The 141,219-nt window shown below is 40.6% G+C and overlaps 9 protein-coding genes and 1 long non-coding RNA gene across 28 annotated transcripts in view; 1 reads left to right on the top strand and 9 right to left on the bottom strand.

The window, feature by feature from the left end:
• Positions 1-7,371, bottom strand: part of exoc7 (exocyst complex component 7) — a 21,950-nt gene extending 14,579 nt beyond the window's left edge. For 8 of the 13 annotated variants that reach the window (XM_031314791.2, XM_031314790.2, XM_031314789.2 and 5 more), the window contains exons 1-6: positions 7,124-7,371; positions 6,888-6,953; positions 5,753-5,937; positions 4,323-4,428; positions 3,171-3,393; positions 2,230-2,397 (exon numbers count right to left, since the gene is read on the bottom strand). In XM_031314791.2, the coding sequence (XP_031170651.1) occupies positions 2,230-2,397; positions 3,171-3,393; positions 4,323-4,428; positions 5,753-5,937; positions 6,888-6,953; positions 7,124-7,201 (826 nt within the window). In that variant the 5' untranslated portion in view covers positions 7,202-7,371. Of the gene's footprint in view, positions 1-1,865; positions 1,878-2,229; positions 2,398-3,170; positions 3,394-4,322; positions 4,429-5,752; positions 5,938-6,887; positions 6,954-7,123 lie in introns of all 13 variants that reach the window. The other 5 variants (XM_031314785.2, XM_031314787.2, XM_031314783.2 and 2 more) reach the window with 1 other exon arrangement.
• Positions 7,372-9,302: 1,931 nt separating this feature from the next.
• tvp23b (trans-golgi network vesicle protein 23 homolog B (S. cerevisiae)) lies at positions 9,303-16,282 on the bottom strand. The gene is made up of 7 exons (XM_031314793.2): positions 16,114-16,282; positions 15,566-15,642; positions 14,069-14,213; positions 13,132-13,221; positions 12,830-12,955; positions 10,589-10,717; positions 9,303-10,496 (listed from the first exon to the last, which is right to left on the bottom strand). Exons 1-7 carry the CDS (start codon positions 16,123-16,125, stop codon positions 10,470-10,472), a joined length of 606 nt encoding a protein of 201 aa, XP_031170653.1. The 5' UTR covers positions 16,126-16,282; the 3' UTR covers positions 9,303-10,469.
• Positions 16,283-23,146: 6,864 nt separating this feature from the next.
• trim16 (tripartite motif containing 16) lies at positions 23,147-35,839 on the bottom strand. 2 transcript variants are annotated; one of them, XM_035997255.1, is made up of 7 exons: positions 35,810-35,839; positions 33,547-34,388; positions 30,461-30,556; positions 27,626-27,859; positions 27,203-27,374; positions 25,318-25,413; positions 23,147-24,180 (listed from the first exon to the last, which is right to left on the bottom strand). In XM_035997255.1, the coding sequence occupies exons 2-7, from the start codon at positions 34,285-34,287 to the stop codon at positions 23,564-23,566; spliced, it is 1,956 nt and encodes a 651-aa protein (XP_035853148.1). In that variant the 5' UTR covers positions 34,288-34,388; positions 35,810-35,839; the 3' UTR covers positions 23,147-23,563. The 2 variants fall into 2 exon arrangements, with proteins under 2 accessions (XP_035853148.1, XP_031170652.1); XM_031314792.2 differs by lacking the exon at positions 35,810-35,839 and having other exon boundaries at positions 33,547-34,589.
• Positions 35,840-41,464: 5,625 nt separating this feature from the next.
• On the bottom strand, positions 41,465-58,189 carry fads6 (fatty acid desaturase 6). The gene is made up of 6 exons (XM_031315797.2): positions 57,550-58,189; positions 50,796-50,962; positions 47,926-48,106; positions 46,503-46,690; positions 42,155-42,334; positions 41,465-41,928 (listed from the first exon to the last, which is right to left on the bottom strand). The coding sequence occupies exons 1-6, from the start codon at positions 57,842-57,844 to the stop codon at positions 41,779-41,781; spliced, it is 1,161 nt and encodes a 386-aa protein (XP_031171657.1). The 5' UTR covers positions 57,845-58,189; the 3' UTR covers positions 41,465-41,778.
• A 2,415-nt stretch (positions 58,190-60,604) lies between these two features.
• LOC116061199 (Usher syndrome type-1G protein homolog) lies at positions 60,605-70,579 on the bottom strand. Of its 3 annotated transcripts, XR_004896384.1 has the most exons (6): positions 70,134-70,187; positions 68,464-68,669; positions 65,057-65,501; positions 62,941-63,761; positions 62,453-62,629; positions 60,605-61,195 (listed from the first exon to the last, which is right to left on the bottom strand). XR_004896384.1 is itself a non-coding variant. In XM_035997643.1 (5 exons), the coding sequence occupies exons 1-4, from the start codon at positions 70,185-70,187 to the stop codon at positions 62,943-62,945; spliced, it is 1,524 nt and encodes a 507-aa protein (XP_035853536.1). In that variant the 5' UTR covers positions 70,188-70,579; the 3' UTR covers positions 60,862-61,195; positions 62,941-62,942. The 3 variants fall into 3 exon arrangements, 2 of the variants coding, with proteins under 2 accessions (XP_035853536.1, XP_031171062.1); XM_035997643.1 differs by lacking the exon at positions 62,453-62,629 and having other exon boundaries at positions 60,862-61,195; positions 70,134-70,579; XM_031315202.2 differs by lacking the exons at positions 62,453-62,629; positions 68,464-68,669 and having other exon boundaries at positions 60,862-61,195; positions 70,134-70,571.
• A 16-nt stretch (positions 70,580-70,595) lies between these two features.
• Positions 70,596-84,880, top strand: LOC116061198 (proton channel OTOP3-like). Of its 2 annotated transcripts, none has more exons than XM_031315198.2 (8): positions 70,596-70,748; positions 72,097-72,578; positions 73,616-73,752; positions 77,272-77,330; positions 77,468-77,604; positions 80,575-81,257; positions 84,385-84,549; positions 84,645-84,880. In XM_031315198.2, exons 2-8 carry the CDS (start codon positions 72,212-72,214, stop codon positions 84,813-84,815), a joined length of 1,719 nt encoding a protein of 572 aa, XP_031171058.1. In that variant the 5' UTR covers positions 70,596-70,748; positions 72,097-72,211; the 3' UTR covers positions 84,816-84,880. The 2 variants fall into 2 exon arrangements, with proteins under 2 accessions (XP_031171058.1, XP_031171059.1); XM_031315199.2 differs by lacking the exon at positions 70,596-70,748 and adding an exon at positions 71,204-71,337.
• A 5,387-nt stretch (positions 84,881-90,267) lies between these two features.
• hid1b (HID1 domain containing b) lies at positions 90,268-121,652 on the bottom strand. Of its 3 annotated transcripts, XR_004107671.2 has the most exons (20): positions 121,466-121,652; positions 119,496-119,645; positions 116,438-116,608; positions 112,772-112,894; positions 107,145-107,251; positions 106,435-106,551; positions 104,251-104,482; positions 104,097-104,153; positions 102,661-102,801; positions 102,288-102,378; positions 101,149-101,300; positions 100,544-100,622; positions 98,028-98,192; positions 96,446-96,664; positions 95,980-96,167; positions 95,799-95,885; positions 94,170-94,261; positions 92,514-92,672; positions 90,479-90,611; positions 90,268-90,364 (listed from the first exon to the last, which is right to left on the bottom strand). XR_004107671.2 is itself a non-coding variant. In XM_031315197.2 (19 exons), the coding sequence occupies exons 1-19, from the start codon at positions 121,529-121,531 to the stop codon at positions 90,548-90,550; spliced, it is 2,439 nt and encodes an 812-aa protein (XP_031171057.1). In that variant the 5' UTR covers positions 121,532-121,652; the 3' UTR covers positions 90,271-90,547. The 3 variants fall into 3 exon arrangements, 2 of the variants coding, with proteins under 2 accessions (XP_031171057.1, XP_031171055.1); XM_031315197.2 differs by having other exon boundaries at positions 90,271-90,611; positions 95,980-96,146; XM_031315195.2 differs by having other exon boundaries at positions 90,271-90,611.
• Positions 121,653-125,926: 4,274 nt separating this feature from the next.
• On the bottom strand, positions 125,927-127,922 carry LOC116061481. The gene is made up of 2 exons (XR_004107726.2): positions 127,721-127,922; positions 125,927-126,231 (listed from the first exon to the last, which is right to left on the bottom strand). It is a non-coding gene; the product is annotated as an uncharacterized LOC116061481 (long non-coding RNA).
• A 393-nt stretch (positions 127,923-128,315) lies between these two features.
• On the bottom strand, positions 128,316-137,066 carry plaub (plasminogen activator, urokinase b). The gene is made up of 10 exons (XM_035997796.1): positions 136,947-137,066; positions 136,762-136,864; positions 135,995-136,142; positions 134,765-134,862; positions 134,598-134,669; positions 132,419-132,617; positions 131,241-131,392; positions 130,530-130,670; positions 128,763-128,911; positions 128,316-128,671 (listed from the first exon to the last, which is right to left on the bottom strand). Exons 1-10 carry the CDS (start codon positions 137,010-137,012, stop codon positions 128,477-128,479), a joined length of 1,323 nt encoding a protein of 440 aa, XP_035853689.1. The 5' UTR covers positions 137,013-137,066; the 3' UTR covers positions 128,316-128,476.
• Positions 137,067-140,679: 3,613 nt separating this feature from the next.
• Positions 140,680-141,219, bottom strand: part of LOC116061479 (zinc finger protein OZF-like) — a 3,323-nt gene continuing 2,783 nt past the window's right edge. Inside the window, exon 2 of the mRNA XM_031315710.2 lies at positions 140,680-141,219. This exon is cut by the window's right edge and continues 1,134 nt beyond it. Coding sequence (XP_031171570.1) covers positions 140,861-141,219 — 359 coding nt within the window. The 3' untranslated portion in view covers positions 140,680-140,860.

Genomic DNA, 141,219 nt, shown 5'->3' on the forward strand with positions numbered 1-141,219 from the left:
ACATTTCGGGACAGAAACCCCCAAAAAGCTGAAAATCAGTGGCTTATTGTCACTGCTGTAATGGCTAGTGTTTTAGCAATCAATCTCGTTTTCATAATTTTAACAGTGCAAACAGATTGGTGCTTGAGGAACGGGAATATCAGCTGTTTAATACACACACACACACACACACACACACACACACACACACACACACACACACACACACACACCTCTACGGCCTTTAGTCTCATGGTGGCAAACTGCCGGCGGCAGTGTCGGCCCAGAGCCGTAGTGATATATTATGTCACCACATCATGATATCTTGGTGTGACAGTGTTAAAAAAAAAAAAAAGAACTATTAGTCGATTAATCAATAAACTAACCTGCAGCTATTTTGGATGATCCATTCATCTTGTTTTACCTTGGAACGTGTTCTTTGTTTGGTTGCTCATCGTTTAGCTTCTGTGCTGCGTCGTGTTTTGTGCCAAGTTCTGCTCTGCTCCTGTTGTCTCTTTCTTTCTTGTTTATTTGTCTTTTAAAAAGCTTTTTGTTTTTAAAACATTGAGGCCAGGGGACTACAGATGAAATATTCTGGCATTTTTAAAATGTATTGAAAGAAATTCTGGTATAGGATATAAAATCCTCTATTCCAGACTCAAGCAACACAAAACAAATTATATATATATATATATATATACACATTTTAACATGTTTTCATAAAACACATTCATTTCCTAATTGAAATTTTCTAACAATGTATAAATAAGTTACATAAATTACTGACAAGCTTTATAATTATACATTACACCTTTTGACAGGCAAAATGCATCCAACCCACGTACACTAACCCACGTAAAATCATGCGTTTTATTCTTTTGCACTGTCCCCTTCGAATTTTCCAGATTCCAGCTTCTGAAAAGTGAATTATCTTTTGGTTTCTTCTATGATTGTTAACTTCAATATCTTTCAAAACAAGACAACTGAAGTCATCACCTTGGACTTTGGGAGACATTTTTCACATTTGTCTGACATTTAGTTTAAACAATTAATCAAGAAGTTAAAGATGAAGTAGTAATACAATCATCGCTATAGTTGCAGCCCAACTATTATTTAAAATTGAAATATACCGTGGTGGTAGATATGATCCATGTGTGTGACACTGTGACATTTGACAGAGTAAGAGACCCATTTTTAGGAGGATGGAGCAAATGTTTCTCCTCAGATTTCTACAAGTTAGGGCTGCACAATATACCCTTTTTTTATCGTCATCGCAATATCAACTGCCGCAATAAACATTTTGCGAAAGACACAGTGATTCTTTTGTATTACCTGAAAGAATATCAGTAGAAAACTGCACTTTAAAATATAACTTTCATTCTTTTTTTTAGTGGTTCCTTTTATATTTAATTCAATGTTCAATTTGTTCAATAAAAGAACGTTGGAAATGATTTCCTTTCATTTGTTTTAAATTCAACAAGCAGTTTGTTGTATTTGAGCCGAATACTGAAAGCAGCAGAAAGGCAGAACCGAGTACACTTTAATATCTGTTTATTATTGCAAGTATTATCGTTATCGCATATTTTCCTCATTTCGTGCAGCCCTACTGCCAGTAAATCTGATGTGTTTGAAAACTAAAAAATACTTTCAATTCATTCCGTGTTTTTCGGTCTCTTTACTCGTACCGTCGCTGCAGTTTCCGGCCGAGCGTTAACCACAGTGAAACTAGAGGCCATCTACACAGAAAATAAACTACGACATCTCTCCGGAGAACAAATACACGCCTGCTTCTCGCCGCTAAAACACACACTCGTGCATGAAAATGAAATGTGGCGTCAGATGGACAGGAAGCAAGCACGAGGCACACGCTAAAGCTTTCTGTTTACCTGGGATGTAGACTGTCATCACAACATGGGGATTATAAAAGAGGGAAAGGATGAAGGATTAGTTTGCTGTTAAACCACAGGGAGACACAGCGCGCTACAGTTACGTGAGTAGGATCATTACAGCCACATGGTGGAGGATACTTGAAACGGAATAATGTGGCTGGATAGAAATCTAATCAAACTCAATGTAGAGACGATGTCCGTGTGCTGAAAGGTGCTGCTACAATTTGATAAATCAACATTAGTATGCAGAATCATGCTTGTTTTGTTAAGACTCATCTATGAAAGAGAGCTTGAGTGTGATTACAGACTGAAGAGTGAAGTGAGAATGGATTTTTCGTCTGAGAAGGCGTCTGTTGCTGACCTGGTCTCTTGGGAGCCTTTTTGGTGGGCGTGTCCTTGCGTTTGGTGGGGACGGCGGGCGAGTACAGGATCCCGGAGGAGGCGCTGTTCTTGCGGAAGTGATCCTTCAGGCCTTTAATGGAGCGATCCAGCTGGTTGGACCGGATCTGGAAGTAGACGTTCATGAAATCTGCAGGGAGGGGGGGAGAAGCAGTGTTCAGTATAAAGCTGGCCTGGTACATCCTGTAGTAGGGCTGCACGATATGAGGAAATTATCTAATTGCAATTATTTTGACTGATATTGGAGGGAATGATCATTTTTGTATCATTCTCATTGAAAAATATTAAAATCTAAAAAAAAAAAAGAAAATTATTATAGTGTGATTTTTGCAAGGATCTGTACCAAACAACGATGTTTTCCTTTAGTCTGTAGGATAGGATTTGTAGGCCGGGACATCTCTGCAGCATCACAATACTATGGTTTGACACATGTTTAGCTTTAACAAAAATGGGCCCCGCCTGCCATATTACGTGGAGAGTTGAGTGGAGCTGATAGGCTTAATTAGCTTTGCATCAACTCATTTGGAAATGGCTTCAATGGAAGGGACGTTCATTAATATCAAATAGCTTCACTATAGCTTTAAACCACATGGTAGGATAATTATGTTGGTTGTATTTATTGACTTACTCTATGGTGTGTTCTTTTGTCTTTTTTTGCTTGCTTGTTTTATTTTTGATATGCATATCGTGTATTAGTATGTATCAGTATGTATTAGAGTTATATGTTTCCCTGTTTGTTGTATTGCTTGTTTTATGTTGTAGAGTAATTATATCATTACGTTTTTTCTTTGTTTTTTAACTTGGGACTCTGAATAAGTCTTTAAGGATTCCTACCTCTTTTCTATTGTATGTACTTTAAATCTTTGTTTGTGCAAATGAACTAAACTAAACACAAAGCCGTACCCTGGTTGCGTCCGTACTCCACCAGCCAGCCGGCGATGCAGATGATGTCTTGGAGCACGGCTTCGGGCAGGTGTTCCAGCACCACGTCCTCCTGGACCTCCAGCTCTTCGTCCACAGTGATGGCGTCCAGGATGAGGATGGGCGGGACGGGTTTGCTGTAGCGCGTCAGGAGGCTGCGGAACTCCGCCTCCAGCAGCTCTTTGCCCTTCTCGAAGCGCGCTTTCTGCACAAAAGCGACAACATTTGACCGTTTTTTTGCCTGTTTTCTTACACATCAAAGGTTTTACACCCACAGCGCCTTTCATAGAGAAATATCAGTCAATAAACTGGGTGTTCATAATGGAGAAATGTGCAAATGATTTCATTTACGCTATTTTTTTTTTGCACCTAGCAACTTCTTCTTTGTTACCTTTTCAACAATGACAAAATATTCCAAAATTATTATAATAATAACCACACTGTTCCCAATGATTTAACCCTCCTGTTGTCCTCGGGTCAAATTTGACCCGTTTTCAAAGTTTCCATCAGAAATTTGGGTCTCCTTCAACCAAATTGCCCCAAAAATGACACGGATGGTTACATACAACGCTCAAACGCAGGTCAAATTTAGGATCAGTTCACTACTTTCATTGAATTTGGGGTGTTTTATTCAATTTTACAGCATTTGAAAAAACTATGAAATCTCTCGCTTTCTAAACAGTACCCTGACCAAACTGTGACAGTCTGTGATTATCCACTAAATCGTAACTATTTGTCAAAATACTTAATAATTTCAGATTTTTTGAACTAAAAAAATGAGGTATAACTTCATATAAATGAGGTTTATTGATTATGAATTCAAAAAAAAAGTGTAAAACTAGTGGTAATAAGTTGTTAGTGGTGAATCCGGTGGTAGTGGGAAAAGAGGAAAAAAAAAAAGGGAATCTTGAAAAAATATCGCCACAAACCTGTCTAAAACGGGTTCATTTTCATTTTTTACCAACAAGTTGCACGGTCAACGGGAAGACAACACAAGGGTTAAGTGTGTAACTATGAGGATGTAATGCAAGTTGTGTGTTTGAAAAGAATGTAAACCGAGAAAAGAAACCATTTTGTAGCCAAACCTGAAGGAATAGTTAAGAGACAACATAAATATGACGATAAGAGTCGTACCACTGTGTTGAGCTCGGGGCTGTCAGGGTTGTTATCTTGAAAATATTCCACAGCTTTCTGAATCTTTGCAATACACGCGAGATACTCATCCAGTCTGCCTGTTGGCCTGAAACAGAGAGATCCAACATTAGAATACATCCAGGGTTTCCCCTGCCATTATAAGGTTTAGGTGCAGCACCTAAGCCCTAAGAATGAATAAACTAACAAGGCTTTCACAGATCTAATAACTGTAGTTGGACTTTTTTTAGCAAGTTTTGTCTTTTGGCATTTTGAGTATAAGTTATTTATTATCTGCTCTAGCTTTTCCAACGTTTTAGACAGATATTAAGGGCGTTTTCACACATACCTCATTTGGTCCGGACTTTCGGACTTTTCAGTTTGATCCGAATCAAAATTAGAGGTGTGAAACCTCCCCCGGACCACGGTCCGGATCAAAAGACCAAATTTTGGTCCGACCAAAAGAGGTGGTCTCGGTCCGGACCAAACTGAACCATGGTCCGGTTCATTTACAGTGTGAAAGCATTTTTTGGATGGTTCGGACTTTCGGACCAAATACAAGAAGCTCTGGCAGGCTCTCCTTGTGTTACAAGACCGGGGAATAGCTCCTTTAAGGAACAGCTCAGTGCTTAGTGTGTAGGCTACATGAGAGAGTGAGAGTGACGGTGAATGCGCTCAGAGCAGACAGCTGTCGGCTGTCAGAGCAGAGAATACATCAGTAGTTTACTTGTTAAGTTGTAGTAAATGTACAGTGTAGGTTTCCGTTTGTCTCTGAATAAATTCTCCAGAAAGTTCCAGTGTCTTGCTTCTCAACATCACAACAAAACAAAAAGAGCCGCGGCAGTAGGGGAGAGCAGCAGTCAGTTGAAAAAACTCCGACACAGAGAGAGGATACGAGAGGACGGGGAAGCCCGTCTACAAACCAATCAGTTATCAGTATCTGGAGACACAGCTCACGTATGTGATGACGGCAGGACGTAGTTTTGTCACGTATAGATCTTTAGTGCGCTTGCATAACTGCAGTGTGAAAGCAAAACTTACCGGATCAAATGTTACAATGGAACAAAAACATGAACCTTGGTCCGGACCTTGGTTCGGACTTTCATGTGTGAAAACGCCCTAAGATAAGAACGGTCTGAAATGATGTGAAAAAGAGACGCAAAACTACCACAAAGCCACTACAAAGAGACGCCACATGACCACAGAGACCCAAAACAACCCCAAAGGAAACAAAGATGAACAAAAAGAGACACAACACGACTACAGAGACAAAAATCACACAAAAAAACGCAACATTTTCTTGAGGAAGGACGACTAGACCCCTCACCAGATACACGCACCTAAGTCTTCCACAAAGGGAAACACTTGCATCTAACCTGTGTAAAATCCATCAACTCTACCTAAAAAAGTGCAGCTTGTGGTCATTGTCTCACCCCTCTCTGATGATCCGGTCCGTGTCTTTGGCCACGTGGTAGTAGCTGATGACGTGATCCATGCAGGACAGAGTCTTGTCCACGTTCTCCTGCAGCCGCTGCAGGTTCTCCGTCTGTTTGTGGACGGGGATGATGGAGTTCTCCAGCTGCATCAGGCGACTCTCGAACGACGACAGGATGGAGACCTTTCAGGGACGAGAGGGACGTCATCAGCACAGGGCAAAAATGAATTAAAGTGCTCATATTATGCTAATTTTCAGGTTCATAAATTGTATTTAGAGGTTATATCAGAATAGGTTTACATGATTTCATTTTCAAAAAAACACCATATTATTGTTGTACTGCACATTGCTGCAGCTCCTCTTTTCACCCTGTGTGTTGAGCTCTCTGTTTTAGCTACAGAGTGAGACATCTCACTTCTGTTCCATCTTTGTTGGGAGTCGCACAGTACCTAGGTAAGGACTACTAGCCAGTCAGAAGCAGAGTATGAGGGCGTGCCCTGACAGTACCTAAGGACTATTAGCCAGTCAGAAGCAGAGTATGAGGGCGTGCCCTGACAGTACCTAAGGACTACTAGCCAGTCAGAAGCAGAGTATGAGGGCGTGTCCTGACAGTAGCTAGGTAAGGACTACTAGCCAGTCAGAAGCAGAGTATGAGGGCGTGTCCTGACAGTAGCTAGGTAAGGACTACTAGCCAGTCAGAAGCAGAGTATGAGGGCGTGCCCTGACAGTACCTAGGTAAGGACTACTAGCCAGTCAGAAGCAGAGTATGAGGGCGTGCCATGCTAGCAGCTAGGCGAGCATTATAACGTGTGTTACAAAGTGACTACGTTTGTCTCTGAAGTAAAGGCTGGACTACATTATGATGGTCATTCTGAGGGGGTCAGCCCTATGTTCCCACATTTCTAAGATTTTTCTTAAAATTAGGCCCTATGTTCCCACATTTCTAGGACATTTTCAAAATTAGGTATTGTGTTCCTACATTTCCCTTCTATGTAAGCCCTATCCTCCCATAACATGTTTTAGGGCTAGGGCTAGGGTTAGGGGGATAAAATCTGTGCTGTGGGAACATAGAGCTCTGTGTGTGTGTGTGTGTGTGTGTGTGTGTGTGTGTGTGTGTGTGTGTGTGATCGTACCATGCCCTTAGTGAGCTGATCACTCTTCTCCATGTTTTCTCGGATGAATGACAGCGTTTCTTGCTCCTGTCGTCACATCAGACACATCACACAGAAAAGCAATGACTCGTGAGAAGTGACACGATGGGTCAAAATAACAACAATTTAAACGAGCAAGTTCAGACAGTTTGAGAAACACTGCACCAACGGGCTCGTTTGTGATGCTTCCTGCCTCTCGAGCCGTTAACGTTACTGACCTGCTTCAGTTTCTCCTCTATCTCCCGCTTCCTGGCGGACGCATCCTCGGTAGGAACCATCCTGGAGGTAATCCCCATCACAGGACGGCCACCAGGCGATTAAACCCGATATACAGCACGATTTAGGGCTTGAAAATGACAAACAACGATGACCCAAAGCTACTGTTGTGGATAGCTAAATGCAACGATGTCAAGTTAGGCAGGCTTAGGCTAAAAGACACACTTTTCCGGTTACATCTTCAAAATAAAACACAGTTGTCGAGTATAAGCGCTAAAAAAAAAAAACTACCTACCAGGACATTGGAATTAAATACCTACCATTTGGTTTATACGTTCAAGAAGTTTCTTTTTCAACATATATGATACTACAACGTCAAATTTCAGTTGTGTTTCTTTAAAACGTTATCTAAGTTAGTCTTCCAAAGACATAAGCAGCTACCTCATACCGAATAGATTCAAGATTCAGATTTTACGTATTTTAATTTTTTTTTACGTGTGTTAGCTACGTTTGTCTCCAAATTTAGCACAGGAATTTCCCTAGTGTGGGATTAATAAAGTCTAAATGTACCACTAAAAACATTTAATAGATCAATTTTCCTATTATGAAAGACGAATTAGCTTTACTTTGAAAGTAAGATCTCCCGAGTTCCGGCCTGTAAGGCAAGGCTTCTCTTCCGTGTCCGTCTGGTGATCACGTGATCATGTTTGGGACTAAATTGACGCCATGTTTGCTGTGGCTAACAAGATATTCTTGATAATAAACACATTACATTACTTACAATACCTGCGTGTAAAAAACAACTGCGGTGTCTTTTATACCGAAAAAAAAACACTGGAACAGTTAGCAAGGGCAACGTTACATGTAATAATATAACATTAAACTAACCGCTGGAAGGCGCTGCAGGAAACAAAGTGCTCAATAATAAGTTAGTCCTCCCGTTGTCCCGAGAAAATAACATGGATGGTTCCAGGTTCGCAAGTACAGTTAATGATCACTATACTTTCATTGAATTTTGAGTTGTTTTATTCAATTCTATAGCATTTGAAAAAAAATGCACATACATTCCTCTAATAGTGATTTTCAACCACTGTGCCGTGAGAGGTCGTCCTGTGTGCCGTGGGAAATTATCCGATTTTACTTAATTGGTCCAACAAAATTTTTTTTATTGAGTTACTCCAAATAATTTGCCATTGTTTCGCATCTGTGCCTGCAATGTGATGACTGGCAAAGAAATTAAATACTGTTCTGTCAGTAGGTGGGAGTATAGCGCAATAATGACCTTGTTGATTTAAGACAATAGAATTACTGCCACAAGGTGGCAGTGACAGGATGTAAGCAGGGCCGAGATCATCGATGTAAGCCTGCAACAGCCATGGATACATTTTTTAAAAGGAAAAATGCAGATTCTGATCTTATTAGGCTACAATGTGTCAATTTGTAACATTTTTGGTTGGTGGTGTGCCGCGGGATTTTTTTTTATGTAAAAAAATGTGCCGTGGCTCAAAAAAGTTTGAAAAACACTGCTCTAATATTATTCAAAATAATTCATAATTGCAGATTTTTTGACTCAAAATTAGGTTAAAAAAAATCCAACGAGGTTTATTGACCATGACTGTAACACTAGTGGTAATAAGTTGGTGTCTGTGACGTGTATACAGTACTGGGGGTGGTGGAAAAAAACGTCAACAGTAAAAAAATTTAAAAAAGTGAAAAACATTGAAAAAAAAAGTGTCCAAAAAAAAGGGACAAAAAAGTCAGATAAAGGGTCAAAATCACCGCAAAAAATGAGTCACAAAAGTGTTAATTTTCTATTTTGAGAGGATAACAGGTGCATGGTCGGCGGGGGAAGACAACACGAGGGTTAAACATTCATACAAAGTTGTTAACTAAAATAACTGACTGTGAAATAATCCGATACATCTCAAATCAGCTTAATTTTCTGAAGTTTGTTCATTGATCTTCAAAATAACTGTTTATAAAAGGAGTTAATTTCAGTTTTATTCCAGCAGTTTCTTTTTTATCGTTTGCTCAATCAGATTTTTCTGACTGGCCGAACGAGCCTGTTGTTCGAACACAGAAGCATTACTTGAAGCCTGACAAGATGGATTTTCGTGCGATATGTGATCCAATCTCGAGAATCCAGCTGCAGCGCAAGATAAGAAAACTGCCACACTGTTGGGAAAAATGTTACAAATGTATTTGCACAAAAGAAGATGTTCCACATAGTTTCTTTACATACATATTTACAAACTCCTGGGATACTTTACAACCTTGTCTATTATACAAACAAAAATGTTTGTACACCACCTCTCAAACACATTCATTTTATAAAGATTAAAGTTAGGAGGCATTGAGTAGGTTTGCATGCACACTAATATTCCACGATTATTCACAATATGACAATGATACAGGTCACGAAAAGAGCATATTCGTTTTGGATATTCTGAATAACGCCTTTTTCCAAATATTTTTAGATGAAGACGTTTGATATTCCGGTATTATTCATTCTTTGGAGATGTATACAGCGCATTCAGGATATTGCTGTCAATCAGGGTTTTTAACCACAGTTTGTGACCTCTTGTCCGTTTACGGCTTACGGTCAGCTCTGTGCGTTGCTATGGTTACTGTACACAAACCAAACAGCCAAGCGTTTGCAAGGCTGTGGTAGAGATGCATGGTCAAAAGATATGAAGGAGAAACACAGCTACCTTTAAACATTATGAAAGACTTGGATATCTACAAGTTTTTGAATATGTGCACTCGTCACATCGTCGACGTTTTCAAGAAGCTGGTTGAAGGAATCAAAGAGGGAGGCTGTGTTCACGCTCTCCAACAAGCCCGCCACCGCTGGAACACTTGGTGAAAAAAAATCCTATTTTGCACAGCTGCATGTAAACAGGAATATTAGTTTTCATTAGCCATGTGAACAGCTCAGTCGTAATGGTGTCTTTTTTGTATTAAGGGCAAAAACCACAATATTGTGTGCATGTAAACGTAGTCAGTGAAGAAAAACTAAAGATAAACTAAAGAAAACAGACTAAAGAAGATACCTCAGGGAGATGATAGACTACATGCCACTTTAACATTTCAAGCCATTACTCCCTTTTTTCCACTCATGCATCAAAGTCTGAGGTTTTATAGCTGAGCTATACCAGACCTATCTGTGGAAAGAGAAACTTTCTTTTGGGACTGATTGAGTCGCAACATTACATTAGAAACAAACAAAGAAAAAAAAACTGTTATTTCAGTTAATATTTCAAAAAGACTTTCCTATCAAGTTGCTAAAAGAATATATATAATAGCATTAATAACAATGCAAACGTGTTAAAATCGCAGAGCTGTACTCTACGATTCTTCTTCTTTAGACAGCGCCTGGGGATGAGAAACACGACACACGTAAGAATTGGTGAAACAACCAAAAATAATGTGATTATTCAGCGTATGTCACTCAAAATTCAAGTCACCTGCTTGAGGAACTGTCGTCCAAAATAATTTGTAGCCATATTCTTTAAGCTGGTCCTGCTTCCCACTTTACAGCGCACATAGCCGTACAGGTTGGCCCCTTGCAACACCACGCCCATGATCACCACAGGCTGCATGGGGGGGGGGTGACAGTCAGTCAGAGTTTAACAGTTCGGATTTGAAAACACTGGAACATTACACACTCATTAACACTCTTTAACCTCCTCCCCTCTGGCAGGCGCTACAGATCCCTGCGCACAAAAACAACCAGACATTATACAGCTTCTTTCCCACTGCCATCACTCTACTGGACTGCTGATAAGTGGGGTCATCCCCACTTTGGCCACTCACCTACTTCTACACACATTACATACTTATCATTCCAATATTAATATTGCACACTACTTTGCACTTCACATCCCACTCCATGTGTACTTTTCTTGATATTATGTCTTATTTGTATTTTTGTATATTATGTTATGTGCCTATATGTACAGTATATTATTGTCTCTATTGTACAGTATGTGTCTATATTACTATTTGTCTACTAAATGTTTACTACTACATGTCTATTTGTTGAGTGTAAAGAGAGTTAAGACCTACCGAAGTCAAATTCCTTGTGTATGTAAGTATACTAGGCCAATAAAACTGATTGATTAAAAATGGTCGGTAATATTCCATATTTCTCTTATCAGTAGGTCCCATCAAAAACTAATAGTGAATGCATCTACTAACAAGTATTTTGTTTGTATCAAAGTCTGATATATCTTCTTCACTCCATTGTTGTCCAAAAAAAACATCAACGAGCCACACTGTTGCACTGGGGACCATGTTCCTTCATCACTATCAGGGTTCAACGATAAGGGTTGCCCGATGGCCCGGGGCAAGTAAAACACCACGTCGGGCAAGTAAATATCAATCATTTTTTTCCCCCGATCATTATCGTATCATAAATTACGTTATCGTTCTCTATCCCTCTACGATGTTTTGTGAAGTCCAAGGCAGATAAAAGTGGGTCATTTTTCAAGGGAATGTCTTCCTTCAGAAAACAAAATGCTGGTGTGCCGTGATAAAAGCAAGCAGCATCTCTTGCATGGGGGCTAAGAGGGCTGCCGACAACCCCCCCTCCGAACCCTTGCCAGTTCGTTTACGTTATTTGAACACTGAGACAAGTCAAATACAGTGGCACTTACACGTTTATGAACCCATGCTAAAGTTGACTAAAAAGAGGAATTAAAAAAAATCATCTTTTGGAAATTGATCTTAATGCCTTAATTAAAAAAATGAGGAAAAATCCAACCTTTAAGGACACCATTTTCTTTGTGAATGAATAATGTATCATATATAAATAAATGTTCTTCCTTAAAATACAGGGGGCATAAGTAAGTACACCCCTATGTTAAATTCCCATAGAGGCAGGCAGATTTTTATTATTAAAGGCCAGTTATTTCATGGATCCAGGATACTATGCATCCTGATAAAGTTCCCTTGGCCCCCACATCATCACATCCCCTTCACCATACCTAGAGACTGGCATGGGGTAGCCTACGTTTACGGTAGATAGATAACGGTAGACTACAGAGAAAGTGTGATATTTTTACATCCATTTCGGAGCGATAGAGGAAAAATATTTCAGTGGACACATTAAGTGGAACCGAAATTTGCGTTCTAATCCGGTCCGATTCCTACCGGTTGCGTAGGACCGGTTCCATAGTGGAACCGGATTTCGGTACCCAACCCTATTTGTCGTATTTGATAACCACTAAAAAAAAACAACAAAAAAAAAAAAAACACAATTTGTATAGGGGCCAGTAAAAATGGACTTTTGGCAAGTGAAAAAAAATAAAAAAATAAAAAAACCTTAACATTGAACCCTGACCATGAACACACAGACTGTAGTTTATTTTGACTCAATCCCACACACACACACCATCCTGCTCACTAGAGCACCAAATGTGGATTAATGCACCGCTGAAAATAGTCCCCAACAAATGCACCATTTCCTCCCGTTTGAGTTATGTTCGTTAAATTTCTGAGCCTTTTTAAAAGATGAAACAACAAATGTATGGGGCATTGTTGAAAATATTCACATATTCAGTAGGAACCAGTGGGCTTAGTGTGGCCGAGTCTCAAACAGGCTAGGAGAGTCGGAAAGTATCGACAGACTAACACAACGATGATTTGTTGAAAATAAGAAAATTACAAAAGAACAGCAATTCAATCCTTTAAAGTCAAGAACTTACCACCCATTTAATCTTAAAGGAAAACAGGGTGCTGAAAGCAAAGACGACCCAGAGCACCGGACAAACAATCAGTCCGATCCAGAAGATTCGGGACTCAGAATCTGCCGCCGGTTGCTTCCCGGTACCCTGAAGAAAACAGGATATTCTCACAGTAAGGACACCTGCAAATACTATAAAGCCTGATAAGTAAACACGTGTATTTATCAACTCCATACAGTACAACAGGTCATGTGAGGTTTAGGATCCACAAAACGACTACTGCAACACCAAAGCAACATGGAACGAGCTAAGGGGCATCTTACCTTCCTGGACTCAAACACCCAGTGGTTGCGTCCGTCATCATCTACCTGGTTCCACCACCGCAGACTAACCATCAATCTTCCAGTGATGTTCTGGAAATACATCAGGGTTTCCCCCAGAAAAGTTGTTAGGCCCCGTGGCAAGTGGCCTTTTTTTTTTTTTTGAAGAGGACCCGGCCGGGGCCAGTCACAGACTGATGGCAGCGTTAATGTAGAGCCCAATAGTTTCTGTGACAACAGAATCACGGACGGAATCGCGTAATTGAGAATTTAAAAAAAGCTATAAGACAGATTCCATAGGGCTCTACATTAAGTCAGTGCTAAAAGCTAACTGGAGATTTGAAAATATGACTATGTCTAAGTTTCCAAACGAGACGCCCCACTGTAACTAGTTTAAAAAACGTCTTAAAAATACATTCAAATTCCCCCCCTCAGTGGCTTAGGCCTGGTGGGCCACCAGGCTTAGAATACACTGGGGGAAACCCTGTACATATTATATTTTTGGCCTTAAAGCTATAGTGCTTAGTTTCTGTCGCCCCCATGAGGAATTCTAAGTAATGACAACAACACAGTCGGCGCATCCACATGACACAAGTTGCTAGTAGCCAAGGAGGACACGGAGGATTAAAAAAAACATGATGGACTCTTCAGAAGAGGTTATTATCTTCACTCGAGTTTCTGCGAGGGAAAGTCACCAGACGCCACAATCTTCTGAACATAGTCATACTGAGAAATCCAGAGAGAGTTGTGTGGAGCTGATAGTCTTCATTAGATTTGTAGCAACTCATTTGGCGATGGCTTGAATGTTACAGACGTTCATTAATATCAAAAAGTTACGCACTAAAGCTTTAAATTAATACCAGCATTGGAAAAAAAAAAGAATTCCTGTTGTTGACTAGAGAGAATGTATCATGTAAAACAATAGATACATAAAACACACCTTTACTGTCCAGAAGTCACAGGAGAGCAGAAGGATTATTGTGACCATGCAGGCGATGAAACTGCTACTAAAAATCTCACAGAGCAGGTACACGATGATGGCACTAACTCTGAAGAACAGGTGAAAGAAGGAAGCCACCGGATGCCTGGTAACAGAACACATTTAATGCAATGTTGAGCATGTTTTATCTGGTAGAACAACTCATACTTATTATTACAACATTGTCACAAAATGCTTCACAGTCAAAGAAATGAAATCACATGACTTCTAATAAAGTAAAATAAACAAATCAAAGATAAAACACCAGATTGAATATACAAGAACAAACATAAGATAAGTTTATAACAAATGACTGAATCAGAGAATTTTTGCTTTTTCATAAAATAAAAAAAGAATAAAAAACAGACTCAAACCAATTATTTAATTCTTAAAATAGTCGCCAATTCATTTAACCCTCCTGTTGTCCTCGGGTCAAATTTGACCCATTTTAAAAAAAATTCTTTAATCACAAAAGTGGGTTTCTTTCAACCAAATTTTCAGAAAAATAGCACGGATTGTTCCAGACAACGCTCTTCACAAGTAAAATAAATGATCAGCCCACTAATTTCTTTAAATTTGGATGTTTTATTAAATTTTATAGCATTCAAAAAAACATTTTTATGAAAGAACGTTGGAAAAAAAGTGACAAATTGTCCGCAAAAGCTTCAAAAACGTGGATGAAAAAAAAACAAAAACACCAAAAGGCGCAGAAAAAAAATTGACAAAAACATTGGGGGGAAAAGAAACATAAGTTTTGAAAAAGAGGACCAAAACGTTGAAAAGAAAGTTTAAATTTTGACCCAGAAAAACTAAAAGTTGCACGGTCGACAGGAAGACAACAACCTTTTTCACGCCAGACATGTTGACATGTCATAGTAGGAAAAGCACAGGTGTATTCAAGACCATTAATGATGGCTGCATTCAACTTAGGAGAGGCCCTGGTATTGTTCATGCTGACTCACTGAAATAGCTCACTGGGACACTTGATGGAATTGAGCCATCGTTAAGGTTATCAATTTCAGCTGTGCTTTTCCTACTATGACAAGTCAAAATATCTGCTGTGAAGAAGGTCCATAGCTGACAATTACTTGATTAATAGATTCATTTTGCAGCTCAAGTGCACTGCATTCAGCCTTCTTTCTCATGCAACAGTTACTTTGTATGCATATATTTCCTTTTCTGTATTCATTGCACCTTTCACCAAGTCAAATTCCAAATAGGTGTACTTATTGTGGCAATAAAACCTTTTCTGATTCTGATATCATATGTATACATATAATTTCTTTTTATATGCAAACATGTATGTACACCGCATAGTAGTCACATGTTTTTTTAACCTTGTTGTCCTTGTTATTTGCGGTACGTCTATGTCTAGCCGGAGTTAAATCCCTTGTATGTGTTCACTTAACTTGGCCGTTAAAGCGGATTTGAGAGAGTTAAATCCACCTGTTAACTTACCTAATATTCGTTTTCTTTGACCTTTTCCCTGCATCCTCCTCCGCGTCAAACAGAGACACGTCTTCGTCATTGTTATCCTGAGGGATCGATAAAGTAGATGCTAAACCCTCAGAGACTCGGAACACCAACAAAACTCATTTAAACTAAAGTTCATCTTTGTTTACATACTAGCTAGTCACCTTGCTATCGTTAGCTGGCTGTTAGCGACAGCAGTTTGAATGCATGCCAACGTATACAAGCCGAAAGTAAACACTGTTGTTGGTGTTTTTCAGGAGAAAAAAAAAAACTTCACAGTTGTACGGTGTTGGGGAAAAGGGGGACGCTAAATTAACGTTAGCTGTGTACGTGAGAAATGTAAATAGCTACAAAAGCTAGCGTGCTAGCTAACTACTTAGCAACAATAGCACGACAGATGTTCACTTTAGCTGGAAAATATTTTGTTTTGACGAGCTCATTTACTGTTCTTAGCTTTATTAGATGCCGCTACGTTGGACGGTTGACATATTTTACCTAGCAGGTAAAAGATAAACACTAAAAGTGTAACTTACGTCTGTTAGCATGTTGGCTATTGAGCAGGCTCTTCCTGGTTACGTCCACGGAAGGCAGAACGTCGTCGTTCTACTGGTGGTCTTCTTCTTCTTCTTTTTATTTCCGGCAGACTAGACGCATCTATGGCGTATTGCTGCCCTCCGCTGTTCTCTAATCGCTATTCACAACTTGATTAAAAGCAATTATCTATATATTTTTATATACTCCAATACGTCGCAAGTACTCCATCAGTTTCTTCAATTTGTTCCAACTGTCCAAATTCAATAAAGTGCATAAAGTAAAAACAGTTTCTCCAGTTGCACCCAGTTCTCTGAACAGTTTCTTCCTCTGAGGAGAGTACTTCCTGCACTGCACTAATACATGCTTCACTGTTTCCTTATCTCCACATTCACACTTTCCATCAGGATGTTTACTAATCAGAGCCAGCCCACTCCTCAGCCCACAATGCCCAAGTCTCAATCTGGATAAAACTACTGCATCTCTTCTCTTACATCTATGAGCACATCTTTCTTTCTCTACCATTCTTTGTACTGAATAATAAGTTCTCCCCTTCCTTTCACAATCCCATAAATTTTGCCACATTTCTTTTACTGACCTATTAATTATTTCTGCGTAATCTGGTGACCCATACTGCACATTGATTTGAACTCTTTCCTCCTGCACTGCTTTCTTTGCCACCTCATCTGCCTCCTCATTACCCTCCACACCCAGAACCCACATAAACCCCACCTCATACCCTGCTTTATGAATTCTATACAACACTTGCATAATTTCAACAAGCAAATCAGGTCTGGACTTAGATTTGGTACCTTTAATTGTAATTAGGGATGCAGCTGAATCACTACATATGACAGAATGTTCCTGTTTGTTATCTTCAACCCACCTTACTGCCCATAGAACTGCCACCAACTCTGCAGTAAATACTGATAAGTGATCTGGAATCCTACAGCCTTTTTTATAACCTATTTCAGGTATACTAATACCAAAAGCCACTTTACCGCTCTCAGGATCCTTCGACCCGTCAGTATAAATTTGTAGGTAGCCTCCCCACATTTGACACTGACGGGCTTTAATCTCCTCCACTACCCCCTCTGACATCTTTCTTTTGCTTGTTTTCAAAAAATATAAATCAACAATGGGATCTGGAATCAACCACAAAGGTACATCTGAACGACATATTGGTGGACACACATTCAAATTCACAATACCAATTTCATCTGCCATAGATTTAAGTGTTTCTGTAAAGTTTGTTTTGACCAATCTTGCTGTTCCCATAAACTCCCAATGCTGACTCAACAGGTTTTTTGTTGGTAATTTCCCAGTCTGTCCTTTTAGTTTCATTAAATACTTCAACCCCAGTTTACGTCTTCTTATATCTAACGGCATCTCCCCTGTTTCTATTAATAGCGCTGGTATTGGAGTTGTACGAAACGCCCCACCACACACTCTAAGGGCTTTTGCTTGGACTATATCAAGTTGACTAATCATTGAAGGGGCTGCTGACCCATATACCATACAACCATAATCAATAGTTGATCTTATCATTGCTCTGTATATCATCATCATAGAATTACTATCAGCCCCCCAATCAGACCCAGCCACACACCTTAGAACATTAATTATTTTCCCACATTTAGACGAAACCATCTCAATATGTTTCCTCCATGTCAGTCTTTCATCTAACCACATCCCCAAAAATTTAAGATGTTTAACTCTTTCAATAGTTGTATTATATATTTGTAACAGCCGTGTTGGCATTTTCTTCTTATGTCCAAATACCATGTATTTTGTTTTTTCTATTGATATTTTAAAACCCCAATCATTAGCCCATTCAGATACCCTCTCCAAACCAGTTTGAGTTTGACCAAAAATATAGGAAAGGTTCCTCCCTCGCTTCCAGAGGGCCCCATCATCTGCAAACAATGAAAAACGAAATTCTTTCCCCACTCTGCTAAACATACCATTAACTAGTATATTAAAAAGAACCGGACTTATAACGCTACCTTGAGGGGTACCATTCTCTACCCCAACCTCCTCTGATAATTCACTTCCCACCCTTACCTGAATTATCCTATTACTTAAAAAATTCTTTATCCAATTAAACATTCTTCCTCTGATTCCCGTATCATAAAGTGCAATGAGCAATCCCTCCTTCCAAAGCATATCATAAGCCTTTTCAATGTCCAAAAACACTGCAACAACGGCTTCTTTATTTGCGATGGCTTTTTTAATGTCAGTATCTAAATCTAAAACAGCATCCATTGTTGACTGATTCTTGACAATCCCATATTCACTCGATCCTCAAACTTGATCCAATTAGCTCTTTTATAATTAAGCCGCAGGGAGCACTGAACTGGCTCCTCAATCTGACACCTACCGAATTTACTAATTATTGGCACATGGTCACTTCCCATTGTATAAAGATCCATTGTTTCCCACCTACTGATCAATGCTAACTCTGCTGATGCAATTGTAATATCTATGGAAGATGTCATTGACCGACTTGTACTAAACCATGTAGGACGACCATCATTTAACACAATTAAATTATTTTTATCTATAAAATCTTCTACAATTTGACCATTTCTGTCTCTCTTCTCACCTCCCCACAGTTCATTATGAGCATTAAAATCCCCAACCCAAATCCCCGGTACACTAATTTTATCTACAATTTCCTGAAAGTGACTCTCTTCTAGTTTAATGCACGGATTATATAAATTCACAATAGAGATTTTCCCTCGATCAGTCCAAACTTCTGTAATGACACACTCTAACACTGTTTTTATTTCAATTCTTCTATACTGAATCCCATTTCTAATAAATGTATTTAATTTGTAATTTTCCCTATCTTTCCTTTCACATTTGTACCCTGGTATTATAAAATCTAATCTCGGATTTAACCAAGTTTCCTCAATACAAATAATTTCTGGTTTTTCTCCAAGACAATCTATCAAGTGTTTAAACTCTTACCCATTCGCAATAAGACTCCTAGCATTCCATTGCATTATGTAAAACATAATACAAAGGACACTAATCACCATCATATTCATCATGTCTGCTATCCATTTCCTCTTGCTCACTGTCGTCCAACTCTATGTGTTGACTCCCATTTGGTCTTTGATCTGCACTGTCCTGAGTATAAGTAAATTCCCATAATTCCTTTGGATTGATCCCCTTGAATCCTAAAAGTTTTTCTGCAGCGGAAGCAATTTCACGTGCCACATCTGACTTTTTGTTTGCCACCATTTTAACTCTCCACATTGCTTCAACCATGAATGCCAGTAGTCCTTTTTTGCTAATCACAACAGTGTCGTCATTAAGAGCACGTCCCTTTACTATTTCTTTTGCCTTGGCCTCCCCTTGATCTTGACTTACCCCACCATTACACTCCACTCTTCTCACTGCCTCAGCATAAGATATTTTCCCCTCTTTTCTTATTCTCTCCACATTTTCTGCTTTGACATAGTTTTGACAACCCCTGAAGGAAGCTGGATGTTCACCCCCACAGTTACAACATTTCACAGGTTCATTACATTCTTTTCCGTCATGCTCCTTGCTACATCGTCTACATCTTCTCTTTCCATTACACACAGCTGCCACATGTCCATATCTCTGGCACTGAAAACATCTCAAAGGGGGTCTATCATACTCTTTTACTGGGTAGCTCATGAACCCCAACATGACCCTCTTCAGTAGCACACCATCTTTAAAGGAGAGAAGGATAGGTATGGTTCCTCTACCATTTTCATTTCTACCCATACGTTTAACAGCTACAACATTACCGCCTTTTAAACTAGTCAATATCTCTTGCTCAGATACGTCCAATGGCACATTATACATCACTCCCTTTACCTCGGTATTCATTTTTGGTTTGAACACCTCTACTCCCTTACCAAGCACAGTTTTAATCTTGAGCGCCTTAGTTTGTTGCATTTCCGACTTACACATAATTGAAATCATTCCATTCTGCAAAATAGAGGCATGCCATATCACCAATCCCTTTTTTAAGTTCATTTGTCAATTTAAGGGGACTGACTGTAGAAAATCCAACCCCTCCTTTTACTTTAATCAGAACTTTAAATTCCTCATCACTATTTGGATTAGGCCTTATTGATTTAACCTGTGGGTTTTCCATATCACTATCCTGAAAGTTATTTCCTCGCTGTCTTTTGTAACTTGTCTTACTCACTGTGCTCCATTCCTCCCCACCCCCATCCGCTCCCTTGGGCATGGGCTGACTCTGAGTTTAAATTATCCCCAACTGTGTGAGAATTTACCGTTTTTAACAAGGTTCACTGGAAGTTTTTGTTTTTAGTTTTCCTTTACAGAAGACTCACCACACGACTTCCTTTCCACTTCGAATCTATCTACTGAGTTTGCTAGGACCTGCTCAGGGATAACGTTCCCGGACCTATACAGGCCGTCGGGCAATACCCCTTCAAACAGTTCCTCACAAAACCCACACTATCCAATCCAAAATCACACCTAGTCAATTAGACTCACGGCTCTCCGGTTACCCGGTGCGAAAGGAAGCTAAGTCTGTCTAACCTAAGTTAAAGACCAACAAACTTGTCTCCTTCAGGTTCTCACTACCTCCCCTAGCCAGCTGCTAACTGGCTCTGATCAATTGACCAAAAAAAAAAAAAAAATTACTCGTTATCTATTATTTCATTTCATTATCATTTTCTAAGTAATAATAACAATAACTTTATTCAGGACACAAATGGAAGGTCCATGGTACATTAAAAATGACAATATTCACAAGCATATAGCAATAAATATACAGTACAATCCATATAAATTAATAAAAGGTCAACAACCTTCACCTGTAATATACAAACAGGAACACTAATGTCTCCAGGGTCTAGATGCATACCTGACAGAGCTAAAATCGAGCTTGTATAATTCTGTTTTCTGAGACAGACATTTTACATACGATACGTGAAATACGTGTAAGTAGTCCGGTGCTTTTCAAAAATATATGTTTCCTTCTATTTATTTACGGAAACCCCACTTTCAACGACACCTTTAAACCTGATTTCCACTGGTCCTAACTCCTAACGTATGTAATACTGCTAACATGAGCCCTCTTTCTGGATTGTATTTCCTGCATGAAATCAGGACATGCTCCACCGTCTCCTTTTCCTCACACAGACTGCAGTGGCCTGTTTGGCGTTTTCCTATTATAAAAAGTGTACTGTTCAATCTGCTGTTACCAATTCTCAATTTACTGATAACTATTTGCTCTTTTCGGTTAGCCCCAATGTTTCTCACTCCTCCTACTTTATTTTGTATTGCATGCAAGTGTTTTTGTGCACGTTATAGGTTTACAAAGTGAAAAAGCCCAAAGTCCACCCCAAAGGGACTTACCATCTCCAACAGAAAACACTGTTCACAAACTGCTCCAAACAGCTCTATTGTAGTCCAGCCTTTACTTCAGAGACAAACGTGGTCACTTTGTAACACACATTATAATGCTCACCTAGCTGCTAGTGTGGTACGCCCTCATACTCTGCTTCTGACTGGCTAGTAGTCCTTACCTAGGTACTGTCAGGACACGCCCTCATACTCTGCTTCTGACTGGCTAGTAGTCCTTACCTAGCTACTGAGCATGTGCGACTCCCAACAAAGATGGAACAGAAGTGAGATGTCTCACTCTGTAGCTAAAACAGAGAGCTCAACACACAGGGTGAAAAGAGGAGCTGCAGCAATATGCAGTACAACAATAATATGGTGTTTTTAAAAAATGAAATCATGTAAACCTATTCTGATATAACCTCTAAATACAATTATGAACCTGAAAATGAGCATAATATGTGCACTTTAATGTCGTGGGGAAGCTTGAAATATGAACAAAAAGTCACTTTTTTTTGTGTGCAAATGAAGATACAAAGATTTATTTGCATACAGAAAAATGAAAACACCTTTAAATTCACAGTGGGATGAAAAGTAACAGTAGTCCCAAAGGTACACAGGAGGAGTAGGCCATAAATAAATATGACTTGAGCCCAAATAAACATTCATAATTTATCATAATAGTTTTACAAAGAACGATTCTGCTGTAAACAGGTTGAATGTGGGAAGACTGTCCATTTTTGTTTCACATAATACGTATTTTGTCGAGAGGCAATCATTTTATTCAACAGGGCCAAGCCACACAAAAACAAAACAATAAAGACAATAACAACAACGTAACTGTTGGGTGGTACAGCTACGCGTTAGTGATGATGGTGCCAGAGCTGCTTTCTTCGCTTTCACCACAAATTCATCGTTTCTAGCGCCTCATCACCCCAGGCAACACAACAGCTCCTGAAATACTCATATTCATGTAACGGAAACACTACACAGTCAAGCTGTTGCTCTACTGTTCATCCAGTGGCACTCATAAGTTTATGAACCCATGCTAAAGTTGACTAAAAAGAGGAATAAAAAAAAAAGATCTTAATGCCTTAATTAAAAAAATCCAGCCTTTAAGAACACCAATTTTCTTTGTGAATGAATAATGTATCGTAAATAAATAAATGTTCTTCCTTAAAATACAGGAGGCATAAGTAAGTACACCTCTATGTTAAATTCCCATAGAGGCAGGCATATTTTTATTTTTAAAGGCCAGTTATTTCCATAAAATCATCTCTCAATGCGAATCAAATCAGCTATTAGGTTAACTGAAATTAAACCATGCCAATCTCTAGGTATGGTGAAGGGTATGTGATGATGTGGGGGTATGGTGAAGGGTATGTGATGATGTGGGGCTATTTTAATTCCAAAGGCCAAGGGAACTTTATCAGGATGCATAGTATCCTGGATCCATGAAATAACTGGCCTTTAAAAATAAAAATCTGTGTGCCTCTGTATATTCTCTGAAAGGAGTCCAAGGGGCGCCTAGACCACAATCATAGTCTGCAAGGGTTGAAGCTGCATTCTCCAAAGAAAGCAAGTCCAGAAACTCCTTCAACCAGTTATATTTGTTATAGTAGTATATATATATATATATATATATATATATATATATATATATATAGTAACTAATTTGCGTATTTTCCAATTCATGAGTACAGTCCTCTTCACGGAGAGAAAAGCTAGTGCAACTATACGTTGTACAGGTCTTGCTTGCTTGTATTTTCCAATCTGCTTCCCAATGTATATACAATAGGGCATTTAGGAATATGAACATTTAGAATCATTTTTAAACATCTATTACCTCAGTCCAAAATCTCTTTAACAATGGACAGGCCCACAATAAATGCATAAAGGTACCACGCCTACCACAGCCATGCCAGCACAGTTCCAATGCATTTGGGTCCATTTTTTTTAACTAATGTGGTGTAATAAAGGCCCTATGTAGGATCTTCATTTGTATAACTTTATACCTTACACAACTGGACATGGATAGAGTCTTATAATGTTGAATTGTCACTTAAAAGATTCAGAAAATAATCTGACTTCTAATCATTGCTGTGCTGCCGTTTTGGAATCAATAGCTCTATTCTCAGGTGGGGTGGACGGAGAGGGGTTTTTGACCTGCAACGGCTCTCCCGGTGCCACCAAAGCAACTAGATTCTCCTTCTTGGACAGCCAGCAAGCCGGGTAAAGAGGCTCCAGGAACTCGGCCTTGTACTGGTGGATGGGCGTCATGGTGTCGTCCACACCGTAGAAAGCCAGGAGGCCTTTGGTGTAGTCCAAATAAACGCCGATACGAGTGAACTTCTCCACGCTGAGGGGGATCTCCATGTCGCTGTGCCAGGCGGAGAAGGTGCGGCCGTTCCACTGCAGACACCAGGAGAAGTTGTTCCCCGTGATGCAGCCGTTGCTCTCGTTGCTCTTGCGGTCGATGCTCTTGTAGGTGAGACCGATGTGTGTGCCCTCGCCGCTGATGTCCGCCTCAAAATAGTGGCGCCCCAGGTAGAAGCTCTCCGTCGCCAGGATCTGGCGCCAGTTCTCGAACCTCTCGGGTAGATCGGGATAAGGATGCTGCCAGGGTGTGGTGTTAGTCACCTTCCTGTTATCTTCTGTCAGCCGCAGGAACTTGTGAGCGGTGTCAGCGTCGAAACTCACTTGGGCGGCATCTGGGAGGAGGAGGATTGTGAGATGTTAGTTTACGTGTGATGTAAGTGTTACATAAGACTGCAGTCAGGAGTGCCAATAGCACTGAGGTCGCCGAGGGCATATCCTCCATATTGTTTCTTTTGTTTGCAGCCACAGCTACACACAAATGTGTTAAGCTTAAAGAAGAAAGACAAATACATACAGTGCTCAGCATAAGTGAATACACCCATGCTAAAGTTGACTAAAAAGAGGAATACAAAAACCATCTTTTAGAAATTTGTCTTAATGCCTTAATTAAAAAAAGGAGGAAATATCCAACCTTTAAGGACACCAATTTTCTTTGTGAATGAATAATGTATCGTAAATAAATAAATGTTCTTCCTTAAAATACAGGGGGCATAAGTCAGTACACCCCTATGTTAAATTCCCATAGAGGCAGGCAGATTTTTATTTTTAAAGGCCAGTTATTTCATGGATCCAGGATACTATGCATCCTGATAAAGTTCCCTTGGCCTTTGGAATTAAAATAGCCCCACATCATCACATACCCTTCACCATACCCCCACATCATCACATACCCTTCACCATACCCCACATCATCACATACCCTTCACCATACCCCCACATCATCACATACCCTTCACCATACCCCCACATCATCACATACCCTTCACCATACCCCCACATCATCACATACCCTTCACCATACCTAGAGATTGGCATGGGGTACTTTCCATAAAATCATCTCTCAATGCAAATCAAACCAGCTATTAGGCTAACTGAAATAATAATGCAAGCATGCAGCCCAAAGTGCTTTATAGAACAACATTAAAACACAGATGAGAAAACTAATAAAACTAAAAACATGTAAAAAAAAAAAAAAAAAAAAAAAAGACTAAAACGTACAACAAAAATAAAAATTAAGAAGTAAACCAAAAGAATAAAATAAATACCAGGGTTAAAAATGAAATAAAAACCAAAGTCAAACACTTATAAACTGATGCTACAACATTACTCCAATAAGACTTGTATATACCTTGGCCTGCATAATAAAATATAACAAACACACAACAGATGTGAGACTGATGATCTCAGCATTTCTAAAACGCTATGACTGCAGTATCTCAGCCTGATATTCAGAAAAAGAGAACACTCACACTTGAGGAAGTCGGCATGCGTCACTGGATCTGGTATAGACATGTTCTGCTTGGCTGCAATAATTTCACGAACTGTTGTCTTTATCCCCCTTTTGTCTGCAAAGGAAGAAAAAACATAATCTGGATCAACAAAAGTACGTTTCCGGGATAAAGCAACGGGGTATCTTTGTATTCAACTTTGGGGGAGGGTTGAGATCTCCACTTTTGAGGAAAATAGACATTTTTTGCATATCAAACACTTCATTTGCTGCATTCTGGTGATTTTTTTCTGCAACAATTTTTTGCTTTTCTGCATCAACTTATGGTGCAAATGTCTTTATTATTATTGGGTAAAGGAAATTATTATTAGATATTTGGGTGGGGTTGCACTTGCCAGTTTTGATTATAATGGTAAATTACACCTATGGGCTAAAGTCTGTCATCATTTCAGGCTTTGTCCCTCTCGTTCTGCTCTCTGTGTGTTGACGTTCTCAAAATCCCTTCGCTACGGGAAAGAACATCAACAAACTTTGAGCTAGCGAGCTCCACGCTGAAAATGTCAAGTTTTTAAGAAAATTTGGATTGTGCAACAAGACAGGCCTGCTTGGTTCTTTCGGGGAATGATTGTAAAGATTTACAAAGAATAACTTTAGGGCATTTCCTCTCTAACTGGGACGTTTTGGGACTGATTGGTGGGATTGCTGTGGACGAAGTGCACACGGAGATACACTGGTAAGAGCCAATGAGGTTTAACCATGTATCAGCTAATTTAAATAGCTCATGTTACTGTATTGTGTGAACAGTTAACTTCATTAATATTGTATGTGGCGTTTTCTTTCACGGGGTGCAAATGTTCCACCAAAACCAGTTCCTTCCTGAGACTATTTAGCAGAGCCGCCGTCGCTGCGTCCGGAGCTTAGACGATTGTGATTGGTTTAACCCTTGTGTTGTCTTCGGGTTAAATTTGACCCATTGTCTAAATGTCTATATCAGAAATATGGGTTTCTTTTTAACTACCTAATTTTGATTACCCAAAAATAACATAGATCATTCCATACAACGTGCTTCGCAAGTACAACAAAAATCTATACTTTCATTGATTTTTGTGTGTTTTGTTCAATTTTTTAGCATTTTTCAAAACAGTATCCTGACTGAACGTTGACATATACCAGTCCTTCCTTTAATACAAGTCTAAAAAAATCATAATGTCTGCTTTTTAACTCAAGAATTAGGTATAATTTCCTATATATGAGGTTTACTGACCATGAATTCCAAAATAAGTGTAAATCCAGTAATGAGCTTGTGTTAGTGGTGTTTATACATGCTCGTAAAAAGAAGCATTAAATGTCAAAAAAGTTCCAAAAACACTGAAAAAAGCGCCAAAAGAGACAAAAACGTTAGAAAAAGTGATTTTCAGTTTTGACCCGGGAGGATGATGCATGGTCAAATGGAAGACAACACAAGGGTTAAAGAAATGCAAACAACCCAGAGTGTTTTTTTTCTTCTTCTCCTATCCCAGAATGCATCTGTGGAGTAGCCAGACCTTACTCCACACCGCTGTGAAGATAGGTCTGACTATGCGACACTACTGATAACAGATCGCAGTTCAGATTTGCATAAACTCCGTCATCAGCTGGCACAGAGATGCAGCACACAGAAACAAATATGTGCTGTCTCTCAGCTTCTGCAGGTGACACACAAAAGAGGTGAGTCATGTAGGACACAGGCGTTTTTGTAAGCAAACTTTTTGCACACACCACGGCACACCTGAGCTCTGAAGTTATAACACACGAAAATTCCTAACATGTGGGAACATGTTCAGTCAGCTACTGTACTAGCTGTTGGAGTTGTGTGCTGGAGTCTAGTTTCACCCTGCAGTAGGTTCATTTGTGCCAGTTTTTCTTACCCTTCTTGCACATCTCTTTAACTTTCTCTATGTATAAAGACACAAGCATGGCACACAGCTCCTGCGTGGAGTCGACGATCACGCGGCTGAAGGAATTGAGGCGGTCCATCAGGCCGATGTAGACCCCAGGCAGAGAGATATCACTGGCTTCTTTCTTCCACTCTGAATACTCCTGTAGAACAAACACAGCATTCAGGAGCAAGTCAAGTCGTCTATATATACAATCTAAGAAATATCTGGGTGTTAACAGTTGTTTGACTGTAGGCTATATCTTAACAGAAACTGTCCGTAGAACGAGACAGGGCTGGGCACTGAACGTCCATACTTTTATGGCACCGACTGAAATTGGTTTTGGTAAGAACATGTTTGCAGGCTTTATGACTCTGTCTCTGTCGTGGATTTGATTGTGGTGCCGTTACCTACCTGTAAGAAATCCACATCATTTTTGTTCTTGGAGAGCTTCTCCATCTGCGCCTGAGTCTTCTTCAGCTCCGTGCACCTCTGCTCCAGGTGAACCCGGATGCCCTCGGCCTGCTTCAGCGCCTGCTTCTCCTCGCCCTCCAGGATCTCCGTCACCTCCCGCTTCGCCCTCTCCATCACCGCCTGCAGCTCCTCGAACTGGCTCTCCATCACCGTGCGCACCTCCTTCCCCGATTGCTGTGGAATGGTTTCACATAACAAAACCAACTTATGATTTGATAGATAGATAGATAGATAGATAGATAGATAGATCGATAGATACTTTATTGATCCCCAAGGGGAAATTCAAGGTCCCAGTAGCTTAAAGACATCACACACAACATACACATCCATACATGTACTAAGGGATGTATAAGCATGAGAGGCTTTAGTGACAGGGCAGGGACTGACCCTGGGATTCAGTCTGCATGGTAAGGTGCTCTATGATAGTGGGTGTCATGGTGCTGCAAATAAGTCCAATAGTGCAAGGATAAAGTCTAGAGACCAGCATTAGATATGGACAATATAAGAGAATAATGTAGACATAGTAATGCCGCGTTCACAAAGATTTTGGCCTTCGTCTGTGTTTTCTTGGATTTGTTTTTAAGTAAGAACAGAATCTACGCACACATTTAAGAGCACACATATGCACTTTTGAGTGCTGACATATTTGTCTAACCCTTCTTCTACAGTTGTATAATATAGTAGATTTAACTTAACTTTTACAATATATATAAATATAGTTTTTAAAGATTATTTTTGGGCAATTTGGCCTTTAATGGATAGGACAGTTGTAGACAGTAAAGGGGGGAGAGAGAGAGGGGGGAAGACATGCAGCAAAGGGCCACAGGTTGGATTTGAACCCTGGGCCGCTGTGGTAAGGACTGAGCCTTGGTACATGTGGCGCACGCTCTACCAGGTGAGCCAGCAGGGCGCCTCACATTTCATTTTTATTAAAGATTTTTTTTTTTTTGGCATTTTTAGGGCTGTATTTCTGACAGGACAGCTTTAGACATAAAAGGGGAGAGAGAGGGGGAATGACATGCAGCAAAGGGCCGCAGGTCTGATCCGAACCTGCGGCCGCTGCATCAAGGACTGAGCCTCTGTATATGGCCGCGTGGTCTACCAAGTGAGCTACCCATAACTACTTTTAATAAAGAAACACTACACAATGAATAGTGACTAGGAAAACTAAATGAATGATTGATCGGGCTATTTATAGGTCCATTGTAGGTCTGTTTCACCCTAGGCCTACTCGCATAATGGGATATAATCATTAGCTCGTTTGGCGACTATTTCCTGCAGAAGTACCTGCACTTCACTTTGGAGTCCGGTGCTCCACCCGCTTTAGACTTTCGTTTGGGCATTCTTGACTTAATTCTCTTAACTTTCAATCTCTGTGTGTGTGCACACGGCCCTGAGGTTTCACGCCCTTTCATGTGGATCAACGTGGATCAGTGGTTTACGTGCTACTTTGAATCTAACTGGCACATGCTTTGAATTTACCAGGACAATGAGATTCATCATTATGAGAACACAGGTGCGGCCAGTTCTTCTGTTTAAGAACACATCATAAATCTGATTTCTTTGGAATTTCTCAAGAACAAATTCAGGAAAAAACTTGGCCCATTGTGTGGGTCGAGCATTTTTTGCATTCTGAATGTTGGCAGTGATGCAACAGATAACAGGTTGGGAATGCATTGGGACACGTGAGAGGAATGCTTTGTGCAAGAAGGAGCGCTACCACAGCAGACTCTTTAATGTAACATCATAACGTAGCAACATGAGCCATCACTTGACAATATTCTGCATATTTATTTATATTTTGACTGTGTCACCTCCCACTGTGCAATATCTCACTTTTATTCATCTGCACCTTATCTCTATACATCTATATATATATATATATATATATATATATATATATATATATATATATATATATATATATATATATATATACAGTATGTTTATTATGTTTTGTCTTTATATAATAGAGGTGTTTATAGTGTACATATTATTAGTATTGTTACTCCTATTTTAATTTTTCTATTTCTTATATTTTTTTTGATTCTATTTCTATTTAAAGTGTATTTTTTCTGTTTGAATTTTGAGCTGCTGTAACAAGTAAATGTCCCCAGTGTGGAATCAATTAAATCTTATCTTGTTGCGTCACCACCACCACCTTTCAACCATGGATTTCCTCCCATGCCTCAGGAAACCTGTCCGGCGGATTGGGTGGCTCCAATACCTCAGTGATTACTGGCTTCTCAAGCCAAAAATAGCAGCCGCTGACAGATGTTATCTATAAGTATTGTGAAATTCATATGACACACAGTGAGTCCATTCTAGATTAGTCATACGGTGTGCAGGGGCAGGGCTAGAAGGAGGTCATGGGGTGGCACTGCCTGTTCTGCCAAATTTCCAAGCCCTTAGCTGTGTTTGAAACCATTCCCTCATTCACTCACTCACTATTCCCTATTTAGTGTTTATTAAATATAATAATAATGTTTATTCTGACACCATGGAACCAGAAATGGAATTGTTTTTTTTAAAGTGGCAGACTGAGCCTTTAGAAAATGTGTATTGTATTTGGATATACAGTTTGTTTAAAATGAAAATAAGTGAAATTAATTAGTTTTATTTGGCAGAATTACATTGTGTTGTTCTATCCTATCCAATATTTTCTATATTTCTAAGCAGATTTTGTACGCTGTATTCTTGTTAAATGCCACCCCCCCCACTCCCCGTGCCACCCCACTTAAAAAATACTGGAATCGCCCCTGGCGGTGTGTTTACCTCAATACTGACTGTGTTGAGTTGAAGTTTGTTGATGGCGTTCTCTGCTGCCGTCAACGTCTTCACCATCTCTGTCTGCTTCTCCCTCAGTTCCCTCTGTTGAGAAGAGAAGAGAACAGAATTCAGCTCCTCACAAAACACCAACACGTCATGCTAAAAATATTTCAGATCCTAGCGTTCGCCAAGTACTTGAGCAAGTATTTGGCAGATGTAAACATTTAGGGCTGCTTCTTCAGAAAAACAGTGTTGTTTCCTAGTTTCCTCTACTCTCTGTGGGGTCACACATCCTATTCTTCTACACTCTAGACATTTGAAGTTTTAAAAGCATGAACTTGTTTTAATATACTCTACTACACTATACTCAGACTCTGCTTCTGACTGGCTAGTAGTCCTTACCTAGCTACTGAGCATGTGCGACTCCCAACAAAGATGGAACAGCAGTGAGATGTCTCACTCTGTAGCTAAAACAGAGAGCTCAACACACAGGGTGAAAAGAGGAGCTGCAGCAATGTGCAGTATAACAAAAATATGGTGTTTTTAAACCATGTAAACCTATTCTGATATAACCTCTAAATACAATTATGAACCTGAAAATGAGCATAATATGAGCACTTTAAGAATCAAGTCTACTCAGGCAGGCCCAGACAACCTCGGGAGATGAATTGTTTTCCACAAAGGTTAGACCCTGAGGGAAACACTACAAATCCTTTGCGTGAAACTGGGTGAAAGAGCATCAAGTCCTCGTGTCGATATTTTGTTTTGAGATATAAAAGTTACAAGTATTAATTAGTTCAGTTATTTATTGTGTCTCACGCAGTTGCAGAGGTGAAAGCAGGGAATCAATCCATATACATTCATGTGCAGATGATCTTCTGATGTTTTTCATTATGACTTTTTAAAGTCATATTTCTGAGCTTTTGATGTACCAATCATTAATGTTCTGTCTGTATTAGAGCTGTGTATACACAAACTATATTTAAAATTGGGAAAAACTGTAGCAACCTGGGACCAGCTTTGTGCCTCTGAAACAGACTGGACAGTAGGAACGCAGGTGTGAACCCGAGCTCTGAACAGGAAGTTATTTAACTCGGTTGTCTTCATGTTTTCATGTCTGTCCTGTGGAAATGAATCTCTAAAAAGGGAAATGATTCAGAGCTGGAAACATGCAACCAGTTGATTCCCTCTTTAGCTGAATCTATTTACTGTACATATTATATACTGAAGTGTTTGCCTCCTTGTTTTCTTATTTATTTAATTCAATTTGATGAGAGGGATTGTTTCTGTACAGCTGCGATGATAAACTGGAAGTGTGCGAGCAGCGTTTGTGGTATTTTCACCTACATTCACCTCCCAACACTGTTTGCTTTACAGCGTTAATTAGGCAGTTTCAGGTTTTGCAACAACACACTCTGCAAATAACAGGTGTAGGCTAAAAGCTACAGAATGCTGCAGGAATTCGGTCTGGAGCGAGTAACATGAGGGTCACGGACTGTCATAAAGAAGGACAAATAACACGGTAGCTGTGGCGTGAGCCTTGTCTGCGTCAGAAGGGCTAAATAGAGTTTAGTTTTGAGTGTCCAGCCTGCTAGAAAGCATAATTATCCTATTAGTCACAAAGATTGAACCCCTTTGCCGACCTTTACAGTGGATATGAGGTCAGAATTACTGTCCTAACCGGGTTTAAAGAGATCAGAGCTGCATTGTCTGTCGGACATGTGAGAACAACTCTGTGACATACAAAGTACTTTAAAGATACAGCTCATCCCCTCTCCACTGTTGCTGAAGGTTACACCCATCAAAGTGTCTATATATCTATGTGAAAGCAGCAATGCGGATGATGATGATTTAAAGATTATTGCAAATTCTTGGCACGTGTGCTGTTACATTTTGTTCTTTTAACGTTGAAAAACTTGATTTATTACTCAAGTTGATTACTCAAGAAATGATTTGAGCCCTGATGTGTCTGCTCAAACTTTCATGGACTCTGCCTTTGCCACTAGCACTGCAAAGATAATTCAGTTAGTTTAGTCAACTATTAACTTAATCGACAATCGACTATTTTGATAATCGACGAATCGCTTTGAGTCATTATTTTATGGGAAAAAAGTATGAATTCTTTGATTCCATCTTGTTAGATGTGAATATTTTCTAAATGTCTTCTCTCCTCTGTGACAGTAAACTGAATATCTTTGAGTTGTGGACAAAACAAGACATTTGAGGACGTCATCTTGGGCTTTGGGAAACACTGATCCACATTTTTCACCATTTTCTGACATTTTATAGACCAGACAACTGATCCGTTAATCGAGAAAAAAAATCAACAGATTAATCGAAGATGAAACTAATCGTTAGTTGCAGCCCAAGTTAAGATTCTAGCCACAGCTTTCTGAACCATTTGAAGACTTTTGGTACGAGAGAGTGTTGTGTTTGTGTCTTCCTCTGTGTGCTCTGGCAGTCCATTAAAAAGTGTGTAATCTCCACCGTAACATTTCTGCTCCTACGATTCGTTTATCATTAATTAGACGTGGTTGATTTCAGTCTAGCAGTGGTGGAATGTAACTAAGTACATTTACACATTAAGATTTCTGCACACAAAACACATGTAGTTTATAAAATCTGATGTTTTTCTCCTAAAGTAAACTAGCCGACAATATAACGGCCTACAAGTCCAGCTGAAATGATTAGACCATTAAACACACAACTGGTTGGATCCTTTACACTTTCTAAAATGTGAGGATTTTTCTGCATTGAGTACTTTTAATACTTTAAGTCCATTTTCCTGATGGTACTTACATACTTTCACTTGAGTAACATTTTCAATGCAGGACTTTAACTTGTAACAGAGTATTTTTTACAGTGTAGTATTATTACTTTTACTTAAGCAAAGGATCTGAATACTTCTTCCACCACTGCAGTCTAGTAATACTAAAGAATGACAAAAACATCCTGCGACAAAGTCAGATACGATCCATGTTTAAATGACTGTTAATCGATTACTGTAACACTTGCAGCCCTAGATGTAGATATTTAGAACATGCACTTTTTGACTGAAAGGAAAACAAAACAGAGCATCTGAGAGCACTCGCCTCTATCCGACTGCGAGCCTCCACCACGGGGACGGCGTTGTGGCCCTTGTGTTCCTCCGTCACGCAGTCTTGACACACGCAGATGGCGTCGGCGCAGCAGAAAAGCTCCAGGGGCCACTTGTGGCTCTCGCAGGTGCGTCTCTCGATGTCCCTGAGCGGCTCCACCAGCCGGTGGTTCTGAAACTTGGGCTTCTCCAGGTGAGGCCGCAGGTGGGCCTCGCAGTACGACACCAGGCAGGTGAGGCAGGACTTAAGGGCCCTGCGGGGGCTCTCGATACACGAGTCGCACACCACGTCGTCGGGGCCCAAAGGTTCCTCCTTCACCGCCTCTTCTTTCACCTCCTCTTTTGCTCCATTTGTCACAGGTTCTGTCAGTGGTTCCCCCTTTTGCTTCCCCTCCTCGGGCTTTTCGGGGTCCTCAGACTCCTTCAGGTCTTCTTGGACTTTGATCTCCTCTGTCGCTTTTATAACATCCTGCTCCTCTTTGCGCTCGGTCACAGGGCCTTTAGCCTCTGTCCCATTCTGTTTGGGACAGTCAGCAGGTTCAGGCTTGTCCTTCTCGGGGCTCTGCAGACACTCGGGACATCCTTTATGTTTGTCCCCGAGGCAGGGGCCACAGACAGAGTGACTACAGGCTGCCGGCATGTCTCCGCTTAAAACACCTGAGCAGACACCACACAGCTGCTGCTGCTGCTGCTGTTTGGAGATGGGAACTGCTTCTTCAGCAGCTGTGTTTGCCATGTCTTCCACTCTCTTATGCTTTCTGAAAACTAACTGTCTCTGACACTTTTTTCTCAGCCCTTTAGTTCCTGGAACTCATCGAAGAGCCTGGAAAGCCACACCTATAGAGGATGTGAACACTAGTCAGGGCCCATAGTTTCAGTCAAAAAGCTCTCCGCCCCTTCAGCGCTCACATGCAACCAGGCAAACATTGATTCACCCTGACACACGATCACTGCCCTCCCCTTTTTCTGATGGTGAAAAGAAACCACAGGGAGGGGCCGGCACTGCAGAAGAGGAACAGAGAGGTGTAGAGTTGCATGGATTGTGTCTGAACAACTGAAACATACAAGTTTCATTGTTAGCAAACTTTTTTTTATCTCACCCCACTGACAGGCTCGTTACATCACGTTACTGCATTGTTGTGATTCATTTTACATTTCACGTAACATTCTGTCAAAACTCTGAAGAAAGTCGCTCTCATCTGATTTATTTGTATCCTAAATTGCAACACTGTTTTCCTATCTGTGTGAACAAACCTCGGGACAATCCTTCTGCCCATCCTGACTCTTTCCTATCTCACTACACTCTACTAAATGAATGTAGGATTAGTGTGGCACCTAAATCATGGTTGCAGCTGCCATGAACTACTACAACTACTATTTCTAGTCATAGTTCCATTATCTTTATTGTGACTATTATTGCCACTGTTCATCACACCCCCAACCGGCACCGTCAGACACCGCCTACCAAGAGCCTGGGTCTGCTGAGGTTTCTCCCTAAAAGGGAAGTCACACTAAATGCTTGCTCTTGGGGGAATTACTGGAATTGTTGAGTCTTTGTAAATTATAGAGTGGTCTAGACCTACTCTATCTGTAAAGTGTCCTGAGATAACTCTTGTTATGAGGTGATACTATAAATAAAATTGAATTGAATTGTGTGTCCCATTAAACCTTTAGAACATTGTGAACTGAACCCTTGCTTCGTGTTGCTTTGTTCTCCTAGATCTCGCCACCGCTTTCACAATCAACTCACAGGGGTCAAGCTAGTAGATGATAGGATTCAAACCACAAAACACTCCTGATTGGATTGTTTCACGCCAATGATTGATCTGTCTTGATGATGAAACTGAGGTAATCAGGGATGCAGCCTTTAAGTCTGCTCTGCCTCTCTGACATCATGTGAGCACATCTCTGCTGCTCCAAAGTTCAAGTGTAAATGCAAATATTGAGTCAGCAAGATCCCAAAGCAAAACCAGAGCAGATACTGCCACCCAGTGTCCAGAGCCTGTGGTTATCACCAGGGGTTTCCCTGTCATTATAAGGTTTAGGTGCAGCACCTAAGCCCTAAGAATGAATGAAACTAAAAGGCTTTTCACAGATCTAATGATTGTAGATGGACTTTTTTGGCAAGTTTTGTCTTAAAGTGCTCACATTATGCTTTCTGGCTTTTTCCCTTTCCTTTATTGTGTTATATATCTTTTTTGTGCACGTTATAGGTTTACAAAGTGAAAAAGCCCAAAGTCCACCCCAAAGGGACTTACCATCTCCAACAGAAAACACTGTTCACAAACTGCTCCAAACAGCTCTATTGTAGTCCAGCCTTTACTTCAGAGACAAACGTGGTCACTTTGGAACACACGTTATAATGCTCACCTAGCTGCTAGTGTGGTACGCCCTCATACTCTGCTTCTGACTGGCTAGTAGTCCTTACCTAGGTACTGTCAGGGCACGCCCTCATACTCTGCTTCTGACTGGCTAGTAGTCCTTACCTAGGTACTGTCAGGGCACGCCCTCATACTCTGCTTCTGACTGGCTAGTAGTCCTTAACTAGGTACTGAGCATGTGCGACTCCCAACAAAGATGGAACAGAAGTGAGAGGTCTCACTCTGTAGCTAAAACAGAGAGCTCAACACACAGGGTGAAAAGAGGAGCTGCAGCAATGTGCAGTACAACAATAAAATGGTGTTTTTTGAAAATTAAACCATGTAAACCTATTCTGGTACAACCTCTAAATACAATTATGAACCTGAAAATAAGCATAATATGAGCACTTTAAAGCGTCTTGAGTGTAAGTTATTTATTATCTGCTCTAGCTTTTCCAATGTTGTAGACACAGATATTGAGATAATAACAAAAATACCACAAAAGGACACAAACCGACTATAAAGAGACGCCAAATGACCACATAGACCCAAAACAACCCCAAAGGAAACAAAAATTACCAAAAAGAAACACAACACGACTACAAAGAGACAAAATCCCACAAAGAGACACAAAATGTATGGAAAAATGCTTTTTTTTACGCGCACCCAAGTCTTCCACAAAGCTAGGGGAAACACTGATTACATCTGTGTGAATAAGCACTCTCTACTCACAGGAGGAACATTTAGAGCAGTGATACACAACCAGGGGGCACTTCTGCTGTTGCCAGGGGGTACGTAGAAAGTTTGTAGAGCAACTCAACTAATTTGAAAAAATAAATAAAATTTTAAGTTATGATATGATTAAAAAATATATAAGCTGTAACACCTGAACACTAGATGTTGCAGTTATGTAAAAGTGCTTGAAAACTAGTTAGCAAGCGAGCACAGAAGTTCAAACAGTTAACTAAAAGTAATGAATAAAAGTTAGGAATAAATAGCTAAAAGTATTGGCTGAATCAGATAAAATAATTTGCTTAAAATATTGCATGAGGCTGAAATGGTTAGCTAAAAGTAATGTATACATGGTTTAAACAGTCAGCAATCTAAATATTGACAGTTCAACAAGTATGGAAAAATCAAATTAGCAATATCCACTATTAAATAATTTATAGTGTTACACATTTGGAACATACATTATGAATGGGTGATAGGGTACGTGAGGTCATATGACAGGACTGGAGGGGCGACCTCTGACCAAAAAGGTTGGGAAGCACTGCTCTCAAAATCACGTGTGTTCAGCCAATCAGAGACCTCTGTCTACCCCATTCCTTGATTTTTTTCTAACTTAAAGGTACAGTAAGCAATGTTAATCTAATAAATCTTTTTATCAAATTCAGTGAATGTCTTGTCACCTAGCTGGCTATTTTCTGTGTGCTGAAAAAGAATCCGGTGTTAATACCGGATTGCTAGGCCTAGATGTGTGTACATCTAGGCCTATAGCAGTTTAAGTGTACGCTATATTTAGAATATTTTCAGTATTTTTAATTCACAGACAATGTGAGTGAGTGTGTGAAGGATTTTTACTCTCGTCCACATTTTTAATCACATCTATCTGTAGCCTACTGTATGTTTCAAAGAAATTATGGTTTCATTTTTAGTGATTTACTAATCAGGAATGTCACTTAAAAAATGTAATATAGGCCGCACGATTATAGAAAAATCCAGATGTGTCAATGAAGGCAAAAAAACAAAGTTTTATTCATGAACATTCAAGTTAAAATGTGTTATCAGAAAACAAACTCACTTGTCAATGTATCACAGTCAGTATCACCATCAAAACCGGGGGCCTGCCTCACACTGCAGGAGCAGAGGGTTAAGAAATTATACATTTACGATACATTTTTTTTTAAACATGTGTCCCCTGCCTGCCCTAGTAAAGGAATAGTTCAGCATTTTGGGAAACACACTTGTTTGTTGAAAAAAACAGCCCTGTTTCCAACTTTGTGACGATGCACTTTCCAGCTGATCCTTGAGGCTTTTCTTAAGACTTTATTTAGCTTAAGAAGGAACGCTTCGTCCTTCAGTTTATCGCAGACATTTAACAGCAACACATCTGGAGATACGTGGTTTCCACTGGACAGGATGGGGATAAAAAACTGTCATCTGAACAGTAACGAACGCTGTCAGACAAATGTAGTGGATTAAAAAGTACAATATTTTCCTCTGAGATGTATAGTAGAAGTATACAGTTGCATAAAATGGAAGTAAAGTACAAGTACCTCAAATCTGTAGCCTACTTAAGTACAGTATTGAGTAAATGTGCTTAGTTGTATACAGGACCAGCAGATGAGTTAAATCTACTTCATGAGACAGACCTCAGGTCAGTTCCCCCTGTGATTAATTCACCACTGGGACTTTTAAAATAGCACCCATGAAATCAACTCAGCTTTTGGTTGAGCGTTTGTCTTTGTGCTATTTATTAAATTACCTTTAAAAGTGTAGAACATTCATTAAGTTCATATGATGTCTAAAAAAGCATTTATTAGGTTTAATTATTGTTACATATACATCCATCTTTAATGTGTTATTGATTAAAAACCTAGAGAGCTCAACAGTGTGTTTCCGGACATGAAACGCACGTTCATTTTCTCCATAAGGGTTTTAAATATCAGCCATAATGTCTAAACCACCCGAGGTAGACTGACCACAAGCTACGAGAGATTGTGAAACAAATGTTTCTGCTCCTGCACTCTAAGAGCCCTATTTTAACGATCTAAGCGCACGGCGTGAAGCGCCTGGCACAGATGCGTTTAGGGCGTGTCCAAATCACTTTTGCTAGTTTGACAGCGGAAAAAAGGGTCCGTGTGCCGGGTGCATGGTTCTAAAGGGTTGTACTTAGTGTCTTCATTAATCAGAGGTGTGTTTTGGGCGTAATATGCAATAAACCAATCAGAGATCATCTCCCATTCCCTTTAAAAGCCAGGCGCGTTTGGACCTTGGAGCATTGCTATTATGATGGAGGATTTGCACCATAATATTTTATTTTGTAATCTTCTGCATGTTTGTGTGTGGGTCCCTGTGTGTGTAACAAGCATAGTGTGCGTGTGCTGCGCATAAGCCTAGGAGCATTTTACTAATGCTCTGTTAAAATAACAATGAAATGCTGTGTTATTGACTTTAGACCAGGTTTTTGTTGGTCAATGGTGGGATCTCTTCCCGCTGCCTCAAGATAGCAATACGCCCAGAATGCACCTGAACACACCTCCCTGTAAGACCAGCACGCCCAGAATGCACCTGAACACACCTCCCTGTAAGACCAGCACGCCCAGAATGCACCTGAACACACCTCCCTGTAAGACCAGCACACCCATGGGCACACAGATGGGTGCAGGTGCATTTGCTATTTAAACGATGCGGGCGCTTGACGGGAAATTGACAACTGGCTGAAAGCGCCAAACATCGGAAAAAGTGATTAACGTCGGAAAAAGCAAAAACGTGGACTTCTATAATCTTTCGAAACCAACATCTGTGGCCCACAAAAGTTGTCAGAGCACAAATTATACAATTTGAAATAAAAAAAAAATATATATATAACTGTAAATCACGTTCTAAGAAACAATTTGTTAAAATATACAGACATACAACTGTTAATACACAGATATTTTTGTAGAGTGTGTAGAGGCTAGAAGTCGGTATGAAATCAACCTTGTTTAAAAAAAAACTGTATTTATTTGTGATCTTATGGAGAAAAACTACACTACCCACAATCCTAAGTGTAACAGCAACGTCTCTTGATTGGTGGAGATTGCTGTTACATCGAAAATGTTTACTGCAACTGCGAACGGCTAGAGCGAACTGCTACCATTGAAGTTTATGATAGTTTGTGTACACAGTCTTGTACTTTTGACTTTTTTTAGCCGTTTTCAAAATGTTCTTTTGCGCCAAATAAAATGTTTTAAGGTCACGATTCATCTCGTAGCTGGTGGCTTGGTCTCAGGCTAAAAACTCTTCATATCAGCATTTAATGAAACGTCAATGGAGATATTGAACGGGTAAAATCACTCAGGAACCAGAGCCGTTCAAAAAGTGGGCAGCGAATGTTAAGAGGCAAGTCCTTCCCCTTCCGGTGGACCACCATGGGACCTAATTTCGGAAAAAATATGTACGGTAGTGAACGGGGAGAGACTCATTATTTTTTTATCCTGTTTGAGTTGAGCCATGAATTACACATATGATGTTCGTCAATTTAAAAGATAATGCTGCAAGTCAAGAAAGTCTCAGTTTGTTGTAAAACTGTTGACGTGCAAGATGGTAAAAAAATTTAATTAGAAACTACACACTTCAAAATCACATGGGTGACGTCCCGCTGAAGCCACGGTGTCTGTGTGTGTTTCGTATCCGTAGTGTAACGTCACTCAAACGAGTAACGGATCTTGCTCGTTCTTTCTCTCCCCGGCTGATAAAAAAACGCTGGATAAAACACATCAGGTAAGGTAACGTTACGTGTGTTGTGGAACAGAGCTAAGCTAGCTAGCTAGCGAGCAAGCCGAGCATCAAGCAAGGTGACGTATTTTGTGTGAGACAAGAGATGTAGTTTACTGAGCAGTTTCACATAAAACGACAAACTGAGACTTTCTTCACTTGCAAACTTCTCTTTTAAACTGACGAACATCATATGTGTAATTCGTCTCACAAAAATACGTCACCTTGCTTGATGCATGGCTCGCTCGCTAGCTAGCTAGCTTAGCTCTGATCCTGATCCGTTGCTCACATTGACATACAAAATGGACAAACAGACCCTGTTTCTCTGGACGGAGACCAGTGAAGGATATTAGAAGCACTTTTCCGGTGATGGCTGAGCGTTACTGCGCAGCCTCCAACTGAGAGAGACGACGTAATTGTGACGTGAGCAACGTGTCTGAAAGTCTTCTGGTAGCTGTGCCAAGAGAAATCTCAATCAGAATATTGCGGAGACGGAGAGCGTAGGTATATGTAAGGAGATAACATAGGCACAGGCTAATTATTGCTAACTAAAATGCTAGTTAACATTAGTAATCATACTTAAACAGCTAATGTGAGACGAAACTGCCTGCGCGCTTCTCCTGTACTATACGTAATTCCTCTACTATGCGACAGTAAGTCGCGTGGTTATGACACAATCGTTAGCCTATTTTTATAAAAACGTCTGCTACGGAGCCATAACGTGAGATACAAGGTAATGGAGCCTTTCATACATTGTCGTGTTTCTTTAGAAATAAACAATGGACAAATAGAGTCTTTAAACGCTTCAGATGTAAAGTTATTCGCTGTCAAAGTGGCGCCAAAATGAATGGCAGTCAATGGAATGCTAACGGGAGGTGATGGCTTATTAGCATCAAAATGGCGCCATAGGAGGTTCACGGTCTGAAGAGAAGCTTACCCCCTTGGTTGCTCGTTTGAGTAACGTTACATCCCAGATATGAAACACACACACAGACACCGTAGCTTCAGCGGGACGTCACCCATGTGACTTTGAAGTGTGTAGTTTCTAATTAAGTTTTTTTACCATCTTGCACGTCGACAGTTTTACGACAAACTGAGACTTTCCTCACTTGCAAAATGATCTTTTAAACTGATGAAGATCATATGTGTAATTCATGGCTTAATTCAAACGGGATCAAAAAATAATTAGTCCCTCCCCGTTCACTACCGTACATATTTTTTCTGAAATAAAGTCCCATGGTGGTCCACGGTAGGGGAAGGACTTGGCCTCTCTACTGAGACTGTTCAAAGCTGGAGCCTGGAGGTTGTAACATGTCACTGAAACACTGAAGCTTTTCGAGCAGAAACAGGGCTCATTAGTTTTTTCTGCTTCACTGCTTTCTTCATCACTGCACCCCCACCAGCTCAGTGATCGGCGGGGCAAACACCATCAGCTCCTGGTATTTGTGGAAGAAAAAGCGCAGGCGGTTGAGGTAGCTGTCCTCCTGGTATGGAAGCTGCTTTTCAGTCAGGTACTTGGACACAACAGGCTTCACCTGGAAGAGAGACACACAAAGAAATGAATGCAGTGGGCAATAACGTAGCTTCCTGTTTGTTCCCACTTCTGAACTCTTTAACCCAGACTAAACAATAATTTCTGTGTTTCTGTGTCATAAATCAGAAATCTCCCTTTGTGCTGCAAAACAACCCAATGAATCTGCAGTTAAAAATCCATCCAGCATGGAACTGTTAATATGTGACGATTCAGGGTTCAAACGTTACCTTTAGACACATGTTATCAGACAGAAAGGGGAAGAGATGGTGCTCCACGTGGCAGTTGATAAGAGAGTGTCCAAAAATCCAGTCCAGAAAGGGGTTACGAGGCAGGTTCAGGACTCCGTGGGTCATCTGGTAGATCCTCTTTGGTCGGTTGTTCGGAGAGAACATGTGGAGGCCGATGTGCTGCCAATTACACACAGTTTTATTATGGTTAACTGTTGTGCATCCCTTTAAAAAGTTGCTCTGATCTCTTTTAAGATGACAAAAGTCTGCATCAAAAACTGCCATAAAATACTAATATTAATACTTTTACTTAAACGTCCAATATGTAATTTTCTGCCGCTAGGGGTCTCTCAATGGAAACCTATGGGTGTAAACACAGACTTTTGAGGACAATGTGAAGTTGTGTGGGATAATGGGAGTTATTGTTATGGGCAGCAGTGGCCTAAAGGTTAAAGAAACAAGCTTGTCGCCGGTTCAATCCCCAGACTGACAGGATCAAATCTGGGTGGGGAAAGTGAAAGAGCAGTGCTTGTCTCTTCCTCATTACCACCACTGAAGTGCCCTTGAGCAAGGCCCTTAATCCCAACAGGTCAGACTGTGGTTGTACTGGGCAGCGTCCAGGTATGAATGTGACAGGTCGTTGTTGCAAATGAGAATTTGTTTTCAATCGACTTACCTGGATAAATAAAGGTTAAAAAAATAAATAATACAAATTGTTATAATGGTTGAATCCCCTGTTTTCCCCATCAAGTTGTGTTAATGTTTTATCTGCGTCTTAAACGGAATATCAACAGTGAATAGCGCCGAATTACGGAGAGGGCTGGCCGTCTGACGGGGCAAAGGATCTTTGAGGCAAGGACGACAGGTAAGCCTAAGGGCTTAACTTTGGGTTGAACATTGGGGGGGGTTGAGATCTCGGGACATGTCTGCATGTATTGATAAAAGCCCAAAAACATCAAAAGTTGGTGACAAAAAATGTCCAAGGTACAAACGCGCCTGGCTTTTAAAAGGAATGGGAGATGATCTCTGATTGGTTTATTGCACGTTACGCCCAAAACACAACTATGATTAATTAAGACATTAAGTACAACTTTTTTGCACCATGCGCCTGGTGAACGGACCCTTTTTTCCGCCGTTAAATTAGCAAAATTCATGATTTCATACACGCCCTAAACGCACCTACGCCAGGCGCTTCACACCGTGCGCTTAGATCGTTAAAATAGGGCCATCAGTCTATAAATGAGACAGCAGAGAAAAGATCATCCTCAGCTAGAAGTACAGGAACACTGAGTTTAGGTGGAAAAAGATAGAACGCTTATGAAGGTAAATATGGTGCAAAAAGGGAGAGCTTGTAGAATACAATGTGAGAACTTGCACAACAAAAAATCTGAACTTGTATGTTAAAATTTGCACTTGTAAAAATTTAATTTGCACTTGTAAAAATAAAATTTGCACTAGTAAAAAATATTCACACACATGTGATCTGAATTTGAAGTCATACAAAGAAAAAAAACATGAGAGCTTGTAAAAAAAATCTGAACTTGTAAGTTGAAATTTGCACTTGTAGAAAATGTTCACACACCTGTATTCTGAATGTGAAGTTACAGAAAAAATATTCACAAATGTGTAGATTGATATTTACATGAACACAATGACAGCTGCAAACTTATAATGCAACATTTACTCGTATACTTTTTTTTTTACTCTGGTTCATTTTCCATCACAACCACAACTCAGTGATTACAACCTCTGGAATCTGTCACTGCAACTTCACATATGTGCTCTCTCGCATCACAAAGTGGCCAATCTGCGCACCTCGACTTTCACAACACTCTTGACGATACATTTGGTGCAAAACTAATTTGTACCTGTGGACTTAGGCTGTGGAGCTCTGAGCTAACAGAACGGGAAAAGCCTTCTTATATACAGTCTACGGGAAAAGCAGGGTTTCTATCGCCAGATGAGGGACAACTCTGTCTGGCTTATTTATGTAGCATGGAAACTTGGTGGAATAGCATGCTAGCGTTAGCTAACTAGCAGCCAGCCCGCTTCTAAATAAATACCTTTTAATTATCTAAACACTTTTTAACAGTCAAACTAAAACACTGGCGGTGAGCTCCACGGCCTGTAGCCGCAGACGGACCGTCATCAGTGGGGATCGACCAGCGTAGTAACACTGCTTTTGCCAGAAAGCTTCGCTGCCGACCTCGACCTGCAGTCGGAGCTCCAGCGGGACACGGAGAGCCCCACATCCGGTAGCAGCGGCTGGCTGCTAGCTTTTCCCATAGACTGTATATAAGAAGGCTTTTCCCGTTCTGTTAGCTCAGAGCTCCACAGCCTAAGTCCACAGGTACAAATTAGTTTTGCACCAAATGTATCGTCAAGAGTGTTGTGAAAGTCAAGGTGCGCAGATTGGCCACTTTGTGATGCGAGAGAGCACATATGTGAAGTTGCAGTGACAGATTCGAGAGGTTGTAATCACTGAGTTGTGGTTGTGATGGAAAATGAACCAGAGTAAAAAAAAAGTATACGAGTAAATGTTGCATTATAAGTTTGCAGCTGTCATTGTGTTCATGTAAATATCAATCTACACATTTGTGAATATTTTTTCTGTAACTTCACATTCAGAATACAGGTGTGTGAACATTTTCTACAAGTGCAAATTTCAACTTACAAGTTCAGATTTTTTTTACAAGCTCTCATGTTTTTTTTCTTTGTATGACTTCAAATTCAGATCACATGTGTGTGAATATTTTTTACAAGTGCAAATTTTATTTTTACAAGTGCAAATTAAATTTTTACAAGTGCAAATTAAATTTTTACAAGTGCAAATTAAATTTTTACAAGTGCAAATTTTAACATACAAGTTCAGATTTTTTGTTGTGCAAGTTCTCACATTGTATTCTACAAGCTCTCCCTTTTTGCACCATATTTACCTTCATAAACGCTGGCCAAAAACAGCACCAGGATCCAGGGGAGAACAGGTTTTCAGTGAACCCCCACAGAGAACAAACATTTTTCCCTTTGACTTCACATCAAGAACCTGTGTTTTCTAATCCGCCTTCAAAAACACTTTGATCAGAACAATGCACAATGAGCTGCAGTGCTGGGAAAATCATGCATGAATTGTTCCTCTTTATCCCTCGTTATCAGCTAATCCAGACTGCTGCTGCCAGAGAAGGCTGAGTATAACTCCAGCTCTCAGATCATTACATTGGCTACCTGTTCCTCACAGAATCAACTTCCAAATTATATTGCTTGTCCATAAATCATTGAACGGTTCAGATCCAAACCTCGCGTACCTCTCAGGTCGGCTGGCTGTTCCCACAGTCTAAACTAAACCCAAGCTGCCTTTAGCTTCTATGCAGCTCCAATGTATATCAAATTCACTTTTCTATGTTTTTATTCCGTGTGCATTTGATCGCTTCTTTGTTTATTTTTTGATTTACTCTTTGTAATCTGTAAAGCACATTGGGTTGCCCTTGGGTATGAAATGTGCTATATAAATACATAAATACATTTGCATGACCTTTAGTTCACCGACTGGTCTGATCTATGGGAACACAATGTTGAATTATCATTTGGTGCCAGCAGTCTTTACCAAACCTGTGAGAGATCAACACATTCCAACACAAATTTGTGTTTCCTAGAATGGCAAAATACATGTCCCGCCCTGCTCTGCCTTACTCTGCCTCTGATTGGCTCACCGTGGTATTTTTACCCTAACCATAGTCTATATCCAAGACAATGTTCCACTTCCGGGATTGCTCCGGTGCCGCCGGAAATTCCGCCAGATGTCACTCTTTTCGTCCGGATGTCCGTTACCTTCTACTTTCTTTGTGTTAGCGTTCTAACCTCCGGTGGATTTCTGAGGATTAAAGTTAACTGCTCCTCAGATCTCTGCAGGGTAAATCCAGACAGCTAGCTAGACTATCTGTCCAATCTGGGTTTTCTGTTGCACGACTAAAACTACTTTTGAACGTACACATGTTCCACCAAAACAAGTTCCTTCTGAGACTATTTTGTAGAGGTACCATACGTCCTGCGCTTAGCGCCGCCCATGAAGATTGTGACTAGAAATGCCAATAAACCAGAGCATGTTTTTCTCCCATCCTGGAATGCTGTGTCGACTAGCCAGACCTTCCTCCGCAGCACTGGGGAGGATGGTCTGGCAATGCGTGACTAAATCAACCAACGAAGCCAATCAGAGTAGGGCGTGTCATGCCTTCGCCATCCTAGGAAACGCAAATGTGCATGTCTCACAGAGCTGCTAGCATGTCTGCAGACTCTTGTTCTTGTTTGAGGATATGTCGCCACTGTACACGGCTGCAGGTACAGTATATCTCACCTGGAAAATGTTGACATGGATGTAGGGCACAGAGAACATCGCTCTGCACACAAGCATACAGAGCAGAGCGCTGAGAGGCGACAGGAACCCGGAGACATGGATCAGCAGCCAGTACTGTGAATACAGGCCCAGTGTTACCATCAGGACGGTCCTGACAACGAGAGCCAGAGAATGTCCTTTGAGATGAGCTGCAAAAACCAGAGAACCACATGGATGAGAATAAACTCACACCTCTAGAGCTGCAAAGATTAATGGATTAGTTGTCAACTATTAAAGTAATCGCCAACTATTTGGATAATCAATTAATCGGTTTGAGTCATTGTCACTGATCCCTTTTATTTCACCATTTTCTGACATTTTACAGACCAAACTAATCCATTTATCGAGAAAATAATCGACAGATTAATCAACGATGAAAATAATCCTTTGCAGCCCTAAAGCTAAACCTGCTCTGTATTTAACACACAGACATGAGAGTGATATTGATCCCTCTCTCAGAAATAAAGCAAATATATTCCCAAATTGTTGAGCTATTGCCTTGAAATCTGCTCTCTCTCTCTCTCTCTCTCTCTCTCTCTCTCTCTCCATCCCTCCGTCAGCTTCTGTCTATTATGTCTCCGTCTCCTCTCATCATCTCTCATCTCCCCCCGTCTCAACTCCACAAAAACGTTGGGGGAAAAAATCACAAAAAGAGAGAAAAACTTTGGAAAAAGTCACAAAAACGTAGAAAAAAATCCCTTAAAAAAAGGCAACAGAAACTTCGAAAATAAACCTCCAGAAGGGCGAATAAACCAAATAAACCAAAAAAAAACTTGAAAAAAGCACCCACCCCCACCCCCCCTGTAAATTATGCCTATGGTGAGGCCCCTTCACATCTGTGTGTTACACAGAAACTCGAACAGGATCAGAAGGTAAGAAATAGATCTCAACTTTAGCCAATAATTCCATATTATAATTTATCGTATTTCAATGGAATCATATCGTGATGAAATCATATATCGAGATATACAATGACGTTGTCTAAATTGATAACATACTAACTCAATTTTCTCAGAAAATCAGTTGTGAAACATTTTGAGTGAATATCATTTGAAGAACTGCAGATTTGTTTTAACAACACAAACTGTTTTTTGTGCATGCATGTGAACAAAGTCAGTACATACTGTAGCTCTAGAATTTCACTTGGAACTGTTTACCACATTATTGATGATTATTTATCTAAAATGTCATTGTTAAAAAATATTTTGTGAAAGCACCAATTGTCAACCGTACAACATCGTTGCAATATCGACATTGAAGCATTTGGTCAAGAATATCGTGATATCTGATTTTCTCCATATCGCCCCCAGCCCTAGAATTACATTTAAAGTTCAGTATTTGAGTGAAGCGTCTGTCTCTCTTTGGCCCCTTTGGCTCCTCTTACCGAGTGCAACAAGCGGAGTGATGATGGGCACGGCCAGGGGAGCTATGAACAGGTAGACGGTGCGAGGCAGGAAGGGCACCTTCCACACGCTGGAGTCGCCCAGGCCAATGACATTAGTATGAGCATGATGCATCTTAATGTGGCCGTGAACACCAGCTTGCTCTGAGAATGAACCACAGATCTGAGTGGATGAACACAAGGACAGATGGGACATGTTTATGAACATCCAAACAACAAAACTGTAACTGATGCAACACAAAAACTACCAGGAGCATAGATGTTTATATTGATGGACTTTTCTGACTTCACCCTTAACCCCTAACCCTAAAACTGAATACTGAACCTTTTTACTAGAGCTGTCCCCATAGATGGATTACGGCATGGGCAAAGTGGGCACGTGGTCTTGATAATCCGTCCCTGGCTGTCCAATTCTTAGTCATGATTTTGTCGACTATTCGAGTAGTTTAATTGACAGATCTTTAGAATCTAGAGATCCTTCACAAAGAATCATGCAAAAGCGGCACTTTAAATCTTTCTTTACTTGAGATGTGCTCATAAGTTTCTTGGAACTTAGTCATTCAGCCAGCGGCGGGGCTGGACGGGGCTAAATGCTACATCAGACCTGCTAGACGTGTCGACGTAGTTAGGTTTAGGCATGAGGAGTGGGGATTGGATAGGGTTAGGGTAAGAATAACAGGGTAAGCCAATCAGAGGCTGAATAAAGCAAAAATAAGGCGGGACACGAGGCACGTCCTGTGGCGTCGACACATCTAGCGGCTCCGATCTAGCATCTAACCTGGATATATAACCTGAAATATGAAAACGGTGTATTAATCAACCAATAGACTAAGAGGGTGCAGCCCTACCTTTTACAGAAGAAAAGGTGCTTCACAAGAGTAACATTTGTTTAAAAAAAGAAAAACCTTTTGCTTTGATAAGCAGCCAATAATAGTACATAGAACAGCAGAGGTTATGATGACATTTTGTTTTCCTAAAGAGCAACTGAATGTTCAGCAAAACATCTGAGTTCACAGGTTCAACAGTTCACTCAACACCGAGCTAATGAAATGTCATTAAACACACAGCTTTAATAACCTGGTTGTCAAACACGCCACTCAGCTTTAAATCTTACTAATGAACACTTTATATCTTGTTCTGTTTAATTTGTACAAAAAACAAAGCCTAGAAAAGACAAGTAGTGGTTTTACGAGGGGTTATGTGTCTTTCATTGACTTCCTGGAGTCTTGTCGCTGTGTGTTTGCCAGACAACCAGCTGAGCCATAAAAACCCCCGTAACACGCCCGTCTTTTGTGTGTTTGTACGGATTAAACACACGAGATAGAGCATGTTATCGAGATTATTGAGCTTTAAAGGTCCTGGTTGGAGGATTTTGTTCCCCTTTGCACACAGAGAGCCACACTGGCTGTCCCCCCCCCCCCCCCCGTCCCCTATGATTATGTTTTCAGGCTTTATGCTAAGCTAAGCTAAGCTAACTGGCTGCTGGCTTAAGCTATATTTAGAGAGCGGTATCAATCTTTTCCTCTCGGCAAGAAAGGAAATAAAGGAGTTTCTTAATAATCTTAATTTACAGAGCACTTTGCCACATCCTCGACACAATGTGTCATAAAAACATCAGGGTTAAAAATAAAAACAAAATAAAAACTATTTGGTGTATAAAAACCTTTAGGTAAGAATAAGAAAATCATTTTAAGGGGGGACACTAGAAGGCAAAACCATAATATTTACTATTTTGCTTCCATAGCATGTCTTCTTTCAGACTATTGGGGAAAAAAATCATCCAAAATACACATTTAGATGTTTATTTTACCCCTACTTTGTCTATTTGCGCCTGTAAATGTCTCCTAAATTCACCAAAAGTTAGCGTTACATATCATCATCATTTGCATATTAAAACATAAACATTTCAGAAAACTTAATACGAACCATATTCTGAGTAATGGAGTGATAAAAAGAGAGATATCAAAACCCCCTCTCTAAAAACCTTTGACTCTAATATGTCGACAAATTGAAAGACCAATTTTGAACCTTATCCAATGTTCACGTTTCTGTTCTGGAAATGTATGCACATTAGCACATATTTAATAGGATAATGCCTCGTTTAAACATTTCAGAATGCTTGTAATACAAAAAAAATATCTGTCTTAATGTCAGTAATAAACTGGGGGAGTTTCGTGGTGATATCCACGGCTTTAAATTAACACCCTCCAACCCGCCAAATGCCGGTAAAAATGCACTTTGTCGGGTAACATTTTAAAGTCACGAGACAATTTGGTCGGTGATGAAAAGCAGCAAGTAACTCTGCGTCAGTTTGAATCGGCCGGTCGCAGAAATGTTGGCAGATTGCTCAGTTTTCCGTCAGGAACTTTGGGCGGTTTTGTGTGTGTGTGTTTGGCTTGGAAACGTAATCTTATTCTGGCAACACTGCTCGTAGTACTAATCCTACATTTCCCATGAACACCATGTTGTGATGTGTCATACAACCGTTGGTTACGTGTCTAGCATGTGGTAGTAATTAAGTTATTATTTGTTGAAATTAGTAAAGAAAAGTGGCTAGTGATTGGCTAGTAAAATATAAAATGTATTAACCATGTTGGCTGGTGATTAAAAAAGTTCCTTTAAAGCCCTGGTGATATCTATTTTTTGTTCCTATTCACCCGGGGGTGTCTCCCCTTAAAAATAAATAAAAGACAGTTCAAAGGAGGTTCAATCTCAAATAAAATTGGGAAAAGCTCTTTGATAAAAGTATGTTTTAAAGGAGACCGCTGTCTCAGCTTGCTGCTACATGTGAGAAGAAGCTTCGCCTCGGTGTGTTTAACGATAGTCTTCAGTTTGTTTTCTGAACATCTCACCTCGATGAAGAAGACGGCCCAGAACTTGCCCCAGGCCTGCGAGTCGCTCAGCGACCCGTGGCTGGCCAGATGCGTCCCTTTAACCGTGATGACGCCGTGAGCCACGCCCATCAGCAGCATTCCCACTGAAAAGCTCAGGACCTGAGAGGAGCCCAGCAGCAGGAAGGCTGCAAGACACAAGACAGCAGGGACTTCAATCTGAATGCATTCATTAGTCTGTCCAGATCAGGAGTGTCAAACTCAACTTCCTTAAGGGCCACACAGGAACATGAGAAGCACATCAAGGGCTAGACATGTACAGTGTATTGCTTTTATTTAATTGAAAAAGTCAAATATCTTTGACTGTATTATTGCATGTCTCATGTAGTGTACTCACTTACACCTTGGTCAACAAAAATGTAAAAAAAAATTACAAAAAGCTTCAAAAACGTCAAATAAAGCAAAAGACATAACGTAAAAAGCATAAAAAACGTCGTAAAAAGCGTCGTAAAAAGCGTCATAAAAAACGTCATGAAAAAACGTCATAAAAAACGTCATAAAAAATGTCGTAAAAAACGTCTTAAAAAGCATCAAAAGGTGCCGTAAAAAACGTTGTAAAAAAAACATGAAAAAAACGCCGTAATAAACGCCATAAAAAAACGCCAAAAACTTGGTAAAGACTGAAAATAAACGGGCCAAAGGCGGGCCAAAATGTATTGGGAATCTAAATATATATGGGGGCTGGATCAAAATTTACGAAGGGCCGGATTTGCGCCGCGGGCATTGAGTTTGACACGTGTGGTCTAGATCAACGGAAGTATGTTTCCAGGATAAAGCCTGGACATTCAATGATCACTCTCTGTGTTGCCGTTCGCTACGGGAAACACCAACAACCTCCGAGATACCAAGCTAACGTTACACGCTGAAAATGACAAGTTTTGAAGAAAATTTGGATCGTGCAACTTGGCCTGCTTGGTTCTTTCAAGGAATGATTGTAAACATTTACAAAGAATATGTTTAGGGGATTTCCTCTCTAACTGGAACGTTTCGGGATTGCTGTGGACGAAGTACACACGGAGATATACTGGTAAGAGCTGATGAGGTTTAACCATGTATCAGCTAATTTAAATAGCTCACGTTACTGTATTGTGTCAACAACTTCATTAATATTGTATGTGACGTTTTCTTTTGCGTTGTGCAAATGTTCCACCAAAACAAGTTCCTTCCTGAGACTATTTAGCAGAGCCACCGTCGCTGTGTCCGGAGCTCAAGCTTAGATGATTGTGATTGGTTTAAAGAAATGCAAACAACCCAGAGTGTTTTTTTTTCTCCTATCCCAGAATGCATCTGTGGTGAAGCCAGACCTTACTCCACAGCGCTGTGGAGACAGAGCTGGTAATGCGAGAGTATTAAAGTGCCCATATTATGAAAAAATCACTTTTTCTGGGATTTGGGGTGTTATGTTGTGTCTCTGGTGCTTCCACACACATACAAACTTTGAAAAAAGTCCACCCATGCTGTTTAGAGTGAGATACGGTTTCTGAATGTGTCCTGCCTTCAGTCTCTGGGTGAGCTGTTCAAAATCGGCACGGCTTGTGACGTCACAAGCCGAAACGAGCAGGCTAACCGCAACCATTAGCTCGTAGCGTTAGCATGCTAACGCTATGGCTAACGCTAGCATGCTAACGCTAGCATGCTACCTCGTTCTCAATAGCAAAGCACTGCTACAACACACACAAGTTCACCATAATCTACAAAAGAACTACTTACATGTGCGCTCTCATTTAGAAGTCTCCCAGCTAATCCTGCCTTGTAACTGACCAAAGTTGTAGAAACAGCCTTTCTTTTACTGTCTATGGAGCTAGCTAGCTGACATAATCTACATCTGAGCTACTGGGCATGTGCAGTGCAATCAAAGATAGTACAGAAGAAGAAGAAGAAAAGAGGTCTCACTCTGTAGCTAAAACAGAGACCAGCTGAAAAGAGGATCTGCAGCAGTGAGAGAGAGCGGTGCAGTACAACAAAAATATGGTGTTTGTTGAAAATTAAACCATGTAAACCTATTCTGGTACAACCTTAAAATACAATTATGAACCTGAAAATGAGCATAATATGGCTGCTTTAATGAATTAATTAGAGGTATTTGACTCTTTGCCAAAGTGGGGGATCAACAGACCACACAGTGTTGTATCTGTTATCTGTGAGCAGCAGCGGTGTGACTTTCAACCATGACACACCGGAAGATCAGGTGAAAGAATGAAACTTGATCCTCCAGGTGAGTGTGTAACCATTTCATCACACGGTGACATCACCCGTACCGTTTCTATTGACTACATTCCACAATTGAAAATGTATTGTTTGGGTTCTTCTCTTACGCTTCCATCAAGACAAATAAATACTACATCATTCATTTGATACTGTTACTCGCTAAATTTCATATTCATATGACTACATTTTGCCAACCACAAACCATCTTTTTTAATATTTGTTCAACATTACATTTCATCAATTCAATATTCTGAAAACAAAAAAGCTGTTAACCCTCTGAGGACAAAAGACGCACCGGCGAGTCCAAGTGATGCTCGACAACACTCCTACTGTTAAAAAATGTAAATGTTAGAGATTTATTTACTATTTCATTCATATATTACGCTATTTTTGTGAACCCAAGACTTATGTAAACTCATTCCAAAATAATTGAGTGTAGGTATGTTTTCACAAGAGATTTGAGAAATTTCAAAAAGCAAATGTCAACAACTTTTTAGCTTTAGGGCCAAATTATCTCTTTACACATTGCTCTGGAACAAATGTGGGTCTCACTCTACAGAAAGCTGAGTTTGTTCTGAACATTTTGATATGGAACACACGGGGATCAGGTTAAATGCAAATACCCTTAAAAGGAGAATTCAAGAAGATATCTAAAAATGCCCTTAAAACCATCATTCTATGTACTATATAAGATCTTCGTAAACTGATGTGTACTGCATTGGTTATGTGGAAATGTGTTATTTGTGCAATACGTAGGCTATTGGGGTTGTGCAATATGTTAGTTGTGCAATATCTCATTGTGCAAGGGCTGTGCTACACTTATTGCGGAGAATGCAGCCGACAGGGTTGTTCAATTGGAAACTGCCACTGAAAGGAGGAGTTAATGTGCTTACTATATAGGTACCTGTCTAATGGTTATGTTTTGTGTTGCATGAGAGTATGTGTTGAGAGATGCTTATTTTCTGTATTTTGTGTTGTCTTTGTAAAGCTGCGGAACGGACAAAGTCCAAAACTAATTTCCCTTCGGGGACAATAAAGTATATCTTATCTTATCTTATTTGTTATTTAATTGCAACCCCCTGGCATAATGTATATTTGTGTTTTGTTAATTTATGTTCTGACTGCCTTTGTCTTTGAATGTTGTTTAAATAAAGACCCAAAACATAGTATCTGTTGTCTGTACTTGACTTAACTGAATATTTTTTTTGCTGTGTTTGTTTTTTCAGCTTCTGCTTCAGCGTAGCAGGTGTACCTCGTCTTCATTTGTGGTGTGGAATTGTTCTGTATTTGTCGACGTTGCCAATATGTTATGTTTGTCGACATTGTTGGGATTTGATGCCTGCTTCAGATTAAATTTCCTTCTGGATGATAAAGTGAAAGTTGAGCTGAAATTAAGCAGTTTCTGCATTGCAATTCTGAGGATTTTCTTGCTTTGTCCTGTATTCAACTCTGCCTCTGACCATATTCACAAACATTAACTTATATTATATGAACAGCTGAACTTCCTGTCAGCAAATTCAGTTGGATGATGAAATGACCTCACTCTGATCACATTAAATATGAATGAAATGCAGCACCGATGTGGATGTTTTTAACTGCAATAACTCTGCAACCCAAGCAGCCAGTGAGGCTTCTCTGGCTCGGTCTTGTAGCAGGGTTTTAGGTGACATGTTTCCTCCCTAACCCAATAAAGCAGCGCTCATATACTGCACCTCCTATTTCAAAGTGAACTATTTCGAGGGGATAAGTCACAAGCTCTCATATACCCAAAGACAGATGCCTTCTCAGGCGCACTGTGAGTAGGGCTGCACGGTATGAGAAAAATATGCGATACGCGATAGAGTTGTTAAATATCGCGATACTGATATTACTTGCAATAAATAAATAAACAGATATAAAGTGTACTCAGTTCTGCATTTCTGCTGCTTTCAGAATTCTTCTAAAATACAACAAATTGCATGTTGAATTTAAAACAAATGATAGGAAATGATTTCCAACATTCTTTTATTGAACATATTGAACATTGAATTAAATATATAACGGCATCACTAAAAAAAGTGTACTAAAATATCAGTACAAAACTGCAGGAACTGCATCAGTAGAAACTGCACTTTATAATGTAACTGTGACAGTTACATTATAAAGTGTAGTTTTCTACTGGTATTTTCTTTCAACTATCAAAAAAAATCTCAGTGTCTTTCGCGATGTGTCGCAGCCTTTTGCGATATGTATATTGCGCCAGTTGATATTGCGATGACGATAAAAAAAAACGATATACAGTATTGTGCAGCCCTAACTGTGGGACTAAAGTGAGTATTTATTAATCACCCTTATACAGTCAGGGATATACTGTATGGCTTCAAATTATAAAAGAGCAGCTGCAGTAGGACTCTGTTGAAGGGAAAACTGAAGCCGTTATCTCTGTTCTCTTCAAAGCCACCAGACTTCTCTGACAAAAACATCATTTTACCTCGCAGAACACGGGAGTTTCTGCTCTACCACTGCCTCCATCGGTTAGTTACTTACAATTTCATTTGTAAGGGGCCACGTGCAATATTACGATACAAGTACGATAGACTGATAATTAACTGGCAACAATTTTGATTATAATAATAATTTAAGCACACTTTCACTAGTTTCAGCCTCTGAAATGTGAATATTTCATGTTTCTTCTGTGACAAGAAACTGAATATTTTGTGATTTTTGATAGCTATTTTGTATACATTTGTTTCTGTTTCAGTATTTAGTGTTTATTCTTTGAGGATGAAAGACGCACCGGAACGTCCAAATGATGTTTGACAAAACTCCTGCTCAAATGAATGTGTGAGTGAATTTAAGAAGATATGTGAAAATGCCCTTAGACCTCAGAGGGTTAATGTTCAATATGTTTGTTTATGTGTGCACCAAATACCAAGGCAAGTTCCCCGTAAGTGTAACTTACTGCGGAAATAAGCGCTTTTCTGATCTGATTCGATATAGTTCAAAGTTTGCTTTACTTTAATTTAAAGTGCTCATATTATGCTCACTTCAGGTTCATAATTGTATTTAGAGGTTATATCAGAATAGGTTTACATGGTTTAATTTTTAAAAAAACACCATATTGTTGTTATACTGCACATTGCTGCAGCTCCTCTTTTCACCCTGTGTGTTGAGCTCTCTGTTTTAGCTACAGAGTGAGACATCTCACTTCTGTTCCATCTTTGTTGGGAGTCGCACATGCTCAGTAGCTAGGTAAGGACTACTAGCCAGTCAGAGGCAGAGTATGAGGGCGTGCCCTGACAGTACCTAGGTAAGGACTACTAGCCAGTCAGAAGCAGAGTATGAGGGCGTGCCATGCTAGCAGCTAGGCGAGAATTATAACGTGTTACAAAGTGACGCACGTTTGTCTCTGAAGTAAAGGCTGGACTACAATAGAGCTGGATTAGGATTGCACTGTGTTTGATAGCGTAAGGAAAGGGATAAAGCTAAAAAGCATAATATGAGCACTTTAATCACTCAGGGACATTTATTATCATCAATATGACGTAAATGTGTTTATTTTGGATCTGCTTTTTATCTCCTTGAGCCGGTTGGGTCACAGTAACTAGTCCACAAAGACATAAACAATAACTTAAAGTACAACATGTACTTTTTTAGTTTCTGTAATAACTTTATATCAGTTAGGACATTTGAACCGTTAACCCGCGTTAACTTGTTGTCCTTCCAAAATTGAAAATTAACCTTTTTCTGTCACTGTTTCCCCCCTGATGTTTTTGTTGCTTTTTCCAATGCTTTTCTTATTCATGGTCAATAAACCTAATTTATATGACATTATACCTATTTTTTTAATTTTAAACCCCCCCCAGAAATGATGAATTATTTTAACTAATAGTTAAGCTCAGAGGATGTTGAGTGGATCACAGACTGGTACCTGTCAAAGCCTATTCAGGAAATGTTTTGAAACCATTTTAAACTGTTTGTTTTTCAAATGCTATACATTTAATAAAACACCTAAAGTTCAATGAAAGTAATCATTCATTTTACCTGTGAAGCACATCCATGCATCCATGTTATTTTTGGGCAATTTGGTTAAAAAAGAAACCCATATTTCTGATATAAAAAAACAGTTACACTTTACTTGAAGGTATCTACATAAGAGTGACATGACACTGTCATGAACGTGTCATAAACATTATAAACAAGTCATAAACGTTTATGACATAACGCTTCTTTCAGTAAGTGTCATTCGGTTTTTGTCATGACAAGTTAGAGTTAGGGTTAGGGTTAAGGTTAGAGTTAGGTGTGTTCGGGTTATGGTTAGAGTTAGAGTTAGGGTTAGGTTTAGGGTTAAGGTTCATGTCATGACAGTGTCATGTGTTCATGACACTGTCATGTCACTCTTATGTAGATACCTTCAAGTAAAGTGTTACCAAAAAAACTTTGAAAATGGGTCAAATTTGACCCGAAGACAACACAATGTTTAAAGAAAAGCTGTATACGTTCCCCAGAGTGTGCACGTCAGTCTCACCTGGGGGTAGAGCGAGGAAAGCTGCTGCCAGGATGCTGCAGTCGACCCCCCTCCTCTCCCACCAGCTGCTCTCCTTTATTATCTTCTGCACCCGCCTCGTCAGCTCCATCATCAGCGACTCCTTCTCCACATCTTCCCCTCCGCTGCCTCCATTCTTCTTCCCCTCTCCCTTCATCTCGGAATCCACTTTCCTCTTGACTAACACCTCCCCCGTCCTCCCATCCTCTCCTCCTCCTCCTCCTCCTCCTCTTCTCTCCTCCCGTCCTTCCCTCCACTCCTCCGGTACATACTGCATGTCAGCTGCCGCCCGTGCTGGTAAACCGGCTCAAAACAAAGTCACCATGCGGTCTGTGTGGTCTTGCAAGGCGCCCGGTGCTTAACGCTGACTACACACTGCACTCTGAGCATACAGTCCACATCCTTATTGAGGAGAAACATTGTCAGAGGCCCAGCCCCCTTCCCTGCTGCTTCCAGAGCCTTTTTCTGCACCCTCCTCTTCTACGTCCTTGTCTCACCTACTCTGTTTCCCCTTTTTTTCCCCTGTCAGCTGACTCCTGATGCAACTCAGAAGCAGTGGAATTTTGTTATCCCCTGACCCAAAGATGTAAAAAAAAAAAGCCCTGTGATGTGATGGAAATCCTCAAAAAATATCCTCACAACAAAACCGCAGCAGCTCAGCTCAGAGTCGACTTCTCCCTCCTCTCTGGTGTCTCATGTATTCTGCATGTCGCTCACAACCCCCCCCTGTTGTGTTCCTTTGTGTCGGCTCCCCTCCCCTCCCCTCGCATCTCTGTAACCTTGGCAAGTGTCCTGGGAAAAGAGAGGGAGAGAGAAGAGCAGAGGAGTGGATAAACAGTGGCTGTTCTGTTGTTTCTTCACCAGGGGAAAGGTCCAAAATAAAAAAGGAGAAGACGCTGCGCTGTGCTCCTGGTAGTTGGGGTGTGTTTTTAAAGCTGGGATAGGGGAGAGTTTATGTATGCACATATATCTGGTGTCAGCGCTGCTTTTTCTTCTGGGGAAAGGCCAGTGTTCTGGGCTTGAGGCCATGCTGACTATTTAAAATACACACTGTGTATTTTACTCTTAAAGGACTGCAGATACTGCAGAGAAAAAAACGGGCGAGGCAGGGCAGCTGCATTTGTATAGCACAGTTCAGCAACAAGGCGAGTCAAAGTGCATTAAACGTTAAAGAGCTGTCGAAAAAAACATCAGTTGAAGAGAACATAAAACAGCTAAAGTAGAATAAGACAGGCATGAAACACAATAATAAAAGTTACAGTGCAGTGTAATTAATGAACAATTAGCGTCACAAATAAAAGTCTTCAGCTGGATTAAAGAAGTGATAGGATAAGGTTAACCCTGTCTGGTACAGCTTACACATATAAAAGGACCTGGAATCCCTTCTTGTCACATGTCAATAGCACAGCATGTCACAATATTTGGGATTAAGCATTGTACTGGATTGCCCGGTTTTATCCAATCCATGGCTTTCATTTTGTGTGTTTGCTTTTAATTTATTAATGTATCTATGTATAAACGGACATGCATGGATGTCTTTTGAATATAGTATTACTACTGACTTTTAGAGGGAAGGTGGGGCATTGGTGGATAGAGGATAATTATGGATGTGCAGGCATGGATATATGTGTTTGTACAGTATTTGTGGGTAACAGTGTGTATGTAATGGGTATGAGGATGCTGCGCGGGTTCCCTTTCTGGCTGCCTTTTATTTGTTTTATTTAATTGAATTATTATTTTATTTTCTATTGTTTGTATTTTCAAATGTGAGATATACATATTACATTGGTATAATGTATATATGTGTATGGAGTTGCATTACCAAAATAAAAATAAAAAAAAATGTATCTATGTATCTTTACTCTGGAGGAGATATGTGTGTGTGTGTGTGTGTGTGTGTGTGTGTGTGTAGGGGGGGGGTTGTTTGTTGTAATTTTTCCTTGGTTCTGAACTGACAACTATAACTATTGATTGACAGATTGAAACTGTTTTTTTTTCTACATGTGAAAATCAATCAACAAAGTTATAAAAAAAGATAAAGAAGGAAAAGAAAGAAAAGTCTTCAGGCTTGATTTAAAAGAACTGAGAGTTGCAGCGGATCTGCAGTTTTTTTCTAGGAGTTTGTTCTAGATATGTGAAGCATAAAGACTGTTTCTCTGTGTTTAGTTCAGACTCTGGGGACAGAACGCAGGCCTCATCCAGACCACCTGAGAGGTCTGGATGCTTCATAATGTAGCAGCATATCAGCGATAAAACATTCAGTTCTTTAGAATCCAGCAGTGGTGGAATGTAACTAAGTACATTTACTCAAGTACTGTACTTAAGTACACATTTGAGGCACATGTACTTAACTTGAGTCTTTTCTTTGCATGCCACTTTCTACTTCTACTGCGCTACATTTCAGAGAGAAATATTGTACTTTTTACTCCACTACATTCATCTGACAGCTTTAGTTACTTTACAAATTAAGTTTTCCACACAAAACACATGTAGTTTATAAAATAAGATGTTTTATTATATACTACCCAACACTAATTGACCTACAAGTCCAGCTGAAATGATTAAACCATTAAACACACAACTGTTTGGATTGTTTCCAGTTTCTAAAATGGGAGGATTTTTCGGCATGAAGTACTTTTACTTTTAATACTTTGAGTACATTTTCCTGATGATACTTACATACTTTTACTTAAGTACCATTTTCAACACAGGACGCAGGACTTAAAGGATCTGAATACTTCTTCCACCGCTGGAAGTCAGCATATATTTTGAAATCAGTTCTTTGAGAGACAGGACGCGAGTGTAAAGACTGAAGAGCTGGAGTGAGAAGGGAACATAAGAGCACCAGGCGGCCTGCCAGCTCCACTTCCATCCTCCCACAGCCTTGAGCTTGTTGTTTTTATTTATACTAAGCCCTAATCAGCCGTCGGTGTCACTCATTTTGCCGGAGAATGACACGTGAAGGGTGCAAGGGCGAAGCTTATATTCAGTAAACACTGCTCGGTTATATCCAAATATATTCACACACACAAAATGATAATGGTTTTCACTTTATTTTAATAAAAGATAATTATGGTTGTGGGTACATATATTGATAAAAAACTGATTTTCTTTTTACTAACATAAAATGAACATTCATGCACAGTCATACTCTCACAGAGTTCGCAGACAGACGGACCTTCAGTGAAACCATATACGCCCCGGAGCAACCTGAGATAACAGTGTTATCTAGCACACACTCACATAACCTCACAGTAGCACCCTTTTGTTTCACTTTTGCAGCAGTGTTTGCCGAGTAACAGTCAGTCTGTGGCTATTTGCATCCATAAAATAATAGTCTTAAGTCGCCATTGTGTATGTGCCGTTGAGTAAAATAACATGTTTAAAGTAAGAAAACTGTACAACGAAGACATAATAAACACTATATTCAAAGGGTTAAGTACATTCACTGATACATGAATTAATACAGTATGCAAAGATAACATGTCAGGCTACATTTCACTGGAAAGAAATCCATTAAAAAAAACATGTATCCATGTGTACAGTACGTGGCAAAGCTTTTCCATAAAGCATTGATAACTTCTTTTCCAAATTTCAGTCTGGATAGCGAGCATCAAGTGTGTTTATCCTGTAAATAGATGAGAAAAAAAAGAGTATATATGACTTTCTTGTGATAAAAATGTATAATGAAATATCAACATAAGTGTCATGTAGGCCTGCACGATAAATCGTTATAAAATCGTGATCTCCATTCACCCGTTTAACTTTTAAATGACTTCGATTAAAAAAAGAAAAAAAAAGAAATTCTCCTTCAATTAATTTATTGAAAGCATTTGATATTGACATTAACATGTTTTAATTCTGTAAAGACATGTTCAAGGAGATCAGATAGAGCCTGTATCAGGGCCATATTTAGTTCAATGTGTTATATGTCACTATTTTTGGTAGCCTACTGTACTTAAATGGCCAGTATGTACTTTTCATTTACATTTTCTGTATTCATTGAAGCCTCTGTGTTTACAGGCTTGTGGTGATGCGCAATGTGCTATAGGTGCCAAAAAAATCTATGTTTGGTACTGCCAATTTGTTTTGTTTTGTCATGTTCGGTTCATGTGTGCAATAAACATTACACTTCGTGAGAAAACAACAATCGTGATATCAATTCTAAGCTAAAAAATCGTGATTCATATTTTTCCCTGAATCGTGCAGGCCTAGTGTCATGGTACTAAAATGATTTACAGGCCTCTCGTTGTAATCATAAGTCGCCACTAGATGGTGACTTTTAGCCGGTAAAAAGGCTCTGCTGTTAACCCACACAGTTGTTCTCAGTTACTCTGGCTGATTAGATCTCTGCTCAGGTTGGAGTTGGGTGGAGCCATTGTTCGGAGGAGTTTGCTCTGGTCACTAAACTCTATGCACTTAAAAGGAATCATCCAGAGTTAAGTGCAACAAAAGTATGATGATGTTAGTTTGATGTCAAACATGCCCACATGAGCAAATGGTCTAATCAGCCACATTCAAGGGAAAGATCTGTGTTGGAGAAATATGCAACTGCAGGAGCTTAAAGTTAAATTTATTAGGCACGCCTTGGTAAATCTGTGCGGTCGTTTTGGAAGCTGTAGTCCGTGGATCTCCATTGGATTATGTTAGGTGCAGCTACAGGAGTGCGATATGGAGAAATTATATCATTATATAGTGAATGAAATAAATACATGTTAATAGATGGAATTACCAGATGGGAAAGTCTGCTTCTGAGAGAGTCTACAAAGTTAGAGACTAGCTGGTGAACATAGCTGAGCATTTAGCAGCTAAAGAGACAGATATTTCCCTCAGGAGTTGGTACAGACCAAATACAGAGCTAAAAAAGAGAAAATATTGGACTTACATTTGTCAGGTGGACAGATAAATGACAGTGTTGCTCTGTGTCAGCTGGATGTGTAAATAGGAAACTGTCATATCAACTGGACGTCACACATGGGCCATTTAGTGACACTCCCACTGCCTCACAACCCTGCGGCGAATCACCTGATCACTTTTCTAGTTTTTGATTGGGCCCTAATGCCTGGAAACAGAGCCAAGAGGAGGTGCACCAGTCTAGTTTTATCTCAGATCACTTGAATTACAATATGCTGAAAGATTTGATGGAATTTTTGCCCAGCAACGCCAAAAATAAAGTGCCCACCACAGCTTTAAGGCCATCTACACCTATTTATATTCTCACACTTCTGTGATGTCTGTCATCTCCACTAAAAGTCATCTACACAACATGCGGATTCATGCAGAAACAGTAGCTTATGTGAGACATCAACGGTTTCTCTGAAAGGAGAGTGGTGCTTCCCATTTAAAACAAAATGTAGATTCCTTCACACTGACCTTCAGAGCTCAGTGTCTTCAATGGCCTCTGGTTCATCTATGGTGTCCAGACGTTTCTTGCAGGCGTCCAGGAGTTTCTTCCTGGGGCCCAAAGGGATGTGAATGCTGGCGAGGTCCTGATCTGAACAAAGCAGCAGAGCCTCCAGGTCGATCTTCTCCCGCCTGAAGATCGCCATGAACTCACTGAGGCTTTGAGAGGCCAGGAAGGTCTCCAGCGGACTGCTCTCCGGCTCAAAGTCCTCATCCAACCCAACGTCAGTCTCCTCCCAGGGCAACTCCTGAAGGTTTCTTTCTTGCAGGCTCAAGGCGCTGCCGATACTGTCCTCATCGAAGCTGGGCGAGCGGCGGGGCAGACGTCCTCGTAGACGAACATTGGGTGCCCGGCCCACAGGTTCACTCCCTACTACACTCCCTTCCTCCCGTGCTCCGGTACTAAACATGCCTGCACTCAAATAGTTCCTCCTGAACACCATGGTGCCGAGCCCTGGGCGGTTGAACAGGGAATCGCGTCCGGAGTCGGCACTGATCTCCGAATACGCAGCCTCGTGGAGGCCCGGGTCGCTCATGGCACGGGAGACGCCGTCGTCGTCGTCATTGTCAGGGTGGAACATGTCGCGGATGTTGAGGCGAGAGCGCTCCTTGGAGTTGGCGTATGTACCCTGTTTGAGAAACATGACGTCGTTGCCGAGCTGCAGGCCGGACAGCGAGCGCACGCTTTTCCTCCCGTCCTCATAGATCTTGAACGATCCATCAACCTGCTTCTTCTTCTCCAGCTTCTTCTGTATCTTGGCCTTGCCCTTGGCTGTAGAGAGCAGGGTGGCCTGAGAGGAAAGTATAGACATTAAGAATTAAGAAAAACTGCTCAATTTCATTTAGACCACTGAATGAATAAACCCGCATGACTTTAAACAATCACTGTTAAAACTCAAATAAAGTCAAAGTCTTGCCCCCTTTTCAAGCTGCTCTCTGTTCCACGAGACCTCGGCAGACAATCTAGGGTTTCTTTCATTTGTCTTTCTAAAGAACTGAAATATGATCTTGGAGTTTTATGATTCATTTTCTACAATAAAATAGTATCTACTACTTTACGAGACAGTAAAATGCGAGCACCTCATTGTTTAGACAAAGAATTGAAAAGCAATTATTTTCTTAACGAATAAAGACTACAGATACGATGTTTGGCAAAGAGTCCAAACGACAGACAAAATTAGTTACTAGCCGACTCTTAAAGAGACAGATATCTCCCCTAAGCAGGTGGAGACCAAACAAGAGCTTTAAAAGGAGAGTGACTTTTCAACTTACATCCAGCAGGTGGTCAGGAACACGACTGATGAAATAAATGCTAGTGTTGCTCCTGTTTGCTAACAAGTCAGCCTGTATAAAAATTCGCCGTTTATACTTATACCCTTGAAAAAGTAATGCACTATTTAATTTGTATATAACCCACGTAAGCGCGTGCCAGGACGTACAGGGCTGCCTCAAGGAGGAAGTCAGGCGACGTATTATAAAGAGCAACAAAGTCGGCGTAGGGAGGAGGTCGGGGTGGATTGATGGGTCAAATACCACAGGACTTTCACCCAAGACATCTCTGTTTGCGTCCTGTGTGAAAGCAAAAGTCCACTTCTTTTAACATACTTTTGTTACGTAACATACGTAAGTAACGCCATGAGTAAGTTACATAAAAAACGTACTTATTTGAACCCAAACCCCAATCTTTTCCTAAACCTAACCAAGTAGTTTGGTTGCCTAAACAGGTTCTGCACCGCTCTTACTGTAGGATAACGCAGAAAAACGTGCGCCTAACTTGTTCAAAGATATCATACGAACCGTTGTATGAGGATATGTTTAAAGATTTTTCCATATCAACCTTACGAGGTGAACATCATTGTTGTGTTTACAGGTTATTCTGCTGCTCCCCAGTGGCCAAAAATAGTTAATGCTGGTTTCAAGGAAGGTGCTTGTTAAAACTCTTTTTTCATTATGTTTTGGCAGCTTTTCATAAAAAGTGATTAAAGAAACTTTCAGTGGTATAATATGTTGAGAACCAAGAGCAAATGGAACAGTAGCTAACCCGGAGGTGATATTCCACTTTAACACAAAGTCAAAGAGCAACCACCTGCGAGTATGGCATGTTGGAGGTGACAGTGTTGAACTTGCTCAGTGTGCTGCCGCTGGCGTAGCTAGAAAAGCTGATAGCATCCAAGTTGTCTAAAGCCGCTGACTCCTTCATGAACTTCCTCTCCATATGTTCACGGTGCTTCCTCTGGAGCTTTGCGCAGTCTTTGATGCGACGCTCGGCGGCTTGAAACGCCCGGTCCTTGAGTTTGTTGACCAGCTTTGGGTTGAGGGTGATCTGCTTGGCAGCGATGGAGTCCAGGTAGCGAACACAGTCCATGTGTTCCTTGGTGGCGGCCATGTCCAGCGGTGTGTGGTAGTCGTTGTCCAGACACCACACGTTGGCACCGAAAGCCACCAGGAAGGACAGGCAGTTGTGGTGGCCGTTGGCAGCTGCCAGGTGAAGTGGTGTGTTTCCCCAGATGTCACACCTGTCCGGGTCGCCCCTGGAAGACAGGGGACGAGACAAGTTGCCATGTTACCAGATTCACACATACAGTATGATTTCTGTTACTCATTTTAAAAAGGAGCACACCAGTGTTCTGCAGGTTTTAGCCAATTCATGTCATGCACAATATCCCTCATCTTAATTGATACTTTTATTGATCCCCAGAGGGGGAATTAGAATTTTTTCACTCTGTTGTTAAAACACACTACACACAGGCCTGTAATACACACATGACCAGCCACCAGTCCACACTCGTACTTGGTCCATACAGGGAATTGAACCACCAACCCCTGACGGACTGAGCTACTGCCACCATAGATAATCCCAGAACTGGCATACACGCAAGAGTTAGGCTTTGTTCTTCATTTCATTGATCAGGAGTCCTGATCAATAATTGAAATGCTGCAGGTTAAACAAGACAGAGGTGACTTTGCATTATTTATCTCACACACCAAGAGCCTTTTTTTCTGCAGACACCCAGAGACACTGTTACCACACTCTGCACGGTCACCACCTTTATCAGCCTGAACCCTGATTGCACTTCCCGTCAGCAAACCAGGCAGTCTATAATCTGATATTAGAGCCAATCGTTTGTGGTTTATTTTTATGTTCCAGAGCAGCATCATATTTTACTCGTATATATTTCCCCGTCAGCTGAAAGGGCAGCGCAGCAGATCATATTCCAAAAGGCACACGGCAAGAAATGTATCACTGCAGTAACACGAAGGAGGTATCACGCCGAACTGTCTCACATAGTAACACAAGCGTCTGCCGCTCTGCCAGGAGCTCTGACTCAGAGATGATTCACAAACCTCAAACGGCCACCTGTTTACGAGCAACATAAAAGGCTGGGTTAGGCTTTTAAGATTGAACATTAGTCTGGGGAGTCTGCTCTGGATTTTCTACTGCACAAGAGGCGTGATCAACGGGCATAGTTCAAATGCCTCTGGGCGCAATTGGATAGTCCTTCAACCAATCAGACCAACGATCTGGGTGACGTAGCAGCGACAGCGGCATCAACGGGTTACTGCGCTTCGGTGGCCGCCATGTTGAATGTAAACAAAAAGCTGCTTGGTCGCTTCTCTATCGTCATCGTGTTAAACCCGCCAATAGCGCGCCAAGGTGGATAAGCCAGTTTGTGACTGGTTCCCGCAGATTTGTAACGGAAGCAGGATAGATAAACGTACAGGTTTCCAGCCTGAGCTGCAGGTTCAAATCAAATCGCCGGCAGATCGGGCTGGGTTTACCCAGTCTAAGGTTGGGTATTAAACTTCCATACTTTCTTTGGTAGTAACTGAAATGTGTCTGTAGCATGAGTACAAACAACTCAAGTTCAACTGAAATTCCCAACCTCTTAGGGGCCCTTTGGACTAAAAAGTGCTTGTTGAGCCCACAAACTTTCCTGTCCTCTGGTAATAGTTGCCTTCAAGTTCCCATCCCGTACAGGGCACACAGCAGACTGCACATCAAGCTTCATTATTTTCCCAGAGGCCCAGAAACCAACCACTACTATTGGAAGAACATCCTGTTTTTAGCCAGTGTGGATCTGGAAATGTAGGTCTTTTGGTCAGTCCGCCACTTTGATCCAGACTAAAATATCTCAACAACTGCTGGATTTATTGCCATGAAATGTAGTGTAGACATGTATGGTCCCCAGAGGATGATGCAGGAGACTTTGGTGCTCACCATTCCTCTAGCGCCACCACCAGGGGAAAATATCTATTTGTCCAATACTTTGGTTTTTGACCAAATCTGTAGTGTTGTCTACGTGATACGCAGGCATACCACCTATAAAAAAAAGCTCCGTATGCACACTTAAAAATGGCAAAGGATACATGACAACATCGTTTTTTTCTGACAGAACTTCAGCTATTTGTTTTCGCAGATATGGGGTCGAGAGATTTGACAGTAAACTGAAAAAACGCAGCAGAACACTGCAGAGAGACTGGTGGTCTTTACTCGCCCCCCAAACCTGCAATCGGAGCAGAGAAAAAAATAGCAGTAAGTGTTCCTGTGTTAGTAAATTGATAGTCTATATTGATGACATTTCATTTCCGGGACTGTTCAGGTGCCACCCGAAATTCCACCGGATGTCCGTCTCCTTCCTCTTCCTCTTGGCGTTCTAACCTCCAGTGGATTTCTGAGGACTATCTAACTGCTCCTCAGATCTCTGCAGGGTAAATCCAGACAGCTAGCTAGACTATCTGTCCAATCTGAGTTTTCTGTTGCACGACTAAAACTACTTTTGAACGTACACGTTCCACCAAAACAAGTTCTTCCCGAAGCTATTTTGCAGAGGCACCGTTGCTCCGTCTGGCGCTTAGCGCCGCCCAAGACGATTGTGATTGGTTCAAAGAAATGTCAATAAACCAGAACACGTTTTTCTCCCATCCCAGAATGCTGTGTGGAATAGCCAGACCTTCCTCCGCAGCGCCGTGGAGGAAGGTCTGGCAATGCGAGACTAGTAAATTGACAGTGTAGGTTTAAGTTTGTCCATGAATTAATGCAGCTCCTCAAGACCCAGTAAAATTCCTGAGTCTTCTCTCAACTAGGGCGGCAACTAACGATTATTAACACTGTTGATTAATCGGTCGATTATTTTCTAGATTCATCGATTAGTGGTTTGGTCTATAAAATATCAGAAAATGGTGAAAATGTCGATCAGTGTTTCCCAAAAAGCCCAAGACGACGTCCTCAAATGTCTTGTTTTGTCCACAAAGATATTCAGTTTACTGTCACAGAGGAGAAAAGAAACTAGAAAACGTTCACATTTAACAAGCTCCATTCAGAGTGTGACTCAAACCGTTTATCAAAATAGTTGGCGATTTATTTAATAGTTGACAACTAATCAATTAATCTTTGCAGCTCTAAACGAAAGAAAATAAAATGTTCAAACGTTACTGAAAGAAAAAAACAGCCTATAAAGCGAGATGTATCTCTTCTCTTCTCTTCTCATTTACCTTTTGCTGTGAACTTTGATCTGCAGCTCAGCTCTAGTCGTCAGTCTTTGCTTCATGCCCAGTCTGCACTGCCTCCTCCAGGGACCGTAGTAGGAAGATGTCCTATCCATCACTGTGACCTTTCCCTGTGTCTCCACTTTACTCCTCGCCTTATAAACCTGCCAGCAGCAGCGTGACATACAGCATTCTACCCTCATTTTAATCTGCTGCCGTAGAGAGAGCAGGCAGTAAATATCACGCTGCTTCGTCTCATAACGCTTAAACAAAAGATGTCTCGGATACATTAGCTACAACTTATCTCACAGAATATAGACTTACTCCCAAACTCATAAACCTTTTTATCATCATCTCAGTTTTCTCTTACTAATACGCAGCAATACACAAGGCTTTCAGAGCATATCATATCGTTGATCCGCCGCTTGTGAGTTTACAATGACTTCTATATTGTAACAGAATCAGATTTAGATCATAATACCTGCTGCGCCGGCTCTGGCCTGCTATGTAATGGATTAGCCCCATCTGTGAGATGAAATATATAGTTATCACTCTTAGGATACATCAGCACACAGTCTTTCTACGACTATAGAGTGTTTATGTTTGAGCATTAGGGCGTCAAGTGACCTTTTCTCTGTAATCAGGCTGTTAAAATGTAAAGCCCTCCGTCTCCAGCAGATTACAACAGCGATGGGGGCAGGAACATATGTGGCTCAATGTGTTTATATTCATGTTGATATGAGCCGTCACAGATAACTGAGGTAAAGTAATGTAAAATATATCCTAATGTTTATTTTTGTGAAGCTGGAGGATTCTCGAGAGTTTATAACAGGACATTTTATACGAACAAACAGCAAAGTGGGGCCATAGTACGTCTTTACCTCACATTTTACCATCTTTCTGTTTACAGAATAGTCAACTCTGACTTGATTATAGTTTGTCTCAAGTTAAATAAGCTATTTAAAGCTTGCTTCTTAAAATAAGTGAGTTTGTATAGATTGAACAAGGTAAAACCAACTTAGGCTCTTGCCATTGAACTTTCACTTCTGACAAAATGGTCAAAATAATATAATACAACATAAACAGAAACTGTCACAAGAGAGAATACATCTCCTGGATAGTTTATATATAGGTGATAACAAGATGTTTTATATGAACAAACAGCAAACTGGGGACATGACGTCTCTTCTTGTAAAAAAAATTTACATTTTAACATCTTAATGTTTACAGAATAGTCAACTCTGACTTGATTTTAGTTTGTTTAAAGTTTCAAATTTAAAGCCTTCTTCTTAAAATAAGGGAGGATTTTAATTGAACAAGGGATGAATCCACTTAGGCTAGTTTCCAGTAAACTTTCACTTAAAGAAAAAAATAATAGCATAAATATATACATTTTTTAAACTGTCAAAATATTGTCACAGGAGAGAATAAGTCTCCATAGAAAGTACGAAAATAATAAAGAAAGAAAGACTAACGTTAGCTAGTAATCTTAAAATAAGTGAGTTTTTTTGGACTGAAGAAGGGAAAATCAACTTAGGCTATTTCCATTAGCCTAACTAGCTATATAAACAGACAGGGGAATTATTTTAGCCCCACTGGAAGCTTTCACGGATGATTGTTGATGAAGTTGTGGATGATTTAACTGTCTGGTGAGAGGGACGGATGCTCGGACTCACCCTCTCGCCACTATGAGCCGGAGCGCCTCCAGGTTGCCGTGGTACGCGGCCCATAAGGTCGGTGTCATCCCATCCTCATCCGGGCCGTTCAGCTCCTTCCGTGTGGCCTCCTTCAGCACGTCCAGGTATCCGTCCCTGGCCGCCCGGTGGTACCGGTCGTTCATGGCGGCGCCCTCGGCTTCTGCAGCCCCGGCTCACTCTCAGTTTGATTACATGGAGGTTTCTGCAGGGTTTGCATCGGTATTTAGGCAACTTTCTGTCCGGGTCGCGGCGGGTCCGGACGGGCGGACTGCCTGGAAGAGGCACGGAGCGTGCTGACAGGCTGGTTGCTAGGGGACGAAAACGAGGGCGCAGGTTGTCAGGAGGGGGCGGGGCTATGACGGTGAGACTCCGCCCCTTTCAGAATATAAGCGTTCAAAAATGGAATTACAATTACAGAACAATGTTGTATAAAACAACAGAATATAGAACAGAGCAGAGGCAGTAGGCCTACAAAATACGACAGTAGAGTGCAGTAGGCTACTGTAGACCAATGAACTCACTGGCACAAGACCAAATAGATGTATGGCGGCCCTGAAGTGCAAAACACAACCGCATTTAATTTTACCCGATTAGGTGAGTAGGAAAAAAAACAGCGTAAAAAGCAAAACTAAATAGATCAGCGCCATGGCTTGCATTAGAAGATTCTTTATATTTAACTAGTGGTATACACACACACACCTCTCCTGGGAAGAGGTCTAATGAGCCAGATTTGTCAGATTTGTCCTGACCTAACAGGTGTAACAAAGCTAACAAGAGACTCAGGAAGAAATCAATCAATCAGTCTAAACACACAGTCCTGAGAAGAGGTCTAATGAGCCAGATTAACTGAATACATATGCGTGGGTGTTCAGAGCCTTTAGGAGTTAAAACTTGCAAACACACCCTTAGACGCCCTCAAATGACACATTTATCATTCTTATTAGAAAAGATTTATGACCTAATAAATTCCCATCAAAGCTCTGACCAACCTTCACCATGAGCAGAGGTCGAAGCAGACAGAAATCACCTGTGTGTGTTCAGAGGCTTTACATTCAAACCACATAGATTATACACTTATGCTGACCATTTCACAAACATTTTGCAATGCAATTTCAGACCTTTGGATGTATTTTGCAACTGGTTTCCATTAATTCCTGTGTGTGTTAAAGAAGGAACTTGAAAGGTAATCAATAAATGATAAATGTCTAAGATATTGTCTCCCCCTCCCTCCTCCACTCCCACACTGTGTGTGTGTGTGTGCACTTAATCTTGTATACAATAGTGGAGGAGCGACTAATAACTAATGATATTAACTTTATACCTGTGGTGATGATGGCCTTTGCTCGACCATTTTTATTTTCCCTCACTCTCTCTCTCTCTCTCTCTCTCTCTCACACACACACACACACACACACACACACACACACACACACACACACACACACAGTTAAAGGAGTTGAATTATTGCAAGACATTCTTTACACTTAGCTAAGGTTGTTATATCAATGATATATTAACCTTTAATGATACAGTTTACTTAGTACTGATAATATTAGTTACTATTAGTTTATTTTAACAGGTTGTAATCTTTCATACCGTTTTTTAACCGACTTACGATGCATCGTTACTCCCCAAATAAAAACTACAAAATAACAGCCAAACACAAGAGTTAAACTCTCCCATAATGGAAACTACACAGGAGGCTCAACACACATTGCAGGACAAAGAGCCAAAGACTGCTCGGGTCATTCGGGGCCTTGAAGCAAACTTTGTTCAAGTGGCACAGCAGCCAAAACAAAGGTCAACGTGTAAAGTAAACATGAAGGCTCTCCTTTGCGAGGTGTGTTAATGTACTGTATTGTGACCACACCTTGGTATGTGAGAAGGCGGATCCAAAGCATGATAAGTTTTCAGATGCATGCCTTCACAAATTGAAGTGCAGGATTTCACCTTAAGTACAGACAGAACCCCCGGCAGACTGGATGGAAGGGAGGAGAAGAAGACGGAGGGTGTAAGAAACTAAAGAGTGAAGGAGGACAAAAAACGGAGGGGTGAATATGAATCGAGATCCTGGAGTCCCAGAGCTAGATTCCTCCTTGGAGACACCTGGAAATCCCGACAGTGATGAGAACTCAGAGGATCCGATGGAGGACCCGGAGATGGATCCGGTGGTGGTTTGGGTTCCCAGTGGGAGGCGTCTGATCTCCGGGATGCTGGGTCTGAATGTGGTGCTGCTGGGAGCGGCCCTGTTGATCGGAGAGTCTTTACCCCCCGAGGGCCTGAAGCACCAGGAGCCCCAGGTGTTCTTGCTGCTGCTGATGGGGGTTAGTTCGCTCTGGATGCTGTGGTACCTGCTGTGGGCCCGGAAACAGCCCGGCATCTGCCCGCACAAAGACCACCATGCCGGGGGAATCCCTGTCACCGGTAAGCTGTTTTACCATCATGACCAAATATAAGATACACTGTAAAAAATAATGTAAAAAGGGTAATATTCAGACAGCTAGGGCACCCAAAAAATACTGGAAAAGTAAAATAACTTTCTTGTAAAATACAGTTTGTATAGTTCTTTTTTAAAAAAAATAAACATGAAATCTTCGTTTAAACCTACATTGTGTAATTTTTTGAGTTGATTCTTAGCAAAAACCCCTTTGTTCTTTCACAAATATATGTGCTCATTCATGTGTAATTACTTCCACCAACTAATCAAAGTATTCTCGTAAGCGTAGAATCTGACATTCAGAATAATTCAGAATACATCCGGGTGGGTCACTCGAATGATGGCCTCCATGTTGCGCCTCCATCTTTAAAATACATTAGCCAAAGAGGGACATACCTCCGCCTTGCGCCCTCTTACACTCAGTGGCACCGTGGCGAATGCCAGGCGGAGATTACTCGCCAGGGAAGCGAAAAAGAGAATTAAAACGACAATGCGACAGGCAAAGCAACAAGACCAAAGTTAATATTGGAGTGGCTAGAACAGCTGCGTGTAAACGACGGAGATACTAAGAGATCATTTCGGGTTTAGCCACCGTAGAAGGAAGGACTAGAAAGTTATATTCAGTTGATTGTCATATACAATTTCACTGCTAGATGGGAGAAATTCTTACACAATGTAGCTTTAATGAACTAATGTTCTCTGTTTATCTAATTAAGAAATGCATTTACAGTATTAAACTTGAATTTAACAGTTTAATAAAAGAAGAAAATATTTGAAATCTTGATACATTTGTGAATGCATTTTAACAGTCCTCATATGACAACAAATTCATTTTTTGAAAAAAAAGAAAGAAAGAAGGACATTTTATGGTTATTCAGGTTTTTTGTTCTTTTACCATAGACATGTACATTCACAGTTGTTTTTTTACATTCTCGTTTTTTAAAAGAAATTTGGTTAAATTACAGTTTATTTTACAGTGTATATATTTTGCATAGTGTAATGAAATGTCTCTGCTCTGGTCCAGGGGTCCTCATGCTCTTTGCTGCCTTCAGTCTGCTGTTGCATATGTTCAAGGCCGGTTATTTGATGATCATGATGGACTGTAAGCCTGTCGTTGAAGTGATCTCTCCGTTCATCGAGGCTCCTTTTATCGTGCTGCAGGTAATGACATTAGCTACTTCACGCTCTGAAAGCGGTGCTAAAAACCAGAAGTAAAGATGTTTAGCAACATTTGATGGTAAAATGAAAGGAAATTGAACATTGAGACACAGCATTTATCTCACAATTTTATAGAATTAATCATCAGATAAAACATGTGGAGATAAGTGGACAAAGCCTGCCATAAGTGAGGTTGGAGACCTTTTTAAAGGAATAACTATTATATAACATTTTTAGGTTCATACTTTTACGTTTACATGCTTTAACGTTCAAAAACACTTTATCTTTCATCCTGCCCATGGCTGCTGCTCCTGTATTCACTAGAGCTGTCACTCTTCCCCTGTAATCCCATTCAAATTTCATTTGTTATTTTTTTTAAATATTCAAATAATATTTGAATATTTAATGCTCACATGCAGCCTGTTATTAATATGTACTACACTACTCAGGCTTATGCATCGTCAATGCCACTATAAGCATGTGGTTGTTGTTACATCTTCTGTCCACTAGAGGGACTTCTAACATTAGCCTGGCCTTGAAGGGGAACTACCAGTGTTGCCAACTTAGCGACTTTGTCGCTAGATTTAGCAACTTTTCAGACCCCCTTAGCGACTTTTTTTCAAAAAAAAAAAAAAAATTGCAAGTTCTCCTCTATGTAGAATGCGGTCTGTTAAGACCGCTGCGAAGTATAACACACCGTTGCCATGAAAAACAGAGCGTTGCTATGGACACAATTCTGTTCACTCAGGCAATATAATCGCTACACACAGCCTACGACGTAGCTACGGCGGCAGTTCGACGCAAGGCGTTTATGCAAAACTGTGGAAAAACTGCAGAAAAAGTGTGGGTGTTGAACCCTCTCACCGGGAAAAGTGTGGGTGTTAAAACACCCACATCCCCCACGGGTGCTATGCCCCTGTCTGCACCCCTTTCGTTACAGACCCTCCACCAGCCTTTGGGCCACGCCTCCTCATTTACATTGACATCTTGTCAAGTCCAAATTGAAAAGCCAAATGTTAAATTGAAATGTAAAAGTTAAATCTTAAAATGTCAAAGGGCAATTGCCAAATGTAAAATTGAAAATTATAAAGTGCAAAGACTAAAATAAAAAAAATTCTATTTGAGATTTTAATTTAAGTATTTCCATTTAAGCTTTTCCATTTTCCATTTTGAGTTTGAAATTTGATGTTTCTCTCAACCAATAAAAGATTTCAAAGATTTCAGTTTAAGCATTTATATTTAAGCTTAAATTTGACTTTTTACATTGCACTTCACATTTTCAAATTATCATTTTACATTTCAACTTTGCTTTTTCAGTTTCCTTTTTCTTTTTTCAATTTAATTATGGCATGATTTTTTTCCTAGTAGCGTAGTAAAATAATAATATTTTTAAATTTGATCTTGCTTCGTTTTCTCTTTGGACTTTAAATTTGAATTATGAATGACTATATCCTCCATATGAAATGGTGTTCGACGGCTTTGAGATATGTTTTCTCTTGTTTATTGGCTGTGACCAAGGCTACACCCAATCAGCAGAGACGTGTCTGTAAACTCGTGGTAATGAAAAAGCAGAGCGCTTGCGCACACAGGGTGTTTCAACGCACCCCCATTTCAGTTTAAAAAAATGTGTTGCTACGTTTATCGGAGCTGAACGTGGCCCTGTTGAAACCGGAGCGTTCAGAACAGTTGGAAATCTGATCGTTTTAGCTCACGGGGAGAGAAGGAAATACGTTTACCTTATTATTTCTGGCCACGTTTAACTTTAAAATACGACATCATATATTGTACATTTGACAGAAAATAAGGAAAAGCATAATATGTCCACTTTTAAAGTAAGATCAAGAAGACATAAAAAAAGATATATGTCTATGGCCATAATTAGGATTAATGCCAAAACATTTAACAGGGTAGGAATGGGCTATTTATTGCTGAAATAGTTATATAGTCTCACCTTAACATAAAGAAAAAAGTACACTTATGTTAGATTAAATTGATTAACACGAAAAGAAAAAGACAAAAAATGGCAAAAGAATGAAGTTCAGTTAGTTCGGCAGGCGTGAAATGATCTAGAAGAATTAGAGCTTCCAAACTTGACCACTAGCAAACAGCCCCCAACATAATCTTGATGTGCAAGATTAAGGGACAGACGGCCGACATAAACCTTCAGTTATTTAAACTGCTAACAATGTATGAATGTGAGAGTTGGTAGAAGAGTTACATTAAAGGTCTAAGGGATTTATGAAATATACAATCAGTGTTTCTGTTCTCAATCGACTGCAAACTAAAAAAAGACTTCTTTTCTTTCCAACAAGTCCTCAAAACCATACAACGTTATGAGTCATTTGTTCCCTACCCTGTAATACGACCCACAGGAGCATTTCATAGCATAGCACCTCTGGTGGTTTGGGTTAAAATCCGACAGTACTTCACTTGCGGTTACGCACGTGACGCTGGATGTGCCGTTTGTTAAGTTAAAACAAGAAATCACCGTTTATTTTTATTTATTTTTTTGTTAGTTTAGACCTTCCTCCACAGCGCTGCGAAGGAAGGGTCTGGTGAGTCCACAAAGCATTCCTGAATGGGAGAAAAACGTGCTCTGGTTTATTGGCATTTCTTTAAACCAATCACAATCATCATGGGTGACGCCGGACGGAGCCACGGTGCCTCTGCAAAATAGCCTCAGGAAGGAACTTGTTTCGATAGAACATGTGTACGTTCAAACATTTTAGTCGTGCAACAGAAAACTCAGATTGGACAGAGATGTCCAGGAAGCCGCAGATGCAATTCTGTCAGTCCACATAAGGCATCGCAACCCTGACCAGCTCAGCCCGCCCTGGGGCATCACAGGAACGCTGTAAGGAGGGTGGACAGGTCGACAGTTAGCTGACACACTCATTCAGAACAACTGGTCCCACGAATCAACTTCTTAAACAGGTTAGAAGAGATAGCCCTCTCTTTTAACTTTACCCTAGTTGCCAGACCTGAAGGTGTGGATAGTCCACACAGCATTCTGGGATGGGAGAAAAATGTGCTCTGGTTTATCGGCATTTCCTTAAACCAATCACAAGCGCCCGACGGAGCAATGATGCCTCTGCAAAATACCCTTGGGAAGGAACTTGTTTTGGTGGAACATGTATACGTTCAAAAGTTGTTTTAGTCGTGCAACAGAAAACTCAGATTGGACAGATAGTCTAGCTAGCTGTCTGGATTTACCCTGCAGAGATCTGAGGAGCAGTTAACCATAGTCCTCACAAATCCACCGAGTTTAAAATTACACAGACACAAAAAAAGTGGAAGGTGACGGAAGGTGACTTTTCATATCTCAATTTCACTGCAATACTAAGTGCTTTGCGTTCTATTTTTGCATTGTTTACACTGTAATATTTCTGCAAAACCACATTGCACATTCCTCTATTAACCAGAATCGAGGGTATGTTCAGTGTGGGACATAGGATTTTCTGTTTCAAATCTATGTACATTGTAAAATTCAATACAAAATAACTGCTTATTTGTCTTTTGCAGACCTATTTACTGTGGGCTCACTCCAAAGACTGCATTCACAGACACAAGATAATCACCAGGTGCATCACTCTATATGTGTTTTTACATATCTTTTATAAATGTTTTACATATTTATTAGTTTATATTCAAGGATGATAGCTTCAGGTGTATGCTATTTTTGTCATTTCATGTGTGACACTGTTTCCGTGTGACGCAGGTCGGGGATGATGGTGGTCCTCTCGGCCGACCTGCTGCTGTGGCTGAACGCAGTGATAGAGGACACCATCCATGAGGAGATCGAGCTAGAAAAAGGTTTCAGCAACACAACTGAAGCAGACACGTCTGATTTAGCAGGTGAATGATCTCCATAGATATAATCATCAATCCTAGGGCTGCAACTGACTATTATTTTCATTGTCGATTCATCTGGAAAAGTCATGGAATTAGTAGTCTTGCTTTGCCAGACCTTCCTCCACAGCGCTGCGGAGGAGGGTCTGGCTAGTCCACACTAGCGCCCTTTATATAGAGTGCGTGGCCAACTCAAATCATGGGCGCCATATTGGATACCAAAGTCAGATGACTCTACAGTGTAACCCTATGGGGCGAATATGCTATCTTGAAATAAATCGCTTATTTTCACCATAAACAGGCATATACATGTTATTATCAACGTTTGTCAATATGTAAATAGCCCTTACGGAAATATTCCAGTGTATATTTACCTTCTATATCGTAAATGGGCCTCTAAAAAATGCCCATTGTAGTGAGTGACCACGTCGCCTAATAAGTCTCTGAGCAGTGTTTACCTTTCTAATGTCCGCTAGCATACATGCTTACTATAGCTAGCTTTGTGTGTAACGTAACAAAAACCCACCCATCTCAGAGGAGCGAAGCTTAATATTTCATTCAACAAAATTAAGGTACAAAAGGAGCACTAACGCCACAGTTACTCTTATGTTGACAACGTGGATGCAGATATAGGAAACTCTGAAGGCAGTCGTAATATTTACCTAGCAGGCTAGGCTAACGCTGTTGCGCTAATGTTAGCAAACATCTGCGTAGCTTTAGCTAGCTGTCTAAACTTGTGAAAGTCGAACAACATCCCCGTCCAAGCTGTGTTTCACTTTCCCTCCAATATTCTCATATCATATCATATATCATAACAACATAACAAAGACACCTGGGGCCTGTTGCACAAAAGTAGAATAAAGAATTCCAGGATAACTGAAAAAGCGCAGCTTGACTTAGTATGATCCGCTCATCGCGGCTTAATCGGTTGCACGTTTGCTGTGCCAGGATGAGAAGGTGAAGCTATGCCAAGCCAGGTGTAGATAGCTGGAATAGGTGCACGTTCACGGCTTTCTTAAATAGACCACGGTATCAATCACAGATTTACTGATGCAGAAATGGAGAAGACGCGTGCGGCAAATCTTTAACCCGCTGAGCAGCAGCTGTTAATGGAAAATTACAAGGAGGTGAAACATATAGGCTAATATGCAAAAAGGGAAATACGGCTGTTGTTATCAGACAGAAAGAAAAGCCCAACAGACAGTAGTGGACCGACTGAACGCGTAAGGATTTAAAAAGATCTACTTAGGGCCTACTAGTCACTCCACATTTTTACAAAGTTGTACACATAGGCTACTTTTAATATGCTTGTTTTATGTGTTGGTTTTATTGCTGTATCTCTTTTTATGTGCTAAATGTCTTTGAATAGCCTGTAAAGCACTATATAAATAAAATGTTTTATTATTTAGCCTACTTTGCCTTAAAAGTGAGCAGAGGGAATTCATGTTCCTCGGGCAATTTACCCTAAGTACTAGGCTTAATTTCAAACTCTTATTACTCATAATGTGAGAATATGTTTTACAACCATATCCACAAATCTCTATAAGCTGTCTTATTCTAAATATCTTTCTACAATTAATGTTCATAAAGAACAAACATGACTGGACAAAAACTAGAAAAATAAGTAGACTAAGTGATTTCAATACACACTGTAAGCATATCTGTAAAACAATGTAGCCTATTATTATTCATGTATTTTTGTCTCACTCCCAAGCTCCAAGATGCGTGACAGCACCAAAATAAATTGAGTAAGAAGCTTTGTGGCATTCCAACACATTCTCACTCCCATCTGGTAAAATACGGACGTTTGGTCAGGTGCCGTTGTCGTTGTTATTGACGCTAAAAGTCCCCTTTTAGAGTCCGCTGCACGGTGTGGGAGGATCCCCCTGCCTCCCCCCGCCTCTCCACGTTGCACGGGGCACATTTCACAGGGAGAGCAGCGGAGGAAAAGCCCATTTCCTCCGCATTGTCCCACTTTATCTCCGGTGCATGTGCAACCATTACCATGTAAAGAACAGCAATAGTAGGATTTACATCAAACTCGTGACAGTAATAGTGACAAGTAATGCATGCTAATAAAAATAAAGCAGAACACATTCAGAAGACAACGGAGTAACTGTTAAACACATTTATTTCGGATCAGAGCAGCAGCTGATTTAACACATAAGACTCCAGGATTAATCTTAGCCTGGCTCTTAGCCTGCTCTGGAGCAGGCTAGCTGCAAAGGATAAATCTCCATGGTTACTTGGCTGGGTTTAATTCAACCTGTTTTTGTGCAACCAAGTCAAAACTAATTTCATCCAGGATAACCTGAATATCCCGGCTTAATCCCTTATCCTGGTTTTGTGCAACAGGCCCCTGGACTCGGTCAAGACCATAAGCCATATGACTATGGCAAGATCACAAGCATTTAGGTACATGGAGTGCTAGCGAAAAAGCTAACGCTAGCATAAGGCTAACTTCAAACTTCATTCATTTCTAAAGCAGTATTAGAACTTTTTTGACAGCATGGTACACATTAACGATGGTATTACTATATTTGTCCTATGTAATTTGTTATATCGAAGAGAGAAATTGACATTTACCTCACACAATAATGAGTAGTCACTAAGCTAGCCTCCAGTTTGATCTTTTTTTTTCTTGTGTGCACGTAGGGAGGCGAACTCTGGAATTAAAATGGCTGTCGAGTGTGTGTTGAGAATTTTACTCAAAAAAGAGATAAATATAATTTGAATGTTGGTTCTAGCTCGGAGGATGTTTCCCGAATCGACCGGAGTTTAGAATGTCAACACAAAGAAAGCAGAAGGTGAGGGACATCCGGCTAAAAATGAGGGACATCCGGGGGGAACCGTTCCGTAAAACGTTGTCGATATAGACTAGTTGACAACTGATCGATTCATCTTTGCAGCTCTAATAATCATACCCCCCTGCCTTGTACTCTATAGAGTTTTTTTAAAGTCCATGCCTGCTTCCAGGAACGGCCAATTCGACCCTCTGTGATTGCAGTGCGAGCGCCGCCTGCCTCGCCTTCAGGAAAGGCTACGAAATCCTTTATCCCTTCAACATGGAGTACTACCTGATGGCCTGCTGCATGATCTATGTGATGTGGAAGAACGTGGGCCGCAGGATGAGTCCAGGTCCCCACCATGTCGCTCAGAAGCTGACCATCCACGTTGTCTACCATGGTGGGATCATATGCGGCCTCGTTTTTGGCGCCCTGGTGCTCATGGTGGGACTTGCCGTCTTCATTCTGTATCAGGTTTGGGTGAGCCAGGACGAGCTTCGCTTCACCGCCTTCCTCTTATTTTACGGCTACCATTTGGTCGTCATGCCCCTGATGTCTGTGTGCTCCCTGGCCGGGATGCTGGTCCACCGGCTGGAGAGGAGGGCGAACGAAGCGGGACACAACCCCACCCGGAGCCTGGACGTGATGCTCCTGGTGGCGGCTGCTATGGGCCAGTTCGCCCTGTCCTACTTCTCCCTGGTGGCGGCCATGGCCGTGGGGACGAGCGGGCTACTCGGGGAACTCGACCTGTCCTACTCCCTCCTCAGCCTGCTGCAGCTCATCCTGCAGAACATCTTCATCATCCAAGGCCTCCACAGGCACCCGAGCCTTCTCGCCAAGAAGAAAGAGAAGCAGCGGAGGATCTTATTCAAGGTACCTGCCATGTGAAGGTTTAGTGCACTGGAACAAGTCAGCCATTAAAAAGGTTCTGTTTAAAGGAGACCTATTCTACAACATTTACAGGTTCATACTTGTATTTTGTGTTTCTATTACAACATGTTTACATGCTTTTGTGTCTGCTCTGATTGGTCAGCGTTTCCATATTTTTTTTTTTTTAGTAGGGGCAGGACTTCATAAGCATTATCTTCTGCCTGCTCCTTCTTAAACTCATCGTTCTTTTTGGAATTTTGATAGGTTTGGATTTATTTCTGTATTATCTGATTTTATTTTTGTGTTTTTTAAAGAACATTTTTTTGGGCATTTTCTGCCTTTATTTTGACAGGACAGATGAAGGCATGAAAGGGGAGAAGGGGGGATGACATGCAGCAAAGTGCTGCAGGTCAGAGTCGAATCCTGGCCCACTGCGTCGAGGAGTAAACCAACTACTGAGCTATCTGGGCGCCCTATTTTTGTGTTTTCTTATCAGATTTTATTTGGGTTTTTTTCCGTCTTTTACAGTATGTACAGTAAAAAAAATAATATCCTGAGTCTTCGAATCTGTGCTCTGTAGAGCTGGGCATCGCTCAAAATCTTTCGATCCGGTGCCAATTTCGATACCTCAGTTTCGATGCCGGTTCCTTAACGATACTTTTTTTTTCCGTTTTAAAATCCATTTCAACATCAAAAAAAATACATTAAACACAAAACTTTTATTTTCCACCTTGATTGTGAATCAAAAAAATCTGGTAACACTGCTCACTCAGAGTACTAGGGCTGAACGATTAATTACATTTGCGATAATATCGCGATATGTTAAAATGCAATCTCCTAATCGCAAAGGCTGCGATTTGGTCACATGACTCGCACGAGCTAATCAGTCTGCACTCCGTAGAGAAAGCATCAACTTAGCATGCTCGCTACGCTGTACCTTGAGCTGATTTCTGTCATTCAAACAACTCTGAGTTATAGTTTAAAACGTTTACAGCCATTTTAATATTTATGAAGGGTTTTATTCTCTCGAGTCCATACATGCAGTTAATGGATACAGGCACGCAGAACTGAAGGGTCGGTTGGCAACGATTAGCTCTGATTAGCGGTTAGCTCCGGTTAGCGGTTAGCTCTGTCATAAAGATATGAGTGCAGGAGCTGCCACTGAGAGGGGTAACAACCAGACTGATAAATGACGTTCGGGGAGCTTTCACAGCAGCGTGGCCGCGGTGTTTCAACAGTTTTATTAGTACAGTTAATCCCACGGCAAGAACACCAGCATCTAGCTAACGCAACGATAGCCTCTCTGAGCAAGTGCAACGTTCGGTGTCATGCACACGGCACGCAACTTCACGAACAAAATACACGTATGTGTGTGTGTGTATACTATATACTATATTTTTACTTATTTAACTGTCTAGTGTGTAATTGTGTGTTGTTCATACTATAAAATGATTTATTGTTTGTCTTTGTTGAATAATACAGAAGACAAAGATCTTAAAAAAAATAATCGCAATATTTGGGAAAAAAAAAAATCGCAATTAGATTATTTTCAAAAATCGTTCAGCGCTACAGAGTACCATTAATAACACTGGTTGTGCTTTTGGATAGGTGGGGGGGGGTGCGCCAGTCAGATACTCAGGATTGGTATCAATCAAAAATTTTAAAATTAACAAAAAAAGAGAAACCTTTTTGCCACAACATGAACATATTATAAATAATAAATAAATAAACAAATTACATTGTGTACATGCTAATATTGAACTAAACTGCAAAGGAATGTAAACAACAAAGACTTTTTAGTGCAAACTGCATAATGACACAAACCTTTAACAATAAACTTGGTGACTGCCCTGTTGTCAACATTGAACTAATGGAGAACTAACTTAAGTGCAAAGGAATGTAATTGAATTGCCTTGTTGCTGAAAGGTGCTGTAGAAGTAAAGTTGCCTTGCCTTACAACCTTAGCCTGTCAGTCAGTCATCAGGGCACAGAAACCACTGTCGTGCCTGCTTGTCTCAGAGGAAGTGTAACGTCAACAGCACCGCGACCGCTTTCGGCTCGCCATTAATATCATATCGCAGCAAATGCTGTCTGCGTGAAGTTTTGAAAAACTGTAACCACACTTGAAACCACTTTATCGGCGTGACTCTCTGTGACTTCAACAAAAACTGCAGGGCCGACGTAGTTTACTCCGTCCGCACCTCTGCGCGTGTGTGTGTCGGTAGGAGCTCCGCTCTCTGTCAATATGCAGAGAGGACAGATAAGCTTTGGAACCGAAATATGGCACCGAAAGATAAATAATTTTTCGATACTCATATGATCAGAGATTTTTTTCGGTGCCATAAAAGCATCAACGTTCGGTGCCCAGCCCTAGTGCTCTGCCGTCACTGCTGCTGCATGGCAGGGGCGGAGCAGAGGGGGTGGCTTCTGGGGCTTCAGCCCTTTGAAGAAAAAAAAAAAAGCCCTAATCTTTAAGGTTTTTAAAATAACTTCAACTTTTTGTCATTTCCCCTCAGTCTCTCTGACTGGACCGGCAGATCAATGGAGCTACCCTATGGAACTTAAAAATAGTAACAGCCGATTGCCTTTCTTTAGGTTGCAGGGGTGAAAATGAGACATCCTCAACATTTGTTGTGTTCTGGTTTCAGAATGACAAAGATATCTGGCAAAAAACATTTTTATTTTATTTTTACTTTAAAAGTGCCAGACGTTGAAAAAAAGCAATGAAAGCATCGAAATTAGGATGTTACAACTATCAACATTTCCCAAATTATGTACAGAGTTTTAGGCATTTTATTACGTGTATTATTAAATTGTTTGGAAAAAAAGTGCATATAGCTCTTAAATGGAGCATGCACTGCAGCGTGCCTGCCTGGAGCAGATGACCAAATATAGAAAACCGGCTCGATATGACGTCATACAGAACAAACTGTTGAAACCGGAGCGTTCAGACCAGTGGGAAATCTGAGGTTTTGGCTCACAGACATTTCTTTCAGATTTGTTTACATCATTATTTGAAACTTTGGCCACATTTAACATGAACATCTGGCATTGTAACATTAAAGATGTGACAGAAAATACAGCAAAGCATAATTTGTCTCCTTTAAATACTCTATAAACCCTCCCACAGCTTAAGAAAAAGGTTGCGGTGCCAATAGAAGATGAGAAGAAGACGGATATGTCAATGCTGGAGGGGAACACGCCAGCTGCTGCACCAGAGCATGATGGGAAAAAGCCCTGGACCAAAAGAGCAATACAAGAAATCTGTTCTTTCCTCATCTTTTGCAATGTTATGGTAATATGATGTGTGTTTATATAAAACACAAGAAATACAAGTTTCTTTGTTATTTCGGCATTCATAAAATACATCCCTGTTCCCTCTTCTTGCAGCTGTGGGTCATCCCTGCGTTTGGAGTCCACCCCCAGTTTGAGAACGGCCTCGGGAAACAGTTTTTCGGCTTCTCTGCGTGGTTTGTTCTGGTGAACTTGGGTCAGCCGCTCAGCGTTTTCTACAGGATGCACTCTGTGGGCGCTTTAATGGAGCTGCTCATCTCTGCGTGATATCCCTCTACAGTTTGTATTTTACATTGTCTGTTCCCTTTAGTTCCAATTAAATATATAATATGTAATTAATTAATAATTAATATGTTTTTTGCATTAAAATGTCTACAAACAAATAGACCTATGTTATGTATGTTGTTGAGTTGTGTACTTTCATTCTCCTAAATGTTTCCAACAATGTTTAAATTAGGGATGCACCGAATCCAGATTTCTGGGATTCGGCTGAATACGGAATCCATTGGTTAAGATTCTGCCGAATCCGAAACCTCCTCCCATCCCCAGTCCATTAACAGTAAACACATTAATGAAGTAAACAACGTCCACAGCAGTGTATTTTTCATTTTATTTTATTGTAGAGCTAGCAAAGCTGGTAATGGTCGTCTGGTTAACACCAGTTTTTAGCTGTGACCGTCCTTCCTTTGCCGTACCTGAAGTTGCTGCATTTTGGCTGCTGTCTGTAGATTCCTTCATGCACAACTCGTATTCTTTCGGATGTTTCCTACCAGATGTTGTAACAGCGGTGATGTTGTGTATAGTTTAGGGTCCTCGCCACCACGGGACAAATCGACATTGCAAATTGAACATGTAGCTGGACTTGAACGGCCTTCTTTTGACTGAAAGTTCTGCCAAACTACACTTTTTCTGCTCACGAGTTCCATTTTCACTTTCTCACAGCCTACTGCATTGAACGCTCCACCTACGTAAACACCTTCCTGTAATCAACGGCGGCGCCATTACGTCAACCAGCGTAGCGCGCGGAGTGAAAGCGTACCACTTAGTTGTAAGTCACTACTGACATCTTGGAAAATGGCCATATGAAATTAGCCGCTTGTCTTTTGCTCTCTCCTTTTATTTCTGTGATAAATTAATTGCTTTTTTCAAAATGCACAATGTCTTACATTGCCACTGCAGTAATCAAAATGTCCACATCCCAAGGTGACATCAAGGGACTCTTGCAGAAACTACTCAACAACATTCGGCCCGCAGTCTGTTTTCTTAAAATGTTGCCAAATGTTTTCCTCCGTTCTGTTGGCGTCCTTCACTGTTCTCCAGTAATACCTTCAGGGTTCGTACACGTTTTCCAAGGTCAAATTCAAGCACATTTCAAGCACTTTCAAGGTCCATTTTAAAGCATTTTCCAGCACCTTACACCACGTGAATTACATACCAATACATTGTCAAAATTATTATTTAGTGTTTTTATCACATTAAAAGAGATAATGCTATAAACAGCCCAAATTGTGTTTCGTAATAGCAGAAGGATCAAATATTTAAGCAAAATGTATCACTGTCTAAGTAGACTTTGCTTGCTATCTAACCTGCCTGAGTCAATGTAAAAACTGAGCACTGAGTGGGAGGATTTGAGCCAAATGACATGCAGCTGGGTCATTCTGTGTCAAATCAGACAAAATCCAGGAAAACAGTTGCTGCACCCTCAAAGTTGATGCTACCCTTAATGTCAGTCTTTTCACACTTTTTTCCAAATCTAGGGCATGCCATACAAACTTGTAATGGTTCAGTCATATTGACATGTTTGTCTTCCACCCTACAAAGTTTGGGCTGCCTATGAATAATACTTTTCATTATATTAATGTCCAAATATTGCTTCCCAGATAATGTGATTTTCAGGCTGTAAAACTGAAGTAGTTTCAAGGGCTGAAAATATGAAGACATAGGATTTGAACAGAAATATTTTACAGGCCTTGGTTTTGGGACACATTCTAGATATAGACATGGTTTGAACAAAATCTTAGACAGTGCAACAACAAGAACCTGTAATTCCATTTTAACCCAGAAGACTGACCAGAAGTGCACAGGCACCTGCCTGATAAATAGCCTATAATATGTAATTGAAAAAAAAAATTAATTTCATTGCCAATACCTATACATTTATCTACTGGAATAGAGCAGTGTAAATATTGCATAAGGCCATCCTTAACCTTTCAGTAGGCTACTTGTATAACACTCCATCTGACACAATTTCTGTTCAGCAATCAACGATTGTTGTTATGCACCGGGCTAACGTTTGCAGGTTTTAATTTGCGGGTAGTTAACGTTACAGTTACTGTGATGTAACTTTGGCTATGTTCACTGCATATTCCACAAATGAACGTGCCATAACGGACATGCAATACTAATGTAAGGTATTTTATTGTGTAACCTCTCAGTTGAGGCTTAAGAGGAAGTTACAGTAAACAGAGCTTTTATTGTGACGGGAAAAACAGAAGTGGTTAAAGTGTTGTATTTTCTGACGTTTGACTGTGTCGGGGTTGAATTAAGTGAGACGTGTGGGACCGTCTTGGTTCCAGCATTGGAAGCCTGTGTCTTTATTTTACAGCCAAACCTGAGACTAGACAGTATTAGAAACCCTCGGTTACACTAACATTACATTATCACACCAAGTACTCTCGGTCTCTTAGCCTGCGAATTCCTAGCTAGCAGTTACTAGCGTAAACAAATAGGCACTAACGTATACAGTAGGCTACTTCAGTTGGCTAACTTGAAAAGTCTATGTCTTACCCTTCATGTGACTCGAGAGCGCAGACTCGCCCATAGTGAAAAGCTGCATGTCTTTTTTGTAGACTTTACAAGAGGCAACTCGTGAGGTTTGTACCCATTTAATCCATAATTTGTATTTTTCATCTTCCAGCCAATGTTCATTGAAATGTCAACCTGCCAGCAATATTATAAATCCCACTATGGCCACGCCAAGACCCGCCCTACGAAACAGCTCGATTGGTTGGGGTTAGGCGTTTTACCTCGAGTGGTTAAGGTTAGGATAGCCGATTGGTCAGGGGATGGGACCTGAACAGGGGGCGGAGTCACATATGGAAACAGACTGGCAGATCGCAGTCACACATGCAAAAGCGAGCAGGTTTCATTTTAAGCTCTCCAACATTTTATTTCTCCATTTAATAAACAAACTATTCAGTCAGATAGGTATTTGTCGTGAAAGAAATACAGTTACAATTTCAAGCATTTTATCCAAAAATTTAAGCACTTTTCAAACCTTGAAAACACAACATCAAAATTCAAGCATTTTCAAGGATTTCAAGCACCCGTACGAACCCTGTACCTTAAAGCGTAACTCTCGCCAAAATGTTTCATGTTGTGTCGAGCCTTCTTAGTGTTTTAAAAATAGCTATTTTGAGGCTAGCATAGTAGTGCCCCTAGCACTCCCGTTCAAAAGGCCATTTGACCGAAAAATGAAAATACGGTAAATCTTAAAAGTGGAGCCTCGGTCCTAATTATGCTTTTAAACGAAAGTTTGACTCGGGCACATTCACATAAAAGACCCTAGGTTGCATTTTTTTTTGCATTTTGTGCATGTGTCAGTTTTGCGGTTGTCTGCCAGAAGCTAGTCTATATCCACGGCGTTCCACTTCCGGAATTGTTCAGGTGCCGCCGAAAATTCCGCCAGATATCCCTATGTTTTATATCTATGTCCCTAATTTTCGGCAGGATGTCCGTTACCTTCCTCTTCCTTTGTGTTGCCGTTCTAACCTCTGGTGGATTTCTGAGGACTATGGTTAACTGCTCCTCAGATCTCTGCAGGGTAAATCCAGACAGCTAGCTAGACTATCTGTCCAATCTGAGTTTTCTGTTGCACGACTAAAACTACTTTTGAATGTTCACATGTTCCAGCAAAACAAGTTCCTTCCTGTGGATATTTTGCAGAGGCACCGTGGCTCCGTCCAGCGCTTAGCGCCGCCCAAGACGATTGTGATTGGTTTAAAGAAATGCCAATAAACCAGAGCATGTTTTCCTCCCATCCCGGAATACTGTGTGGACTAGCCAGACCCTCCTCCGCTCCACAGCGCTGTGGAGCAAAGTCTGGCAATGCGAGACTACAAACGATATAACAAATTGTATACGGATGGAATAATGATAAAAGGAACTGCCAAAAACAACAAACGTGTCGTTTTGTAATTCTGACACCAGAAACGTTTGGGGCTTTAAAACAAATGACAGATATACTTTTTTCAATCTCTAATTAAAAATGAATTGCGGATTATCCAATGACACCTGGACCGTGTAGCGTCAAACTGTTTGTGCCTTTCCCATTTCAACATGCCTCCGTGCACAAAGCCAGCTCCATTAACAAATGGTTTGCCCTAGGGCTGTGTGGAAGAAAAAGTTCTGCGCAGTGGAGAAAGACGCTCACAAGACGCTCACAAGCAGCTGTAGGATTCTCTCCGACAGGAAACAACAGAATAAACAACAGCTGAGAAGACATTCAGCTCACGAGTCTGCCTGAGTAGATTTGTATAGACTCAATACTGCCTGCTTTGACTAATCAAAAATGCTTTGATTAGTAAAGGTGTGAGTTTCTGTTGGAGCCAACCGAGGCTCGAAACAAAAGGTCTCACTCAAGCAAATGCTTTGTTTCAACACTAAACTAAAGCAAAGGCAGACATACTTCATTTAATCAGGAGACACTACTGTAAAAGTTGTTGATCTGGTAAAACAATAGGAACTTAAATCAGTCAACAGGAAAAGAGGACATCAGGATAAAACTGAAACTGTTAGGCAATTCATTTTCTATAGCTGCAGGATATGAGGACAATATGCAATATGTGATAACGTTGCTGAATATCGCGATAACGATATTACTGGCGATAAATAAACAGATATTAGAGTGAGTTCTGTTCTGCTGCTTTCAGTATTCTGCTTAAGTACAACAATTTGCTCGTTGAATTTAAAAAGGAAATCATTTCAAACGTTCTATTACTGAACAAATTGAACATTAAATTGAATGTAAAAGGCAGCACTAAAAAAAAGAATGACAGTTCCATTTTAAAGTGTAATTTTCTACTGAGATTTTCTTTCAACTAACAAAAAAAATCTCTGAGTGTGGCCGGGTTGGCTCAGTGGGTAGAGCAGTCGCACATAAACATAGAGGTTTATACCTCGACGCAGAGGTCCAGGGTTCGAATCCGACCTGTGATGATTTCCTGCACGTCTTGCCCCTCTCTCACCAAGCTGTCCTATCCATTAAAGGCAGAAAAGCCCAAAAAATATCTTTAAAAAAAAAAGATATTCTCTGAGTGTCTTTCACGATACGTCGCAGCCTTTCGCGATGTGTATATTGTGACAGTTGATATCGCAATGACGATAAAAAAAAACAATATACAGTGCAGCCCCAGGAAGTTTCCCCAGGGCGACCTCACCCAGTGAGAGTGTGCACCCCATGTAGGCTGAGTCCTTTGCAGCGGCCCGGGTTCGTATCCGACCTGCGACCCTTTGCTGCATGTCATCCCCCATCTCTCTCTCACCTTTTCGGTCTATCCACTGTCACTACAAAATGGGACAAATGGGAACAAAAGGGGAAAAAAAGCCCCAACAAATAATCTTAAAAACAAACAAAAAACAAATGGTTTCCCCAGTTTTTGTGTGGAAGAAATTTACTGGAACTTAAAGTGAATAAATGAATGTTCAATAAACGTCACACTTCATGATTAAGTCAAATTTAATGACCATTTGGCATTGCTCGTTATACAGATTGTATGTGATACACAGTAACTGATGTTTTGACACATTTAGGCATTCTTTTTTTTCTCTGAACTTTGAAAGTTGTCAGGAAGAAAGAAGTACAAGATTATCATCTGTGTGAAATACCAGCAGAGAGAGTGTCAAGTGTTCAGCTGTGAGGAAGCTGAAACCAGCCGATCCCGTTGTTGGCGAGTGTGTGATGAGAGAACAAAGTCAACTGGACGCCTTCAACAGCCGCTCTAAACCCTCTGGATCTCAAAGAGCCGTATGTCCGTGTCGTACCAGATTGGAGGATCCACGTTGCTACGGCAACAAAAGTCAAAACAAGTCTTTGTTTTAAACTCGAGGCGTGGCGGCCAAAAGCTTATGTAACACGTGTGAGTCACCGGGACAGATTGAAATGAATGTTTGTTCAGACCAAAGATTTGTGTCGCATGTTGAAACTTGCAACACGCCGGTCTGCGACGTTATGAAAGCTGCCAGTTCACACCAATGCAAGGAGACAGTGTATTATCTCCATAGCAATAGGGTTGGGTACCTTTCGCATCTGAACTAATACCAGTACCGGAACCTGAAATTCGGTTCCCGGTACCCAATGGTACTTTTTTTGGTACTTTCCCTCTGTAATTACAAACAATTTATTTCAGTTGTAAAAATTAATCCAAACCTATTTATCCCATTTATTTAGAACAGTTATTTATTTAGAATATTTTACACTGACAGAAATTAAATAAAAATAAAACCACTCCCTCTCTCCTCCCAAACCCATCCCTACAACCTATTAAATTGAATAATTATTCAACTTTTATTCTTGTATTTGTATATTATTCTTTTTTTAGCCCATTTAATTTTCCTCATGACCGGTTTTAACTGCTCTTTAATGTTTCATGTAAAACACTTTGAATTGCCTTGTTGCTGAAAGCTGCTGTAGAAGTAAAGTTGCCTTGCCTTACAACCTCAGCCTGTCAGTCAGTCCCCAGGGCATAGAAACCACTGTTGTGCCTGCTTGTCTCACAGGAAGTGTAACGTCAACAGCACCGCGACTGCTTTCAGCTCGCCAATTGTTCTATCGCCGTGCGCACTCTTCAGTCGCTCTCTAGCTCGCTTGACCGCATTACCGCGGGCGCTCCTCGAGCCTCCGTCTCAATCTCTGCCATTCCCACCAGTTGACAATTTGTTACTTAAAAATAAAATGGATTATGGATCATTTTACTTCTATAGTTTGTAGCTGACTTCTCTATTGGCTGTTGAAACAGGTTACGTCTCTTACGTTCTAAAACCAGCCTCTGGAGACTCCACCAGCTGAGTCGCAGCGACGCCATCAGCTGGTTTGAGTCGAGCTGAGGCGGGCCGCTTCAGACCGCCGAAACTTTGTCCCTGCAACGTTCTGAAACGGTTTTGTCTCATCGCGAATCTTTGGATCCAAAGATGGATCCAGAGAGTTGAAACTTGCAACAACTATATTATAACTATTTGCAACGAGCCGGTCTGCAGCGTTCTGAAAGCTGCCAGTTCACACCAACGCGGCGAGACGGTGTATCATCTCCATAGCAACGACTCTTTGTACCTTCGTTCTAACTTTAGACTTCTAGGCTTTTGTGTAGCTAAATATATCATTTGTGTTGTCTAAATATGAATGTGGATAACGTTAGTGATAGTGAGATGCTTGCTACAGTTACACTTCTAGTGATGAATCGGCGAAAACACGTTTAATTTCTCCGAGTCCCCCCTCTCTCTCTCTCTCTCTCTCTCTCTCTCTCTCTCTCTCTCTCTCTCTCTCTCTCTCTCTCTCTCTCTCTCTCTCTCTCTCTCTCTCTCTCTCTCTCTCTCTCTCTCTCTCTCTCTCTCTCTCTCTCTCTCTCTCTCTCTCTCTCTCAAACTCTGCCATTTTGATCAGCTGTTTGTAACATTAGAAATGATCCATAATCCATTTTATTTTATAGTTTATAGCTGACTTTACCAGCTGACTTCTCTATTGGCTGTTGAAACAGGAGATGTCTCTTACGTTCTAAAACCAGCTGGGTTGAGTCGAGCTGAGGCGGGCCGGTTCAGACCGCTGAAACGTTTTCCCGGCGACGCTCTGAAACGGTTTCGCCTCGTCGTGAATCTTTGGTCTGAACTGGGCTTTACGGGTTAATCTATCGGAAAATAAAAAAAGGGGGAAATAATCCGGTTACATTCAGGCTCATACTCAAGTTTGTTTACCGTAAGTAGATGACTCCCCACATGTAGGTGCGGAACCACATGGCCGTGCCGGCGTTGGCCTGGTACTTCCTGATGAGGATGGGATGAGGGACGGGCAGCAGGCCGACCAGCGTGCCGTGCTGGAGGAACTTCAGGATTTCGGACTCGTCTGTCAAACCCCTGAGGACGACACCGACAACACTCAAACTCATCTGCGTGATTAAAGCTTCTATATTAACTAAATGACTGTATGAAAGGATTCACTCATAGTGATGATTGTGCAGCCGAGCTGTACGGATTTTTTTTCTTTTTTTTAAGCACCTTTTTTAGCTCATTATTTGGGTTTTTGCAACCCACAATTATAGATATAGATAGTGTAAAATAAGTTTCTTTTGAAACCTCGAGTTTGCTATTTTGGCTGTCGCCATCTTGTTTTTTTGGAGCCAGAAGTGACCATATTTGGGCCAGAGGGTGGAGCTGGAGAAGAGCGAGGGGTGGATCTGACTGAGAACCAGAGGACAGCGCTGTGGTATCGAAAAAATTTCAATCCCATGGACCATAATTTACAAAATGAACATCATGCTGTATTGAAGAAGACTTGAAAGTAGCGATTGAGACCATGACACACACACACACACACACACGTTTACTGAGGTTTTCTAATTCTTCTCTACAATTGGACCTATTTTTGCAACCAGTAGAGTTGCCCCCTGCTGGCCGTTAGAAAGAATACAGGTAAGGTTTAAGGTACTTCAACATTGCTTCACCTTTCAGGCCCAGATGTTGCTGCTTTCCCACAACTTTGTTGTTTTGGTTTTGGTGAACCCGCTGTACACTATCTGCCCAACGCCAAACAAAGTGAGACAGAGTTAGCAACTAGATTGTGAAGAAGGTGGAACATTTAGCAGCTAAAGAGACGGATATCTTTCTCAGGAGTTGATAGTGTCCCAAACGGAGCCAAAAGAGAGGCAATATTGGACACAAACATGACTCCTGGTGAATGCTCAAGTTGCTATGTGTCTGCTTGACATGTTAATAGGCAACTGGTGGCTAATACATTCACCATAACAACTTTATGATATATGTCAAGACTCAGAACTGTGTGTGACGTTCAGCTTGTTGTGGAGTTCTGCCCCCAAGTGTCCAAAAGTAGGTAAGTAAAGTTTATTTATATAGCACTTATCACAGACAGAGTCACAAAGTGCTTCACAGGCTAAATAAATTGAGTATAAGTGCTGCTTTAGAGTAACACATCTTTTTCATCTATTCTCTCTTACAGACAAAACAATTAAGCGATTACTGAAGAGAATAATCAAAAGATGAATCAATAATGTTTGTTGCAGCCATTTCAATAAAACAACGGAGGTTTTTATAGTTCCAATCCAAAACACCCAGTTTCCTGGGAAAATCTAGATCCATTTTATATTCCCAGCAGAGCAAATGCAGTTTCATTTGAATATAAACAGAATAATAATATATTAGTGTGTTAGTATTTGCAGCAAGAGCCAACACGACGGAACAGGCAAAGCAGAGAGTGCCACCTTCATCAAACACTAAATGCAAGAAACAGTTGAGAGGAAACTGTAATCTTTGGAGTATACAGCACCATTAACCACCTAATAAAAGGAGTTATATAATCAATTTGCTTCCGAGATTAAAAGTTGTAGGATTTCTTACTTGTCGATGCAGATCTTCTCCACCTGAGGGACCAGAACTTGTAACAGTCTCATGATGGTCTGCAGAGGGAGTTTCACCTTCCATGACGACACCTGAGACACACACGCAGCCAGCAAGTATTCAGATCCTTTACTTCAGTAAAAGAACTAATATCACACTGTAAAAAAATACTCTGCTACAAGTAAAAGTCCTGCATTGGAAAAGTAACTTAAAGTGCTCATATTATGCTCATTTTCAGGTTCATAATTGTATTTAGAGGTTATATCAGAATAGGTTTACATGGTTTAATTTTCTAAAAACACCATATTTTTGTTGTACTGCACATTGCTGCAGCTCCTCTTTTCACCCTGTGTGTTGAGCTCTCTGTTTTAGCTACAGAGTGAGACCTCTCACTGCTGTAACATCTTTGTTGGGAGTCGCACAGCACAATACCTAGGTAAGGACTACTAGCCAGTCAGAAGCAGAGTGTGAGGGCGTGCCCTGACAGTACCTAGTTAAGGACTACTAGCCAGTCAGAAGCAGAGTGTGAGGGCGTGTCCTGACAGTACCTAGGTAAGGACTACTAGCCAGTCAGAAGCAGAGTATGAGGGCGTGCCCTGACAGTACCTAGGTAAGGACTACTAGCCAGTCAGAAGCAGAGTATGAGGGCGTGCCCTGACAGTACCTAGGTAAGGACTACTAGCCAGTCAGAAGCAGAGTATGAGGGCGTGCCATGCTAGCAGCTAGGTGAACATTATAACGTGTGTTACAAAGTGACCACGTTTGTCTCTGAAGTAAAGGCTGGACTACAATAGAGCTGTTTGGAGCAGTTTGTGAACAGTGTTTTCTGTTGGAGATGGTAAGTCCCTTTGGGGTGGACTTTTCACTTTGTAAACCTATAACATGCACAAAAAAGATATATAAGACAATAAAGGAAAGGGAAAAAGCCAAAAAGCATAATATGAGCACTTCAAGTAAAAGTATGTAAGTATCATCAGGAAAATGTACTTAAAGTATTAAAAGTAAAACTACTCAATGCAGAAAAATCCTCACATTGTAGAAAGTGTAAAGGATCCAAACAGTTGTGTGTTTAATGGTCTAATCATCTCAGCTGGACTTGTAGGACGCTAGTTTACTTTAGAATAAAACATTGTATTTCAGAAAAGGTTTTATTGCCACAATAAGTACACTTATGTGGGATTTGCCTTGGTGAAAGGTACATACATAAACAAACAAACAAACATATTAAACATGAATATGAAATAAACAATAAATACAGATATATCCAAATAACCGTTGCATAAGAAAAAAAGAGGCTAATGGGTTGAGTGCAGAATTTGCAAAGAATTAAATAATATAATAAAGAGTTTATAAACTACATGTCTTTGTGCAAAAATCGTAATGTGTAAAGTAACTAAAGCTGTCAGATGAATGTAGTGGAGTAAAAAGTACTATATTTCTCTCTGAAATGTAGCGGAGTAGAAGTAGAAAGTGGCACAAAAAGAAAAGACTCAAGTAAAGTACCTCAACATTTGTACTTAAGTACAGTACTGGAGTAAATGTACTTAGATACATTCCACCGCTGCATACAGCGTGATGGAGGACAGAGCGAGAGATGGAAGGATAAAAGCAGTAAAAACGTCCACTAACCCAGTCTGTACTGGCGCTCCAGGATGCCGCTGAGGACGACACACTTGACAGCCGACTCCTCGCCGCCTCTGACTCTGTGCGGGAGATCTGACGACAGGATGAAAGCACGAGAGTTACGCTGTAACTGCACACAGAACGGATAAAAGACTGAATCCAGAGTGACGTGAAGCCTGGCGTATACCTCGAGGTCTCTCTCCGAGTTGGACTCTGTGTCGCTGGCTCCTGCTCCGGCTGCGGCTCCGGCTGCGGGGCTGTTGTCAGCAGACGTCTGCGGAGAGTCGGAATGAGGCACGGCAACCATGGTGCCGTCCACACTCACCTGGGTCTTCTCCGTTATCTTATCGATTCCTAGAGGACGCAAGAGAAAAACTGGAATAAAAGGTTTTTGTTGAGTTTTTGATGCTTCTTGTGCCTTCGTGGAGGATTCACAACAGTGACAATAGATTTCAACGAAGAGTCAGACTCAAAAAAACATCCGTTTAAACTTCTTCATAATTTATTTCTCAACGGAGATAAGTACATTTCTTCCATGCCATTCTATTTTCTCCTTTTCTCATAAAGTCTTTTTCCAAACGATGGTTCTGTCCTATTATCGGGGTCGTCTTTTATTCTGGTTAATACGGTACAGTAGTTATGTATCTTCCTACCTGGAGAGGCCTCTAAGCTGGCTTTGAGCGTGCCAGGCTCAGCAGGTACAGCACATCTGGACGCTTCCGTGGAAACTGTCTCCGTAGAGATGCTCCTGGAAATCCCAGGCTTCTTCTTCTGCAGCGCCCTCTGAATAGACGCCGTGTCAGACGGCAGGTTGGCCAACTGGTGGAAAACGTTGCGCTTTCGGATGATGGCGTACACGAGGTTGAAGTTGCCTGTCAGCGAGATTTAACTTGTTGGAGGTTGGTGCCATAATGGAGTTTAGGCATAGACAGTAAAAGAAATGGACAATGTGACCCCGTTGTTTTCCACGGAGACCAGTGAAGTCTATTAGAAGCACTTTTCCGCAGCTGCAAACTGAGCTTGACGACGTAAATGTGACGTGAGCACCCTGTCTGAAAGTCTTCTGGTAGCTGTGCCAAGAGAAATCTCAATCACTGCAGAGACGGAGAGCGTAGGTATATGTAAGGAGATAACATAGACACAGGCTAATTATTGATCACTAAAATGATAGTTAACATTAGTAATTAAACTTAAACAGCTAATGGAAGTCGAAACTGCCTGAGAGCTTCTCCTGTACTATACGGTAATTCCTCTACTATGCGACAGTAAGTCTCGTGGTTATGACACAATCGTTAGCCTATTTTTACAAAAACGTCTGCTACGGAGCCATAACGTGAGGTACAAGGTAATGGAGCCTTTTATACATTGTCGTGTTTCTTTAGAAATAAACAATTGACAAATAAGAGTCTTTAGATGTAAAGTTATCGCCAAAATGAATGGCAGTCAATGGGATGCTAACGGCGGGTGATTGCTTGTTAGCATAAAAATGGCTCCATGGGAGGTACGCTTTGTGGAGGCTGGTTTACCCCCTTGAGTTTAGGTTGCTTTCACACCTGCCTCATTTGGTCAGTTTAAAATGAACACTGGAGCGTTTGGTCGGCTAGTCTGGTTGGTTTGTGGCGGTGTGAAAGCTCATTCCAACTCTGGTGCGGATCAAACAAACCAACTCTGGTCCGCTTAAAAACTGGGGTCTCGGTTCCCTTCCAAGTGATCTAGAGTTCGGTTCACTCGATCAACACAAGAAGTGAACCAAAAACAGAGCATTTACTAGCCGGCAATTTCAACCTTGCACACAATTTACAGACTTGTACGTGATTTAAGGGATGCTAACTTTCAGATCCATAAGCTGTTCTGAGCACACGTCGCTGGTCGTCTGTGTGACATCATCATCTCTCTCTCCTTCACTCGCTGTCTGTCAGCTGCTCATTGTTCGCCTTCTTCTAACATACCAGAAACACTAAAGCAGAACCAGAAAACCCAAGATTTTATAAATGCGGTGTTGCTCCATTGTATCTAAGAGCAGAAGTCGGTGAGTTTCGGATATTCTGTCCAATAAATGGTCGACCACTTCGATCGTGTGACGCGACAGTGAAGTACAGTGCAGAAGCAAACCGGACCCAATTAAAAATGCAACAACGTTGCAACTTCAACCCCCCCCCCGAATCACACCCAGTCCACCGAACTATAGGTGTGAAAGCGCCCGTATTTAACGCGAGTGCACCTCTGTGTTCTCACCGTCAAACTGATACTGGATGATGTTGTTGAAGACCTCCAGCAGGAAGAAGACCAGGTGGTGGTTCTGGGGGGAGGACAAGAGGAACCAGGGGGTGGAGAAGGCCTCCAGGAGGTGGAGCAGCTTGTTGGCCGCCACCATGGACAGACTCTTCAGGTAAGGTGAAACTGTGGAGGGCAGAAACAGAGGATTTAAAAAGGTCCCATATCACGCATGGGAAATCACGAGATGCCCATGTCTTTTTTTTTTTTTTTTTTTTATTATATAGCAGGTTGAGGTCAACAACACTTACTACTAAAATATGTTATAGCTTGAATACTCTAAACGGCTGGGGAGGGACGCTGAAATCCTTTGATTTTATTTCTACTGTTTAGCGTGATTAATGGTTCTGCGGAGGCTCCACTCAGAGCTTTCGGCGTAGCCTACGTAACTTTATACCTGTGCATTGGTGTGTGCGTCGAGCTCTTTGAGAGAATAGCAGGGCCAGCATGTGTGTGTGTGTGTGTGTGTGTGTATGTGTATGTGTGTGTGTATGTGTGTGGTAGAGCGAGTGAGAGTGTGACTGGCGATTAGCTTCAGAGCGACTAGCGACTCCAGAGTCACAGTGAGAGAAACAAAGTGTCTCCCCTGTTCTTTCTGACCACGGTGGGAAATCTGCAGCAGGAAACGTTAACCCCTGTCCTTGATTTCATGTTGTTTATGGAGAAGGAGAACAAGGAAATGAGTCGGGGGAAATGCAACGCTACCAAGCCACGGCCAAGAGACGTGCGTCGCTGCCATAGTTACATTTCCCGACAGTTGCTAGTCAGGCCACGGCGTTGGGTCTGTCTCTCCACGTACCTACGTACGTAGCCACGGCGTAGATTTAATGCAGAAGCATAAATCAAGCTTTATCCTCACTTGTTATAGATTAATGTGTATTGCATTTTATCTATTTAACCAGTGCTTATACAGATGGACTAAATGTCTTGGGAGTAAGTACGGTTAGGGTAGTTAGGGTTTCTTCTTTTTGTAAGTTGTAAATAATATCGTATGAACATGTTTCCTTTGTTATCCAACAATACGATAGTATTTATAAGGTGTATTATTTGCGAATGTCCATGCCGTACCATCTCTTACTATTCAAATAAAAATTTGGAAAAGTGAGATTTACGTGTTTTATTTTATTTTATTATTATAAAGCGGGTCAAGGTGCTATAAAAAATACTGTTCTCTTCCACAGAGAAATGCACACACAATGCTGAATAATGTAGCTGTTGAACAAGTAGAGGAAACAAAGCTTCTTGGTGTTTTCTTAGATTGTAAACTGTTGTGGACAAGACATATAGATTATCTTGTTGCAAAGATGGGGAGGAATATTTCTGTTATAAAAAGATGCTCGGCTTTTTTAACACCACACCTAACAAGTTCTGCACACTCTAGTTATATCACATCTTGACTATTGCCCAATGATATGGTCAAGTGCTGCAAAGAAAGATCTAGGAAAACTGCAGCTGGTTCAGAACAGAGCAGCTCGTCTTGCCCTTCAATGTCCACTTAGGTCTAATGTAAACAACATGCATGTTAAACTCTCCTGGTTGAAAGTTGCGGAGAGACTTTCAGCATCACTCCTGGCTTTTGTCAGAAACATGAATGAATTAAAAATTCCTAATTGTTTGTATAGTCAACTTACATTTAGTTCTAACACACATAAATACTCCACTAGAGGTCTTTTTAAAGTTCCTAGAGCCCGAACACAATCAATGCAACGTACAGTATTGTATCGAGGGATGGTTGCTTGGAACTCACTTCCAGCAGAGATCGCCAAAGCGCCTAATATATCAAGTTTTAAAAAACAAGTAAAGGATCATCTGAGTGCCCTAAGACTGTAACCATATTTTTGTACTTAGTTTATGTATAGGAATATTGATATGTAAACAAAGATGTTGTAAGATTTAATTTTTACTATGCTCTGTGTTTATGTATTTAATGTGATATCATATATTATTATCAGCATACATGGAAAGGAATATGTATATCTGCAAGGAAAAGAATACTAGCTATACTGCTCTTATTTTTTATATTCTGACTGTTTTGTCTGAAAATGTTTTATTTTTTTGTAGTTTTGTTAGTTTTGTCTGAAAATGTAGTTTTATGTTCTGTGTGGACCCCGCTACAGTGGCGTTACATCATACGTCATTCCCCAGCTGCAATGGCGGTGCAGAGACTCTGAGAGCAGAGTTGCCGAAGACCCGAAAATGCTAACTATCAGAACGGGCTTTATTCGGGAGCGGGGCTTAAAGAGACAGACGCTAAGACGAGCGTTTCAGACAGAGGGTGAATACAGGCATATTCAGACAGACAGTATGAGAAAAATAATATGCTTTTTGAACATTAAAGCATGTTAACATGTTCTAGTATAGAAACCCAAAATACAAGTATGAACCTGAATGAATGAGCATGACGTGGGACCTTTTTATAGTACTCTGCAGTTCTCTTATCAGCCACTGGGGAGCGACATATCATCTGTTCTACTTACTGTTGACTATTATTGTGAGCAGGCAGTCAAACAGAGGCTGCAGGCGCTGGTGTCCACTGGTCATGATCTTGTGGAAGATCTAAATGTGAAAAAGTGAGGAGAATATTTAGAGTGACGCTCTGCTGTTACATATTCATTCACAGCATATCAGAGAATACAACTAGAGCTGCAAAGATTAATCGATTGATCAATTAGTTTAGTCAACTATTTAATTAATAGCCCACTATATTGATAACCAACTGATCGGAGTCACAAATTTCTCTGATTCCAGCTTGTTAAATGTGAATATTGTTCTAGTTTCTTCTCTCCTCTGTGACAGTAACCTGAATATCTTTGAGTTGAGGACAAAACAAGACATTTGAGGACGTCATCTCGGGCTTTGGGAAACGCCGATCGACATTTTTCATCATTTTCTGACATTTTAGAGACCAAACAACTACTCCTTTAACGGAGGAAATACTCAACAGATTAATCGACAATGAAAATATTCGTTAGTTGCTGCCCTACGTACAACAGAGGGAAGGTATTGGCTGGAAATATCTAAACGACATCAGAATCTTTAGGAAAGAAAACTAAATATTCTTTAACACAAGGTGTCTTCTAACCACAATGAGCAGGTCAGCGTGGGTTCCTGTGAAGACAGGAATGTCCATCGGGACGCGGAGAGTGTACGGCTTGTTCAGACGGACACCAAAGTTCCTCTCTCCACTCAGCAGCAGGAGGATGAACACGCCGATGTGCATGAGGCCCACGCGAGCTGCAGGCGCACACAAACAAGGAGGTTTTTTTTTTTTTTTAATAACAATCCATGCAAATTAATGCTCATATTAACATGCATGCACACTGTGGAAGAAAATGATGAGGAGGAGGGAGGGGCGAGCTAGCTTCGTTTTGTTTGAAAATACTTTGAACATCAACAAGAAGTGACATCACCCAACATCGCTTAGAGCACTTTTAAGTTCCTAAAAATTGGACCTGATCAACAAACTTTGAGTGTCTCCTGTAGGCCTGTAACAATTATTACATAATTGCCTAATTGCCAATTTTCTTTTTACATAATCACGGTTCAACTGCAACTAACTGCTAACCTTAGCTATTAGCTAAGGTCTTAAGAGGTAGGACTGTTGATGGTAATTGTTGATTTTGTTTAGATATGCCACATTGTAATTATATACAGCGACTTGCATAAGTTTACACACCCATGCTAAAGTTAACTAAAAAGAGGAATAAAAAAACATCTTTTGGAAATTGATCTTAATGCCTTAATTAAAAAAAATCCAACCTTTAAGGACACCAATTTTCTTTCTGTAAATAAATAAATGTTCTTCCTTAAAATACACACAGGTGTATTATGCACACCCCTATGTTAAATTCCCATAGAGGCAGGCAGATTTTTATTTTGAAAGGCCAGTTATTTCATGGATCCAGGATACTATGCATCCTGATAAAGTTCCCTTGGCCTAATAGCCCCACATCATCACATCCCCTTCACCATACCTAGAGATTGGCATGGGGTACTTTCCATAAAATCATCTCTCAATGCAGATCAAACCAGCTATTAGGCTAACTGAAATTAAACCATGCCAATCTCTAGGTATGGTGAAGGGTATGCGATGATCAAGATTCCTGTGAGCTTCTGTCTCCACTGCGCTGTGAATAAAACTCATCTGAACCAGCCACTTGAGTTGGACTTGAGAGAGCTTCTTCTTCCCCAACACACAGCGTTATAATCTGCGTGACTCACACTGATCTGCTCTGGCTTCGTTCAGGCTGAAGAGGATGGGAACCAGCATGTCCAACACGTCGCTGCTCTTCAGCACGAAGAACAGGAACTTCTGAAAACACACAAACACAACTGAGCTTTAACTCTTCTGTACCAGTTTTTGTTTGAGTTTTCAGACATAGTACATGTGACGTTTGAAGTCCAGTGGCTTTACTTCGTTGTCGTAAATGTGCTTGTTTCTACGCGTCCATATACCTGTCTTTATGCTATCTGTTGATGTATTTTTCCGTGTATACTGCCATGTGCATGAAACCGACTGTGAAAACTAAATTCCCCCACGGGACAATAAATAAATAACTATCCGTCTATCGTCACAGTTAATCGGGCTCCGCACCTTGTTGAAGTCACAGAACTTCCAGAAGAGGATCAGCAGCTCCTGGTGGAACTGGATCTTCTTGTTGGAGTGAGGCAGGTAGGTTTGGACCAGAGGGTTGTTCATCAGCCGAGACAGACCTTTCAGGATGAAGCTCAAGTCCTGATAAACAAAGACAGGGTTTTCTATACCACTATAAGGCTTTGGTGCAGCACCCAAGACGTTTTGGGAACCACCAAAGCCGAATGAATGTAAAATCAATGAGAGCATCAAAACTAACTCTTAACTAAGTGACTTTTCTTAGATCTAATGATTGGAGTTGGACTTCTTTAGCAAGTTTTGTCTTCAAGCTTTTGGAGTGTTATTGATTGTAATTATCTGCTCTAGCTTTTTCAACGTTTCAGACACAGACATGGTAATAATAATGGTCTAAAATGATATGAAATTGCATATTTATTTTATTTAAAAACGTAAAATTTTCTTGAGGAAAAATAAAAAAGTGCCCCTAAGAATTCCACAAACCTCAGGAAAACACTGAAAGAGAACACACTTTAAAGGAGAAATCCGGCGCAAAATGAACCTAGGGGTTAATAACACATGTGTACCGAGTCGACCGTTCTCTGGGATCTGTTTTCATGCTAATCGAATGTGACCAGTTTTAGCCCAAACCGCTAATTAGCTTATAACACTAGTCATCGGGAAAGCAGTCACGACCAGTTGAATGACGAACGGCGTGCAACCATTAACCAGTAACATAGCTCAAGCACGGCGTTCGTCGTTCGACTGGTCGTGACTGCTTTCCCAAGATGGCGCCTGCATGTATACGTGAACGGTCCTTATAAACTATCTTTTTAATGAACTGTCTGTACACTTACAAAGTTCTCAATGCCTCGGTTTACATGTAGGGACCCTCATTATGCTACCGTGGAAGTGTGGTGCTATTTTGAGCCTTGTTAGTGGTATAAAATAGCGATTTCTTTTTACTTTACCAGTGCCCCGACGACTAGCGTTATACGCTAATGAGCGGTTTGCACTAAAACTAGTCACATTCAATTAGCATGAAAACATATCCCAGAGAACGGTCGACTCGGTACACGTGTTATTGGCTGGATTTCTCCTTTAAACATCCTACAGTTAGGTCTGTGCAATTAATCAAATTTTGATCGCAATTTTGATTTCGGCTCCTAACGATCGCAAAAACAATATAATCAAGAAAAGCAATTATTTTGCACATGACGTTTTGCGAGTTAACTCTTATTTTGTCTTGTGTTCTGAAGGGGAATTCAAAAAGTTAAAATGGGAAAAGTATGAAGGTACATTTCACAGTTCAAGGTGTTTTCACTATTTAGTTGTTGAACTGTTTCCCGGTTTTTTAAGTTCAATAAATGCAACATCTTTACAGAAGTCAACGAGTAATCGTGTTAAATAACCGTGAGTGGTTAGCTTTGGCGTTTCACCTCTTCTCTGTGTATCCTGGAGAGATAATTCACAAAGAGGTTATCAGGTCCAACTGGCTGCAAAAAAAAAAACAAAAACAAAAGATGATTGTAAAATTCTGAATCAGTGTCAGTGATTGTATTATAATAAAAAATAAACCAAACTCCCTCTGACCTCCTGCTGGTCCCCGTCAGAGGGGGGTGTGGTGGTGTCCAGGGCCTGGAGGGCGGCGCTGGCGGCCGAGCCGGCCTCATGCTCCAGGGTGACGATAAGGATCTGAAGCGCCTGCTCCACCAGCTGCTCCCGGTAGTCCGAGAACAGCAGGTGGTTGTACGGGATGCCGTACCCGACCGGGTCGTACGCACACACCACGTTGAGCAGGGAGGTGAACAGAGGCAGGGCGTGTCTGGGGGGAACAGTGGAAGCAGCGAGGCCAGTCAGCGCCGTCTATCTGCTTCAAGCTGTCAAGAGTTTTCCTCTCGTTTGTTCTTGCACTTTTGCGTCACCTCAGTGTGCTCTACATCAGATTTCCCTCTGGTCTTTAGGCTATTTGCCTCTGTAGACTTTCCATTTTTCTCTAGACCAGACATTCTTAAAGCTTTAGTGCATAACTATTTGATATTAATGAACGTCCATTACATTCAAGCCATTGCCAAATGAGTTGCTACAAAGCCAATTAAGACAACAATTAAGATCAGCTCCACACAACTCTCTCTGGATTTCTCAGTATGACTATGTTCAGAAGATTGTGGCGTCTGGTGACTTTCCCGCGCAGAAACTAGAGTGAAGATAATGACCTCTTCTGAAGAGTCCATCATGTTTTTTTTTTCCTCCGTGTCCTCCTTGGCTACTAGTAACTGCGTGGGGGGAGGGGGGTTGGTGCGCGATCACGGAAGGCTTGTATCATGTGGACGCGCTTTGGAGTTTGGTGGCTAAAAAGTGTTGGGTTGGGAATCACCAGAGGCCTCACGATATGATATAATAACACGATACTTATGTCACGATACTAATATTCTGCAATATATTGCAATGCATTACCTTTTTTTCCTACTTCAAATTTTTCCCAATTTCAAATGATGTCCCCAAAAGGAAACTTTGTCAGCATCGGTTTTATCTACAAGATAAACATCTGTTTGTTCATCTCACTTCAATTTTATTGCTGCAAAATGAGATTGTCAAGCAGACAAACTGACCAACACATATATAATAATAGCTCGATACTCTGCGTCTGTGTATCGATACAGTATTGCCACGGAAAATATCACGATACTATGCTGCATCGATTTCCCCCCCCCACCCCTTAAAAATTGACAACCCACCACAACAGAGGGGCGACAGTAGATAAGATGCACAACCAAAGAAAGTGACTCATTCTCAAGATCAGTGCTGGTGTCTTCTTGGTAGAAAGCAGACCCACATATAAACAGCAGAAGAGTTAATGACTCTGGAATGTGCTCAGAGGAGAGGGGCTCTTCAGAGGGGGTTCTACGTTCCACAGTGTACGTTAATGCATAGCAGAGGGTGATGCACATTCAAGGGCGCAATTTCCAGTGGGGACTTTTTACAATCCTTTATTAAAATCGCCCTGTTTTTTTTTTTTTTTTTTTTTTTAACTGTTTTAGGTTGATTTTCTTATTAAAATACCTCTGAAAATTGTCCTTAGGGCACTTTCACACCCGAGCAGTTTGGTCCGTTTTTAACCGAACCCTGGAGAGTTTGTTCTGATAGTCCGGTTGGTTTGGGGCGGTGTGAAAGCACATTCGAACCCTTTACGGACCAAACAACCGAACTCTGCTCCGCTTGAAAACGGGGGTCTCGGTTCGCTTCCGAAATGCTGTAGAGCTCGGTTCACATTAGGTGAGAAATGCAATCTGACCCAAACATAGGAAGTGCACTTACTAGCCTGTACTAGAGCTGAAGATCTTTGCCCGAACCCGATGGGTTCGGTCTTAACTTCTATCATTTTACACGGTGATGCGTTTCGATTAGCGCGAAGATGGATGCTGAGGAGGTGAAACGGAGGCTGGCCTCTGGAGGACTTATTTTATTTCTTTGTTCCAACTTCCAAGTGGCCTATAGCCTCCGTTAGTCATGAATAAATAATGTTAAAACATGTAGAAATTACTTATTCTTGACAAAAGGCAAAACAGCTGTGTGCGTGCGCACATTTGAATAATGTCAGGCTGTAAACGGGTTCGGGCTTTTAAAAAGCTGTCAATCAAAATGTACTTGTTGGGCTCGGGACGAATTCTGTCGGGCTCTGGCCTTGTCGGGCCTAACTTTTAAAGCCCAATTACAGCTGAAGCCTGTACTGTATGCCCCTGTTGACGTGTGTGTGTGTGTGTGTGTGTGTGTTACCTGTTTTCTGTGGAGCAGAAGAAGGCGACCCAGGGATTGAGGTTCCTGCTGTCAGAGCACGGAGGAAGGTACATGGCCTCAGAGAGACAGGTGAGGAGCAGCTTCAGTAACTCACTCCTGGCCAAACAACAACACAGGACAGATCCACGTTAATATGAAAGTTACGAGAAATCACACACAGGTTTTATACCACAGCCCGGCCGATATGTTTCCAAGACACGTTCTGAATGGGACGTTATACAGTTGAGAAATTAACTTATTAGTGCTCTCTGGTGGACAAACTATGTCATACAGGAGTTATGCAGGAGTTTTTAGACCAAGGACCCATCAGCTTAAAAAGAGACCGAGCAGGGACCTCTTACTATATATTATGTATAAAATTGAGCTGTATATAAAACTGGGCCTACAATAACGTGTAGGGCAGCCTAGAGCCTTTAGATATATCCTTTTATGGCGCATACAATTCTAAGCTATTCAAAAAATTGTTGAGATATTCATATACATCATGTTCTAATGTTAAAATGTGGAACAGTGAATCCTTAAGCTTAACTGTATCTGTAGATGCTACCTTACCTATTGGCCAGTAAGCCTATCATCAATGTTGTGTAAATTAAAAAAAAGAAGATTTCTCTTTACAAATAATACGTTGGATTCATGTTCATGTATATTTTCAGACACCTCCCCCTTCCCCTGATTGGCTGCAGCCTCACCTGTTGATGTCGTGGGTGTAGTTGAGAGGAGGCGAATGAGCGAAGCCCACCCCGGCCTCCCAGATGTACTCGCAGCTGTCGATGGATCGAATGTCCTCGGCTGTGTCCTGCAACAATAACAATAACATGTACGTCATCTCGATGACTGACGGGTACACTTAAAAATGCCCAATGACCCACAACAACATACTTTCCATTATATTTTTGATATAATTTGAATGTCATCTGTGTTTTTTATTCTTCACATAGGCTAAATTTCCACTGTAAATTGGTGCATAAAAGTTTATCTGAATACAGGAAATGAAGTCATTGATGCTCAAAACTTCCCTGGGGGAAGACACCCAGACCCCCCACTATGATATGGCCCCCCAATCCCCCAAAGGCAGATTATGGCCAATATAGTAGTAGTAGTAGTAGTAGTAGTTTATTTTGAACATGTAAAAAAAATATAAAATAAAAAAATATATATACAGACATGCATACATATATAAAATTAAAATGACAGCTTAATAAGGTCATGTACTTCTCAGCATAATCTTCCAAAATTATTGTAAGTAATTCAAAGTAGAAATTCCCATGTTCAAAAAGGAGTAGGAAGAAGTTCATAACAAACTTTTCAGGTCCTACCCCCTTTCACTATTTGTATCCTTTAGTTAAATACAAAACTATTTGCTGCTTCTCTTATACATTAGACTACACCACTGGTTTGAATCAGGGGCGGAGCCAGACGTAAACATTCGTGGCTCAGCCCAAACCTAGAGGGGCATGCTCCATTTTAGGCAGCTATGTGCAGTAGTTTTTTAAGCCATTTGATAATAGAATGCCTAAAAGTCTGTACATCATTTGGGAAAAACATGATAGTTGCCAAGAAAAAGAATCATGCTGTGGAGCCGACATCCTGTTTTGTGTCTAATTAGTCCTTTGGCCAGACCAGATATCGGTACCATCTGGGCGGGTATTTTTTGGACATTATTTTCCCCTGTTAGCGCCTTTGCATAATTTCCAAAAACCACACAAACTGCCAATATCATATTAAAAGTGATGCAATCCCAAACCTTAGGCACCTAAAACACTTCTAAAAGTTGTGTGTTGTAATAAAAGCAATGTGTTTGAATCTGCATGCAAGTTTTGTTTTGTTTTTTTAGATGAAAAAAGTCTGTTAAAGTAGACCTAAGTGAATACTGGTAACGTGGGACACTACAGGTGAATGGGGAAAATATTTGAACTAATAGATATTATCATGAAAGTTTCAAAAAGACAATATTTTTTGTACTAAAAGTTTTCAGAAATTATGTTTAAATATGCAAATCATGAATTGTTCTCCAACTGTCTTTATCAATCTTAAACCAGAACTAGGGTTGCACGATATTGACAAAATGTGACATTGTGATATCAATTATGAATATTGCCATATCGATATTAATGTCAATACTTTTAAACATATCTAAAATTACAACGAGTTATAGGAAAATACATCACAATAGATTCATAACACATTAAACAAGGTTTATTTCAACTGCCAGTCCTATTGGACTGATCCAACATGAATGAATATATAATGACCATGTCTACAGAACAGGACATGTTCTACTGGTTGGACAGTATAAAATATATAAATAATGACCATGTCTACAGAACAGGACATGTTCTACTGGTTGGACAGTATAAATATATAAATAATGACCATGTCTACAGAACAGGACATGTTTTACTGGTTGGACATTAGAAAATAAATAAATAAAGAGAACAGGACACAACTTTTCTTTCTCTTCTCTGATTCGTTCCGTTTTGTTGTCTCTATCTATTTCTTCACTTACACTGTCACTCTGTTGAAATATGCACACACGTGGTACGCTCCATAGGGTTTGTCACGTAGTGGACCTGTGCGCTGACGTGCACTAACGTGTAAGTGGCACGGTAACTGGCCAATGAAACATGATCATTATAGCGTTTCAAGCTCTAAATCAAACACAACTAAGCCACGCAGCCAACAGACGGGACGCAGCGCTCCACAAAATAAACTAAATATTGCATACTTATTGCAACACTTTCGATATATTGCGATAACGATATTGAGTCGCTATATCTTGCACCCCTAACCAGAACACAACAAATGTTGAGGAATACTTACTTCTGCCACCTAAAACAAGAGGCCAACATTGTCTGATGTTACTATTTTTAAGTTACTTAACATAGGTAGGGTAGGAAAACAGCTTCATCACTCATCTTGAAACCTATTTTTAGTACTTTATTCTGTAGAGCACTCTTAAGTGACATTCATATTTCCCCACTGCTACATGTCACAGCTGAAGGTCTAAACAGAGCACCGGGACTGTGTTCACACCTACTTCATCAAGTGAGTAGTGTGACGCCTCAGCGCCGATAACTGCAGCGTCACGAGCAGATGGGCCTGGTGCTGCCATTGTTCTTCAGAAGTAAACTGACAGCAAAGGGTACAGCGCAGTGCCACACACAACGTTCACCGGGGTTTTAAATTATTTATTTTTTTACCAATAATTCACCTAAATATGTCCTGTTTATACAGTACCGGTGACGGCGATTACATCATATGTTTTCTGACAGAAAGCAGAAAATACATGTTGTTACAAATTAAATCAATGTCAGACTGATGGAAAAAAAAAAAATCAGTCTTTAGAAAAGTCTCATGATATATTGTCTCTAGAAGTGCATTATTTGTCTTTTGGTTTTTGTTAAAGGAGGAAAAGAAAATCTCAAAACTATCGAATCAAATGACTTAACTAGAATTGCAATAAAAATCGAATCGGCACCCGTGTATCGTGAAAGAATCAAAATCGTGTCAAAAGCATATCGGCCCAGCCCTAATGATTTATTGGTAATTTGGGTGAACTGACTCTTTAACACAGACACATTTTGATCAAATTTTTACCGGGAAGTGAAAGCTCTCATCTCAAATGTTTCTGTGTACATGCTTCACAGGTCACAGAAGTGTGGGAACAAACCGCCCGCCGCTGGTCATTTTACACACACACACACACACACACACACACGCTGAACATTTCCTCGGGCGCTGCTGTGAGGTGTTTTTATGAGTGCTCTGATCACGGAGGGGTTAGTGGGCATTCACACCAAGAAAAGTGATCAGGCAATTTTCCGAAGTGTGTTGCGGCAGGGGAGGGGCTATTTGTGTGACGTCCTGTTGTGTTCTTAAACTCCCCAATGAGTAGACTTCATATTTCACAGTTAACCGTTTTCCGTCAGATCGTTTATAGTTCTTGCCGTTTCCGACCGCACTTGAAGGCAGCTTCATTTCACAGGGGGAGAGAGAGGAAAAAAAAAAAAAAAAAAAAAGAGAGACGAGCGAGACATAGCGGGCTCTATTTTAACGATCTAAGCGCACGGCGTGAAGCGCCTGGCGCAGGTGTGTTTAGGGCGTGTCCAAATCCACTTTTGCTAGTTTGACGGCAGAAAAAAAGGGTCTGTGTGCCGGGCGCATGGTTCTAAAGGGTTGTACTTAGTGTCTTCATTAATCAGAGGGGTGTTTTGGGTGTAACATGCAATAAACCAATCAGAGATCATCTCCCATTCCCTTTAAAAGCCAGGCGCGTTTGGACCTTGGAGCATTGTTATTATGATGGAGGATTTACACCGTAATATTTTTATTTGTGATCTTTTGCATGTTTGTGTTCTGCTGCGCTTCCCTGTGAGTGTACAAACATACTGTGCACGCTGTGCACGAGCCTAGGAGCATTTTACTAATGCGCTGTTAAAATAACAATGAAACGCTGCGTTATTGACTTTAGACCAGGTTTTTGTTGGTCAATGGCGCGATCACTTTCCACTGCCTCAAGGTAGCAATACAATACAGTACAATATGGGTGCACAGATGGGCGCAGGTGCATTTGCTATTTAAACGACATGGGCACTGGACTAACTGGCAAAGACACTTGCGTCGGGCTTTGTGCTGTGCCGGGTGCAAGATAGGGCCCAGCGAGACATAGCGAGTGCTTTGTTGTTGCAGGAAACAGTCAGCTGTTACACAAACTCCCGGGCAGTTCAGTGCTTGTGTTTCGTTTTTTACCCTTGTAGTGTTTTAAAACGTACTTGTGGCAGCGATAGAGGCGGTGATGTTCCCTGTTTCCTGTACGGGATTCTGACACCGCCTCAAACCATAGCTCAAAACACCCCGACAAGTCTGATCTCCGGTAACATGATTGGCCACCGCAGCGTGACGTGGGGTTGCGTTTCTACAAAAGATGAGTCTGTCTCAACTTTTCACCGCAGGCCCGCTGCATTTTTTAGAGTGTCCCCCCTGCGGCAACCCCTGCCACAGCCTAAATGCACTACCCCCATTCAAAATGAATGGAAAGACCAGCGTTTTTACCGGACCGTCTGACGGCCCGATGCAGGCAGTGTGAGCGCAGCCTAATTAGGAGCTGCAGGGCAGCCATTTTTCTGTCACCTCCACATGCTCTCCAGCACCACAGGTGTTTGCTCAACACGATAAAGAAGCGTCCGCCCTGTTCTGTTCCTCTCAGCCCAGTTAACAAACACGGCCACTCCTCCGGCCCTCCGTGTCATGTGGAGTAACTCATTAACTCGAGCTACTGCCTGGGAAGGTTGTGTGAGGGAGATAACAGTGCTAACTGGTACCGCCCCGGGGCTAAACAACAGGGCTCTTGCACACAACTTGGCTCTTTTGTATTACTGACACTGTTGTAGCTTGAGGACTAAACTAAGTCAACACAGAGCTGAAGAAAGCTGTTTTTCTTCTGATGTGGAAACCCTCATTAAAGCATAAGTTCAAAACATCCTCGTCTCTTTGTTGGTTGCTGGTTGCTTGTTTCAGCCGGCCTCCTCACTCCCAGGGGGGGGGGGAGAATTGAAATTTTGAGCATATGAAACCCATTTCCTGCATTCTGGTGATTTCTTCTGCAACAACGTGTGCCTTTTCTGCATCAAGTTATGGTGCTAATGTATTTTTTTTTTATGTAAAGGTAATTTTTTTTATTAATTTTTTTAAGATAATTTTTTTGGCCATTTTTAGGCCTTTATTGACATGACAGCTGAAGACATTAAAGGGGAGAGAGAGGGGGGGAATGACATGCAGCAAAGGGCCGCAGGTCGGAGTCGAACCCAGGCCTGCTGCGTTGAGGAGTAAACCTCTATATATGGGCGCCCACTCTACAACTGAGCTATCTGGGCGCCCAATGTAAAGGTAATTATAAGGTATTATAAGGCGCCTATGTTCGGACTCGATTGAGATGTCAAAGAACAGTGGCAAAAAATGTGGCAGGTTTTCGCCAGCCAATGGCCCAATTCACCCACATTTGGCGCGTGGTCTGGTGTTCATTTCAGGCCCTGGATCTGATATGATTGCTTTATTGTATGGCCTGGCTCAGATTAAACCCTTTATAAAAACATGAACAAGTGCAGAGAGAACGAATGTCATAGAACTTATTATTTTTATTATCTAGTTTGACAGTCAGTTATGACCATACATAAACTACTTTAAAGGAGATCTTTTTTCAGAGCCCGAGGCGAAGCTTTGGTAAGTGCTCCTAAATTAGATTCTGAATATTGGCAGGTGTTTGCCTCCAGCTGCACTGTAAGATAATCGGTGTAATGGAGAGCAGTGGTGGACTCACGGGGCCGTTCTTCTTGTGGCTCTGAGCAGTGAAATCTGGACAGAAGAGCAGGTCAGCGATGGCCAGCAGCAGGGACTCAGCCAGCGGCCGCGCTTCATTATCCTCGCCATCTTCGTTTAAACGCTGGAGGATAGAGAGGTGAGTTAGGAGACGTCACATTTATTATCAGAGTTTCTGGAGGTTTCACCATGTCAAATCCAAGACTTTCTAAGACCATTATATATGAAATTTAAAAGGACAAATCCAGCGCAAAATGAACCTAGGGGTTAATAACACGTGTACCGAGTCGACCGTTCTCTGGGATATGTTTTCATGCTAATTGAATGTGACCAGTTTTAGCGCAAACCGCTAATTAGCGTATAACGCTAGTCGTCGGGCACGGGTAAAGTAAAAAAAAACAAAAAACACTATTTCTAACTAACGACGAACGCCGTGCAATGTGCATTCAGTTCAGCTCACATTGCACTGCGTTCGTCGTTCGACTGGTCGTGAGTTTTCCCAAGATGGCGTCCGCATGTATACGTGAACTGTACTGTCTCTCTAAACTATCATTTTAATAAACTGTCTGTACACTTACAAAGTTCTCAATGCTTCAGTTTACATGTAAGGACCCTCATTATGCTACCGTGGAAGTGTGGTGCTATTTTGAGCCTTGTTAGTGGTATAGAAATAGTGATATCTTTTTACTTTACAGTGCCCCAATTACTAGCATTATAAGCTAATTAGCGGTTTGCGCTAAAACTGGTCACATTCGATTAGCATGAAAACATATCCCAGAGAACGGTCGACTCGGTACACGTGTTATTAACCCCTAGGTTCATTTTGTGCTGGATTTGTCCTTTAAGACCTTTATCACAACATCAACTAAGCCCTAAATTTCAAGCAAAGTATATCGCTAAACTTGCACTTCCCCGTAGCTGAAGAACAAAATCCATTTTATGTTTGTGGTACAATCCGAAAGAGGCTTGCGCCAAAAACACGAAAGCTGATTGGCTGCAGTATAAGTTGCATGTTGGTCTCATTTGTAGTCGTAACAGCAAAATTATATTTGAACTAGTGAAAGAAAGAACTACAACACCACGGAATAAATTTAAAAAAAGAGCATTTAGAGGTATAACGTTACATGGACGTAGGAAAACAAAGACATGTTTAAAATTATTTAAGACCTAGAACACAATACTTGAGCGAATTTAAGACTTTTTAAGGCCTAACATTTAGATTTTTAAATTTTAGACTTTTTAAGACCCCGCGGAAACCCTGAAAATGGTTTTTGGACAAGGGTGTAGGTTTTTGTTTAAACATTGGGGGGGGGGGGGGGGGGACACATTATAACCAGGGGGTCTGGGGGTCCTCACCCATAAAATGTTGAGCAACCAACTCTTAATTTCCGGCATTTTGGTAAAGTTTGATGGAACAATTTGTGCGTTTTTCTGCATCAATTTATGTTCAAAAGTCTTTAACGTAAAGGAAATTATTATTATTAATTATTGTCCTGTATTGTTCACTTCATTGTTGATTGTATTGAACGTTATTTTTTACCTCTTTTGGGGTAGGCTTTCATATTTTCTGAGGTGGACAAATCTAGGGGGGGGGGGCATATCCCCTGCATCCCCCTGAAATCTACGCCCATGGTTTTGGATACACAATGTCGGACAAGAAGCCAATGTGCATTGTGTTTTTAGGTGGATTTAGTTCCGTTTAATCAACACGAGTGGTATCGGCGTTGGATTTCAGTAGATGTAACAGATGTTTTATGCAACGGCCATGAAGAGGATTGTAGTTCCAACTGTACATAAATCAAAATTAATGCTGCAAAGATTAATCGATTAGTGGTCAACCATTAAATGAATCGCCAACTATATGGTGATGATCGACTAATCCGTTCCAGCTTGTTAAATGTGAATATGTTCTAGTTTCTTCTCTCCTCTGGGACAGTAAACTGAATATCTTTGAGTTGGGGACAAAACAAGACATTTGAGGACGTCATCTTGGGTTTTTTGGGAAACACTGATCCACATTTTTCACAATTTTCTGACATTTTGTAGACCAAACAATTAATCAATCGATTAAGCAATCGACAGATGAATCGACGGCGAAAAGAATCGTTAGTTTGCAGCCCCGATCAAAATGTCCTGTTACACTTGTTTCTTTTCTTTAAATCAATCGCAGTATTTCCCTGCAGAACCACAAACTGGATTCATACAAACGAGCCATCAGTCTGTTCCAACGGCTGCAGCTCTCTGCGTTTGACTCCAGTCCCACACTTTAATTAAGGGACATTCAATCCCTCCTTAATTCAACCACTGGCCAGGAGGAGGGGGGGCGGGGGGGGATACAATATGGGCAGTGTTTGGACCGTGGGTCCCCTGCCGACCAGGTAACCAGAGAACCAGCAGCCGCCCGGAGGTAGAGTAGGGGGAGGAGGGTTTAGGAGAGGTTTCAGACAGTGACCTTCGACAGCAGCAACAGTCTCCTCTTACTGATCCTGCTCTGAGAATCCCCATCACTTCTAACCACTGTGGAGTATTATACGTGCTAATCTCAAATGCCTAAAGGCCTCTGATGTCTGGAGAGCCGAGAGGCTGCTGACAGATTAAACTCCGCCGAGAGGATTCCTCCGTCTGCTGTTTGTCGTCTCAGGCAGCAGAGCTGTTTACACCCGTCTCCCTCGGAGAATTAGTAGAGAGTTAGAGAATTCCTTTCTCTACCAATTGTAGTCTATATAAATAATTTTAACAAATCAACCAATGCACCGATGCAAAATAAAGCTTCCCCCCACTCAAATCACAAGTTTTGCTAAGTTTTTGGTTTTTATTTGTAAAGGTCTTGACATCTCCACTGCTGAGATTTCTGCAAATTAGTATTTTAAAAATAAGTTTTAAAAATGGGTTTTCTTGTAAAAGACGCAGACAGTTTCCTGTTGAGTGTTGCATGTCAGAAAGGTCAACTTTGGACAACGTCCTGAATGTCCTGATTCGTCCGAGTTCAGATGAGAAAACGGCTCAAGACGGTGAACATAAGAAACATTAAACTTGCTTAAACATCAACATGTTAGCATTGTCTTGTTGTGGTTAGCATGTTATAATCTCCAGACCTTTTTTTTATTTTTATTTTATACCTTTGGGGGTGTTTGTTGTGTGAACCGGTCCTGTACAAATGTAATTAATACTGGATTTTCTTTGCTTTCTTTGTTTAGCCACAGGCTACGTCAGCATATCCATGTCATTAGCCACTTTGTGTTCACATTAAAAACTTATCATAGCATCAGTAAATGACTTCCTGTCAGTCATTTAGATAATGAGACTAGAGAAGAAAGAGACAAGCTGCGGGTCTTGCAGTAAAGACAAGACACACAGACAGACACACACACACACACACAGAGACAAAGACACACACACACACACACAAACTTGTAGAAACAGGAAATGATTGCTTCCTCAATGCATTCCTTTGCTACTGCAGCCCACTCAGCAGCGTCGATGTGAAATCATTAATGAACACTGATCCACTGAAGCAGTTAACAACCTGACCACTTCCCACTCCTCATATCCTCCGAGCAGAGATATCCCGGAGGGTCAAACGGGAAACTAGAAGAGTGAAAGAATACGAGAGAGAGTTTCCGCTCCACTACTTCTTTCTGTAACAGATCTGGTGTGAGAGTCGTACCCCCGCTCTGCCGGCTCCGGGCACGGTGGACCAGAAGAAGCCTCTCCAGTCAGCGTCCTCGAAAATGTAGGGCAGGATGCGGGTGAGCAGGCGGGTGCAGTTCAGGACAATCTGACGCTGTCTCTCTGAGGGACAGCCGGAGTCTGCACCCTGGACCAGCCTCTCCACTGCCTGGGGGGGTGGGGGGGACACATGGAGAGGACATTAGGAGTGATGCTTTAAAGACAAGAGAGCAAATAGCCTATTACACTCCTTTTTAGCATCATATTTGTACTCTGGGGTCTACTAGAACAGGTTTACATGCTTATACCTCTTCCACATCACCTACCAGGGTTGGGCTAGGGTTGTCTGATCTGGGTTCAACCCTTCTTTTGGAAATTCAAACCAAGCCAGTATAAACGGGTACATCCCTGGTCATGACAATCCAGAGCTCACCTAGGTCAACCAGGGAGCAATGCATAACAATGACCTCAAGTTCTAGAAATGGGCGGGGCTTTTCACGTCATATTCAGTGAATAGCTAACATTTGTAATTTATTTATTTATTTAACCCTTGTGTTGTCTTCCCTTCAACCTTGAAAAAAACTTTTTTTTTCCCCCGACGTTTTTGACGCCATTTTCTCACAATTTGTTTTTGCTTTTTCCAGCGTTTTAAATTTTTACATTTTTCTTCAACACATTTTCAGCGCTTATTTCTACGTACCATATTTTCTGATTTAAAACTAAAATTTAAAACGGGTCAATGTGACCCGAAGTCAACACAAGCGACAGTGCACAAAAAAACTTTAACAGATGTCTTGTGCCAGGTTGTAGCAAATTGCTACTTTCCGCCCGTAGTCCCTGGGCAGGTGGATGGCGCATTAAAATACAGACAAAGTATTTACAGTAGGGATGTCCAGATCCGATCACGTGATCGGAAATCGGGCCCGATCACGTGGTTTCAGACTCGATCGGAATCGGACATTACCTCCCGATCAGGACTCGGATATATATGTATATATATTCTCATTATTTTTTAACACATCTATAGTTATGCGGTGGCACAGAGTTAGACCCTTTTGACTCCACACAGAAACAGCAACGCGTGCGGCATGACATCACTTTGTTGCAGAGACGCTATTGGTTAAATGCCGGCAAAGTAGAACACGGAAGCAGCTTGAAGCGGAAAGCGGGACTATGTCTGCGGTCTGGAGGTATTATAAAGTTGAATTATTATAGAAGTATCGGATCGGGACTCGATATCGGTAGATACTGAAAATCAAATGACTCGGAGGCAAAAAAACCTGATCGGGACATCCCTAATTTACAGTATACAATACAGATACATAAAGTCATAAAAATCTACAGACATTATTGTCCCCCTATCCCACAGAACTGCTCTGTCGCTACTTGAATCTGTCATTGTATAGAGAGATAAATAAGGCTTCCTTCGTGATTGTTTCACAGCGATTACGTTCTAAAGCACAAATAAATAACCATCAAACACTTCTCAGATGATTTTGTGCAGACTGATTTCTCCTCCTCTGCATATTTATTGCAGCAGCTGGACAAGGAAGTAGGTTACTCTAGTTACGATGTTTGACTATTTTAAGACAAGGGGAGAACATTTCTCTTTGTTTGATATCATTAAAAGTAAAGTTGGGCTTTGCTGTTGGCTTCACGACTGATTTTTTTTTTTTTTAAAGACGAAAAAGAGAGAGATTGCACTCCCCAGCAGCCGCACTGAAGGAGGGAGTAAGAGCGGCGGTGCCGTGAGAATTAAACGCAACTTAAGGCTGAGAAAAGATTGGAATAAAATCAACAAAAACCTCGCAAAGTGTAGAAAAAGAACAACAAAATGTTGAAATTTCGATCCAGAAAAACACAAAGTTGCACGGCCGACGGGAAGACAACACAAGGGTTAACAAAAGAAGCCAAAGATCTCAAATGCAGCACTTTGCCCAAATATACAAGTTTGACACTATCTGATCAGAGAATAGCGATGATCATGACGCTGACCTGACGTATGATACTCTCTAAAACATTCTAGCAGCTTCTTTATCACAACTGTAACATCGGTTTCAAAATCTCTTCTCTCTTCTGATTTGCAGCCAGGTCTACAAAAACTCAAATGACCTTTGGCCTTAGCAAACACTGACGTGTGTAAGGTTTAAACTTTAAAGTGTGGGAACAACAAACAGCAGCATTCCTCTGACTCCGACTGTATCCAGGATGGAGAACAGCTGCACTGAGACCACACACTTGACCCCTCGCTGCAAACAGTATATGTAGAATTTCTTTTTTGTCAACATTTGTGTTGCTTTTTTCGATGTACTTTAAAAAAAGTCATTTGACGTTTTTTCCCCTCACTTCCTTCAACGTTTTGTCTAAATTCTTTTCCAATTTTTGATGCTTTTTCCTGAGGTGTGTTGGTCATTTTCTTTTTTTTTTTTTTTCCATCTTTTACATTTCTTTACTCATTTGGAGCCCCAAATTTCCTGCATGTCTTCCCCCCATCTCTCTCCCCTTTCTCACCTAGCTGTCCTATCCATTAAAGGCGGAAAAGCCCAAAAAATCATCTTTAAAAAATATGTTGAAAAAAGTGACAAAAACGTTGGACAAAGCGCCAAAAAAAAATCATTTTCAATTTTGACCCAAAAGGACAAGTTTATGGTGGAAGGTAAGACAACGCAAGGATTAATATTTTCTGTTTATACGGTCCAATGACGGCGAATACTTCATGTCCGTTTCCAGCCAAACAGAGCGAAAGCAGAAAAAGCAGAAAATCCATGTTATGTTCTTCTTCAAAAATGAAATAAATGACTGACTGACATGTGATGTGCATTCTTCTTAGAAAACTATCAGTTTTTAGAAATGTCTCATGATATATTGTCTCTAGAAGTGGATTATTCAACTTTTGTTTTTGTTGAAGAAGGAAAAGAAAATCGCAATACTCAATACTATCGAATCGCATTAAATGAAAAAAGCCATACAAATTGAATCAGCGCCAATGTATCGTGAAAGAATCTAATCGACCCGTTGTCCCAGCCCTAAGACCTGTCCTCATAAAGGCAGGGTACCTTATAGCAGAGGGTTGCCAGGTTGGACGGAGACTCCTCTCTCACAGCTCGGATTTCTGCCGCCGGCACCAGAGCGAAAACGTCCTGGACTGTGGTGGAGGAGTCGGCCCAGAACTGATCCCAGAAGGCATCGTCTGTGGCTTCTACCGGCTGCAGGAGACACACACACACACACACACACACACACACACACACACACATAAAGACACAAACAGAGAGAGACACACAGAGAGACAGACAGACAGACACACACACACACACACACACACACACAGAGAGGGAGACACACAGAGAGACAGACACACACACACACAAACAGAGAGAGAGACACAGACACACACACAAACAGAGAGACACACACAGAGAGACACACACACACACAAACAGAGACAGACAAACAGAGAGAGACACACAGACACACACACACACACACACACACACACACACAGAGAGACACACAGAGAGAGAGACACACACACACACGCACACACACACACACACACACACAGACACAGAGAGAGAGACAGACACATATACACACACACACACACACACACACACACACACACACACACACACACACACACACACAATGACAGACTGGATGATCATCACCACAGCAGCCAGAGTTTTATAGATTCTCTGATGTCAGCTTGTTAAATATGAATATGTTCTAGTTTCTTCTCTCCTCTGGGACAGTAACCTGAATATCTTTGAGTTGAGGACAAAACAAGACATTTGAGGACGTCATCTTGGGCTTTGGGAAACACTGATCCACATTTTTTTTTTTTACCATTTTCTGACATTTTATAGACCAAACAACTAATCCATTAATCGAGGAAATAATTGACAGATTGTTAGACACTGAAAAGAATTGTCAGTTGCAGCCAGGGTCCAAAATTAGCACCATCTACCAGCCAAATGCTGGTAAAATATGCATATGGCTGGTAGATATGCTTCACTCAGCAGCCAAACGACCAATGGTAATCTATTGAGTGGCTGGTAACATTTCAACATTAGCCATTTGGCTGATGGACAAAAAAAAATTTTGAACACTGGATGCAGCCCTAAATCAATGTCTTAAAATGTCAAAAAATAAATAAATAAAGTGACATCTTTAAATGTCAAAGCCAATTAGATATTATTTGAAATTGCAGAATCATCTTAAATTAGACTAACCTACCAACAATGACACAGTTTAAAATTAGGATAAAGGACTATTTGAGTACTAAATGCACATGTGCTGTTACTGTGGTGATTATGTTGAGATGATGTTAAATTGCCAACTGTCTTTTTCTTGTTTTCTGTTGTTTGTTTTTCACTGTAATTTAATATGGAACTATTATACTGCTGTCTTGGCCAGGACTCCCTTGAAAAAGAGATTCTGAATCTCAATGGGATTATTTCCTGGTAAAACAAAGGTTAACAAAAAAATCAAAAATAAGTTTGCTAGCTTTGACTCAAACGATTAATCGATGATCAAGATATTAGAACTGGATAACAGCGACAGTAGATTTAAATGATCTAGTTAGTTCCGCCTTAAATGCACCTGCCAGGGGGAAAACACACGTCTGCTGCCTGCAGCCAAACTAATTAAGTTCAACATTTTTAGCTTATTCAAGGATCTTTTTACAAAACAAACAAGACATGTGAAGGACATATTATCCAAAAGGCCAAAACTGAGTGTTTCCAGTCTCAAAACAGCACAAATATTGAGGAAAAGTATCAATATTTCAAGAGACGCATGCGTATTTTGTGTGAAGATCTTCAAATATAAACTCATTAGTGTTTGCCTTGTTTTCCTCTCCATTTTGTGTCATCTGGGCAGCAGTTCAGGCTACCATCTGGCACTCCCAACTTTATCTCCACACGCTGAATTTATACCGCAAACCAAGCACAGCCGACGCGTTCTTTGCACGTTTCTGCGTTGTTGTTGTTGTTTTTTAAATGTTTTGTTGTAAAGAACCGACCTGTGTTTTGGTTGTGAGCTGAATCACCGCTTTCCTGAAGTGAAGTTTGGTGTCGGTGTTTCCCATGTCGTGTCACAACCCGCGTCCCGCTGCCTGTTAACACGGAGTCGCAGTAAAGGAGGATAATCTCTCTCATCCACCGCTGACAGCCGCTCTGGGCTCCTGCTGCGTTCGGGCGCTGCTCGGAAACTACAACCTCAAGAGTATGTCTGTCAAATATGTTTTTTTTTTTTTTTTTTTTTGCGTGTAACTGAGGTAAGTCTTACTTTATAATAAAATCAAATCAAATTGACGCTGCTTTGTGATGCACGTGTGAAACAAAGAGGAGACAATTGTAAACACTGGTTGTGTTAAATGATAATTTAACACATCCCATCCTAATTAAAAAAAACAAAACATTATTTTTTTTTTTTTAAATTCAAATTGGAAATGGCAAATTAAAACGTTGGACTGAAATGACTAAAAATACGTTGTTTTTTTTTAAACATGACTGCTTCAGCCAGAGTGACCCAAAGTAATGTAACACACATCTGCTCAAGAGAGGGTAACAATTCCGACGTCCCTTAAACGTAGCATGAACCAAGCAGGATCTAGAGAGACGACTTCCGGGATCTTAATGTACATATTTGCTTTCATTCACGGTATTCATTGGATAAAAGTGCCTTCATTAATATAAGACAATGATATTGACTCAGACGCACGTATGAAGACTGAAACTCTCACATCTTCATCAGTGGATGGACCCATCATGATACTTCAGGTACAATCAGGATAAATGAGCTGTGGTGTTCACGGCGTAACAGTGACATCCAGTGGTGTAGTATAATGTATTGTAGTGGGTATACTGTACCACATTTGGTTTTTCCTGGCTCAGAATGGGCCTTTTAGGGGGTGGGGGGTTAGTTAGTTAGTTAGTTTGAGCGTCAAAGACTAATATCCTGCATTCTGATACATTTTTACTCACCAATTTATGGTGGGAATACCTTTATTTATTGTATCGATGACGTTCAAAATATATCGAAAATATAATGGAATATAAAGCTAAGGGGGCTTTCACATCAGGGACCTGAGTCTGGATCACAAAAGTTGACCCCAAAGCAATGAGGACAAAATAAAATAGGCTACTTATATTAGTCTTAAATGTGGTGAAGGGAGGATGCTGGCGTTAGTGTAGGTGGAGCATTTTGGGCCAGGTCGCTACACACACACTACACACACACTACACACACACACTACACACTGCGCTCAGCGAGGAGTGGGTCGATGAAAGATGAGAAAAGTCTCTCTGTATGTTCTGCAGTGTTAGTTTAGTTTGCTGTCACATTACTCTACCCCGTATTTGTGAATGCAAATACAGTGGTGCTCATAAGTTTATGAACCCATGCTAAAGTTGACTAAAAAGAGGAATAAAAAAATCATCTTTTGGAAATTGATCTTAATGCCGTAATTAAAAAAATGAGGAAATATCCAACCTTTAAGGACACCAATTTTCTTTGTGAATGAATAATGTATCGTAAATAAATAAATGTTCTTCCTTAAAATACAGGGGGCATAAGTCAGTACACCCCTATGTTAAATTCCCAAAGAGGCAGGCAGATTTTTATTTTTAAAGGCCAGTTATTTCATGGATCCAGGATACTATGCATCCTGATAAAGTTCCCTTGGCCTTTGGAATTAAAATACCCCCACATCATCACATACCCTTCACCATACCCCCACATCATCACATACCCTTCACCATACCTAGAGATTGGCATGGGGTACTTTCCATAAAATCATCTCTCAATGAAAATTAAACCAGCTGTTAGGCTAACTGAAATAAAACCAAACTGGCCTTTAAAAATAAAAGTCTGCCTGCCTCTATGGGAATTTAACATAGGGGTGTACTTCCTTATGCCCCCTGTATGATAAGGAAGAACATTTATTTATTTACGATATATTATTCATTCACAAAGAAAATTGGTGTCCTTAAAGGTTGGATTTTTCCTATTTTTTTTTTTTAATTAAGGCATTAAGATCAATTTCCAAAAATGTTTTTTTTATTAATCTTTTTAGTCAACTTTAGCATGGGTTCATGAACTTATGAGCACCACTGTATCTGAAGTGAAAGTTCTGTCACAAATATATGTTCTTACGTGTTATTGGGCATTTTTAAGTGGGTATATGGAAATCCTGGAGATTTCTTAGTGGGTACATTACAAATACCTGCGTATCACGTAGACTACACCACTGTAGTGATCCATTGACTCATCATTGCAAAACAGACCAGCTAAAGCAGCAACCAGTATTTTTGTTTCATTGCCCTGTTTACGAGGACAAAAGGATGTTCTTTTTACTAAAAGGACCTCTATTAGTGATGATTTCTTTTTGCTGGATGATTATTCAAAAAAGTACTTTTGCTTCAAGAAAATAACTTTTTTTTGTAAGAGATTTTATTTGTCAAGTTTGGAAGAGAAGACCGAGTAGTCTATATCCACAACGTTTCATTTCCCGGGATTGCTCAGTTGCAGCTGGAAATTTGGCCGGATGTCCCTCTTTTCGCCTGGATGTCCGTCCCCTTCCTCTTTCCTTGTGTTGGCGTTCTAACCTCGTGGATTTGTGAGGACTATGGTTAACTGCTCCTCAGATCTCTGCAGGGTAAATCCAGACAGCTAGCTAGACTATCTGTCCAATCAGAGTTTTCTGTTTCACGACTAAAACTACTTTTGAACGTACACACGTTCCCCCAAAACAAGTTCCTTCCCGAGGCTATTTTACAGAGGCATCGTTGCTCTGTCCGGCGCTTAGCACCGCCCAAGAAGATTGTGATTGGTTTAAAGAATTGCCAATAAACCAGAACACGCTTTTCTCCCATTAACCCTTGTGTGCGTTAAACCGAAATAAAGAATCAATCAATAAATCAATTAATCATATTACAGAGTTCTTGTGACTTCACCTTAAGGACATGAAGACACGTTAACACTCCTGTTGTCCTCGGGTCAAATTTGACCCATATTCAAAACGTTTCTATATCAGAAATTTGGGTTTCTTTCAACCAAATTGTCAAAAAATAACGTGGATGGTTCCATACAACCATTGCTCTTCACAAGTAAAATAAAAGATCAGCTCAGTACTTTCATTGAATTTGGGTGTTTTATTCAATTTTATAGTATTTGGAGAAAAAAAATGATAAAAGAACTTTGAAAAGAATGACAAAAATGTCGGAAATAGCTTCAAAAACGTGAGGAAAAAAAACAACCAAAAAACTTATAAAAAACTTTGGGGAAAAGCGACAGAAGTGTCGAAAAAGACGACCACAACGTTGAAAAAAAAAAGAGTACATTTTGACACAGAAAAATAAAAAGTTGCACGGTCGAGGGGAGACAACACAAGGGTTAAGGACTGAAACCATTTCTTCTCTTTATGTGGTCATTATTAGTAGCTCATAGTATCAGTTGCCCAATGATGTTGTTGTGGTGTCCCAGGTGAGAGACTGTGTGTCACAGGGTGTGTCAGACAGTCAGAAAACATGTCTCACAGTATAAGCTCAGTCTGTGGGGGACTTGCAACAAACTGTTGTTGTTGCTGCCGTCTGGCAGACCATACCGAAGCATCCGGTCCCGCCCCAGCAGGCTCAGGGACAGCTTCGCCCCCACAGGCCACAGGACTTTTGAAATCTTTGCTTCAAAATGTTTTGTTATTATTGTATGATGTTGATATTGTTCAGACAGTTACCTAGTCAAGTCAATGCTCTTTTTTTTTTTTTAGAAAGATGAAAGTAAGACTACAATCATTAATCTGTATATAAAATATTTGGTACAGAAAAACAGAATTAAAGCAAACAGAGCCAAATTCCCCCATACCTTTCCCATTCCTCAACCTACTACTCTTACTCATCTAACTCGCTCAAGAGATACAGTACAACAGCGCATATACAGAGGCTTGTAGTAGTACTATTCATACCCCTTGAACTTACTTTAGTTTAGTTTAGTGTAATTACACTTTATCTTTCTTTTACAGCATCATAAACGCAACAATTCAGACTATAAAAGTACTGTAATGGAGCAATTAGACTCCCAGAGTTATTACATGCAGCTGCAGAAAGATAGTTACAGGCTACGTCATCATCTGTGTGAAGCCTTCAGTAAAATATCATCTTGGTTTAGATTCAAATTCAGTTTAATTTATTTATTTCAAGGTACAACTTATTGATTTCTCATGCACGTTTAACAGTCATTTTAATGTGGTCTTTGGTGTAAAACAACATCAAATATACAGAATATAAAAGATGTACAAAATGCAATATGAACATAGAGAATTCAGTAGTTTAAAAAAAAACTCAGAACATGACAGAAAACAAGCGGATTTCACTGAACAGTGGAGATGAATCAAAGGTTGGAGGTATATGTACGGTACATGTATTTACTGTAAACTACTACAGTATGTGTAACAATACAGTTGTGATTACTTTTTGGAAGTGCAATACTAAAGTGCTGGGCTACTCTTTGTAGGAAATAAAAGGTAACAATACGAGCAAAAACAAATCCGCAAAAGGTTTTGTGAAGAAATTTCACAAAATATTATATAAATATATATAAAATAAAACCTAATAAAGAATATATCATATCATTTCTCTATCAAAAAAATAATAATAATACAGAACAACTGTATAAGTATACATACACTTTGTGTGTATTTAAGTGACGTTTCTGTATAAAAACAAAGCTTAAAATATGTTAAATAAGCATAACAGTGTTTTTGTGAGTGCATGTGTTAGCTCTTTAACCCTCGTGTTGTCTTCCCGTTGACCAACAAGCAACTTTTTGTTTTTCTGGGTCAAAATTTAAAATTTAAACTTTTTTTTCAATGTTTTGGTCTTCTTTTTCGGCACTTTTGTCAGCGTTTTTCTTACTTTTATTCAAGTTTTTTAGCACTTTTTCTGAAGTTTTTTGTTGATTTTTTCAACGTTTTTTTCAAATGCCATAAAATTGAATACAACACCCAAATCAAATTCAATGAAAGTAGTGAACTGATAATTTAATTTACTAGTTATATGGAACTATCCATGTTTTTTTTTTTTTTTTTTAACAATTTGGTTGAAATAAACCCAAATTTGTGATATAGAAACTTTTTGAAAATGGGTCAAATTTGACCCGAGGACAACAGGAGGGTTAACTACAAATCATTTTACATTATTGCTGAGCACTTTCAAAAAAAGTGTGTCCAGTCAGATTGTTTGGATGGATTTGTTACCATTCAAGGCAGCCTTTGGTTTCCGAGGTTTTCTAAATGTTTCCTTTTATATGGAAATGAATAGAAACCTATGGCTTCCTGGAATGTGAGGGGGAATCTGTCCATCCAAAGATGTAAAACAGCAGCACGCATGTCTGCAAAAGCATTAATAGTGATGTAACGTGGACCTGAGTTGAGGTAAACAGGCTGAAACATGCAACAACACTGATCGTCTAAAGACAATAGGCTGGCGAGTTTGACCAAATACGATGAAAAGACCAAAACCAACAATGTGTATGTCTCTCCATACTTTATACCTTCTTCACCCTTCTTGTCGCTCTGAGCTCCAAGCCCATTAGTTCCTACTGAAGATCTCTAAAAACAGGTCACAGATATGTAATTTCTCCTTTTTTAAATAAAGGTTTAGTAACTTCCTTCTGTAGTTTTTATCCAACACATTCTCACTCCCATCGCGTAAAATACGGACGCTTGGTCAGGTACCTTTGGCGTTGTTATTGACGCTAAAAGTCTCCTTTAGCGTCAGATCTAAACGCACTTTATCTAAACGCGCTAGGTCGGGACTATTGGCGTCACTTTTGACGCAGTTAGGTTAAGGAAAAGATGGTAGGTGGGCTTATATAACCAAATTACCGAGAAAATAACATGGCTAGTTCCAGGTTCGCAAGTACAGTTAATGATCACTATACTGTCATTGAATTTTGAGTTGTTTTATTCAATTTTATAGCATCTAAAACAGTATTCTGACTCAACTTTGACATACACGAGTCTTTGATTATACATCAACATACATTCCTCTAATATTAGTCAAAATAATTCATAATGTCAGCTTTTTTGGACTCAAAAATGAGGTATAATTGGAAAATTCCAACAAGGTTTATTGACCATGAATCCCGAAAAATAAGTGTAACACTAGTGGTAATAAGTTGGTGTCCGTGGCGTGTACACATTACTGGTGGTAGTGGGAAAAACTGTCAACAGTAAAAAAAAAATGGTCGGCGGGGGAAGACAACACGAGGGTTAAACAACTTATTTTTCACTTTCACTGGAAATGTTTGGATCAGCTGTACCGGTGACGGCGCTATCTTGAAAATAGCTGCTAAATGTGATTTTGGTGGACGTACAGGAGCTATATCTGTCGATGGAAAAAGAAATTGCTAGTTTGATTGAACTAGCAAAGCAGTTTAGTGTTTATATGTGCAGTAGTTTTTCAGTTTGGGAAGTCCCAAGTAACATGTGCTAAATAAATGAAATCCGTCGGGGAAGCAGTGGGCAGCGCTGAGGACCCAGCAGTTAGTTGCCGCCCTGATACAGTTTGAGCCCATATAATGTCTTCAGAAATGAGCACTTAGAATAATAAGTTTTGTACATCAAAGACATTCCTCTCTAACTTTTATTTCTTCTTTTCAGTGTTTGTGACACAGTTTAGAGCCGCGAAGATCAAAGAATCGATTAGTTGCCAACTATGAAATCTATCGCCAACTATGTTGATAATCGATTAATCGGTCTGAGTCATTTTATATGAAAAAAGGTAAAACAATTCTCTGATTGCAGCTTGTTAAATGTCAATATTTCCTAGTTTCCTCTCTCTCTCTCTCTCTCTCTCTCTCTCTCTCTCTCTCTATATATATATATATCTCAAGCTTTAGGTACACAGATAATGCTTGTTAGTAGGATTCATTTTTGGTTTTGATCTTTTCATGGGATTTCTCAAGAGAAATATAAAATATTGCAGCTTTATCCTTTAGGAAAACAGCTGCAGTTAGGGTCACGTCCTCCGCATCACTTCTGAGGAAACATGGAGCCGGCGGTGATGGACGGCAGCCCCGTCTTCTCTTCTATCCATCGGTTATAATTGGTCACTTTGGTGTAAACGCCCGGTTTGTTCTCCTTTGCGCAGCCGTCGCCCCAGCTGATGACTCCAAACAGGAAGAGCCTGATGCCGACCTGGCACACCAGAGGCCCTCCGGAGTCTCCCTGTGGGAGAGAGACCAGAGACCAGCTGCATTAAAGCAAATCAACAGACTGATTCAGGAAGCCCCAGCGAGTTTGGACTTGTCGTGAATACCTCGCAGGCATCCTGGCTCCAGTCGGGACGACCGGCACAAAACATGTTATCGCTGATCATGCTCCCGTAATAGTCCTTGCGTCGACACACGCTGTCAGCGAGCAGGTTCACCTGAGCCTCTCGGAGGAACTGAGAATTGTACCACAAACCTGGAGAGAAGAAAAGCTGTTAGAACAGGTTATTATAGTCTGTAAAATACATATAATCAGAGGTAGAAACTAATTATTTACATTCATTATTTACATTAACCCTTGTGTTGTTGAAAATCAACACTTTTTCTGATGTTTTGGTCTCTTTTTTTCAACACTTTTGGCGCCTTTTTCAATGTTTTTGGCGCTTCTTTGACGTTTAATGCTTCTTTTCATTACCATGTATAAACACCACTAACACCAACGTACTACCACTATAGTTTCACACTTATTTTTGGAATTCATGGTCAATTAAAAAACTAATTTATAGGAAATTATAATTCTTGAGTTAAAGTGCCCATATTATGAAAAAAAAATCACTTTTTCTGGGATTTGGGGTGTTATTTTGTGTCTCTGGTGCTTCCACACTCATATAAACTTTGAAAAAAATCCATCCATGCTGTTTAGAGTGAGATACGGTTTCTGAATGTGTCCTGCCTTCAGTCTCCGGGTGAGCTGTTCAAAATCTGCACGGCTTCCTACGTCACTAGCTGAAACGAGCAGGCTAACCGTAGCATGCTAGCTCGTTCTGAATGGCAAAACACTGCTACAACACACACTAGTTCACCATAATCTACAAAAGAACTACTTACATGTCCCTATTCTGCAGGTATTCCACGCAAAGTTGGAAGTGTTATTCAGTATATATGCAGTGCATGTTATTTTTGGGTAATTAAAATTAGGTAGTTAAAGGTCCCATGGCATGAAAATTTCACTTTATGAGGTTTTTTAAAATTAATATGAGTTCCCCCAGCCTGCCTATGGTCCCCCAGTGACTAGAAATGGTGATAGGTGTAAACCGAGCCCTGGGTATCCTGCTCTGTCTTTGAGAAAATGAAAGCTCAGATGGGCCAATCAGGAATCTTCTCATTATGACGTCATAAGGGGAAAGGTTACCTCCCCTTTCTCTGCTTTGCCCGCCCAGAGAATTAGGCCCACCCATGAGAGAGAGAGACATCATGGCTTGAAAACAAGCGGTCAAGGCCACACCCCCACCCTCCACCTTGCCCCCCCCCTCTCTCCTCCTCAATAGCATTTAAAGCTACAGACACAGAAATGGCACATCCTAAGGAAAGCTCATTGTGGGACTGGCTCTAGTGGCTGTAATTCTGCACCAAGGCTGAATTTCAGGAAAGAGACTTCAGATACAGTATTAGGGGACCACTAAGGTCTATATAAAAGAGACTTCAGATACAGTATTAGGGGACCACTAAGGTCTATATAAAAGAGACTTCAGATACAGTATTAGGGGACCACTAAGGTCTATATAAAAGCATCCAAAAAGCAGCATGTCATAGGACCTTTAAAAAGAAACCCATATTTCTGAGATAGACATTTTGAGAACGGGTCAAATTTGACCCGAAGACAACACGAGGGTTAAGGTGATAGTTCTGATGTTTTGAAGTAACAAAACCAACCTCCGTGGCCAACAAAAGTTGTCGGAGCACAAATTGCGCAATTAGAAATGTAAAACAAAAACAAAAGTACAACTGTGAATCAAGGACAATTTCTGTTAAAGTAAACAGACATATGACTGTTAATACACAGGTATTTGGTAGTGTGCAGAGAACAGCCTCACCCTGTTGCTCTTTCCCGTAGCCGGCGATCTCACAGCTGACTCCAGGCTGGAGGTTCTGCTGAGGCGGCGGCAGACAGACGCTCCTCACCGAGTCGCTCTCCTTTGCACACTTCCCATTTTGTGCCTTCAGCTTCAGCAGAGCTGCAAAACAATTATCACAGAATTAAAGGTGGTCCGATACTATATTTTGCTTCCTGATACCGATTCCTGAATTTACGTATCGGTGACAAAAATGCTTCAAAATTGTGGGAAAAAAAACAAGAAAAACGTTAAAAAAAAAAAATAAATCGACAGAGACAAACTTGGAAAAAAAGTGACAAAAAAGTCAGAAAAAGCTTCAAAAACTTCAAAAAAAAAAAAATCGACAAAGACATTGGAAAAAGTGACAAAAAAACTTTTTGTTGACCCAGAATGACAAAAAGCTGCGTGGTTGACGGGAAGACAACACAAGGGTTAAACTTTCTGTGAAACATTAACAAACACAAACAATGAACGCCGTAGAACTTTCTTTTATTATCCAGTTTGTCAGTCAGTCGTAACGGAAACAGAACATAAACAAACTACTTTTAAAGTAGATTTTCTTCAGGGCTAAATGATGTGGTATCGGAATGGTGCATAGACTCCAGTACCCGCAGATAAAATCTCTACAAAGAATTCTGCTTGGCTTATATCACATAATTTACACCGCAGCATCTGAAGATGTGTTCATACCGATGTCGTTGTTGAAGTCCCCGTCAATGTTGTCGAAGCCGTCATGGAGGATGATTTCCTCCACCGTGAAGGTTTGCTCCACAGCGGGGTCGGTCTTGTTCCTCACATTTTTCCCCAGGGTGACGAAGAAGTTATCGTGTTTGGCGTGAGAGCTGAAACACAAATTCACAAAACAAAGTCCAGTCAACCTGATGTCACTTTCTCTTAGTCTATATCTTCGACGTTCCACTTCCGGGATTGCTCGGTTGCCGCCGGAAATTCCACCAGATTTCACTCATTTAGGCCGGATATCCATTACCTTTGGTTTTCCTTGTGTTGGTGTTCTAACCTCTGGTGGATTTCTGAGGACTATGGTTAACTGCTCCTCAGATCTCTGCAGGGTAAATCCAGACAGCTAGCTAGACTATCTGTCCAATCTGAGTTTTCTGTTGCACGACTAAAACAACTTTTGAACATACACATGTTCCACCAAAACAAGTTCCTTCCCGAGGCACCGTGGCTCCGCTTAGCGCTTAGCACCGCACAAGACGATTGTGATTGGTTTAAAGAAATACCAATAAACCAGAGCACATTTCTCTCCCATCCCAGAATGCTGTGTGGACTAGCCAGACCCTCCTCCACAGCACTGTGGAGGAAGGTCTGGCAATGCAAGACTACTTTCTCTTAACCCCTAACAATCAATTTCACAATTATCCCACCCGAAATGCAGCCCAGCTTTGCCCCATCCTATCCCAATTTAGCATCATTTACAGAGGTCCTAAGACATGGAACTCTTTCCCTCCCAGTCGACAGAAACTCTCTCTTTAACATTTTCTTTCACACATCTGTGAAATATATTTTACTGTATCAATAGCCTAACATGTTTCTTGTTTTTTTTTTTATGATTACTTTTCCTTTTCTATCTTTCTTCACACTTTATTTTCTCTCCTCGTTTGATTGTTCCTTTCTTCTGTCCCTTTTTCATAGACTATATGTTTTTTGTTTTGTATTGTTGAATAATTGTAGGGAACCCAATATGCCGAGCACCCCAAGGGTTTTCTGGGTTACCTTTGCATGTCCTTTTTCTTATTTAATATATCTTAAATGTATAATTGTTGTGTTTTTTTTAACATGTGCTAAATAAATGAAATCCTTTCTCAGCACCTGCTGTGGTTACAGTAAGTGATGTCACTTCCTACCCGTCGGGGAAGCAGTGGGCAGCGCTGAGGACCCAGCAGGCTGAGATCAGACTTCCTCCGCAGCGGAAAACCTCCCTCTTGGATTTGTCGTGCCAAAATATGGCAGCAACCCACGGGTGGGATTCCACAGTGGCAACTGTTCCACGCACGATCTTCATCTGCTTTCTCATGCCACATGTCGACTCTGCAGCCGGGGCGGCTGGGGGGCCGGTGGGGGGGACAGTCGAGAGGGAAAAACATGAAAATGTGACACAGTTTAGAGCTGCAAAGATCGAAGAATCGATTAGTTGCCAACTATTAAATCTATCCCCAACTATTTTGATAATCGATTAATCAGTCATTTTAAGTGAAAAAAGGTAAAAATATTCTCTGATTCCAGCTTGTTAAATGTGAATACTTTCTAGTTTCTTCTCTCCTCTGTGACAGTAAACTGAATATCTTTGAGTTGTGGACAAAACAAGACATTTGAGGACGTCATCTTGGGCTTTGGGAAACACTGATCCACAGTTTTCACCATTTTCTGACCTTTTAGAGACCAAACTAATCCATTAATCGAGAAAATTTTAATGAATAAAGATTAATCAATAATAAAATAAATGTTAGTTGCCGCCCTGATACAGTTTGAGCCCATATAACGTCTTCAGAAATGAGCACTTAAAATAATAAGTTTTGTACATCAAAGACATTTCTCCTTTTCAGTGTTTATCAAGTGAACCATCTTCAGATTGGTTTATTTGTTCATAGTTCCTTTAAAAGAACCCTCCATCCTTCTTTTCATGACATATTTGCATACAATCATCAATTTCATCCTTATTCCACACGTGGCTCTAGTCTCCTTAAAGGGTAACTACTTTTTTCAACCTATTCTCCTATGTTTTGTGTTGTAGTGACTGATGGGAACAAAAATCTTTGACATTGGTCCAGTATTAAGTGAGATCACTGCAGTCAGCAGCTGAGAAACAAGCTACAATGTAAGTTAATGGGGCAGCTTGTATTTACCTTCACTAAAGTGCTCGTTTTGGCGCTGACTGGCTCAGATTAATATTCGAAGCGTCTCACAACATTATGGAAAGGATTTCTAAGGAGGTCGAGCTTTCTATTAAAGAGTAAGATCCTTTTTTTAACATAAAAACATGTGAAATTGTGTTCGCTAAATCCACCAGACTCCATGTAAATAAACAGTAATTTTAGCATCGTAAAACACACTTCATTCAAAGATAACAGAAACTAAATAAAACTATGAAAAGCCGTTTTGGGTCATCTTTCCACTTTTCCAACCATCACAAGTCTAGTTTTGGTTAAAATAAACACATAGTTTACTGATTTACATGTGAAAATATGATGGCTCTATAGACGCTAAAAGTATTGTTTTTTTAAATGGAGTCTGGTGGATTTAGCGCTAGCGACTTTAGACTGCAGTGATCTCGCTTAATACTGGACCAATGTCAAAGATTGTTGTCACTTAGACACAAAAACATAGGAAAATATGTTGGGAAAAAAATGGTAGTTACCCTTTAAAGGTCCAATGTGTAGGAATTTCTCCCATCTAGCGTTGAGATCATATATCGCATATATCAACTCTCTCACACCACGCAGTTCAAAGTACGTATTACAGCTACGGTAGCCTTCACGCTTCAAAAAGCCGGTCTCTTGCTCTTTTCAATCTCCTTTTTCTTTTTCTGGGCGAAGAAGAAGACTCCTGTTTCTGAAATTTGGATTTTGAATACGTGTGGTCCTCCATGTTTCCTTCTTCAAACTTGCCGGGGCCGGGAAGCTATGATACCCATTAGCAGCATTAGCAGCACCTGTGAGTTTATCATGTGACAGCGAAAACGTGAAAGGCGGAGCAGTATGTCCTGTATGTCCCTTACCGGCTAACGTATTTCAAGATGGAGCATGAATATGGAGCGTCTACCCCAGTTCATGCAAATGCAAATGTAAAATGTCAAGCCAAAAGGAATACTTGGAATTGATAGTGGTGGTAAATATTCATGAAAAAGGACAAGTTTGTGAACGGGCAACACAGATTTTTGATAATGAACAACTAAACATGTTACACACTGGACCTTTAAGCCTCCTCTTTCCTTACTTCCCAATTTTTTTAATGTGTAAATAAATTAACGAAGCGAATAAACAAAACAAAATGAATCCAGTGAGTTCAGTAAGGCGGGGAAGTTACCTGGCTGTGGCTCAGTGGGTGCAGGTGAGGGCGAGGGTGAGGGTGAGGGCGAGGGCGAGGGAGAGGGCAGCGCTGGAAATACACAATCAAAAGTGTTTGGCACTGATGAAAAACGCAGCTTGGCTGAGTTTTTATTAGAAGACTTTAAAGAGTGAAAATGCACTTACACGACTCCAAGCCACAATGGGGAATAGCACAATACTCCCACACCAGCTGCTGGTTCTTCCACACATAACACCACGGACGCCGTTTGTAGTTAGGATTTCTGAAAAACACATCAAGTCCATAAAACTACAAAACATGTGACATTCAAGATGTTAATTCTGTACTCCAGCACAGCACTGGATTTGAAGAGAAACAATAAGCAGGAGGCTGTGATGGAAATGGAAATCTTTCTCAATCTGCTTCTTAATATGAGCCATGGAGTCCTACATGAACAAACATTTACGTTTAAATTTGCCAAATTCGGAACAGTTTCCAAACGTAAACTTTAATTGTTGCACATTTTATAATTAATATAATATTAAGAGGAATAAGTAGGATATGAACCCACATTTGTTTAGACGCTTTTAAAAGTGTTTTGGGCTGTTTACATTCATATTTAGTGAATGGCTTTGGTGTTTTATATGGGCTAAAAGTCCTGTACCGTTGATCTGAAGTGGATGTAAACACCTTTAAGTTAAAGCTCAGAAGGAAAAATTGAAAGGTGCTGTAGGTAGGATTGTGACGATCCAGGACTTAGCCAAAATATTTGAACATTGACAACTTCTCAGTCCCTCCCCCCCTTTCTGCTAAAGCTCAAAACGGTCTGATAAGCCCCTCCCCCCACAAGGGAGAATGAATGCGTGTGCATGAGCAGTGATTGACACACAGTTAGACACCCCCCCTGGCCCTGATTGGCTGAACAGGGAGCGGTGGATTTTTGCAAATCGCACTACAGGCTGTAGGTGGTGCCATTACCTGCTTCATGTAGTTCTACTGGATCATAGGGTCAGTTTCAGCAAATATGACAGAAAGTTAGTTTTATAAGTCTTACCTACTGCACCTTTAACTTCAGTTAGTATCTATAAGCTTTTTTGCTTCAGTTTTCATCACCTGAGCAACGGGCTGCAACTAAAACAAATATTAACATTGTCGATTAATCAGTTATTATTTATTTAATGGATTAATGGATTAGTTGTTTGGTCTCTAAAATGTCAGAAAATGGTGAGAAATGTGGATCAGTGTTTCCCAAAGCCCAAGATGACGTCCTCAAATGTCTTGTTTCGTCCACAACTCAAAGATATTCAGATTACTGTCACAGAGGAGAGAAGAAACTAGAAAGTATTCACATTTAACAAGCTGAGATCAGAGACTTTTGACTTTTTTTTCATAAAAAATGGCCCGTGGCAGCGTACCTGCAGTAGTTGTGTCTCCCTGAAAGGACATCAGAAGACATGAACTGCTTCCTGGTGTGTAAATCCCACTCCTTACATGTTCGTCCACTCTCTGACTTTGACTCTGTACCTCTGTAGTACAGTCCTACGCCCTTGTAGCAGTGAGATCCTTTTGAATTAAAAATGTGAAAAAAGATGAACGCAACTTGGTTTGTTTGTTAGGCCTCTCACCTGTTTCACAGTGTCTCCCCTCGAAACAATCAGCACACAAACAGAACGTGTGTTCACCGGAAGTCAAGGATGTTACCACGGATCCCTCCTGTACAACCAAGGGCGTAACTTTGGTTTCAACATGGGGGGGGGGGTTTGATCCCGGGACATGTATGGATGTATTTACAAAAAAGTGACAAAAACGTCAAAAGGCGAAAAATGTCGGAAAAAGCGACAAAAACTAAAGACTTTGAAAAAGAAATTGCCAAAAAAAAACTTTAAAAATTTGACAAAAATGTCAAAAAGAATGTTTAAAAAACCCTTGAAAAAGGAGACAAAAATTCCAAAAAAATTGCCAAAAAATACTCGGAATATTGACAAAAACATCAAAAATTGTCCAAAAAAAACATGAAAAAGGCAACAAAAATGTTGAAAAAGCGGCAAAAACATTGAAAAGGAACAAAGACTTCGGAAAAAGTCCAGTCTGTAAATTACGCCTATGTGTACAACCAATGGAATGATACACTTCAATACAGCCTCATGTTCATGCACAGGACCAGATCAATGTAGAGTCTCACCTGAACTTTCAAAGGAGGAGGAGTACGAAGACGAAGAGGACGAAGAGGTGTGGGAGAAAGACCGAGTGGAGAATCTCTGCCTTTTTTTCTCTCTCAATAAACCCTAAAAGTACAACAAAAGTCTGATAAGTTCTCATGAAAACAAATGCAACATTTCAATAAAAGTCAAATCCAAATGTCCGTACTGCTTCGGTTGTTGACAGAGCTGCCAGGGTGCAAATTAAAACACCAATGTTTTTCATCGTTATCATGTTGCGTCGCTGCACAGGCTCAAGTCCAAAGAGAGTGAGTGTGCCTGCAGAGAGCTGTATGGGAACCCTCTCTGGGGTTTCTCTGTTTTCTCTGCAGTGTGCAGGGAGGAGGGAGAGTCCTGATTGGCTGAGGAGCTCTTCGGCAGGCTGGCCCACTTTATTTGGTGTGAAGAAACAGCTGCTTGCTGGGCGAGGTGGATGACTAAGTGCTGTTGATGGACTTCAGTAATTCCCAGAGAGAATAACAATAACTGGTATGTTCGGAGCCTACGTCAGATTGGACATGCAGCTGTTTAATACGGTGGATTTATCAGATTGTGGATTCAAATGAATCTGAGGAAAAGTTCTTTATTTGTCATGTGCACAACAATAACAGAAGTAGACGTAGGCCTCAGGCACCTCCAACAACTCATTAACGTCAGGCTCTTCTCACTTTACATTCATACTTAGGTACATTTCAGTTACTTGTACTTTTATTGAGTCTTTCCATCATCATTTATTCTACTTGATACGTGTACTCTACTACATCTCAGAGGAATATATTCTACTTTTTACTCCACTACTTTAGACAGCTTTAGTTACTTTTCAGATTAAGTGTTCCTTTCTGTGTTGAGAAAAGTCTCCTACTTCTTAAAGTGCTCCTATTATGCTCATTTTCAGGTTCATAATTGTATTTATAGGTTGTACCAGAATAGGTTTAATTAGGATTAGGTTTTAATTTAAAAAAACAACAACATATTTTTGTCATACTGCACATTGCTGCAGCTCCTCTTTTCACCCTGTGTGTTGAGCTCTCTGTTTTAGTTACAGAGTGAGACCTCTCACTTCTGTTCCATCTTTGTTGGGAGTCGGACATGCACAGTACCTAGGTAAGGACTACTAGCCAGTCAGAAGCAGAGTATGAGGGCCCTGACAGTACCTAGGTAAGGACTACTAGCCAGTCAGAAGCAGAGTATGAGGGCGTGCCATGCTAGCAGCTAGGTGAGCATTATAACGTGTGTTCCAAAGTGACCACGTTTGTCTCTGAAGTAAAGGCTGGACTACAATAGAGCTGTTTGGAGCAGTTTGTGAACAGTGTTTTCTGTTGGAGATGGTAAGTCCCTTTGGGGTGGACTTTGGGCTTTTTCACTTAGTAAACATATAACATGCACATATATATATATATATATATATATATATATATATATATATATATATATATATATGAAGTTCGAGAGTATGATGACGTCAGGCTACCAAGTGTGAGTACGCCCTAACAAACCAAGAAAGAATCACAAACCCACTGAGATAAAGAGTTAAAGGGATATTTCACTGCTGGAAAGCTGAATATATCTTTAAATTGGGTCACTTACGTAGTATAAATGTGAAAAAAAAATTGAAATTGGTGCCTTCTAGGCAGAGAAAAGCCAGGAAAAGTGTTTTTGGCTCATGTGGATGAAAGACACCAAATCCCAGAATGCAATTGCTTCGCTGCTCTGAGTCCACTCGCCACGCCTACCGTTTACAGACAGACAGAGACGGTCAACTCAATTCAACTGTGTTTTATTGTCATTTCAACCATATACACGAAACAACGTTTCACTGTGGCTCAAGTGGTTACACAATTAAAATATATAAAAACGACATTATATAAAAACAACATACGAAACACATTATATGCTCCGTAAAGTTCAGCTAACACATACTAGCATTAGCGCTTGGTAGGCTGTAAAACACATTGGAGACGAGACAGCAGGTCTCATATTTCAGACACTGCAAAGTTATACATTGTTTGTCGGGCTATTTCGTTATTAAATTCACTTTGGATACTTTTTTAAGCGAGAAATCAACCATATAAAGCCCAAATATGGGCCGTTTTACGAAAATTGATGGCTAATTGCAAATTTGGTAAGACTTTAGGAGCTCCACACAGTCTGACGAGAAAGCGGCAACCTCCATACCCAGTTAAAGTCACCGGTTCTCGGGTTTCGTTAGCTGCTACTGTCCCTCCAATCCTATGTGTACAGATAGCAGCTAGTTAGCTTCATTTTCGGCATAACTTTCGTATATTTACAGTTTGAATTTCGTCACGCCACTTACATAACATATACCCCAAGGTCTTATAAAGCTAACTATGGTGTCCGATTTCAATTTAATGAATTTTTGTGAACATTAGGGGTTTTGTTAGCTGCGACTGTCCCTCCAATGGACACACATGATATGCTCCGTAAAATTCAGCTAACACATAGATAGCACTAGCATTAGCGCTTGGTAGACTGTATCACCGAGTATACAAATTTGCGTATATTGTAGAATGGTCGGCATTTAACAGTCACAAACTCCACCAGCAGTTAGCAGTTAGTTGGATACAAGCACCCCCATTTCTGCACCAGGCATTCCGTGTTAACACAGGTCACCTCCACTAGCTAGCCTTACCCGGCGACAGAGCTAGTAGAGTAGCTAGACTGGTAGCTGGATAGTCTGTGGCTGGATAGTCCAATACAGCAATTGTTTCCACAACAACAAAAACACAGCAGTGTCTGACTCGTTCAACGTCCACCGCTGATGATATCCCTTTACCGGCCAGAGGCATCGAGCTGCACAGCTGGTCTCCATAGCCGGCGGGCGAAGCTGTGTTGAGTATTCCGTCTGTAATAAAGTGTCCTGCATAGTCTCCGATCTGTACCAATGTATCCCGGTGGTACACGTGTGCGGTAGTTTGAATGCACATAATTGTTGTTCTAAAATTTCCTTCGGGATGAATAAATCTATCTATCTCAAGTTTTGATGCTGAGAAGCCACGCTACGCGAGGATTCAAGATTGGCGGGTTGACAACATGTGGAAGTAGGTCCTACTACTGGCTGTAGTCCATAGCCTCTGGGCAAAAAAGCCTCAGATGACGCAAAAATCGTCATTTTGCGTCATCTGAGGCTTTTTTCCAGACCCTCAATCCAGAGATCTCCCCTCTCAGGGGGACATGAGGGAGGGAAGCACGGCCATTCAAAAATACTACCGGGTTTCTACTGATACAAAGCTTAATGCTAAATCGGTGAAGTATCCCTTTAAGAGTTAATGTTAATACACTTTTTTTTTTATTTATTTATTTTTTTTAAAAAAGGTCAGACTCCAAGTCAGAAATTACACTTTCAAGGTCTCCCCTTCCCTCTATTTCATTTTAAAAGTACAATCCAGTATGTCAGATGACTGGATCACACAGTTTGAATATATATTGATTAGACATTACAGGAAATGTCATATATTCCCTTATTGCAGCGTTATTGGTTTCTTTTCTGTTTCCTCCATCTCAGACTTACTTTATGTTGTCATTTCTCATAATATAATAAAGATTTATCAGACATTCTCTTCCCTCTCATTTACAAACAATTAGGGCTGCATCTAACAATCATTTTCATAGTCGATTGATCTGTCGATTATTTTCTGGATGAATGGATTAGTTGTTTGGTCTCTAAAATGTCAGAAAATGGTAAAAACAAAATGTGGCTCAGTGTTTTCCCAAAGCCCAAGATGACGTCCTCAAATGTCTTGTTTTGTTCACAAGAAAGAAAGAAAGATATTCAGTTTACTGTCACAGAGGAGAGAAGAGACTAGAACATATTCACATTTAACAAGCTGGAATCAGAGAATCTTTACTTTTTTCATATAAAATGACTCAAACCGATCAAAACTTTGCAGCTGTAAAACACAACTTTGACAAAGGGAACATTTAAAACAATTTACAGATTTTAAACCCAGAACACAAAAGAAAGACAAATGTAAAATACATCAAAACAATAAAAGATGATAAAAACTGTTGTGGTTCTTAACAACACATTTACACAATGAATCGTTCACAACAGACTGAAAAGAACTATTTCTCTCCTGTGTGCACTCTCATGTGTGACTTCACATTTGCCTTCCTGGTAAATTTCTTCCCACAAACATCACAACCAAACGGTTTTTCTCCTGTGTGGATTCTCATGTGTGTCTTAAGATGTGCTAACTGTTTAAATATTTTCCCACAAACATCACAACCAAATGGTTTCTCTCCTGTGTGGAGTCTCATGTGTGTCTTAAGAGTTGACTGGTGAGTAAATCTTTTCTCACAAACATCACAACCAAATGGTTTTTCTCCTGTGTGGATTCTCATGTGTCTCTTAAGAGTTGACTGGTGAGTAAATCTTTTCCCACAAACATCACAACCAAACGATTTCTCTCCTGTGTGGATTC

The sequence above is a fragment of the Sander lucioperca genome, chromosome 22 (assembly GCF_008315115.2).
Source record: "Sander lucioperca isolate FBNREF2018 chromosome 22, SLUC_FBN_1.2, whole genome shotgun sequence".
Classification (NCBI taxonomy): Eukaryota; Metazoa; Chordata; class Actinopteri; order Perciformes; family Percidae; genus Sander; species Sander lucioperca.

Excerpts from the sequence above, each read along its gene's own strand:
- fads6 (XM_031315797.2), bottom strand. The coding sequence starts at position 57,844 with ATGCAGTATGTACCGGAGGAGTGGAGGGAAGGACGGGAGGAGAGAAGA. Across the intron at positions 50,963-57,549 it reads TTTCCTCGCTCTACCCCCAG|CCTTCCTGCTGCTGGGCTCC; the intron begins GTGAGACTGACG and ends TGTGTCTTGCAG. Across the intron at positions 41,929-42,154 it reads CTGATAACATGTGTCTAAAG|GTGAAGCCTGTTGTGTCCAA; the intron begins GTAACGTTTGAA and ends TCTCTCTTCCAG.
- LOC116061199 (XM_035997643.1), bottom strand. The coding sequence starts at position 70,187 with ATGGGCCGCGTACCACGGCAACCTGGAGGCGCTCCGGCTCATAGTGGC. Across the intron at positions 65,502-68,463 it reads ATCAAAGTTCACAGCAAAAG|GGGCGACCCGGACAGGTGTG; the intron begins GTAAATGAGAAG and ends CCTGTCTTCCAG. Across the intron at positions 63,762-65,056 it reads CCAACATGCCATACTCGCAG|GCCACCCTGCTCTCTACAGC; the intron begins GTGGTTGCTCTT and ends CTTTCCTCTCAG.
- LOC116061198 (XM_031315198.2), top strand. The coding sequence starts at position 72,212 with ATGAATCGAGATCCTGGAGTCCCAGAGCTAGATTCCTCCTTGGAGACA. Across the intron at positions 77,331-77,467 it reads AGACACAAGATAATCACCAG|GTCGGGGATGATGGTGGTCC; the intron begins GTGCATCACTCT and ends CGTGTGACGCAG. Across the intron at positions 81,258-84,384 it reads AGCGGAGGATCTTATTCAAG|CTTAAGAAAAAGGTTGCGGT; the intron begins GTACCTGCCATG and ends ACCCTCCCACAG.
- trim16 (XM_035997255.1), bottom strand. The coding sequence starts at position 34,287 with ATGGCAAACACAGCTGCTGAAGAAGCAGTTCCCATCTCCAAACAGCAG. Across the intron at positions 30,557-33,546 it reads AGGCTCGCAGTCGGATAGAG|AGGGAACTGAGGGAGAAGCA; the intron begins GCGAGTGCTCTC and ends TCTTCTCAACAG. Across the intron at positions 27,860-30,460 it reads TCAACACAGTCAGTATTGAG|CAATCGGGGAAGGAGGTGCG; the intron begins GTAAACACACCG and ends ACCATTCCACAG.
- plaub (XM_035997796.1), bottom strand. The coding sequence starts at position 137,012 with ATGATAACGATGAAAAACATTGGTGTTTTAATTTGCACCCTGGCAGCT. Across the intron at positions 136,143-136,761 it reads CTCCTCCTTTGAAAGTTCAG|GATCTCACTGCTACAAGGGC; the intron begins GTGAGACTCTAC and ends TTAATTCAAAAG. Across the intron at positions 134,670-134,764 it reads CCATTGTGGCTTGGAGTCGT|CGCTGCCCTCTCCCTCGCCC; the intron begins GTAAGTGCATTT and ends GTGTATTTCCAG.
- hid1b (XM_031315195.2), bottom strand. The coding sequence starts at position 121,531 with ATGGGAAACACCGACACCAAACTTCACTTCAGGAAAGCGGTGATTCAG. Across the intron at positions 112,895-116,437 it reads CCGGAGCCGGCAGAGCGGGG|CGTTTAAACGAAGATGGCGA; the intron begins GTACGACTCTCA and ends TCTATCCTCCAG. Across the intron at positions 102,379-102,660 it reads AGTTCTGTGACTTCAACAAG|AAGTTCCTGTTCTTCGTGCT; the intron begins GTGCGGAGCCCG and ends GTGTGTTTTCAG.
- tvp23b (XM_031314793.2), bottom strand. Across the intron at positions 14,214-15,565 it reads TCAAAGAAAACGAATATTAG|GCATCCGGTGGCTTCCTTCT; the intron begins GTAAGTTAACAG and ends TTCTGTTACCAG. Across the intron at positions 10,718-12,829 it reads CCTTTAAGATTAAATGGGTG|CCTGTGGTGATCATGGGCGT; the intron begins GTAAGTTCTTGA and ends CCCCCCATGCAG.